Genomic DNA, 144,179 nt, shown 5'->3' with positions numbered 1-144,179 from the left:
GACCTGATTCTAGATTGTGGGGAGCTCTGACTGAAGTTGGGGAGCCAGTAAGAAGAGCTGTGAAAGAAATGTAAGGAAAATGAGATCCTTGTGCTGTGCTTAGTTGCTCAGTCGTGTCCGACTGTCTGCGACCCCATGGGCTGCAGCCCACCAGGCTCCTCTATCCATGGGGATTCTCCAGGCAAGAATACTGGAGTGGGTTGCCATGCCTTTCTCCAGGGATATCCTTGTGAGAATGACTCAAATCCAATGTTTTTTTCCCCAGTGGGCATTTCGTGGAACTGTGAAAGTAGACAAAGGGCCCATACCCTTTGGTTCTGTTATTAGAAAATTGAGTATTCAATCTGTATTCATATAGTCTTTTTTTCTTGGACTCCAAAAGTTATCTCCTCTACATTAGCAGAATGGTATAGGAGGGTGTGAATGAGAGAGGCCCAAAACAAAAAGCAGTGTTTACCTTTGCTGCAAGTGGAAAGAACTTCTGTTGGCAAAAAAGAATTGTCGAGAACAGTTGTGGGGATTACCCTGGTGCCCAATGGTTAAGATACCATATGAGCTTCCACTGCAGGAGGCAGAGGATTGATCCCTGGCCAGAAAACTAAGATCCCTCATACTGTGAGGCCAAAAAATAAAATTCAAATTACAAAAAAAAGAACAACCTTGGCTGTTTCTTTTAAGCTAAGCTGCTGACAAAACTGCACTATTGATAAATACCACTTTGTTATTGCCACAATGATCCCAGAAGAAGTAGACTTTAAAATATGACCTTAAATTTACAAATTTGTTGAAACCATCAAATTTACTTCCTCATATGATGCAATACATTATTTCGGTTGCATAGGTCTTCAAGCAATTTGGTAGAGCATATCATGGAACAATATACCTTTTTTTTTGTCTGCTCTACTAAAATGGTAGCTCCATGAAAAGAAGGTCTTCAATTGCTCATGTCCTCAGAACATAATAGGTGCTAGGTCAAACTTGTTTAGCAGAAAGATTATACTGCCTTGGAGTTTGTGAAGAACAAAGAGCGTGTGTGTGTGTTGTACATCATTGATTATCCTGATCATATCTTTGCAGCATACTCTTATCAGTAAGTATTTTTAGAAGGCAAAAATGTTACTGTATAATCACTGCCCTCATCCATTTCCAGGCAAACGAGTGCTAACCAGTAAGTCATACCTTATTTAGGTCTTACTCATTCCACATGTCACTTCTCCCTTTTGTTGATGTTGTTGAGTCACTCGATCATGTCCAACTCTTTGTGACTCCATGGACTGTAGCTCACCAGGCTTCTCTGTCAATGGGATTCACCAGGCAAGAATACTGGAGTGGGTTACCACTTCCTTTTTCAGGGGATCTTCCTGACCCAGGAATGGAACCCAAATCTCCTGCAAGTCTCCTGCATTGCAGGCGGATTCTTTACCACTAAGTCACCAGGGATTCCCACTTCTCGCTTCAGAACTCCTGTTTTCCACATTGAACAGAGAAGTTATTTACACACAAAAGAACTTGACTTGGGCATTCTTGGATTTTTTTCTATAAAAGTCCATAGAGGGCATGTTCTATTTTGTAATGTAATAGGATGTAAAGAAACATTTTATCTTCAAAAATGATTTGAGCAAAGTGTAAGGCTCTAGAAACCACTGTGAATCTCTGAGATTCTCCCTGTAATTGAAGCAAGCAGTGCTTCAAAATTAACTCTTAGATTTTTCAGCGTGAATAGCTTCTATCTAAATTGGCAATTTACTTGTGAGTCTGCGATCCTTCACCTACTTTGCATAATTAATATTGTAAACAATATTAATAGTGTTCTTTGATATTACAGTTGGAGATGAAAATTTCATTTTTAATGCATCCCACAAATAATTTGATAGTTGATTCTGTAAGTGTCATTTTTAGTGTACTTATAGCTCTTTTCCCAACAACTTCTCTGGCAATAAGCCATGCTATACAGCAAATGCTTTATTTTCTTGGATTAAATAACACAACATAACTACCTTCATCTTTGTTTGATTTTTACTTGTTATGACTCATTTTGCCAGCTCTGAGTTTTAAAAATAAATAGTAAACTTCTGATCACTATTTGTTTTTTCACCATATTTAAAAACAAGCAAAAAAAGATAAATACAAACTGTAAATAAGAATATAAAGTGCTCTAGGTAGCTGATTACAACCCAATTCCAGAAGATAGACAACTGTATTGGTTTTATAAGGCTGCGTAACAAAGTATTACAAAGTAGTATTACAAAGCTTAAAACAATGGAGATTTATTGTCTCCTTGCTCTGAAAGCTAGCAGTGTGAAGCCAAAGCAGGGCTACGCTCCCTCTGAAACCTGCAGGAGAATTCTTCTTTGCCTCTTCCTAGTTTCTAGTGGTTTGGCAGATCATTGATGTTTCTTGTCTTAGATCCATCACCCCCATCTTCTGTCTTCACGTGGCCATCTTCTTAAAGGACACCAGTCATATTGAATTAGTATGACCTTACTTAACTGAAGTATGACCTCACTGAAGTCATTACACCTGCACTGACCCTATTTCCATTCTGAAATACTAGGGATCAGGATATCAATGAATCTTTTTTTGGCTGGGGAGGGAGCACAATTCAACCTATAACAATTATTTTTTTATTAAAAATTGACAAATATTTGTATAGTACAATTAATGCCAGTTGTATCATTTAAAGTATTCCTTAGAAGAAACCTTTGGTCTAGCAATTTGAGACAAAAGCTTGAATGTGGTTCAGCAGCACCCCAAGAAGAGGCAATATCATGTCAGTCCAGATGGAGCAAGAAGAGCCAAGGTTTAGGCAGCCAGTGGGTCATTTTTCTCCTGTTTGTTCATGACCCTGTCATCATCTTCAAATACTTGGAAGAAAGAAAAATGTGGTACATGTGGGTTTCCCAACTGCTATGGATTGAATTATGTCCCACCCAAAATCCACAAATTGAAGCCCTAATTTAGCCCCCACGTGGTAGTATTTGGAGATGGGACTTTGGGGAGGTACTTAGGTTTAGATGAGGTCTTGACACCTCCTCATCTCTTAGCTATGCTGTCCTGTAGTAAAATTCCATATCCAAGAATCAAACCACTAATCTCTAAATAATAATGCTTTCCTAGGAACATGGTGGGAGAAGGCAATGGCACCCCACTCCAGTACTCTCGTCTGGAAAATCCCATGGATGGAGGAGCCTGGTAGGCTGCAGTCCATGGGGTCGCTGAGAGTCGGACACGACTGAGCGACTTCACTTTCACTTTTCACTTTCATGCATTGGAGAAGGAAATGGCAACCCACTCCAGTGTTCTTGCCTGGAGAATCCCAGGGCCGGGGGAGCCTGGTGGGCTGCTGTCTATGGGGTCGCACAGAGTTGGACACGACTGAAGCGACTTAGCAGCAGCAGCAGCAGGAACATGGTTCTTTTTGGAAATGATACAAATACATGTAATGTTTTAGCTAATTCATACCAGAATATTTATAGTTACCAAAAAGAACCGAATTATTGAGGAAATGCATTCTTACCTCCAAAAGGTACAAACTCCTACTTACCCCCAGAAATCATAATTCAAACAATACTCTGAAGCAGATCCAATTCATGTGCAGTTAATTTCCTTGTAGCTTCCTTATATTATTGTTTAGGCTTCGATGTGTTGTGTAGGGTAAGAACACACCTATTTGACTTTTTTTTTAAAGAGGAAGGGAGGGCTTCCCCCATGGCTCAGTAATAAAGAATCCAATTGCCAGTGCAGGAGATATGGGAGGACCCCACATGCCGAGGAGCAACTAGGACTGTGCACTGCAACTATTGAACCTGTGCTCTATGGCCTGAGAAGCTCAACAACTGAAGCCTCCACCCTGGAGCCCAGCTCCACAACAAGAAAAGCCACTGAAATGAGAAGCCCAAACACCAAAACTAGAGAAAAAGCCAGCGTAGCAACAAAGACTCAGTACAGCCAAAAGTGAATAAATAAAGGGATAATATTAAAAGAGAAAAGAAAGCATTAGGGAATTCCGTGGCGCTCCAGTGCTTAGGGGAGAAGGCAATGGCACCCCACTGCAGTACTCTTGCCTGGAAAATCCCATGGACAGAGGAGCCTGGTAGGCTGCAGTCCATGGGTCATGAAGAGTTGGACACTACTGAGTGACTTCATTTTCACTTTTCATTTTCATGCATTGGAGAAGGAAACGGCAACCCACTCCAGTGTTCTTGCCTAGAAAGTCCCAGGGCCGGGGGGCCTGGTGGGCTGCCATCTATGGGGTCGTACAGAGTCGGACATGACTGAAGTGACTTAGCAGTAGCAGCCAGTGCTTAGGACTCCACCCTTTCACTGTGACCTCACGGGTTCAGTCCTTGGCTGTGGAGCTTGGATCCTACAAGTCAGGTGGCACAGTCAAAAAAGAAAATGTAAATCAATGTAAATATACCACTTTATATCCATTAGGTTATTAAAAACAACAAAACAGAACAACAAGTGTTGGCAAGGCTAGGGAGAAATTGGGACCCATGTGCGTTGCTGGCAGGAAGGTATTATAAAATGGTGCAGCCACTATGAAAAGAGTATGATTGTTCCTAAAAAAGTTAAACATAGGTTTACCACACATTCCAACAATTTGATTTCTGGGTATACGTCTGGAAGAATTAAAAGCAGGGACTCAGACAGATATTTGTACACCATTATTCATGGTGGTATCATTCACTGTAGCCAAAAGATTAACACAGCCCTAATGTTTTTTGATGGGTGAATACCTAAAATATGATATATAAAGGGAGGAGGGGAATGGGGGTGAAAAAAATTTGATATATACATACAATGCAATAGGTAGCCTTAAAAAGGAATGAAATAAAAAAAAAATGAATGAAATTCTGATGCATACTACAGCATGGATGAACCTTGAAGCATTATATTAAATGAAATAAACCAGACACAAAAGGACAAATACTATGTGATTTACTTTACTTTTTATTAACTTTTATTGGAATGTAGTTACTTCACAATGTTATGTTAGTTTCTGCTGTACAGCAAAGTGAATCATTTATACATATTCGTACATCCACTCTTTTTAAGTTTCCCTTCCTATTTAGGTCACCACAGAGCATTTGAGTAGAGTTCCTTGTGCTATACCTTAGGTTCTCATTAGTTATCTGTTTTATGTAAACAGTGTATTTATGTCAATCCCAATCTCCTAATTTATTCCACCTCTCTTCCCTTCTTGGTAACCATAAGTTTGTTTTCTACATTTGTGACTCTATTTTTGCTTTGCAAATAAGTTCGTCTGTACCAATTTCTAGATTCTACGTATGTTATACAGTATTTGTCTCTTTCTCACTTCATTCTGTATGACAATCTCTAGGCCCATCCGCATTGTTGCAAATAGCATTATTTCATTCTTTTTTATGGCTGAGTAATATTCAATTGTATATATGTACCACATCTTCTTTATCCATTCCTTTGTCAATGGACATATAGGTTGCTTCCAAGTCCTGGCTATTGTAAATAGTGCTACAGTGAACATCAGAGTGCGTGCATCCTTTGAATTACGGTTTTCTCTGAATATATGCCCAGGAGTGGAATTGCTGGGTCATATGGTAGCTCTATTTTTAGCTTTTAGATAATCTCTATATTGTTCTCCATAGTGGCTGTATCAACAGGATTCGTTTTATATAAGGTACATGTGTGTGTGCTCAAATGAGTCTGACTCTTTGTGACCCCATGGACTATAGCCCACCAAGCTCCTCTGTCCATAGGATTGTCCTGGCAAGAATACTGGAGTGGGGTGCCATTTCCTCCTTCAGGGGATCTTACCAGCCCAGGGATTGAACCCAGGTCTCCTACATCTCCTGCTTTGCTGGTGGATTCATAACTGCTGAGCCACCGGGGAAGCCCCATATAAGACACACAGAATAGTCAAAAGCATAGAGACAGAAAGACGAATGATGTTTGCCGGTGGCTTAGGAGGAGGAATAGGGAGTTGTTTAGTGGATACAGAGTTTCAGTTTGGGAAGGTGAAGAATTTTTGGAGATGGATGGTGGTAATGGTTATACAACAATGTGAATGTATTTAATGCCACTGAAATGTATACTTTTAAATGGTTAATTTTATGTCATTTTTTTAACACAAAAAATTTTTTTTATTAGGAAGAATCATGGAGACAGGATTTTGGATACAGCCTCTCTGACTCACACCCTTCTCCTTCAGGGGGAGAGTTCACTTGAGCAATCCTTAAAATCAAGGATTTTTCTGGTTTATGAAAATTTGCCAGATGAGGATCTGTTGCCTTTATTAACCCAGAATATTCTTCTAGAGAGCTAACTTAAATGTTTACAAATAGTTTCCTTTATTTCTTCTTTCCTTTTCCTTCCTTTCAAAAAGGAAGGGCCTCTCCTGTGTAGGACGCTGTTTGGGAGATATCACAGAGGCAAAAACAACAGTATAGATAGCAAATACACAGACTCTGGATTTCAATGCCAGTTTTACCACCCACTATCATTATCTACTGGGCATATTACTATAGATACCTCATTTCCCACCTGGAGAAATGAATGGCAATCCACTTCAGTATTCTTGCCTGGAAAATCCCATGGACAGAGGAGCCTGACAGGCTACAGTCCATGAGATTACAGAGTGTCAGATATGACTGAGTGACAAACACTTTCAGTTCCCACATCTGTAAAATGGGCGCAATAATAGTGCCCATTTCACAGGATTTGTGCTGAATAACTTTTGTTTGTCCCTCCAGATCCACTCTCTATCCTTCTCTGCTCAGTTCCTGGACATGGGAATCTGATTACATGAGCTGCATCAGTGGTCACCCTTGCTCCCTAGCTTCAATTTAGATTTGAGCAATCCTGGTAGGAGATCAATGGGAGGTAGGAATGTTGTGTTTTTTTTTTTAAATCTCTGGCTTTCTCCCTGTGGGGTTGCTGCAGAATGGCTTCCTCTTAGACCAAAAGTTACAGCTGCTGCTAAGACAGTTCTCTCCACATGTCTTTCTTTTCCTGAACTTCTATAAACATTCCCTCCCTTTATAATGTCAAGCCTAGCCATAGGAGTGGTCATGTTTATATTAATGAGCTACCACAGAGGACATAAGTGCCAAAAGAGGGGCAGTGTCTTTTGAATAACTCAGCACAATGTTCTGATTCTTCACCATTAGCAGCCAGATCCCAGAGGGCACTGAATATACCATGGTAAGTAGTTTGAAGATGACCCAGCCAGTCCTAGAATAAAAGCCATAAGAGGACAGGGCCCTCATCTCTTTTGTTAATATTAACTATTCTCTCTCCAATGTCTGGTACCTAGTTTTGACCCTTCAATATTTAATGAATAAATGAATGAATATTGAAAAAACAGCTCTGAATAAAATAGAAGGGACTGGTGCTTAACGCTGACTTTCATTTTATTTTTGTCTTATGTGTTCGCTGCCTGCATTTACAAGCTGTTCTTACTAAGCTTATGGTCAGCGATCGCTATATGTCTATTGTTATACAATATGTGTAACAATGTCACTGATGCCAAGGAGGAGAATTTCTTATTGTGTTGAAAACTATAGATGAATTCAGGAACAAATAGTCTAGTGATTTGTATTGAGTTTTAAAGGTTTATTTTAAAGGTTCTGTTGGAGAATTTTTTAAGTAAAAAATCTAAACTTTATGTTTTGAAAATGTTAACTACTGAATTTTGCTCTTCATAAACTTTTATTAATTATTTAATAATAAACAGTAATAAAAAAGTGATAAAAAGTGAATAAATATCTTTTCAGCCACCTAAACAGTCAAATTCCAATTATAGCTGTAAAGATAACAAGTATACCAATAATACCTAAACTATGGAATACCTAACTGGTGAAATACTATATAGCCAATAAAACTTAAGTAACAATGATATGGACTGTTTATTGTATTATGTGAAAAGAGTAATATAACAATTTTTTATATGGATGAATTTTACAATGTAAGAAAAAAGTCCAGCAAAAACTTAGGCATTAATGAAAGCCAGTGGTGGTCTAGATGGCTGTTCTGTGAATAACTTTTCCTCTTATTTTAAAAATTCTTTTCCAAATTTTCTAATATAATTATATACTATTTTCATAATGAAAACTATTAAAGCATTATAAGTCCATCATCATAACAAATTATTTTCTTCACTAATGGAGAGATAATATGTAGATTATAAAGAAATAAGTGCAAAAATTATTCCTTTAGACTCTGATCAAAAGGATAAATACACTTAAATGCCATTTAGAACCCAAACTGATTTTTTCAGGTTTCTAACATGCATACAAATTCCATTATGTGATACTCATTTTACTATCATTATTATCATTGTTTATTACTCATTTTTATTTTGCTAAAAATTTGTTATAATTAGAGCACAGTTCCTCCGTGGTAAGTATCAAAAGAAAAGGATTCGGATTGGTGATGTTAGCCTAAAACAATAAAACAGCCAATTATTTCACCAGCAAAATGGGTTTATGCAGGAGCAGCAAAGAATTGTTACTGGGGACATGCAGCTATGCTTGCATGAACCACATACAAGCCCTTTAAAACAAAGGAAGGGAAACTCAAAGAGAAGGAGAGGTTGGGAGGGGCTGTTATAAACAAAAAGTCCATTGTAGGAAACAGGGAGTTGGAGGTACAGTGTCCTTTCACTGGCTGAGTTGAGACAGTCCCTCACTGGCTGAGCTACTGCCAGGCAAGGAGAATATCTTTCTTTCTCTGAATGATGGTGGCAAAGTAGTGTCACATTCTGCTGGAGATGGAAAGTACATAGCTTTCCATGGGGTATCATGGGGTATCATGTTGAGTGCTGTGTGTGTGAGAGCTCCCCCTTCTGGACTCCTGATTCCATTTCAGTGAAGTTTCCTTTTATTAATTTTCAGATGAATAAAGATACATTGAGTTTATTGTCTTGTATTTTCCTTGTTTCTTCTAGACTACTGGAAATTTGATCTATTGAGATGCTGTGCTTCAATAGGTAGGGTAAAACTTAGAGTAACTTATCTTGTCAAGGTGAGTTTAGGTGCTTGAGATGAAAGAAAATAGAGCTAGGGTAATTGCAGAACAGAGAACTCCTCAACATCCTTGTGAAGAGTAATGGATATTTTACACTCCTATGTAGAAATGTTTAAAATTTTCATCTAGTCTTTCCCAAAACATTATTTGTTGCCCAATGACTAGAGGTAGGGTTGTTAGCTAATTATCAGTTTTCTCTTTAAGATGTAGATTGTAAAACTTCTGGGATCCAGCTAGGGTAATGCGCAGATAATCTGAAACAATTCTCTTGAATTGACTGTGATACAAATATGATTTTCAAATGTAGGGGTAAGTAACCCGATCTTTGACTTTGAACTAATATAGTCCCAGCCAGGTCCATCTCCTGCCCACGTTGAAATTTATAAATGACAGAAGAGAGTGGTAGATATCCTCATTTTCTAAAGCCCTAGAACACATCTTGAATATATGTATGATCGAGGTATGATTGGGTGCAAGATGGCTCTTCTCTTGCTTTCAGTACATCCCAGGCTTGACTAGTGCCTGCTTCACCTACACCCTACTCACCTCATTGACCTCCCTACATACTTGCCTCAGGCCCCAGCAGAGGATTCTTCTAACTTTAGCTACCAAGCTAGCATATCAAAGGGATGGTGAAGGGTGTTCCTCTCTGCTAGTTTCCCTGGTAACCGATGACCCAACCTAATGTCAACTCCCACTATGACAGGTAACACCCCCACCCCACAACCCCCACCCCCTGGAGAGCAAAGACTATTGCCACGGACTGCCCATCAGCAGTGGTGGGGGTTTTGCTCCACGACCTTGCTTCGAACACATACAATCCCCCTATCTGTTAAACCATTGATGTTTCTGTTGCTGACTCCTGGCTACTCTTCCTTGCAAGCCAGAGGGGCTGCAGCCCAACAGTATATACGACACAGGAGGAAAGGGGACAGGGCACAAGCTATAAAAGAATAACATAGCCCAAGGACGCAACACAAACTGATAGGAACCGAATAGGTCCAAGATGGTAGACCTTGAGCCTCAGTAAACTGTTACACATCAGCAAGCTACACCCACAGGTGCCATGACAGCTTCAAGGTTGAACATAGAAGTTCAAAAGTGGGCTGTGAATCAATTCCTGGAAATCCCCACCTTTTCCCCCAAATAGCTGGAATACTCCTCCTACCCATTAGCCTATGAAGTTACTCACCCTTATAAGAACTGACAACCCCATGCCCTGGTGCCGCTCTCACCTTCTGAGATGGCCCACATTCTGTCTGTGAAGTGTGTCTCTCTCTAAGTAAATGTCCGTCTTATCAATCACTTTGTCTCTCACTGAATTCTTTCTGCAGTGAGATATGAAGAACCTAATCTCATTAAATCCTGAGACCAGGTGTGTGATTTTAGTTCAAGGAACATGGGTTCAAGTCTCAGTGTGGGTTTTGGCTGGATTGGAGTCCCAATTTGAGCTGCATGGTTTCATATATAGGTGCTATTCAGTCACTCGGTTCTGTCTGACTCTTTGTGACCCCATGGACTGCAGCACGCCAGGCCTCCCTGTCCATTACCCACTCCTGGAACTTGCTCAAACTCATGTCCATTGAGCTGGTGATGCCATCCAGCCATCTCATCCTCTGTCGTCCCCTTCTCCTCCTGCCTTCAACCTTTCCCAGCATCAAAGTCTTTTCTAAGGAGTCAGTTCTTCGCATCAAGTGACCAAAGTATTGGAGCTTCAGCTTCAGCATCAGTCCTTCCAATGCATATTCAGAACCGATTTCCTTTAGGATAGACTGGTTTGATTTCTTTGTAGTCCAAGGGATTCTCAAGAGTCTTCTCCAACACCACAGTTCAAAAGCATCTGTTCTTCAGTGCTCAGCTTTATTTATGGTCCAACTCTCACATCCATACATGCTGCTGCTGCTGCTGCTGCTAAGTCGCTTCAGTCGTGTCCGACTCTGTGCAACCCCATAGACGGCAGCCCACCAGGCTCCGCCATCCCTGGGATTCTCCAGGCGAGAACACTGGAGTACATGACTACTGGAAAAACCATAGCTTTGACAATATGGACCTTTGTCAGCATGTAGAGAAGACAATTCCACCTCCACCAGGCAAAATTATTTATGTGTTTGAGGATGTGAAAGGTACAATAATGCTTTCCTTCCCCTACCTCCAAGATGTCCACAGAACCACAGATGTCCTTAGAAGGTGTAAATAGGTACAATGGTGAAGTGGAATTAAGTCTGCAGACAGAATTAAGATTGTTAACCAGCTGACTTTAGTACAGAGAGAGTATCCTGGATTATCTAAGTAGGCCCAATGTAATCACAAGGGTTCTAAAAAGTGGAAGAGGGTAAGCAAAACAGAGTCAAAAAGAAAGTGAAAGTGGCTCAATAAAGTCCGACTCTTTGTGACCCCATGGCCTATACAGTCCATGGAATTCTCTAGGCCAGAATACTGGAGAGGGTAGCCTTGGGGGCACTGTTAACCACAGAAGGATGCTCAGAAAAACTGCAACATTGCTTGCTGGCTTTGAAGATGGGAAAAGAGGATCAAGAAGCTAAAAATAGAGTGGGCTTTAAAAGCTGGGAAAATCAAGGAAATAAATTTCCCCCCACAGCCTCCAGAAAGGAATAAAGCCTTACAGATATCTTCATTTTAGCCCAGGGAAAGCTATGTGGGATTTCTCTAGAACTGTATGACTGTAAATTTGCAATGTTTAGGGAACCGTAGCAGTAGAAATTTCCTAAAGCAATAGTAGAAAACTAAAAAGTAAGTATTGCTGATTGCATTACTTATCAACTATCTACAATTTACAGAGCTTAAAAATAGCTTAGTCAAAGATGAAGACAGGCACATGTACACACACACACACACACACACACACAAATAAGACAGGCACATGTACACACACACACAAATAAGACAGGCACATGTACACATACACACACACACACAAATAAGACAGGCACATGTACACACACACACATACACACACACACACACAAATTAAGACCTAATACTCACACTATAACTGCAGAGCTTATGAAACTACTTTGGGGCTGCAAATAAAAGTAGGAATATATTCCTAATGAGATAAATGACTCAGCACTTAGCAACTGCAAAAATGCCCTATGAAACCACAGGGTCATTAATCACTGATGGTAGCAGAAATGAGCAAATTGATGACTTGATGGTTCAGTAGAATCCCCCTTGAAAACTGGAGAGAGCCAAATCATCAATAATTCTGGAATCAATTCTTGCTCCATCAGCCAATTTCCAGCCAAAAGGAGTAATGGCCTCTTGGTGGCCAACCGCTTCTGCTACAGAGTTTGTGTTACAGCAGAATTTTCTTTTTTTCAATTAAAGTAAGCTGGGTAACACTTAGGACTTGACCCTCATCCCATGGGAAACTCTTATCAAGTAGAAACTGATTGACAGGCATTGAAAAAAATATATATATATATACATAAAGCATCAGATAAAAAAATTATGATTGAAGCAGAATTATATTGTTTTTGCTTTCCTGGCATCCACACCTCATTCTTTTCATAGCAACACACTTAGGGTTTCAGATGAGGCTGTTTCCACACATATTCCTCTTACCACTCCATTTAAACAAGTGTGGGTGAATAACCCAAGCCTGGCCTTTCTGTCTTGCCAACTGGTTTAAGAATTTATGGGACCAGACTTGACTCATTGAGAATCAAGTTTGGACCATTATTTGAAAGTACCAGGCAAGAAGCACTTTCTATGGGCTGGTCTTGCTAACCTTGTGGAATATGAATAAGAGTTAAGGAAGGATCAGTTTGGCAATGAAGTCAACTCAGAGGGAAGCAGAAACAAAAACACAGACTCCTTTGATATCATTTGTACTCTTAAGTCCTGTCATGCCTGTTACAAGATCATTTACCTCTGGCCTCTTCAAAGTAGCCATTTTGTCTCTTTTCCCCTTGAAACCTGTTTGGGTTTAATTTCTATTACTTGCAATCAAGATAGTCCTGACTAAGAAGACCATGTAGATTTGGGAAGTTAACTCACTATTGAGGTACACTAAAAATGTTAACAGAGGTACACTAAAAATGTTAACAGTGTATTTGAGCAAAAGTCAATTATAATCACTGCCAAACCAGATTTTGTAGAAATTCCACTGACAGGAGCTAGGGAAAAGGCTTTTATAGAAAAAAAAAAAAAAAAAAAGGCAGAAGCAAAGCAATAAAGCTATTTTATTGGCTATAGCTTAAATATTTGCCTTATCTGGAAAAGCTTAGTTAACTGTAATTGGTTGTCCTTAGGTTTTGATTTCTTAACCTTGAGGTATAAATAGGCTTAGGTTTTGGTTTGCTTAGTAGGTTAATAAGGTATTAGAACCACCTTGGTCTCCTGGCCTTCTTATTTAATTAACTTAACATTATGAAACAGACTAATCAAAGAAGAAAGTAAATAAATACACTAGGGAAAAAAGGGCTTCCCTGATAGCTCAGCTGGTTAAGAATCCACATGCAATGCAGGAGATCCCAGTTTGATTCCTGCATCGGGAAGTTCCCCCTAGAGAAGGGAGAGGCTACCCACTCCAGCTTTCTTGGGTTTCCCTGGTGGCTTAGACAGTAAAGAATCCTCCTGCAACGCAGGAGACCTGGATTAGATCTCTGGGTTGGGACTATCCCCTGGAGGAGGGCATGGCAACCCACTCCAGTATTCTTGCCTGGAGAATCCCATGGACAGAGGAGTCTGGTGGGCGACAGTCCATTGGGTCACAGAGTCGGACACAACTGAGCAACTAAACATAGCATAGCACTATAGGGAAAAAAGGCAATTTCCAACTGTTAGAAAACAAAAACAGGACTTCCCTGGTGATCCTTCAATTAAGAATCCACCTGCCATTGCAGGGGACATGGGTTTGATTCTTCTTAGTGTGAGAAGATTCCACATGCTGTGGGGCAATGCAGCCCTTGTGTCGTGAGTTCTGAGCCCTTGTGCTCTAGCAACCATGTACCGCAGGTAGAGAAAGCCTGTGCAGCAACGAAGAACCAGAGCAGCCAAAGAAAATAATTAAAAAAAAAAAAAAAGGGGGTTAAATATCATTCATACATTAAACATAACACAAATCATAAAACTATTCACAATAGTTTTATTTTCACAATTTTATTCCCACAGAGGAAAAATGATAGATGTCATGGCATTCAATAGTTAACATTAACCACAAAAGCTCTTACACAACCAAATGTCTTGCCAATGTGGCTTCAACTTCTCCCACTACAACCTCAGTACATTTTATGCTGTCCCTGAAGTTCCTGAAACACTGTCCTGGGACCCACAGCAGTATCTATACTTTGTTTGAAGTCTGGGAGAATGACACAGAAATGGAGAAAATATACTCTGCCTTTCAGAGATTTATGCTCTAGGGAAGGGTAATAGAAAAAGAAAATCTACTGTCACTAAAAGTGAGCACCATTCATAAGAAAAGTAGTTACCCCCTTATTTTTATGTATTCAAAACACATTAGTTCTTCTTTGAAATCTTTCTAGAACCTCCATTGTAGGCCTACGTCTGTGGTCCTTTTTAATCTATTTTTAGCGCATCTGAGAATGCAGAAGAAGCAAAGAGATTGAAATCAAAATAGCTCAATTCTTAGAATAATATGATTAAGTTGATTAAGTCAGGAAAACAAAGTCAACCTATTAAAAGAGTTTTGATGGGGAATATCATCTTTCATAAACCAACAAGATTTGGAAAGCAACCTGGTTTGTGCCCCCTTTTCATTTATCTTAAGTTAACAGCTTCACAGATCCAAGCCCGGCAGTCTCTAGCTCAGCTTGGTGTCTAGGTTTGTGGGACAGCCTGTTTCTCTGTCTGTGCCCTATGTATTCATTTAATATTTCGATTCAGCTTTAAAAGGGAGCAGAAAACTTTCAACTCATAACAAAGGACTACTATCAAAACATAATTTTAACATTTACACATGTATTTTCAAAATTCAAAAAATAAATAACAATGGGTAATAATAATAACAATAGAGTCCAAAATGCAGTACTTGGATGCAATCTCAAAAATGACAGAATGATCTCTGTTCATTTCCAAGGCAAATCATTCAATATCACAGTGATCCAAGTCTATGCCCCGACCAGTAATGCTGAAGAAGCTGAAGTTGAACGGTTCTATGAAGACCTACAAGACCTTCTAGAACTAACACCCAAAAAAGATGTCCTCTTCATTATAGGGGACTGGAATGCAAAAGTAGGAAGTCAAGAAACACTTGGAGTAACATGCAAATTTGGCCTTGGAGTACAGAATGAAGCAAGGCAAAGGCTAATAGAGTTTTGCCAAAAGAATGCACTGGTCATAGCAAACACCCCCTTCCAACAACACAAGAGAAGACTCTACACATGGACATCACCAGATGGTCAATATTGCAATCAGATTGATTATATTCTTTGCAGCCAAAGAAGGAGAAGCTCTATACAGTCAGCAAAAACAAGACTGGGAGCAGACTGTGGCTCAGATCATGAACTCCTTATTGCCAAATTCAGACTTAAATTGAAGAAAGTAGGGGAAACTACTAGACCATTCAGGTATGACCTAAATCAAATTCTTAATGATTATACAGTGAAAGTGACAAATAGATTGAAGGGGTTAGATCTGAGAGACAGAGTGCCTGAAGAACTATGGATGCAGGTTTGTGACATTGTACAGGAAGCAGTGATAAAAACCATCCCCAAGAAAAAGAAATGAAAAAGGCAAAGTGATTGTCTGACAAGGCCTTACAAATAGCTGAGAAAAGAAGAGACGCTAAAGGCAAAGGAGAAAAGGAAAGGTTAACCCATTTGAATGCAGAGTTCCAAAGATTAGCAAGGAGAGATAAGAAAGACTTCCTCAGCAATCAATGCAAGGAAATAGAGGAAAACAATAGCATGGGAAAGACTAGAGATCTCTTCAAGAAAATTAGAGATACCAAGGGAACATTTCACGCAAAGATGGGCACAATAAAGGACAGAAATGGTATGGACCTAACAGAAGCAGAAGATATTAAGAAGAGGTGGCAAGAATACACAGAAGAACTATACAAAAAAGATCTTCATGACCCAGATAACCATGATGGTGTGACAACTCACCTACAGCCACACATCCTGGAATGCAAAGTCAAGTGGGCCTAGGGTGCATCACTATGAATAAAATTAGTGGAGGTGATAGAATTCCAGGTGAGCTATTTCAAATCTTAAAAGATGATGCTGTGAAAGTGCTGCACTCAGTACGTCAGCAAATTTGGAAAACTCAGCAGTGGCCACAGGACTGCAAAAGGTCAGTTTTCATTCCAATCCCAAAGAAAGGCAATGCCAACAAAGGCTCAAACTACTGCACAATTGCACCCATCTCACACACTAGCAATGGCACCCCACTCCAGTACTCTTGCCTGGAAAATCCCATGGATTGAGGAGCCTGGTAGGCTGCAGTCCATGGGGTCACTAAGAGTCAGACACGACTGAGCGACTTCACTTTCTCTTTTCACTTTCATGCATTGGAGAAGGAAATGGCAACCCACTCCAGTGTTCTAGCCTGGAGAATCCCAGGAATGGGGGAGCCTGGTGGGCTGCCGTCTATGGGGTCGCACAGAGTCGGACACGACTGAGGTGACTTAGCAGCACACACTAGCAATGTAATGCTCAAAATTCTCCAAGCCAGGTTTCAATAGTACGTGAACCGAGAACCTTCCAGATGTTCAAACTGGAGTTAGAAATGGCAGAGGAACCAGAGATCAAATTGCCAACATCCTTTGGATCATAGAGAAAGCAAGAGAGTTCCAGAAAAACATCTACTTTTGCTTTATTTACTACACCAAAGCCTTTGACTGTGTGGATCACAACAAATTGTGCAAAATTCTTAAAGAGATGGGAATACCAGACCACCTTACCTACCTCCTTAGAAATCTGTATACAGGTCAGGAAGCAACAGTTAGAACTGGACATGGAACAACAGACTGATTCCAAATCAGGAAAGGAGTATGTCAAGGCTGTATATTGTTACCCTGTTTATTTAACTTACATGCAGAGTACATCATGCAAAATGCTGGGCTGGATGAAGCACAAGCCAGAATCAAGATTGCCAGGAGAAATATGAATAACCTCAGATGTGCAGATGACACCACCCCTATGGCAGAAAGTGAAGAAGAACTAAAGAGCCTCTTGATGAAAGTGAAAGAGGAGAGTGAAAAAGTTGGCTTAAAACTCAACATTCAGAAAATTAAGATCATGGCATCCAGTCCCATCACTTCATGGCAAATAGATAGGGAAACAATGGAAACAGTGAAAGACTATTTTTTGGGGCTCCAAAATCACTGCAGATGGTGACTGCAGTCACGAAATTAAAAGACGCTTGCTCCTTGGAAGAAAAGTTATGACCAACCTAGACAGCATATTAAAAAGCAGAGACATTACTTTGCCAACAAAGGTCCATCTAGTCAAGGCTATGGTTTCTCCAGTGGTCATGTATGGATGTGAGAGTTGGACGGTGAAGAAAGCTGAGCGCCGAAGAATTGATGCTTTTGAACTGTGGTGTTGGAGAAGACTCTTGAGAGTGTCTTTGACTGCAAGGAGATCCAACCAGTCCATCCTTGTGAGATCAGTCCTGAATATTCATTGGAAGGACTGATGCTGAAACTCCAATACTTTGGCCACCTAATGCGAAGAACCGACTCATTAGAAAATACCCTGATGCTGGGAAAGATTGAAGGCCGGAGGAGAAGGGGGCGACAGAGGATGAGATGGATGGATGGCATCACTGACGCAATGGACATGAGTTTGAGTAGGCTCCGGGAGTTGGTGATGGACAGGGAAGCCTGGCATGCTGCAATCCATGGGGTCACAAAGAGTTGGACACTACTGAGCAACTGAACTGAACTGAAGAATAATAAAAGACAACACAATAGAAAGAGAGGTGAAAAAGAGAGAAGACTCCTGAATGGCCAGTAAAGTTGTGAAAAGATGCTCAACCTCATGGCTACTTAGGAATATGCAAATGATATGCAATGCAAAAAAGACAATGATATGTCATTTCACCCATATAAAGTCAATGAGAACTGAAAATAACAGGTGTTGCCAGGGATTAAGAATTTTCTCATATACTAAGTACAGCCACTTGGGGGAGTAAATTTGCAACTATTTTAATATGCAAGGTTGAAGGTATCCTATGGCTTACCCATTCCACTTCAAATATTTACTCTAGATACATGCTGAAAAATATTCACTGTAGAATTGATTTTAAAAGTGAAAAACTAAATGTTCATCATTAAGATTAATTTTGGTAATTCATACATAAAGTATTATAAAATATAGTATTTATCACTGGAATAAATAGACTAAGCCTAGGTATACTAACGTGGACATAGCTTAAACACTGAAAAAAGGAGGTTCCAAGAGGAGACCTCTTGGAACTTAGAGGTACCAAGAGGTACTTAGTATGGTACCATCTATTAATAATGTTAAAGAATTCAAAGCTGTACTATATATTGTTTATTCCCCGTATACCTAGGTAATAAGTATGTATGTAATAAAACAATAAAAACATGAACAGAAAGAATACAGTAACTTCCGTGAAGTGGTAGCTCTGGGTAACTGGGATAATGGGATGGGGATGATTTTCAACTGTATATGTATTGCTTTATAAAAAAGAAAATATATAAAGTGAATATGGCAAGAGATTAACTTCTGTGGCACATGGACTCCTGGGAGTAAAAAAAAAAAAGGTTTTCTGAAAGATCTGCTGGCACTGATAATTTTAATGGAATTGACCAAACCATAAACTCCGCTGCAGGTGGTACCAGTTCGACCCCTGGTCAGAAAACTAAGATCTGGCATGCTACCAGGTGTGACCAAAAAAAAAAAAGTTTAAAAATAGATAAATAGTAAATCATAAATAAGTGTACAAGGCTATTCATCAAAAGTCCTCTACCTTCTTCTACTTTCCATTTTCTCAAGTTTCCTTTCTCAAATGTAAGACCTTTGATAAGGACATAAAAGTTATCTTTCTGAGAACATGTCACACTAGTTCTTTTCCAAGCTCTTTTTCTTTCTGTAAGAAAGGCATCTTACTCAATTTTCTGAGTCTTAGCAGCTGTCAAATTTTCTAGGGCACTGAACAAAGAGACAATTTAAAGTATCAGCCTAGATGTTAAGAAAAAATTTGACTCGATAACCATGTAAACAAATCCTTTTGCAATCTCAGTGACTTTTGTATGGGAGGAAAAAAGTTTTCCCATAACCCTTCTTAGTTTCATTGGCTGTGGTCCTAGAAATTAGACTGACAAAAAAGAGTAACAAGAGAAAATCAAAGTTTATTAACATGGAAAGTTTATAACATGCATGATTCATACATGTGGGAGTAACTCAAAGCGGGTGGTTAGAACTCTGGTATATGCAGCATCTTAACAAAAAGTGACAAGACAAAGGAAAAGGACTTTTGAGTTTCTAGGGTGGCAAATTGTGGCAAGGCAACTATATAGAGGAATTAATGGAAAATGAGGGCTATAAAGTTTGTTACATAGATTGCTTTGGTGCCATGTTTGCGCTGATTTGGGTGACTTTTGTCCTTCCTGGTAGAGAGAGGAAGAGGAAGAATTTCACAAATTTATGTTCTGTTTTTAGGCAAATGGAGGGGAGAACAGATTCTCAATTGCTGCTTCTCAATTGCCTTCAGCTTAAAATAACCCTTATGCCAAAGTGACATATCCTGCTGCTGTTCACTTTCAATTGTTTATTTTCAATACCACTGGAAAAACAGAGTTGTCAGCTGATTGAATGTTATATATAATACCTGATAATGAATTACCATATGATTTTGGGCATACTAAAACTCAGAAGACATTACATTGCTATAACAAAATTCCTTTTATTTTCTTCTAAGCTTTTTAATGTGGAAAATTTTAACACAGATGAAATCAGAGAATAATACAATACTCTTCCATCTTGATTGAACAATTATTAACATTTTGTTGCATTTGCTTTTGTTCTATCTGTCCATCCATCTGCTTAGTTCTGTTTGTTTTTTTTTGCTGACACTTTTGAATATAAGTTGCAGACATCCTGAAACTTTGCCTCTAAATCACATATCCCTCCAAAAAAATTAAAAATAGTCACATAATGTCATCTAATATTCACTCTATAATCGAGTGTCTATAATTTATAATTGTCCCCAAATTTCTTTTATTGCTCTTTCCCAACCTAGAATCTAGACAATCAAACCATGCACTTGGCTGTTATGACTTTGCATGTGTGTATGCTCGAGTGTGCTCAGTCATATCTGACTCTTTGTGATCCTGTGTACTGTAGCCTCCCAGGATCCTATGTCCATGGAATTTTCCAGGCAAGAATACTGGAGTGGGTTGCCATTTCCTACTCCAGGGCATCTTCCCCACCCAGGGATCAAACCTGTGTCTCTTGCATCTCTTGTACTGGCAGGCAGATTCTTTACCACTAGAGCCACCTGGGAAGCCCTACTATGACTTTGTACATGCTTTTAATTTGGAATAACTCTTTCACCTTTTGTAATGATACTTATTTTTTGAAGGATCCTGGCCAGTTATTTTGTAGAAATCAAGACTGCATTTTGATTTTTGTCTCATGCTGTTGTTTAAGTTGTTACTCTATCTCTTTACATTTTCTGTAGCCTGGAAGTTAGGTCTAGATGGGCTGGATTGAATTTGGAGTAAATATTCTGCCAAGAATTTCTTTAGAGAATATTGTAAATATGAAGTCACATCAGGAGACAGTGTCAGGATAACCCAGTATATTTATGGTGCTAAATTTGATCTCTTGATTAAGGTTTAATTGACATGTTTCTCCATGGAAAAGATTGCTTTTTTTTTTTTTTAACTACAAATCTCTGGAGTGATACTTAAGAATTGTGTCAATATTGTGCCATCAACACTTCTCTCAATGGTTTTAGCATTCACTGATGGGTCTTTCTATTATTAGTATTATCTTATGGCCATTTTTAATGTATTTATTTTTAATTGAATATTTTTTAATAATCACAAATACAGGGACTTCCCTGGCAGTCCAGTGGTTAAGAATCTGTGCTTTCACTGCAGGGGGTTTGGGGAGGGGGTCCCAGTTGGATCCCTGGTCAGAAAACTAAGATCCCACATGCCATCGGGTGGGGTAAAAAAAATCAATAACGTTTAAAAGTAAATAAATTATAAATACAGTGTATAAGGCTATTCACCAAAAGTCCTCTACCTTCTTATACTTTCCATTTTCTCATGTTTCCTTTCTGAAATGTATGACCTTCGATAAGAATATAAAATTATCAGGTTATAATACAAAAGAGAATCAAATAAATTCTCCAATAGAATAGGAATATATTGGGACTTCCCTGGCTGTCCAGTCGTTAGGACTCTGAGCTTTCACTACAACTGACATGGATTTGATCCCTGGTCAGGGAACTAAGGGCTTCCCAGGTGGCTGTAGTGGTAAAGAATCTGCCTGCCAATGCAGGAGACACGAGAGACTTAGGTTTGATCCTTGGGTTGGGAAGATCCCCTACAGTAGGAAATAGCAAGCTACTCCAGTATTCTTGCCTGGAGAATCCCAGAGGAGCCTGGCAGGCCACACTCCAAGGGGCGGCAAAGAGCTGGACACAACTGAGCAGCAGGCCTGGCAAGGCAGGAACCTAAGATTCCACAAGCCAGGGGAAAAAAAAGGAGTCATGCTTTTCAAGTGTGGTACCAGCTGCCTGTGTATCTCTAGTCAGCTTCGTCCTTCCGAAACCCTCAGGTTTTTATTCCTGGTCTCCAGATCTTCTAAGTCTTCCTTCTCTAAGCTCTTCTCTAGGTCTTGGAAGATGACCTTCCCTCTCCAGCCTACTCATACCTAGTCAGCCACCAATCTTGAATGGCCTCTCCAAATCATCTTTCCTCTTCTCTTCCCCCTCAACACTTCTTTGGTTCAGAATCCCATTACTTTTCCCCTTGCATATGCAATGGCCTCCCTATAAAGCACCTGGATTTTTATTTTTTTTAATTTTTATTTGTGTTTATGTATTTGGCTGTGCTGGGTCTTATTTGAGGCATGCAGGATCTTTATTTGTGGCATGAGAACTATTAACTGTGGCCTGTGGGATCTAGCTCTCCTACCAGGGATTGAACCCGGGCATCCTGCACTTGGAGCTCAGAGTCTTGGCCACTGGAGCACCAGGGAAGTCCGCAAGTCCCTGGTGTTTTAAAATTTTTGTTTTTGGCTGTGCTGAGTCTTCATTGCTGCTGGTGGTATGGGCTTGCTCTAGTTGTGGTGAGCGGGGCCTACTCTGTAGCTGCGATTCACGTGCTTCTCATTGCAGTGGCTTCTCTTGTTGAGGAGCACAGGTTTTAGGGCAGGAGGGCTTCAGTAGTTGCTGCACTCCGGCTCAGCGGTTGTAGTCTACAGGCTTAGTTGCCCACTTGCTCCTGGGATCTTCTCAAGTCAGGGATCAAACCTGTCCCCTGCATTGCAAGAAGGACTCTTAACCACTGGACCACCAGGGAAGCCTGCCTCTGGTGGGCTTATGGGTTTGCTCCTCTGATCATCCCCTCATCCTGTTTCCAGAGTGATCTTTGTGGTTATACTGAACTGTCCAGTTGCTTCATGCACTTTCTGTTCCTGTCTGCAATCCCCTTCCCCATTTAGCCAACTTCTCCTTATACTTCAAAACTGCGCCAGAATTAGGTTTTCTAGGAACGCTTCCGGGACCCCTCTGATACAGGCCCCTCCTCTGTGTCGATTATGATGAACTCCGCCTCTGCACACATTACAGAAGCACTGGGCTATGACTGCCGTTTCTCGTATCTCTCCCTCAGTCTGTATCATAACCATCTTTGAAATATTACTTGCCAAGTACGGAGCCTGTCACGTAGCTCTCATGAAATGCTTGTTGAAATAACTAATTTTAGAGGCAGCATCAAAGAGCTTCGTGGGCCTCTGAAAGAAAACGGCAAAGAAAATATTTCCGAGGCTTCTGTATCAGGGAGTAGAGAGACTTTGTGGTTTGGCCACGGCTAGAGTGGACCAGCTGTGAGAGGACGATGAGAGAAAAGCTGCTTCGGCTGCCCGGCTTCTTAATTTACAGAGCAATGGGCGTGCACGAAACTGGAAGCCAAAGCAAGAAAAACGACACTTCCCGTCATACCTCAGGGCACCGCTCCGCTTTCCCCTCTGCGTCACCGCCTCTTCCCCACGGAAGCAAAGCGAGCACTTCCGGGTTCGGCAATAATCTGGAGCCGGTGGCGTTAGGTCGTTCCTGTTGTGCCCTGTTCCGAAGCTCCGCCTTCATCTCGGTCTTTCTAGAAACCCAGCTTTGCTCTTGGCCGTGCCAAGCGGGTATTTCCAGGCCGTTGCGGGTGCCCTTGGGACAGTCCGCTGCACTGAAACGGCGAGACCTTTGCTCTGTGGAGGTTCGGAAGCTCCCGCAGAGAACAGGGAAGCCAGTTCCCGGAGTTGCGGCCCCGGCGCTGACCTTCCTTCTTTTTTCTCTTCCCGATTGCAGCGTCTCAGACGCTAGTGTGAACGCCCCCATGGCGGATTCGGCCCCCAACGGCCCTCAAGGGACGGGCGCAGTGGTGAGTGAGCGGACAGGATCGTTTGGCTTGATTTGCAAGTTAGGAAGGAGCCGGGAGTGTTGAAAGTTGGGTCCCAGGCGTTCCACCGGCTCATTGCTTTCGTGACTGGGATTAGTGGTGGGGGTGGGGAGAGAGCCGATCGTGAGCTAAGAGGTTAGACGGGGCTAAAGTTTCTGATTCGGCAGCGACAACAGGCGGGCCTCCAGCAGTGGCGCTCACTTGTATGCCCACCTGGATGCCGAGGACAGAGGGCCTTCTCGTCTCTTCCCACCCTTCGGTCTCTGTCCCAGGTCCCACGGTTGAAGATGCGACCTGACACACGCCTCATTCCGCACATACGTGCTGGCAGAGAACAGGTCTACACCTTTTTAAGCAAAAGGAGAGAGGTTTTTTCTCTTTTCCCCCTTCGTCATTTGACGAAGAAAAATATTAAGCCTATGTAAACTTTTATCCCTAGGATGCATATCTGCTGCTTACTGTCTTTTTTTTTTTTTTTTTTACCAGAAGCGTAATTGTACTTAAACACTAAGCATGTGAATTGAGCGAATCACTTTTTTAAAAAAATTTTGCAGCATCTCTCTCTGTGCACACCTTTTTTATTTTGCTGAACCATTTCAGAGTTACATGCTTCATTATAGTTAACCCATAATGTAGTTCTTCCGTAGAACATTTTTGTGGAGACCACAATGCAGTTAACTCAAAAATTTTTGTAGTTCACTTTCCAAATTTAACGTGGCTACTTGTTACCACCTAATATACAATTCATATTCAGATTTCCTCAATTGTCCTTTAAATTGCTTCCTTCTTATCCAAACTCAATCAAAAAGCTTGCAAGGTGTTTACTGGCCTTTGGTCCCTTTTAGTCTGGAATAATTCCCTTGTTCTCTTCCCATTTTTGTCTTACCAGAGTCCAGACCTGTTGTTTTGAGAATGCTCCTTAAATTGGAATTGTCTAATTTTTTGTTCCCCCCTTGACTAGATTCAGGTTAAATGCTTGGTAGGAATATTAAATAAGAGAGATTTCTTTCTTCTCAGGGCATTTTATACATATCAGGAAGCATTTTATGTTGATTTATCCTGTCACTGGAGTTGGGTGATTTGGCTTTGGTGGTGTCCACCAGATTCTCTATTGTGAAGATAACTTACTCTCTTTGTGAATAAAGAGTATTCTCTGTCATGATACTTTTAAGATTATGTGAATAATTTTTCACCTCAATATTTTTTTCACCCAAAGATCCATTGATATTTTTTGCCTGAATTGTCATGGTCAGTCAGTTCACTCTTAAAATGTAAACCAATACATTTTCTTAGATCTTTTTTTTAACTGTTTAGTAAAAAATGCACATACATAAAAGTGTACGAGGTGAAATGCAAAATTCAATGATTTATCACAAAATGAATACCCTAAACAAATAGATTGTAAAGAAAATGTTCTAAAATTAAATTTCAGACAATCACGTACAGTCTGAATATTTGTAGAGAAACTGAGCACTGTAAGCTGGATTCATCCTTCCACTTGACTTACTGGCGAACATTTAGATTTACAAGAGTAATATGTAGTAGGTTTGGATAGAATAAACCCAGAGGCATGTATCTGAAATTACCTGCATACTGTTAGAAAGCCTGCAGTAAAATTAAAAACATCCTTAAATTTTAAAATACGCTTGGCGTTTTTTTCCCCTAAGTTTTTTATATCTTCTTTCGAAGGAGAATTAAAGTTAGATTGCTTCCAGCAGTGTTTGCGACTCTAGGTTAAAACCTATTAGGTTTGAAATCTTTTTTGTGTAAATATTGTTTCTAAAACATTAAATAGAATACAAAATAGAGTCCATCACACATAGTAAAATTAAGTATTGTTTTTGTGAAATTTGTTTTATTTTATATACTCACATGTTTATGTTGGGTCTTGATGTAAAAATTGTTTATGTAGATTCTATCAAAAAATGTAAAAGCCACTTTAGAATTTGAATATGAAATACAGTTTGAGAAAATCAGTTTTAAGTTATTGAATTAGTGTGATGGACACATCTTTTAGCAAAATGCAGCAAAAGAAAAGATAGAATGAGGAAAAAGTGGAGAAGAAAGTGATATGTGGGTGTTTAATCTAGGGCCCCAGAAATCAGTGAAAGACTTGTTGGGGAGCTTTCAGGAGAAGGAAGAAACTCACTGATGAAGAAACAATTGCCCTAAGAGTTATACCTAAAAAAACAGTTGCTACAGGAGCGTTGAGACATTTTGAATAGGAATAAAACTGCAAAATAGTCATCCTTTAAAACATAATTTGCAAGCTTAATTTAACTACAGTATTTTTCTTTTTAAATTCAGCAATTCATGATGGCCAATAAACTGGACACAGCAATGTGGCTTTCTCGCTTATTCACAGTTTACTGCTCTGCTTTGTTTGTTCTGCCTCTTCTTGGGTATGTATTATACTTGTTTCTCTGCTGGTTTTCACTTGTTCAGTCATTTTTTTCTGGGATACCTTTTTAGATGTCACACTTCGTTAAACAGCCAGGGGTTTGATAAATAATAAAACACATGTCTCATCCTTAAAGGTACTAATATTCTAGTAATAGTACCAGCTGGAGGTATATTTTATATTATGTGCTTTGTGAAAAGTAACATCACATTGAAAATCTGAGAGGAAATGAATGTGGGGATGAGTTCATGTTTTTTCACCTTTTTGAGTGTTTAAGGGGAAGAATGGCTGCTTTAGAAAATTCAGTTGGATGTTGTACATCAATTATACTTAAATAGAAATAAACGTTCAGTTGGGTATATATGTAAAATGATACTTCTAAAAAGCTTCAGTAGAGTCACATAATTTTTTTTTCTATTCTCAAGTAATAGATTTAGGTATTAGGTGTTGTGCAATTATGATGCAATTCACAAAGGAGGAAGAGGTATGGTAGCTGTTTATGTCTCCTGATGATCTCTCCACTGTAATTCGCAGGTTGCATGAAGCGGCAAGCTTTTACCAGCGTGCTCTGCTGGCAAATGCTCTCACGAGTGCTCTGAGGCTGCACCAAAGATTACCCCACTTCCAGTTAAGCAGAGCATTCCTGGCCCAGGCTTTGTTAGAGGACAGCTGCCACTACCTGTTGTATTCACTCATCTTTGTCAATTCCTACCCTGTTACAAGTATCCTTTTTTACCGTTTTGACAGTGAAATTACCTACTGAATGTAGGGAGATTACTTTTGATTATTTTTTGCTACTGGAAGGACTCAGCAATGAGGTTGTTCCATGAAGACTGGGTTGGTTGGTTTGTTGACACTTCATTTGAAAGAAGATACATTAAGTGTAAGAGTTTCTGACTCTAAAATGTGAAGTCCAAATTTTGAAGAGGTGATTGGGAATTTTAAACTTTTTATATTTGATCTTATAAACTTCTCTGTTAGCAATGCATATTGCAAAATTCAGATTCAAAGTACAAGCCCATGGAGGACTTACTTTAATATGTAAGTTTCTTTCATTTAATTCACACTTTCTTTGGGAAGATGCCCAGATGTCTTGCTTTAAGAAAAGAGACATCCTAAGCGCTATTTTTTAACTTTCAGTAAGCTAGAAACAGAAGGATATTAATCAAGAAATAACTTATATTTAAGCCGAGAATGAGATAATTAATAAAGTAAAAAGAAATTAGTATTTACTTTGAATAGCCTGCCATGCAGGAGACACTGGCTCAATTTCTGGGTTGGAAAGATCCTCTGGAGAAGGGATAGGCTCCCCACTCCAGTATTCTTGGGCTTCCCTGGTGGCTCAGATGGTAAAGAATTAACCTGCAATGCAGGGGACCTGAGTTTGATCCCTGGGTTGGGGAGATCCCCTGGAGGATGACATAGCAACCCACTCCAGTATTCTTGCCTGGAGAATCCCCATGGTCAGAGGAGCCTAGCAGGCTGTAGTCCATGGGGTCGAAAAGAGACACAACTGAACCACTAAGCACAGCACAGCACAAAGTAGAAAATAAGGACAGACTCATGGATTTTTGGAATTTGTATGTTTATACATTTCAGAAATATGTTGTGGAATAATAGGTAAGTTTTAAATGGAGGGGAAGAGATTCTGCAGTTTTATGTTTGGGAAGCAATAGGTTTAACATCGTTAAACAGATTTTTACTGTGGGACCTTTGATACGGTAATGTGCATTGTGAGACTAAGAGTTACCAGTCTTTCCTAAACTTAATCATTCTAATTGGTTGTCCCCCTCTACCCAGCTCCCCTTGAATCATCCCTCAGGAAAATATTCTGTACTTTAAGAATTGCTGCTCTTAAGTGTTCTTGAATATTTATGATACAACTGTACATAATGGAAAGCACAATAAAATACGTCTCTAACACAAGTCTTAAGGAAAAGGGAATGGAAGGAAAATTTTTTTGAGTACCTATTTTGCCAGTGTATATGAACTTGACATATTTAATCCTTGCAACATTCCAAAGAAAATTATTACGAGCATCGTATTATTGATAAGTATACTGAGGCTCAAAGAGTTTAAAATAACCTGCGTGATATCACATTGGCAAGTGAATAGTAATGTAGGTAAAACTCACTAGATAATCCTTGTACCGCACCCATAAGCGATAAGCACATTTGTTGACATATCATTGAATTGACCTACTTTTATCAGCCACGTTCATTGAGGTTCTTTACAATCAGCAATATTCTTGCTTTTCTGAGATATAATGGGAAATTATATAGAGATTCTTGTTTCTGCCCTTAGTAGCTTAAAATTTCTTTGAAGAGAAAAATAGAAATGGTAGAAATTGTGTTTTCTAGATATTAACGTAGAGCAAATTGAACACATCAATTATGACCTCTGGGACAGTTTTATTGAGTGAATCCTGAGATGCCGCCAAATGACTCATGACAGTGAGGACAACCTCTCTGCCTTTTCTGTCCAGTTATTTGCTATGCCATCTCTAGGAAATGTTGAAGATTAAGGATTTAATGTTCTTTAAATTCTTACTGGGAGGGGAGTATGTAGTGGGAATAACATTAGCTATTAATTGGCAAGAAATACTGATCTGATTGCTTAAGTAGTTAGGTATTACATTAGTAAAAGTGAGCCCAAAGTCATGTTCTGATCTTTGCTCTTAGAAAGGTGATATATTGTCCTTTTTCTGTTGTACACTCTTTGTCCCTTGAATTTTCTAAATAGTTTAAAAATAATGAATGCTAAGATTATGAGTCTCTTATCAAGGATTTCTGAACTATAGAATGTTAGAGATAGGACTTATTGGAAACCCCTAGCTTTGATCACTGCAAATTCATACAACAGAAGATGGAACTTGGCCTAGGGAAATGAAGTTAGTGTCAGAGCCAAGAATGAGACCCAGATATCTTGACTCTGAATTCAGGATTCTGTTAAAAGTGTAAAGCTATTTTTATATATGTATGATCTCTTTTCAGGAATTTGGCATTTTATTTATTTCTTATAAGTGACAGGGAAGATTTGGTCAGGATATTAATCAGAGAACTTTTATATTAGTTAGAATTCTTAACAATACTTGGCTGTGGGTCAATGTTTTACTTGCCAGTGGGAACTTAGGAACCTTTGGGTCCTAAATGATGGGTTATGGTTATAATGAATTTGATACTCAGATTATGTCATAGTGGTCATCCTTTCCCTCACACCAAGCTTCCAGTTGGCATAGAAAAATATCATGAATTATTTCTTAGAAATTGCTACTGTTTTGAGGACAAGTGTTTTTGCCATTCATGATTAACAGTCTGTATCATTTCATGGAAATAACTTGGACAAGTAGGGGTTTTTTAATCAACCTAGCAGAAGTTGGGATAAATAGAGTATTTTGAGCAATTTTCATTTGTTTAAAAAGCTAAAAGAAAATGGTATATATTAGCTATCACAAAAAGCCAAATAATGAAACTTAAAATAAGGATTCTTTGCTCATGTCTATAATTAAAACTGATGAGACTCTCAGTTGAGTATATATACAAACCAGGTATACAATGTTTTTTTTTTTATTTGTACAGATTGAGAATACCTTAACTATGAAAGCTTGACTATAAAAGCTTGATTGGAGCAGTATCTCAAAGTAATGAAGTCCTTGTAGGAAAAATGAATTAAAGATCTATAGTTGAGGAAAATTTGGGAACTGCTTTTTAAACCATTACCCTATACTCTTTCTTAAGTTGATGAAAGCAGTACAAAGACGGTGTTGGTATTTGATGGCTAAGGTATTCCATCCAGAATGACCATTGCGGGGTTAAAAGCCATATTACTTATCACTTTGAGGTGGCCTAGATTTTAATTTAATTTAGCAAATGTTCACAATATTTTATATACTAGAAATAGGTAAAAAAACTTTTTCACTATTCATAAAAAGAACTATAGGGTTTAAAAAAAATGACTATACAGATTTAAAAAAAAAACAACTTCATTTTATAAAGTATCAGTAAAACAGAAACCATCACTGAACTCATTTTAGCAGATGCCATTTCAGATCTGTATACTTGAACATAATACATACCCTGTTGTGCAAAGTACTTGATGAATTTGTAATGTTTTCCTTAATTATTTTCTTCAGTGAGTATTTTCCCAGTCTTGTTATTTTCTTTGCTTCATGCTGCCACATACACAAAAAAGATCCTTGATGTAAGTAAAACAATGTTGACCTTGTCTTTTGACTCCTGGATTTACAGGTAGTAGTGGACACAAACTTGATTTCTAAGACATTTGGGCATGTGTCTCAGAAAGTTCCTGTGTTCCTTACAGACTTGCTCTAAATTAGTGATTTGAAAATTTTGGAATTTTTTATTGTTTCAATAAAATCGTACATTTTGTCATAATGGATTGTATTTAAAATCACTGCCCAGTTCCTGAAGGAGTTTCTGAAGTTTGAAATATATTTAATAAGTTGTCAGAAGTCTCTTGGTCTGTCAGTGATTTTAACATACTAGATGAGTAGAGTGTAGTGAATTTCTTTACACCGATGTTCAAAACTACTGCTTTTCTAAAATATTTTCTTATCCCTGAGTCGGAACATTTAGCTTAATTACTTCCATGTGCCAGGCAGATTGACTGCATATGCACTGAAGTTTAAATTAAAATATCCAAAAATTTGCCTTGTGTTGGCCTTTTTCTTTATCTCCATAGTTCTTGGGTTACCGCAGTAATTGAACTTTGTGATTTCTATCTTTAATTAATTAAGGAATCTCAGATACTTTATATTTCTGCATAGCCAGATTTTGTTATGGTTTAGAGAAATCACCACCACTTTTAGTGGAATAATCTAATCTTTCTTAAGGAAAACAAAGCATCAATGAATGAAAAGGACTTTATTAAAGTTCTCTATTTAATTCTTCAAATATAGAAAATACAGTAAAGCAGGAAAATGTTAACTTTTGTCCCTGAATGTATAGTTTGTAAATTTTTATATCATCGTTTTCAAATAATTGTCTTTTGATTGTATTGCATGTTAGATATGCCATTTATCTAAGGAAAGAAAATAATTGAGTGATCACAAATGCTTTCATGACTTCTAATATGTGTTTTCTTATGTTTTAAGGCAAAGGGTTCAAATAGTTTACCTCTGCTGAGATCTCTCTTGGATAAATTAAGCACTAATCAGCAGAATATTCTGAAATTCATTGCTTGTAATGAAATATTCTTGATGCCTGCTACAGTTTTTATGCTTTTCAGGTAAGACTAAAAATACATTTATTTTAAGAGGCTGGTGTCTAAGTGAATATAATAAATGTATCAACTCAAATTTTATGCTGCTTAAATCCGTTGGAGTAAATACTGATATGTAGAGCTAGATGGATCTTAGCAATCATCTTTTCGTGTGATAGTAGAGAACTACTATGATAGTACTGCTACTGTAGTTGACTATAGTAAACCTAGGAATTTGTCTTCTTTATTATTCCTTATGAGTTATTTAACATTTTGAAAATTATTTTCCAAATAACTACTTTTGAAAGAGTCTTAGAGAGGCTAATTTAGTCCATTGTAACATTGCTGAGATTATTTTTCCCATACTGGAGAAAAATCTGAAAAGTTAAGGTCTGGTATTGATAGTTGCCTCCTGCCACCTCCTTATTTTGTTTGTTAGTTATGAGAAGAATGCGTAAGTAAAGAAAACCTTCCTTTTGAAAATAGAACATTAGGATAGTATTGACCTCACTATCTGTATTCTTGCATTTTAAGTTATAAAACTACGTTTCTGTCAAGAGGGCAAGGCTGATACATGTTGTTGTACAGCAGAAACTTAACACAGCATTGTTAAGCAGTTATACTCCAGTTAAAAAATAAATTTTAAAAAATGTAAAAATACGTAAAGGAAAATAGCTAAATAAAACTACATTTCTTCCCAGATTATTGCTTTTTCAATTTTCAGTTTCTCAGGTAATAGGACATTACAAATAAAAAACTAAAATATCATTTGACTATGAATGCTAGTTGCAATTCTGTCCTCTCCTTCCCAGAGCTAAGTAATTTGATATGAATACATATATGTAGTTATTTTAAAGTACTTACACAGATAGGTAGGAAATGTATATTATTTTATGGATGTGGGGCTTTGTTTAGTTTTTATTATACATCGCAAGCATCAGTTGTGTGCATGTTGCTTTTTTCACTCATACAGTACGTTCTTGTGACCTGTTTATATTGACATTCACAGTTCTGGTTTGTTTTGTTTAATGGCTGTATAGTGTTCCACCATTATTATGCTACATTTTATTACCCATTGCCCTGTTGATGGCCATTTGTTTTCAGATTTTTACTTTTCCAAATGTTGCTGCGGTAAACATAATTTTTACCTGTCTGCTTATACTTTTGTGTGAATCTATATATACTTTTACTGAGTCTAAGCTGGGTACATTTTATATTTAATAGGCCATGTACCAAATTGCCCTCTAATAGACCTGTATTACCTATTTTCCATAATCTCATTAGTTTGTAACAAACATTTTTGTGTATGAAATATTTCATTTTAATGTCATTGCCTTGATTAACTAGTGAGGTTTTTATATACCAACAGTTACTCCTTTCCTTAGCAGTGTTTCTTTAAGCTAGTAAGAGAGTTTTCTAGATTTCCTCATAAATACATCTGTACTATTGTTGTGAATAATATTTTCCTCTGAAAATTCCAGGATCACCACATGTTGTTAAGCTGTAGGGTTCCAAATTAGATAATATAATCTAAATAGGGTCCTAGAATGATACAATGGAAAAACTTCTTACTAGGTGTCAGGGAGCTGGATTCTGGTTGATTTGACCATTAACTAGGCCTTCTGGGCCTTGGTTTTCTACATGTAAAAAACTGATAGTAGTTGACATTAGTAACTGCCAAAAATCCTTACAATTGTAACATTCCATGAATATTAAGTATAGAATATGATGCAACTGTATTTGTCTATTACTCAACTCTGGAATTTTCACCCTAGAAGTTAGTTCATCTTTTTCATGATCCTCATCATACACTTAAACATTTTAATTGGTGAAAGGAACTTTTTGCCCTCTTACTTTCTTGCTCATTTTTCTGTTTCTTGGGTATCCCCAGGTTCTGTGATTTGTTTTATGTACTTGAGTGAAAGTTAAAATGTAGGTACCAAAACTAACTCTATATGTGGAGATAATTGGTATCTATTCAAGTTAATAAACAGAACAGTTTGTTCTCCTTTTAAGTAAGCTGAAGAGAATTATAATGAAATGCTGAGATGCCAAGCACACTTAAACGAAAAAACCTCATTATTGGAACAGTAGTGAATTTTTTGTTGGCATACCAAGTTTTTACTATATTGGTATATTAAGTCAATTGTGGTACTTAGTCTTTTATTTAAACGCTTACAATGTACAAATTGATCTTAATTTTTAAGATTATTGTAAAGAAAATGAGAATTTACCAAAATATTTAAATAGAAGAATCACGTTGTTATTTTAAAAAAGTAAAACTAAGTAATAAAGTAGTATTCAACTCCCTAATAAGAGACGCTGTTAATGGTTCAAGTATGTCACTTGACTATAACACAGATTATAAAATTAAACATTTCAAGTCATTATTCCTTAAATGCTACCTTTCATGGTAGAAGCACAGTCTAATATTAGAAGGCCTTGTTATTAAGTTAAATTTGTAGCAATAACGCATAAAACTCTGTATTTAGAAGTGAACAGTTTATGAGTTTATCTTATACATGTAGTCTGTGAGTTAGTTTATCTTACATAATACACACATGTGCAAAGACAGATAAAAGGACGATCATTTCGGGTTTGTTCTTTAGCAGAGAGCTTGTTAGTACATGCATAAAATGGAATATTTCAGGTTGTAAAAAGAATAAGATAATTTGTGTGTTGTGATAGGGGATGATCGCTAAGATACAATAAATTTAAAATTGGTGTTTCTGCTGTACAACATGGTGAATCAGTTATATGTGTCCATATATCCTCTCCCTCTTGACCCTTCCTCCCACTCCCCCATCCCAACCCTCTAGTCATTGCAGCACCGAGCTGAGCCCCCTGTGCTATACAGAAGCTCCCCACTAGCTGTCTGTCTTACATATGGTGATGTGTATATGTCAGTGCTATTCTCGATTTGTTCTACCCTCTTCTTCCCACCCTGTGTTCACACGTCCATTCTCTACATCTGCGTCAACTCCTGTCCTGCGAGTACGTTCATCAGTACCATTTTTCTAGATTACATATATATGTGTTAATATATTATATTTATTTTTCTCTTTCTGATTTATTCCCTCTGTATGACAGACTCTAGGTACATCCACAGGGTTCTTCATCTTTAAAATAAGCATTATAATACCACTTCCTTCCTAGAATTAACTGGGTTCAGTGCATTACAGAGTGAGCACTGCATGTTAGCCATTATATACACTTGTTTATGTAAATTTCTGGAAGGATATATTAGAGACTGCTATAACTTTGAGGAAGGAACTAACTTGGATGATGGAAAATTTGTGTTTCATTGAATATTCTTTTTTTTTTTAGCTCTTATAATAGATTTATTCAAATCCACTGAGTCAAGAAATACCTAAAATATATTTTCTTTTTTTCTTTTTTAAATAAATTTATTTATTTTAGTTGGGGGCTAATTACTTTACAATATTGTAGTAGTTTTTGCCATACATTGACATGAATCAGCCATGGGTTTACATGTGTTCCCCTTCCTGGACCCCCCTCCCACCTCCCTCCCCATCCCATCCCTCTGGGTCATCCCATTGCCCCAGTCCTGAGCATTTGTCTTATGCATCGAACATGGAATGGTGTTCTGTTTCACATACGATAATATACATGATTCAATGCTATTCTCCCAGAACGTCCCACCCTCACCTTCTCCCTTGAATATTCTTTTCTACTTGTGTGTTCTATAATGCCTCTATTTTTCAATTTACAGAGTTAAAGTTTTATCGCATGATTTATTGGAGAAAGTAGATATATTTAGTTATAAATTTGTAATCATGTAAATTTTTATTATGAAAGTAATACAGTTGGGAAGCTGGGAGGCTAAAAAGGAGAATTGCCTGGCCGTCCAGTGGTTAGGACTCTGCTTCTCCTGCAGGGGGCTGGGATTTGATCCCTACTTAGGGAACTAAGATCCCACAAGCTGTGTGTCTCTGCCAAGGGTGAGTGGGGAGGCTAAAAAAATTTAACCTAAAAATCAAACCACATTTAGCATCTTGATGCATTTATTCTTCCCCAGATTTTTAAAATATAGTTGTAATAATATGTATAGCTTTATATCCTGCTTTCTTCAGAGTTCCTGTGTAGTTTCCAGTAGTCAAGATTTTAAGTAATTGCATACTGAATCCATCAAATATATACATATCATTTACTTAGCCCTGCTACCCAACTGGACTTCCCTGGTGGTTCAGACGGTAAAGAATCTGCCTGCAATGCAGGAAACCCAGATTCAATCCCTGGGTGGAGACAATCCCCTGGAGAAGGCTACCCACTCCAGTATTCTTGCCTGGAGACTGTTAGCTTGTTGCTGTGTTTTATTTGTGGTTGTTTTAGTGAGCATCTTAAGATAGTTTTTCCTAGGAAAGGATTCCAGACTTAGAATTTCATAAACATGTATATGACTCTTGGGGTATTATGATTGTGATTTTTAACCAAGAAAAATAAATAGTATAGGCTATGTTTAGCCTGTACTTACATTTACTGGTGAGCCTATATGGTTTTATTGATTTTTTTATTTGTTTATACCAAATAAACTACCTTTCATTTTAAATATTTTATAAAAAGTGTTAAAACTTGATTACCAATTATTAGTGGCAGTTGTTGAAGCATTTATATAACATTTTCTGATTTATTTAGTAGCTTTAAAAAACTTAACAATACCTACATGAATAATTTGGACTTTAGATATGATAGATATTATTATGATCATTTGATGAATGTAGACACACACATTGTCCAGTTAAGTTGCCTTTAAATTTTGAGTATACATATGAATTGATAATGTGTATTTATTTCCCTTATATTTGCTTATTTCAGTGGTCAAGGAAGTTTGTTCCAGCCTTTTATATACTATAGATTCCTTACTCTTCGATACTCCTCTCGAAGAAATCCATACTGTCGGTAAGCTGGTAATTAGTTTAAATCTCTTTTATTTATTAATAGTATTGTGAAATATATCATTTGTAACTTTTAAGACTTGTTTAACTTTTATATTAGAATTTATAAGCAAGCAATGTTTTTGCGAATATAAGTTCTAGGATTGATGAGGAGGTGCTTGCTTTTCAGACATTAAGACTGAAGTTTCTTGACCACATGTAAAACAGTGCTAAAGCGTAAGGAATTCAAAACTGTGTAGGACAAAAGTCTCCCTCTCCTGGTACTGTCCTAGTTGAGGAAACACATCACAAATAAGAAAGGAAACAGTAGTGCAAGATGTGGTATTCACATGTCAAATTGTGATGAATTGTCAGGTTTATTGTATCAGTACTGTAGTCCACAGGAGGGGAGAGATCATTGAGCCAGAAGAGAGAAGAGCCCAGGAAAGTTTCACAAAATATTTTAATTTGTTCTGGAAGGATTAAAGACTTGCAACAGACAGAATAAGGAAGAGCATTTTAGGTAGGAAAACAATAGGAACACAAGTTCAGAGGCAATAAGATAAAAACAGTTTAAGGGGCACATATGTAGACCTATTTGACCATAAGGGAAATTCTGAGTGGTGAGTGGTTAGAGCAGAGATTTAAAAGGTATATTGGAACCATATCGTAAAACTTCCTGAGGCTCAGGGTAAGAAGTTTGGAACTTAGTACTTTTTAGTTGTAGAGGAATGATGGTGGGCTACAGTCCATGGGGTCACAGAGTCTAACTGTTGTCTAACAACTCTGCAACTAAATGACAGCAACATTTATTGAGCATCTTCTGTGTTGCCTCATTGAAACTTCACTCCAGTTCAGTTCAGTCGCTCAGTTGTGTCCAACTCTTTGCGACCCCATGAACCGCAGTGCCCCAGGCCTCCCTGTCCATCACCAACTCCCTGAGTCCACCCAAACCCATGTCCATCGAGTCGGTGATGCCATCCAGCCATCTCATCCTCTGTCGTCCCTTTCTCCTCCTGCCCTCAATCTTTCCCAGCATCAGGGTCTTTTCCAGTGAGTCGGCTCTTCACATCAGGTGGCCAAAGTATTGGAGCTTCAGCTTCAACATCAGTCCTTCCAATGAACACCCAGGACTGATCTTCATTGTGACTCCAATAAGTACATATTCCCATTTTTCAGATGAGGAAAGCTCTAAGAGGCAGTATGTTCTTTTAAGGAAATGGTAGGAGGGATTGCTCATATTAGATAACTTTCACATTCTTGCTCTCTTTTTTATTTGCCTAAGTCAGATGTGAAGATTATGTGACTCAACTGTAAAGAAAATACAAATCATCCCTAATCTCAGCCCTTAGCCATTTATTAAATGCATTTGTTAAATGAATATTTTCCCCAAAAAAGGACACAGGTGTTGATTTGGGGAATTTTAATTCTGTATGTTGCCTGCAATACATCCTGGTTATTACTTCTTCAGATTCTTTAGTGGAAAGTCCTTTATCAGCATTTACTCTTGAATTACATTGATTTTTCACTGAGTTTCTGAAAGAAACACTATTTTATGTTGCAGGACCTTGTTTAATGAACTGAGGATTGTTGTTGAACATCTTATAATGAAACCTGCTTGCCCACTGTTTGTGAGAAGACTTTGTCTCCAGAGTATTGCCTTTATAAGCAGACTGGCACCAACAGTTGCATAGTGTAACATCCAGCTAAGTTATATATAATGTAAATAAGAATTGTTAGCTGCTGGTACTTCTGCTAGGGATGGTTAATTCCAGGTGTAAAACTGACCTCAATGCAGTTTACATAATTTACATAAATGCATCTCAAAAGAAAAGTGTAATCATTCTCCTGGCATGTTAAATCAAGCCTTTCAAACACTTTCTGAGAAACCTTATTGTGATGTGTTGTTAATAGTTAAGGAAGTTTGAATCTTGTGATAAATGTGTCAAGAATTCTTTAGATGCTGCTGTGCCTTTATCATGAAGTACATTTATTTGTCTGGTAAAAATAGCTCTAAAGTTTGTTTTCATCTAATTGGTAACATGAATTTATATCTGGCATGAGTTCATTATGGTATCATTAACATGTAAATTCAGTATACTATGAGACAGTATTCTTTTGCCATTCAGTAATTTTGGTTGATGGTTGTAACAACACCTTCTGTATTTAATTTCAAAGTGCTTTTATGTAGATTTTGTGCTGCTTCATTAGGACAGATTTATTTTGGATTTCTTTATGTATCTTATACTATGACCTTCCAAAATTTTATTTTCATATTTACTTCTGTGGCTTTGGGTTTTTTTTTTTCTTAAAGGCCCAACTGAAAGGTTATTAACCAACTGGGTAAATACTTGTGGTCACCTAAGCATTTTACATCAGCGAGCAGTAGTCATACAGTTTTCCTCTCAGAGACAGGTTGAGTAACATTTCTCAAATAGTAAATCTCTCTTTTAGAATTGTGGATACAATTACTTAGATCAGATTCTTGACTGATCTAAGTCAAGTTTTCTCAGTTTCTTAGGCTTGAATTTTCATAGACAGCTGCACCATTTCAGATGCCCTTTGAAAGGAATGTAAGTGAAGATTGTATCGGTTCTGAAATAATAATGAAGATCATACATACTTACCCATCACATTTCATTTACAAGATTAAATAGAAATGTTTATAGGTAAGGTTATTGATTGGGAATGGGGCCAGAGGAGTTGTGGGGGAAATAGTGTGCATTTCAGTCTTGTAATGCATGGATAAATTTAGAGGAATTGGGTGTATTATGCAACTGTGATTTGAGTTGCTTAACATGTGAAACACGTTTGTTGAGCTTCCATCAACTCCTTTTTAAAATTCATTCTGACCTTTATTATTGCATGATTGGAAATGTTTAAAACATTGCAAAATGTTAATGCAGAGTAATGTAATGGTTTTTGTAACCAGTTTTCTTCTATGTGCATGTAATTTGGATTTTTCAAATATACTTGGTGACTTAGCAGTAACATCAGTTTTCTTTTTATTCAACTTTTTGATCTATAGAAATGTGATACCTACTTGATAGCGCAACTGTAACCAGCTATTTTTGTAATTTTGTAATGTTATCTACAAAGTTAGAGAAGCCTCATAATACACAGTTGATTGTTGGGGGGCACTCTCATTGTCATGTGTGTAATCTGATGGTTTTAAAAACTAAATTTTCTAGAGCAATAAAGTAACTTTAAATGTTAAGTAAACAATATATTATTTCTAATGATTTTTTAAAATTTTCAATTATATCAAGAAATTATGGCAGCTGAAGGCATATTTTAAGTTACTAAGTTTTGTTTTCTACAATTTTTTTATCTTGAGATAATTTTAGATTTGTAGAAAAGTTGTAAAAAATAGTAGAGTTTCTGTATATCCTTTACTCAGCTTCCCCTTGTATTAACAGATTCCATAACTATACAGCATTTATCAGAACTAAGAAATTAACCCTGGGACAATACTATTAACTACTAAGATGTAGAACTTAGATTTCACCAGTTTTTCTGTTTATTGATTTTCTTTTTGTGTGTTCTCTTTTAACCATGATTGTTTCTTTTAATGATCTGTTAAGTATGCCTCTGTTTTTATTTTTTATTCTTTATTTTGAAAATTACTATTGAGCAAAAAGATTTTCCTAAAGGAAATAATTTAGGTGGGTTTTAACAAAAGGAATTTAACATTAATACTATTTAAATTTAAAACTGTGCTTCAGAAGTTGAGGCTTTTATCATATAATGGGATTATACTTCTGATATATTTTTTAAAAAAAGTTTGGTTTATAAATAAGCTTCCCTGGTGGCTCAGATGGTAACGAATCTGCCTGCAGTGCAGGAGACCCAAGTTCAGTCCCTGGGTCAGGAAGATCCCCTGGAGAAGGAAATGGCAACCTACTCCAGTGTTCTTGCCTGGAATAAATATTTCATGGACAGAAGGGCCTGGTGGGTTACAGTCTATGAGGTTGCAAAGAGTGGGACACAACTGAGCAACTAACACTTTCCCTTTCTTTTCACTAAACTCATGAAAAAATAAATCCTACAATTTGAGCATTACCAGATGTTTAGTTTGCATGAACTTGTAGTTAGGAATTTTGCAGTGTGAATATGTACAGTCAGCTAATGTGACATCTGAAAGTACAGTGTAACTTTATATCTATCAAGTTAAAATTAAGGAAATACAGGAACTTCTTGGTGATCCAGTGGCTAAAACTCCACCTTTCCAATGCAGAGTGTGCGAGTTCAAGCCTTGGTCAGGGAACTAAGATCTCACATGCCGTGAGGCCAAAAAAATAAAATTGTATGTCTTGGATGTCATTTACACAATGCATAATGTATAACAAAAAAGGAAATTATTATAATAGAGTATATAGAATGAGTGTACTAGGAAAAGTTACAGCTGCATAGCTGAATTTATTTTTATGTGTTTAAAAAAAGTTGATTTAACATCTAGAATATCTGGTTTAGGAAGTTGTATAGTGCTGCTGTTCTAGCACTTTTAAATATTAAACCTTCTTGGACAGGTGTAGGCCTCATACAGAATCTACTTTATTCTAACAAAGATTCTGTATTCCTTTTGTATACTTGATTCCTCATGGATTTTAACTATTTAACATCAGTCCAAAGAGAAATTCCTTAAATGAAGTTTGAGATCAGAATGAATGAAACTAATTTTGAGGGATTGTGGTAAAGATGCTTATGTAATGCTATCGAATGTGTTTTAATTAACATAGGTCTGAAGCTCCTCTCCACCCCCTACCCAAAGCCCTTTTTGATCTGCTAGCTTAATGCTGTCACCCAAATTGAGGCTGATTTTTATTCTGTAATGAAAACCTCAAGGGAGAAAGTAACCAGTTATGCAGATGAGCAGTAGGTGGCACTCTTTCCTCAAGTAGTCCCCAGCTGTTTATCAACACCATGTTGAAAGGTTAAATGCCACTAAATCCTGAGTCAGCCATAAATCTAAGGACCTGAACTCCATGATTCTCTTTAATATGTAATTATTCAACATTCAGTAAATATTTAGTAAGCATTTACTCTTGAGTACATTTTTTAAATACAAAAACGTTCAAAAGCTGGAATAAGTACCCTGTAAATATCTGCTTCCTAGGTAAATAGAATAGGCCACAGTGGTATTACTCAGATCATAGTCTCTCTGCTGTTTTTGTTTTTGTTTCCCTAAGTGCCCTAAACATGTCAGTTATAAAATTGTTCTTTCACCTTCATTTTCAGGTATATAGAAAATGGTACTTAATTTTTTTCACGGTCATTTTGTAGGTAAACAAGGTACAGCCAGTTCCATCTCTTAAAATTAAGACATCACAGTAATACAAAAGCATGTCGATAATTTTGGGTATTAGGAATGGTGCCTAGATTTGTAAATTCAGTTTGAGTTACAGAGACAGCTAATTTCATTTAACACCTCACTGGAATTTCTCTAGAATTAAGAGAATTCTGAGAGGCTGTATGATAGCATAGTTTAATGGATTTAGTGTATACCAAAGGCATATATGTTTTGTAAATCCAGGAGTTATTTCCAGAAATTATTTTAATGAGCAGTCCTCTTCTAATACTCTGGGTGGAAAGTTGTAATTGGATCTGGTATTGAGGATAAGAAAGAAACTGCTCAATGTTTGGGAAGTTTCCTGGTGGTAGTTATTCTGTGACATGTGCATCTTCTAAGCTGGTATTCAGGAGGGTTCTTAGAAGGAACACATCTCTCTATTTGGGATTAACTCTAGAGTAGTCTTTCTCCTCTTAGGCAGTACAAATAAGAAAACCGATCTGCACTGAATATGAGTTGATGTGACCAGAGATAAAGTACAGTATTTTTTTAGTCTAAAATAGTTTCTTTTTCTTAGAAAACGATAGAAAAAATTGTTGCTAGATATCTTTGCTGGAATCTAAAAATTAGCTTATATTCCAGGAGAAGGAAGGGCCCAAGAATCGTTTTACTTTTTCCATCATAGTTTTCTTTTTTTTAATACATATATATGCTCAGTACTTTTGAACTAACTTTTTTTTCCTTGGTTCATAACAGTTTAAATTCCAAACTTTGACTGTTTACTTTTGTAATTTTAAGATAAATGCTTTTGACATGAATTTTTGCTTACGTTTATATTTGTAAGTTGATACCAAATGGGCAAAGTCTTAGGCAGGCAACATTTGTGATATGTATATATTGGAACAAATGTAAAAGGGCCACAAAGATTAGAGAGTCATAGAAAATTGCTTGATTATAAAAAACTCATTGGTTCTGGTGCTCTATATAATGGGATATATTGAACTAAATTTGTATATACAGTATGTCAGCATTTCTTAGTAACTTCTCTTGAATCCATTTTTAATATCTAATATTATACAGGTTGGGGAGTTATATGCTCTTCAGGCCAATACTATCCAGACTATATAAATTTATAAAATAAATTGAAAAATTCATCATTACTGTGTATTCAAGACCAAAGCACATAAATGCTAATGTAGGGCTCAGAGGGGAAATATACTGCTCCTGAATATTTGAGAAAATGTGAAGTCCTTTCAAGAAAATCTAATAAACATAATAATCATAGCCTGCTGACACTAAGGAAAAAGGACCTCATTCACTCTTTCTTTTATGCAGTGATTTACTGGTCCCTACTGATTTCCAAATTGGATCACTGTAGTAAATTATCTATGCTGGTACCTGTGAAAGTAAGCCCTGGGATCCATATTTGTTTTGTGTTTTGCTTAAATCAGCAAGAATGATAAATTTGATGGTGTGAAATTGGAAGTGTCAAGGGCTTTCTCTGGTGATTGAGCAAAATAATGTCTCCACTTGTAATTTATTGTGACCCTTTTCCACTGTATGTGCTCTGTGTATCTCATATTTATTTCAATACAAATTAAATTGTTGTTCCTTCATCTATATTGTTATATCTAAGATTTTATTGATGTAAAAATCAAATTGTGTAATAAAAAAAAATCTCTCTGGATTTAAGCTGATTTCAAAATGTTATGTTGCAAAAAAACATTTACAATTAGAATTGAGTTTTCTATTGTGCTTCATTGTCTTATTGTTAGAATAAGGTGAATTTGAACTCTTCTGTTTTCCTTCAGCTCATCACAAATAAGAAGACTGGTATAATTTTGTGATCTAGTATGAAACTGGAAAAAAATGTGGCCTAAGGTGAGACTGGAAAAAAAAGAAAAATTATAGTTGTATCTCTTAGCTATTGGCTTGCTTGCTCCCCTGTACTTTTTTATCTAGTGAAATTTACAGCCTAATGGATGAGTTATTTGTAACCCTAAAATGATTCACAATATACAATATATTCAGAGTCATAAGTCAACACAGGATAACATAGAAGAACACATTCAGTATTTCCCTTCGATGGAAGTGTTTAGAATTGGCAGATATTTTCTGTGGCAAATTTAATAACTTAGCAAGCAAAACACTGTAAAGGTGAGTTAAATCTTTGTCCACTTAGAGATTATAATCTAAGAGGCATAATGGAAATCAGCTGTATAAAGGCGATTTTGATAGGTAAACAAATAGTTTTAGGAGAACTGATTTCCTCAAGATCTAGTGATATAAGGTCTTAGAAACTAAAACATTGTTAGTTCATAATGCTCTTTCTCTTAGCATATGGGAATATTTGGAACTGTTTAAGAAGTAATTTTGAGCTTTGGGAAGGGAAAGGTCATCTCATTCCTCAAGCTTGGTTGAATGAAGAGACTCCTCAAAGAAAAACACCTCACCATAAAAGGTTAAAAAAAAACAGACAAAAACTTGCTGACAAATCATCTGTTTAGACTGGTGACTCTCAAGGATCTTGGATGACCGTTTCTTAGAGGAACTATTTGTTTTGGGGGGAGTTTTGGCCTTGCTTCAAGCTGCCTGGAGATCTTACTTTCCCAACCAGGGATCAACCTGTGCCCCCTGGCAAGAAAGCTTGGAGACTTAACCACTGGACCACCAAGGAAGTAAGTCCCTGGTGAGTTTTGAACATACATAAAATTAGAACAGTATGATGAACTTCCATATTATCATCATCCAGCTCTCAGAATCCTCTACCATGGTCGTCCCTGTCTATTTTTACCTCTATTTACTTTTTCTAGTTTAAACAACTCACACTATTCTTTTCCACTTAGTAAAAATTGTTTCTAAAAGATAAGGATCCTTTTAAAGATCAGTATTAAATTAACAATAGTTAACATAGGTCTTTTCGACTAAGTGACTAGAAATGGTTGACAAACAGTAAGGCCTGGACATGAAAAAGGCTTAACAATTTTATAACAATAAACATGAAGGGAAGGGAAAATTCTAGTGTCTTTCTGTAAAAGGAAGACCTTTCCCCCTGAATTGTTGTCCTCAGAGAAAGATACAAAGACCACCACCATTTAGAGAAAGTGGTAAGGAAGATTTTGCCTTCCTACTTCACTTTCTCCCTCCTAAGGAGACAGTATACCCAAAGATTTTTTTCCTTGAACACAGAATGTGGGGCTTTGGTGGGCTTACTGGAAACGGGGGCTAGGTCAGTGCTTCAGATGAAGAGAGTACTGTTAACTAAACATGGAGGTAAATAACTTGGCATTAAATTCTTTCAATTTAGAACTCTAATCATTCCTAGACTTCCAAGAGTAATAGGCCATTTCATTTAAGTAATAAACCCTCAAGACAAAGAAATGAAACTTGGGGTGCATGCATGCTCATTCTAGATCTCATTCTAGGAATCATATACATATGTATATGTACATACATATATGTAATTGATTATACAATTAGGATTATGTGTGTGCTCAGTCGCTCAACTGTGTTCGACTCGGCGACACCATGGACCGTAGCCCGCCAGACTCCTCTGTCCATGAGATTTCTTAGGCAAGAATACTGGAGTGGGTTGCCATTTCCTTCTCCAGGGGATCTTCCCAACTCAAGGATCGAAACCTCGTCTCCTGCGTCTCCTGCTTTGGCAGGCGAATTCTTTACCACTGAGCCACCTGGAAAGCCCCGAAACCTGTAGTTATCCAGAATAAAATGGATATCTTTTTTTATCATTAACTCATTAAAAAAAATACAGTTGTATATGCAGGTTTCTCTCATCTGAAACAATTGACCCTGATAACAGAATTATCAAGTTCATGTTTTACAATTCAATTTAGTGATACCCAAAGTATATAGTTCATCTTTTGAAGTGTTGAGAAATTACCCTTTCTACCATTTTATCTGAAAAACTAAGCTTCCTTTTAGGACTTAACCGTATTATTGGGCCTATTTTGAACTGATGTTTATAATATGAACTTTATGTTTTCCTTTCTTGAGGACAATCCTCAATTTAAAAATGAAAGCAGAACATTTCTTACAAAAATATTGGAATAGTTTTTAGAAAAATATTTTAATTTGGGCAGTTGGATGTAGTCTATAGCTTTAGTTATAAATTATATAAACTATAACTTTAGTTATATAGATATATTGCTGAGAATAAAATATTCTTTCAAAGTGAGTAATTAAACATTTATCCTTATAATTAGAACCCACCAGAGGAGTTTATTTCTTTCTTTCTTAACAGAAAAAATATTAACATCTTAAAGATCTCTGTGCTCCATCTTTGTCACAGACCTTGTTCTGGCTCAGATGCCTTTTATGCAAGAAAATACCGAAGTTTTAACCCGATAGTGCTTCAATTTTATTCATACTCTCGCCAACAATTTTCAGTTTTTACAAGAAAGAGCAGAGGAAGGGAAAGGAAAGTAGGCACGTCTCAAGGAAAGAATCCTCAGGTCCCTGTGGCCTAAGGCTTAGCTGCATGGCTCCCTGACAACCTTCCCCTCTACTCTGAGGTATTGAAAGGCAAATCCAGGAAAAAGAATTCTCTAACCCTAAAGCTCTGCTGAGGTGAAATCCCACCAGCAGTCTTGGAAGGCCAGTGGGCGAACCATCATTCCACAGGCACTCCTGCTTTCTCACCTTATCCTTGTCTTTATTTCCTTTTTCTCCAAGGGCCTCAAGACGTCATTTGAATCTCTTTCTTTTGGCAGTGACCTCAACATTTACCCGTGGTCCTATTGCAGCCACCTGGCAAAATCTCAACTTCGGGGGTTCAGGATGGGGAACACATGTAAACCCATGGCTGATTCATGTCAATGTATGGCAAAAACTACTACAATAATGTAGTAATTAGCCCCCAACTAAAATTGAAAAAAAAAAAAAACACCTCAACCTCTAAAGACTTCCCTGGTGATCCAGTGGTTAAGAATCCGTCTGCCAATGCAGGGGACACAGGTTGGATCCCTGGTCTGAGGAAGATCCCACATGCTGTAGGGCTACTAAGCCCTCACTCCACAACTACTGAGCCCCCGTGCTGCAACTACTGAAGCCGGTGCGCCCAGCCTATGTTCCGCAGCAAGAGGAGCCACCACGGTGAGAGGCTCGCACACCACAACTAGAGAGAAGCCCTCACACAGCAACAAAGACCCAGCACAGCCAAAAATAAGAATGCTCAACCTCTAAAGTCGTACCTAATACCTCCTGAGCTTTTCTGTCACAGCATGCTACTTTTCCTTGACAGTTTTTGTTAGAGTTGTTCGAATCTTGCATGTCCTTTCTTATTTCTTTTAGTACTGAATTCTCAGAAAGGTATGCCCGAGTCTCACTGTGGTAAGAGATTTGTCAATTTCTCCTGGAAATCCTCTCAATTTTTGCCTCATGTATTTTAAGGCTGTATTACAGGTGTAAGCGACTTGAGACTTTTGTCTTCTGGTTGAACACTTTATGTAACAGCCCTCTAACTCTAGAAAACAACTTTTGCTTTAAAATCTGTTTTGTCTGATTTTAATCAATCACACCAGGTTTCTTTTGCTTAGTTTTTGCCTGATGTGGCTTTCCCCACTCTTGTCCTTTCCGTTTTAGATGTGTCTCCTATAAACCGTTACTCTGGATTGTCAGCTCAGTCAAGCTGGGAACTATATTTTCCCAGGATTTCTCCTTCTGGGTTAGAGTTGGCTCCCAAAACAAATTTGTGTTGAGAGTTGAGTGGTAGATGTGAAGGTTTGTACCTTCACATACGTGGTAGAATTGAGGGTATGTAGACAGGGAGATGGACAACTGCAGTATATGCCCAGTAGGGTCCAGCGTGTTCTTGTTTTTGTGCCTCTTCCTCCTGAGGGCTGCTCCAGGTCGGCCTCTACTGCTTGTCTGTGTACCCACAGAGAAGGAGCCCCACTGGGGCAGTACCTTCCCAAATTCCTATTGTTTCCACTTGGCAGATGAACGGGCTAAGCTTTTTCATTTTTTCCCTACAGTCCTCAACACTCATGTGCGTGCTTAGGAGCACTAGTCAGTATCTTTGATTCTCTTATCTCTCCTTTCTGGATGTTCAGGTCTCCCACCTCCTCACATAATTTTATAAAATCTACTTTCAATATAAATTCTTTGTCTCATAATACAAAGTTCTGTTTCTCTGCCTGAAACTTGACTAGCAGTAATATATAGCTACACTTTAAAAAATGGTGTGATAACTCTTTTTTCTCAGTGTAAAACATTGCTTTGAGTTTTAATGTTTATTTCCCCAAGACAGCCTGGCCTGCACTCTACTTGGATAAATTTTACAAGCTAGTTTTCTGCTGCTTCTAGTTTTAAAGTTTAACCGTGTTTCTGATGACAAGGAATGCTGCAAAAATACTCTAATTCAACAAAGAGTTATGATCACCAAATAATTTTTATCCATTCTACAGTGTTTCAGAATTACCAGCTGATTTTTAAACACAAAGTAAATACAGATGCTAATGGTGGTTAATCTGGTATGTTTCTTATAGCAAACTGATAACTTTGGTTTTTTTTTTAAGTGCATAGTTTAGTTCACTCATAATTACTGTTACTACTGATATATGTTGGAAAAGGGCATGGCAACCCACTGCATTGTTCTTGGTTGGAGAATCCCACGGACAGAGGAGCTTGCTACAGTCTTGAGTTCACAAAGAGTCGGACACGACTGAAGCGACTGAACACTGATATATGTGGGTTTATTTATAGTGTCTTATTTTGTGCTGTTCTCTGCCTTTTCTGTTTCTTTTTTCCTTGTTTATGCCTTTTGTGTGTGTGTGTGTGTGTGTGTTTATTTCCCCTGGATTTTTTTTTTTTTTAACTCATTTCCCCTACTCTACCATTTTGGAATTTATACACACTTGCTGCCTTTTTTTCCCCATTAAGCTTTAGAAATTTAAACATGCATACTTAACATAGTTTTGGGTTAAAAGGATTTAAATTTGCTTTGCCAGGTGCCTTGGGGCACTATCAAACTGGGACCACTTTAAACTGAATTCTTAGCTCTTAAGTTTTTTTTCCCACGTAGGAAGTGTAAATTCAGGGCAGAAGTACTGGCTAGTGGTATTGAATTCTTAGGGGAGACTTTTCTTCCCTCCACCTGACACCAAGTTAGAAAAAGGCAACTTTGCTAGCTGTCTCTTTAGACTTCAAATGCAGTCATCATTTTGCAAACTTCTCCTGTTAGAAGCCACCTTCCCTGGTGGCTCAGATGGTAAAGTGTCTGCCTACAATGCGGGAGACCTGGGTTTGAGACCTGGGTTCAATCCCTGGGTCGGGAAGATCTCCTGGCAAAGGAAATAGCAACCCACTCCAGTACTTTTGCCTGGGAAATCCCATGGGAGGAGGAGCCTAGTAGGCTATAGTCCACGGGGTCCCAAAGAGTGGGATATGACTGAGCGACTTCACTTTCACTTTCCTGTTAGAATCCCCTCCTTGGGTGGGGCCTCTTCTTTATCTCCTGCCCTCAGTGTCCTGTTCTGGCTCCCACCCCTTACCCTAAGTTTACCAGGAGCTAGAATAGATCACTCATTCTGAACATGTGTATTCACTCATTCTGGAAATTCTTTATATTTTGCCATTTGGGGGTTACCTTTAAGGTGTGTGTGAGGGAGTGACATTTTCCTGTTTAACCTGATTTTTTTAGGTTGACTTGAGAACCAGTCAGCAGTAACAAGAGAAAGGTTCACTTGGTGGTGTTTCATTCTGAAAAATCTGAAGGACCCAGAGCCTCCATCCCAGATAGATGGGAACTAAAGGATCCTTTATTGCCAGTTCAAGATAACAGGAGGCAGGAGACAGGGAAAGACTTGGGAGAGGGGATGAATAGAGGGAAAGAGATGGTGGGGAGGTGGAATCTGTGATATGATAGGCTAAAAGACTCTATGGGAGAAGTAAATAAATGTTTTGCTGTATACTCTGGGCTCTATTTTATTCAGGATATCTCTGGTTTTCTTTTTGGTGATGGATTCAGATGATATACTCAGTTCAGTTCAGTTCAGTCGCTCAGTTGTGTCCAACTCTTTGCAACCCCATGAATCGCAGCACGCCAGGCCTCCCTGTCCATCACCAACTCCCAGAGTTTACCCAAACCCATGTCCATCGAGTCGGTGATGCCATCCAACCATCTCATCCTCTGTCATCCCCTTCTCTTCCTGCCCCCAATCCTTCCCAGCATTAGGGTCTTTTCCAATGAGTCAGTCTTCACATCAGGTGGCCAAAGTATTGGAGTTTCAGCTTCAACATCAGCCCTTCCAATGAACACCCAGGACTGATCTCCTCTAAGATGGACTGGTTGGATCTCCTTGCAGTCTAAGGGACTCTCAAGAGTCTTCTCCAACACCACAGTTCAAAAGCATCAATTCTTCGGCGCTCAGCTTTCTTCACCATCCAACTCTCACATCCATACATGACCACTGGAAAAACCATAGCCTTGACTAGACGGACCTTTGTTGGCAAAGTAAGGTCTCTGCTTTTAAATATGCTATCTAGGTTGGTCATAACCTTCCTTCCAAGGAGTAAGCGTCTTTTAATTTCATGGCTGCAATCACCATCAGCAGTGACTTTGGAGCCCAAAAAAATAAAGTCTGACACTGTTTAGACTGTTTCCCCATCTATTTCCCATGAAGTGATGGGACCAGATGCCATGATCTTAGTTTTCTGAACGTTGAGCTTTAAGCCAACTTTTTCACTCTCCTCTTTCACTTTCATCAAGAGGCTCTTTAGTTCTTCTTCACTTTCTGCCATAAGGGTGGTGTCATCTGCATATCTGAGGTTATTGACATTTCTCCCAACAATCTTGACCCAGCTTGTGTTTCTTCCAGCCCAGCGTTTCTCATGATGTACTCTGCATATAAGTTAAATAAGCAGGGTGACAATATACAGCCTTGACGTACTCCTTTTCCTATTTGGAACCAGTCTGTTGTTCCATGTCCAGATGATATACTAGCTCACGTTAAAACATGATCAAGGAGTTTTATACACACAGCATCAGGAATAATGTTAAAAAGTCCATAAACAGTAGTTCCAATCTTTATAGACATACTTTTAATTTCCTTGGCCCTCAGTTTCCTCATTCGTAGAATGTGGCCAGTTGAGAAATATTTTGAGGATTATTTGAGTTCAACATATTTGTACACTGTGAAATTTTGTACAGGTAGCTACATTTTATATTATACCTTAGGGGATTCTGGGGCTCCTGGAAATAAAGAACTTCCTTCAAAATTCTACCTGATGGGTCAGTGATGGCTAAAACTTTTGTTACCATGTTTTAAGTCAACACCTTTCAGGGCGAAAAAGAAACTTTGGACCCTTTAAAAGAATGTTTTTCTTTTTCCCTTTTTAAAGTACAAAGCCTTATGTATGTTGACAGGTGGATTTTATAATTCTCATAATTCCAGGGACATAAAGGTGCTATTGGCAAAATCAGATAAGCCTCTCTAATTCCAAGAGCTCTCTCCAGAAGTACTTCTTCAAAATCAGTAAATGATTGAAAGTCCTCTCCAAAACATTCTCTAACTATCCCAAATGAATTCATAAGAAGGATGCAAAAATAGTCTAAGAAATGCTCAAAACTAAATTTATCTGCAATGTACAGAGAATGACGCTAAGAATTATCAGTTCTCTCTTGAGGAAGTCTGGCAGAAATTGGGTATGACCTGAGACATGTAGGAAGTAGCGATAAGATCACTGGGGGCTTCCTTGATGGTTCAGTGGTAAGGAACCCACCTGCTAATGCAGGAGACGTGAGTTCAGTCCTTGGGTTGGATAGATCCCTGGAGAGGAAATGGCAACCCACTTTAGTATTCTTGCCTGGGAAATCCCATGAACAGAGGAGCCTGGCAGGCTATGGTCCATGGGGCTGCAAAGAGTCGGACTTGACTTAGCGACTAAACAACCCTAAATAAAGCTAAGCTCTGATTTATTTCCAATAACAACATCAACAAAAAATGTATATAAAAATTTTTTTAAAAGATCATTGGAAGGCAGTAGAGCACAGCCAGGTTCTAGGACTCTGAAGTCTAACAGACCTGGTTTCAGTCACTTCTTAGCCGTGTGATCTCTGCTTCTCCCTGTACAATGGGGGTAATAATACCCTATCAATTGTGAAATGATAAAATGAGCTCAAGCATATAGAATGTTCAGCATAGTGCTTCACATAAAGGGCTCAAAACATTTTGGCTGTCATCATCTTCATCATCTATAATTTAGAACAATTCTGTGCAATGCTATATTGAATAAATTGAGTAGTTGTTAACATAATTTGCCAGTTATTTTTATTCCAAATAGCCAGACAATAACTGTAATTATTTTTCAGGTACTCTTTAGTAATAATTGATGTTTGTAACAATGACCACCTCCCATTTTCTCCCCTACCCAGGTACTGTAAAATTTTGAATTGTCAAAGAAAGTTTAAATTTTGGAGAGTACATGATATTGTGATATAATAGAAAACAGAGTAAGGATCAGAACTAGGTTTTAGTAGTAACTACTTCATACAGATCTGTGACCTTGGGTAATCCATTTAACCACTCCTTACATGTGTTCCTGTTTTGAAGAATAAACAGTAATATAGGATCCATGGGACTTCCCTGGTGGTCCAATGATTAACAATGTGCCTTCCAAAGCAGGGGATATGGGCTCAGTCCCTGGTTGGGCAAGTAAGCCTGTGGAGCAACCAGAGAGCCTATGCACCACAACTAAAGGAAGTCCAAGTGCTGCAAGGAAGACCCAGGGCAGCCAAACTTTTTTAAGGAAAAGAGTAATATAGGATCCAGATTGCTAATGTATGTATGATGGAATGAGGTTTTCTTCCCTACCACTTCTTTCCATTTTCTAGAATGTTGCATTCTAAAAGCTACATTAATAGAAGGGTCAGGAGTTTTTTGTTAGTTTATTTTCCCAAATAAAATTCACCATTTCTTCTTCTATAGAAGGGTGTGTTTAAAACAATATCACTTAATGCAGTGAAGGAGAAAAAGTATCAGTGCAATGAGGAAAGATCTAATTGCATTAGATATTCTATCTGGGGGTCAGACCCCCATGAGGAGTTTCCCCCACTGCCTCAAGCATACTCAAGTTTTGAAACCTGCTCACTATCAAAAGTAGAACCAGTTGGGGCAGAGAAAGACTGAACAACGTCCTTTGGAAGCAAGACCCAGGAAGAACTGGAGCTGAGACTTTCCTGGAAGGAAAAAGTGAGTGTATCAAAAGGATGAAGGGACTGTGTATGTCTATAGAGCAGCATTGTCCAACAGTAACATAATGTAAGGCACACATGCGATCCACATACGTAATTTAAAATGTTCTGGTAGCATATTTAAAACAGCAAAAAGAGGGACTTCCCTGTGGTCCAGTGCCTAAGACTCCAAGCTCCCAATGCAGGGGGCCCAGGTTCAATCCCTGGTCATATCCCACATGCCACAACTAAGAGCTTGCATTGTTGTTGTTGTTTTAGTTGCTAAGTTGTGTCTGACTCTTTGCGACCCCATGGACTGTAGCCCACCAGGCTCCTCTGTCCATGGGATTCTCCAGGCAAGAATACTGAAATGGGCTGCTGTTTCCTCCTCCAGGGGATTTTCCCGACCCAGGGCTCGAACCCACATCTCCTGCATTGGCAGGCGGGTTCTATACTGCTGAGCTACCAGGGAAGCCCTAAGAACTTGAAAGCTACAACTAAAAAAAGATTCCACATGTTGCAACTAGAAAATCCTGCGTCCCGCAAGAAAGACGGAAGATCCCATGTGCCGCAATAAGATCCAGTGCAGCCAAGTGAATAAATAAATATTTTTTAAAAAGTAAAAAGCAACCGGTGAAATTAATTTTTGCAATATGTTTTATGTAACCCAGTATCAAGTTATTAACTATTAATAATTTTACATTCTTTTCTATATCAAGCCTTCAATATATATTTTATTCTTCCAGCACATATCAATTCAGACTTGCCATATATCAAATGCTCACTCTTCACATATAGTTAGTGGCTAATGTGTTGAACAACACAGATATGGAAGGTATGAAGGAGACTGTCTAAGATTCTCTGGTGACACTGGCGTTATCACATGCTGTTCCCCCAGAGTCTAGGACTAAGACTTCCATGGCTGTGAATGGAGCTTAGAAGCAACTTGAATAGAGTAAAATACTCTCCGCTGGCTGGTGGACTTGTGGACTTTGTGTGGTTTGGATGACATGGCCTAAAAATGAAGCTGCAATTGAACATTCTTTGCAATTTTGTATGTATATTAAATTGTCTAACATTAAGACTGCTTTATTATAGAGTAAGGGCTTCTCAGGTGGCGCTAGTGGTAAAAAACCTGCCTGCAAATACAGGAGACTTAAGAGACACAGGTTCAATCCCTGGGTTGGGAAGATCCCCTGGAGAAGGAAATGGCAACCCACTTCAGTATTCTTGCCTGGAGAATCCCATGGACAGAGGAGCCTGGTAGGCTACAGTCCATGGGGTCACAAAGAGTTGGACATGACTGAAATGACTTATTGCACATGCTCACTATATTATAAATCACCTTTCTCTTCCATTATATGGTGTATTAGTCTGCTCAGGTTGCCATAACAAAATATTGTAAACTGGGTAACTTAAACAACAGGAATTTTATTTTCTCACAGTTCTGGAGGTTGAGAATTCCAAGGTCAAGATGCCAGCAAAGTAGATATCATTCTGAGGACTCTTGGCTTATAAGTAGTTGCCATCTCACTTTATGGTCAAGTAGCCTTTCTTTGATGTGTGTACTTGGGAGAGCGAGAGAGAGAGGAGATTTCTCTCTTTCTCCTCTTATAAAGCCACCTATTGGCTTAGGGCTCTACCTTTATGACTTCATGTAACCTTAATTATCTCCCTGTCTCCACAGTCACAGTAGGGGTAGATAAATCCACAAGGTGGGAGATTCTCCAGACACTGGGAGCATTCAAAATACGCTGGGCGGCCACAAAATATAAATGTCCTTCACTGGCACTGAGTTCTATTATTGTTTGAAAAAAAAAATCCAGTTCAGGAGACATAAATTTAGCTCAAAAACAACTTTGTTTAATCTAGAATCTGTTTCCAAAAGCAACTGTTAAAACAGTCTGTCTGCTTTCAAATTTACTTTTCTTTATACCTGACCTTGCTTCTAACCTTTTCAGTTGCATCATATTTTTACATCCTGGTAAATAATAGCCAAAATCTACTGGCTGGAGTATGGTTGTGTCAGAGACTTATATTCCCTTGGCTGGGAGGTGGTGTGAGTGAACAATGATGCTTCACTAATGGAAAAGGAATAAGAATAAGGAATAAGTGTGAGCCCATTTTCGAAAAAACAGCACGGGTGTAAAATATTAGGCCACCTCGGAGCTTCTCACCTATTCTGTGTGCACACAGAACTTTCACATACTGTTGTCAGGAGTGTGTATTGGTACAACTACTACTTTGGGAAACTTCTAGTAACAGCTAAAGCTGGAAGTTTGCATATCCTATAACCAAGTGCTTTCAATCCTAGGAATATATCTATCAGAAATGCATACACATGTCCACATAATTTGTAATAGTCCCTAACCGGAACCCAAATATTATTCAGCAGTGGAATGGATAAACTATGGATACTCACAACAGTTGGATACTATATAGTGACAGAAATGAACACACCGACATGGATGAATCCTACAAACATAATGTTGAGATAAAGAAGCCAGACTCTTGCATACATATCATGAAAGAGTCCATCATATACAATCCACGCATACAGAGTCCCCAAACAGTCAAAACTAACCTATTTTGTTATGGCAGGATTAGTGGCACACTTGATGGTTAGGAGGATCCTGATTAGAAGAGAGGTCTTCTGGGAAGCCAGTCACGCTGGGTACTGGTTACAGTTTTGCTCACTGCTTAGAATTCTTAGAGCTGTGCCCTCAAGACTTGTGCTGTTTTCTGTGTATTATACTTCCATAAAAAGCTAAATTTTGAAAAACTCGAGGAGAATTTCCTTTGGTGTCACCACTTGTGGCTTTGGGGAAGAAATGAACTCTTCACAAATGCTGCTTTCCCCCAGAACATCAAATCTACAGTTCACATGCTTTCGGTCCACACCTTATTTCTCTCAAGGATGAAAGTTAACCACACGTTTCATTCTCTTTTGCCCTCCGGAGTATTTAGTAACTTGACTTTCCCCACTGTAATAATTGTAATCCCGATCTTGTTCACTGACCTCTCAGGAAAGGAGGTGGCGGGGTGGAATGTATACACGTCAATTCCACATTTCATTTCCTTTGCTTCGGCAGGACGGTTTTGGCAGTACACACAGTGTGTCTGTGCACACCCACACTGCTTCTGACCTTGGTTGTACAGCAGGTAACAACAGCCTTGATGTGGTCCTTTTCTTTTTGAAGTGTTCAGATGGGCAAGCTCTCTCCGTTTCTAATCCCACAGAGGAAAAACAACATGATGCCAACAAATATATCTGTGATCAAAAGTAAATTTGTGTTCTTGGTAAGATTCAGGATAAAGCCACCGACTATCTCATAAAAGATTATCTAAGTTAGTTTTCCAAATAAGCAGCCAAGTTTGCTTCATGATCAGAATTACTATTTTCCCAAAGCTAAAGACAGGATGAAACTGAGGAACGGTCAGCTCAACTACAGAGGCAAATTTCTGCAAGATGTGGAACTCCTTCAGAGTTAATGGAAAATGTAGCAGGAGTTGTGGTTAATGGTAATAATCATGACAGTTCACCCGTTACCTACTTCTATTTCTATCTGTCTGACTTAATATTCCCTGTGTGCACTTAGTCACTCAATCATGTCAGACTCTTTGCAACCCCATGGACTGTAGCCTGCCAGGATCGTCTGTCCATGGGGATTCTCAAGGCAAGAATACTGGAGTGGGTTGCCATGCTCTCCTCCAGGGGATTTTCCCAACCCAGGGATCGAACCCAGGTCTCCTGCATTGCAGGCGGATTCTTTACCAGCTGAGCCACCAGAGAAGCCCTAATATTCCCTTTATTTGGGCATTTCTTTATATAAAAAATTCTTGAGAATTTCCTGGTGGTCCAGTGGTTAAGACTCCATGTTTTCAATGCAAGGGGAGTGGATTCAATTCCTGATCAGGGAGCTAAAATCCCACATACTGAGCAGTGCAGCCAAAAAAAAAAAAACCTCAAATTAATATCATGTCACTCGCACCAGACTTCTCTGGTGGCTCAGATGGTAAAGCGTCTACCTACAATGCGGGAGACCCGGGTTCGTAGGAGACCCGGGTTCAAACCCTGAGTCAGGAAGATCTCCTGGAGAAGGAAATGGCAACCCACTCCAGTACTCTTGCCTGGAAAATCCCATGGATGGAGGAGCCTGGTAGGCTACAGTCCATGGGGTCGCAAAGAGTCGGACACGACTGAGCGACTTCACTTCACTTCACTTCTTCACTCGCACAAAATAGTGGGATATAAAATCTGGGGAAATGATCTCTTGACCTACATTTCAGAAAACATTGGGAAGAAAAAAAAAATGGGATAATGATTTTTTTTTTTTTTTTTGGTTCTACCAGTTTATTGCTACCAACCCATTTCCCTCCACCCTCATGCACGCGTGCTCAGTCATGTAACCCCATGGACTGCAGCCCACCAGGCTCCTCTGTCCATGGACTTTTCCAGGCAAGAATACTGGAGTGGGTTGCCATTTCCTTCTTCAGATTTTTTTAAAAAGAAAGAAAATGTGAAAGACCTTATATTTTCTTCCAAAGAACAAAACCCACTGGCTTAGAAGGTACTTTAGTGGTTGAGAGATCTTTGTGCCTCAGTTTCTTCATCTATAACTTGCTAAGGTATTATGAATGAGATAATGCACATAGAGGACATGACAATTAGTGTAACTAATTAGTATTACTACTACAACTATCATTATTTGAAATTATATGTGTTTATTTTTGAATTTTCTGTCTCCTCCAATAAAAAATAAGCTCCATGATGCCGGAATCTTGCCTGTTTAGTACACACAGGCATCTGCTGAATGTGTCTCAATTTGAGCAATAAAGTAAAGGAAGGATGAGATTTCTCAAAGAATTTAAGGTCAATGGAATTTTCCCCTAAGAAACTCTAAAACTGATGCTGTTACCCAAAAACTGTGTTTGCTTCTTGGTGAGTGTTCACCCAAGAGATACAACCAAGCCAAAGAGGGAGAGAAGGATTTTTTACTTGCAGTAAGTAAGGAGAACACCAGGGATCATTTCCAAAGCAGTGTCTCCCTGAACAGCAAAATTGGGGAATTTTCTAGCTAAGGGCACATGCATATTGGCAAAGGGACTTGAGCAGAGAGGAATTCACCATTGAATTGGGGCAGAGGTCTACAGAGTCCAGACTTTAGTTGATTGAAGTTATGAGGGTCAGGAAAGTTCAACATCATCATTCCATCCTCCATCTGGATGGGGACCTTTGTGCATGCAGAACTCAAGTATGTATCAGGTTGCTATCTCCCTCAAGGAGGAGCTAGGATTCTATTTTATCACTGAACTATTGTTTTTTGACTACTTTTGTTTTGTTTCTGCATTGCCTCAAGATCATTAATTACAGAGACCTGTTCAAGGGCACACATTGTGGCCAGACTTAGAGCACAAGATGGCTTCAGGCCAAAAATAGCTTATCTTATATCAAGAAAGCCATGCCTCAATCTCTTTCTCTGAGGTGGGGGGGTTTACCCTATGTGCTTACACCATTCCTTCAATTTTCAGCACTTGGGGAAATTTTGGAGCACATCCACCAGGAAAAATACATGATGACAATACAGGTATAAACACGAAGACAACTGCAGAAGTATTTTCATCCAAGTCCATGGAGAACTTTTTATGTGATGCAGCATTGTGAGGGTTAAAAAAGACAAAACAGCGTGATTTATCTTATTCAAACTTTTAGGCAAGTCAAGGCTTTTGTAGGCTTATTAAAATTAATACAGTGTCTAAGTCAAGTGCTATGAAGCTTTGACTGTTTTTTTTTAAATTTAATGATGGAAACTTTTTATTTTTAAAAATAATATTTATTTATTTATTTTTGGCTGTGTTGGATGTAAGCTGTGGCATATGGGATCTTTGTTACAGTGTTTGGGCTCCAGAGCACATCGGATCTTAGTTACCTGACCAGGGATCTAACCCATGTCCCTTGTATTTGAAGGCAGGTTCTTAACCACTGGACTTTGACCAGTCTTGATTAAAATGATAGTTGAAACTAGGGGTCAATTTTAAGAATCCAAAGCATTCAAGTTAGCAGTATAATAAAGGCTAATGAATATTTACATATAGTTACCAGAAAAATTAGAGTTAAATCTTTAGGTGTTTTAGATCATAAAACTGGATTACTGCTAAAATTTATTTACAAGGATAAAAACTTTACAGTAATATTCAGATTTCTGAGTAATCTTGAGGTTATAAATATTTATGGAGCAGCATTTTTTAATGTTTAACCACTTAATGTTTTAATCTATGTTTGTCATAGGAAGTTAAATTTGCTTACCATTCTTGTGATAATTTAATCACTATGACCTCACTAATCTGGTTGTACTTTCTCAATTAGCATAAAAGACTGTGTTGATTCTCTTAAAATTGGTAACATACTAATTTATTTCCCCTTGAATTAGTTATGTTGTAATGAAACTGAGAAGAACCCTGTGGGGCCTTTCAGTATTCCCGTTTCTCATTTGTAGGAAAAAGGCTGTGGTGGGCTTAGTTGCTCAGTCGTGTCTGACTCTTTGTGACCCCATGGACTGCAGCCTGCCAGGCTCCTCTGTCCATGGGGATTCTTCAGGCAAGAATACTGGATTGGGTTGCCATGCCCTCTCCAGGGAATCTTCCCAACTCAGGGATCAAACCCAGTCTCCCACATTACAGGCAGATTCTTTACATTCTGAGCCACCAGAGAAGCCCAGGAAAAAGGCTACAGCCTTTCAAACCTTCCCTGTCCATGGGATTCTCCAGGCAAGATTACTAGAGTGGATTGCCATGGAGTGGTTGTCATGCCCTTCTCCAGGGGATCTTCCTGACCCAGGGATTGAACCCCTTTCTCTTACTTGTCCTGCATTAACAGGTGGGTTCTTTACCAATGGCACCACCCTGGAAGCCCCAGGACATACATAACAATGTACCTCTTCAGATATATACAATAAGTCTAAGTCACTTCAGTCGTGTCCGTGTCCGATTCTGTGCGACCCCACAGACGGCAGCCCACCAGGCTCCCCTGTCCCTGGGATTCTCCAGGCAAGAACACTGGAGTGGGTTGCCATTTCCTTCTCCAGTGAATGAAAGGGAAAAGTGAAAGTGAAGTCGCTCAGTCGTGTCCGACTCTTAGCGACCCCATGGACTGTAGCCTACCAAGCTCCTTCGTCCATGGGATTTTCCAGGCAAGAGTACTGGAGTGGGGTGCCATTGCCTTCTCCCATATACAATAGGACATATGTAACAATATAGCTCTTTGTTCTTTCACAGGAACTAAGGCCCCCACCAGGTGAAGGAAGGTAACTGCAGGCTGGGCACATGCTTGTGAACCCCAGACTGGTTGGAACCAAAAGGCTGATGATTGAGATTCATGGAACATCACACTGTTACCTTACCATCAACCAGTCAGAGGAAGGTCACAACCCTGTAGACTTTTCTCCAAATTTTGCCCATAAAAACTCTTCCTTGAAACCCTTCGAGAGTTTGAGCTTACTGATCATGAACCACCTGTTGCTCTTGTTTGGTCCTGCAATAAATCTGCTCTAAACTCTGATGTTTGGAGTTGTTAGGACTCACAATGCATCAGGCACATGAACTTGGGTTCAACAACAGTAGTGACCTCGGAGAGGCAGCGGTGACTGGTGACATGAAGCAAGATCTTAATTCCCTGCCCAGGAATTGAACCTGGGTAGCCTGGATGAAAACACAGGCATCCTAGCCACCAGACTAGCAAGGGCTAGAGACTAGAAGCTATTTTTCACTGGCTCTTACCCCCAGTGAAAAATTCATTTCTCACAGAGGCAAAAACTGTAAATGCGGCTACAAAGTTTATTATTAGACATAGCATTACAATAAGAGGGAGAGCACACAAAGAAACAGTTTGTTAAGATAGGAGCAAGGCAGAGATGCACACTTGGAGAGAAAGGGTGTGGGCATCCCCCTGAGTGAGGAGAAGGGCAGTAAAGAGGCAGTTAAATCATTTATATAGGATAGTTCTTGTCTACCTTTGGCTAATTGGTTTCTTTTTCCACACCTGACCTGCCCTAGGACCCTCCCCAACATGCGTGTGCAACTTTCCAAGATGGATTTCAGCCCAGAGGCCTATGGAATCACATATTCTGGGGTTGTGCCCCTCCTTTTTATCCCCCAGGAGTCTTTCTGAGGATATGAAATGTCTCCCTTGCCCCAAGGAGGGGAAATACATGACCTCTTGATCCTTTACTCAAACAATGTTTAGCCTCTCTCTGCTCCTGTCACGATTGTTATCTGAAGGTGTCCACAGGAGACGAAGTCTGACTATTTACCGTGTTTCAGTTGTTACTTCCATTTTGGAGAGCAAACAGGAGACTGGTTGTAAATATCTAAACTGGAGCTCACCTATCCCTGCCTTAGTAGCACTATAGTCAAATGACTCATTAATTTTAAAACAAACCATCATGTATTCCATTCAACTAATTTATTTGTGTCAGGCACTGTTTTACCCCTGGGAACCAGCAATGGGCACAACGCAAGACTCCAGCATCATGATGCTTATTTTTCATTCTGAGAGACAGAAAATTATAAAAAATGCATAGATAATTTCAAGTATATATAGGCATTTTGAAGAAAAGCATACAGGGCAAAGGGGTAGAGAATAAACAGGCCTATTATAGAATCAGGGAGGAAGAAATTTTCCTCTGTCCTTTGAGAAATAGAATATTTCCTGCCATACCAGTAAACAAAGGCTATCACAGTCATCAGCGATCGCAATCACTACTGATTGCAGTCACCATCAGTGGTGAGCTGGTGAGCCCTGAGGAATCTCAGGATTCCTCAGGACATACAGGACACTGTATGAAAATATAGGACACTGGCCCCAGATAGCTGAGGCATGTATCAAAGGAATGATTTCAGTGAGCACAGACTCTTGCATCTTCCCATACATAGACAGGTGCTAAATGAGGTATTTGGTATCCCTTTAATTAACAATAATCTTTTGATGTTCAAATTACCTGCCCTTTGTTGCAAAACTATATAACCTGATTCTCCCCTCACCTCCTTGGAGCAGTTCTCTCCGGGTTACTTGAGATGCTGCTTCCCTGGCTTGAAGTCTTAAAAATTCCTGCTGAATAAAACATAACTCTCAATATTTTTTAAGTCTACACCTTCTAAGTTCTAGCTGGTCTAAGAGTTAAACTTACATCAGACAGATTAACAGGATAAAATCAAACAAAAGTTCAACAACATGTATACATGGGAGAGACCCAGGAAAACTGAGTAACTCTCCAAAATGGCCAACTTGAATACCATCATCAGTTAAAGAAAAAAGAAGATGTTAGGGGTGGTAGTTTGGGACTTCCAAGGGGAGGAAGGCAACTGAAAAGGAGACAAACAGCAGACATTTGGTAAACAAATGTTTGATGGGTCAGCAAACACAATGGGACACAGAGGGGAATTTTAGCAGACTTTGCCAGGTTCCTCTGAGTCTACACATCTAGTTTGTACTATGGTTATCTATGGTGGTATCACCCTTGGCAGAACACGTCCTCCACATTCTTTTAAGCAGGTAGGGAAAAGGTCAAAGGTAATGAGTCTTTGACCTTAAAAAAAATCAGCCTAAACTAATCCACATGCCAAAGAAACTCACTTTGGGGTGGCAAATCTTGCGCCCCTACAATAGCTAGGGCGGTCAAGGCAGGCGTCACTCGTTAGAGCATGTCATATAAACACCACAGTTAATGCTTGGTGGATGTTGTTCTGATTGCTTTCTCCCTGGGACCACACTGACTCCTATTTACTTGTCTGCACACCTGCTCTATCCAGATAAATCCTGAGCGTGTAAGTCTTATATTACAGACAGGCGTCCAAGGTCCAGAGGTTAGTAAGGCAAGTTCTGATTCTGTGGGTACTTGCTGTCATGGTAATGGCTACACAGCGGTGTTGTGACATACTGTGGTACAGGTTCTGAGAGCACTGAGGACAAATTAGCCTAGTCTTGGGCTTATCCAGTAAGGCTCAGGAGAAGGAGAGGCTCAGAAGGCCATTGTCCTTCCTTCCTACCTTCCATCCCGTTCCAACAGCATGGCCCAGGATCTGAGCCCAGAAAAAAGAAGAGTAGGCAGAGCCCCGCAAAGCTGTCAAAGTTTTCATGGGCTGTTAAGAAGCAAATAATTCACGTGTAGACATCCAAGCAAAGTGCCACAGTAGAAGCGAGGAAGACAGTCAGTTCAGTTCAGTTGCTCAGTCATGTATGACCCCATGGACTGCATGCAGCATGCCAGGCCTCCCTGTTCATCACCAACTCTCAGAGCTTACTCAAACTCATGTCCATCGAGTCAGGACACAATTTAAGCAGCTGAACCACCACAACCATATTAGTCAGGGATGTTTTCACCTAAAAGTGTAGGCAAAATGTGGCTTCTTGGTTTAAAAGACTTATATAACTCAAAACCATGAGATAATTCAGTCTATTAATGATTTCAGTTCAGTTCAGTCGCTCAGAAGTGTCCAACTCTTTGAGACCCCATGGACTGCAGCATGACAGGCTTCCCTGTTCATCACTAACTCCTGTAGCTTGCTGAAACTCATGTCCATCGAGCTGGTGAGGCCATCCAACCATCTCATTCTCTGTTGTCCCCATCTCCTCCTGCCTTCAATCTTTCCCAGCATCAGGGTCTTTTCAAATGTCAGTTCTTCGCATCAGGTGGCCAAAGTATTAGAGTTTCAGCTTCAGCATCAGTCCTTCCAAAGAATATTCAGGACCGATTTCTTTCAGGATTGAATGGTTTGATTTCCTTGCAGTCCAAGGGACTCTCAAGAGTCTTTTCCATCACCATAGCTCAAAAGCATCAATTCTTTGGCGCTCAGTTTTCTTTATAGTCCAACTCTCACATCCATACATGACTATTGGAAAAACTATAGCTTTGACTAAGTGGACCTTTGTTGGCAAAGTAATGTTTCTGCTTTTTAATATGCTGTCTAGGTTGGTCATAGTTTTTCCTCCAAGGAGTAAGCATCTTTTAATTTCATGGCTGCAGTCACCATCTGCAGTGACTTTGGAGCTCCCCAAAATAGTCTATCACTGTTTCCATTGTTTCCCCATGTATTTGCCATGAAGTGATGGGACCAGATGCCATCATCTTAGTTTTCTGAATGTTGAGTTTCAAGCCAACTTTTTCACTCTCCTCTTTCACTTTCATCAAGCTGCTCTTTAGCTATTCTTCGCTTTCTGCCGTAAGTGTGGTGTCATCTGCATATCTGAGGTTATTGATATTTCTCCCGGCAATCTTGATTTCAGCTTGATTCCACACATCCAAACAAAGCGCCACAGTAGAAGCGCGGAAGACACGGAAGACGCCAAACCTCCTGCGCAGCCACGCCCTCCCCAGCTGGTCAGGGTCTGGCAAGGTCTCGCGATTGGTCCTGCTGGCGCAAGCCACTTCCGCTGCCTCCGCAGCCAGGTCTCTAAATGATGTTACCATTTCCGGGTTCGCTGAAGCCGCCTGAGGCGGCGCAGGCGTCGGTGTTCGGTAGTGTCCGGTCTATGGAGTCAGTTGGTGGCGGCGGCGGCGCGAAGGCAGCAGGCGGTGTCCGAGTGCGGGCCTTTGCCCCGCCAGGATGTTACCGGGCTTGGCCGCCGCCGCTGCGGCCCACAGATGTAGCTGGTCTTCCCTGTGCCGGCTCCGTCTGCGCTGCAGGGCGGCGGCCCGCGGCTCCAGCGACCGCCAGGGTGAGTGTCCCGCGCCGACCACTGACTCCGCGGAAGCCGGGCTTGAAGACAAGGCCGGGCTCGAAGCCGGGTGCCTCGCCTCGGGCAGTACGCCGCCTTGCCCTTCCCCAGCCAAAGTACCTTCCTTTTGGGCCTCCGCCTTTGCAGTTCAGGCTACCCACCCAGCGGTGGCCCCTACAGGCCTCCTTGATCTGGTCTCGCGTACAGTTCTAGCACGGCCCCCGCGGGAACTTGGGGGCAGTTCGCGGTCCCAGTGGCATCCATGAAACCGACTACTTCGTTTCAGATGAAACGTTACGTGAGCATCTTAGTGCCTGACGGTGACCGCCCGCCTCCTCCCCCAGTCAGGAAATTGCTGACTCCAAGTTCCAGGGTCTTTTAAGCTCACCGCCTTACCTTTATTGAGCACTTGTGACTCAGTGGATTTTCTTACCGTGCTGCTTTTCTCATATGCCCAGCTTGTTTTATTAAATTTTCTGAGAGGAAGGTGGGAGTTACTGCTTAACATTTACAAATTTAATATGAGACTCTGAGAGTCCCGCAATTAATTGAATGAACTCAGTTCGGTTGAAAACTCGTTTTGGTGAAGAAATGTTTACTGTTTTTATACTTCTTTTCCCACAATCTTTTCTGACTCAAATTTCAATTGGCATTTTACAAAATAACATTGAACTTGCAAGTCTGAGTCAGGCTTGCCTCCGTTTTTGCCATACCAATAGTCACTTGCAAGCCTAGAGGAACAATGAGGGAGAGACAGAATCAAATCCACCGCTAACCTAATCCCCCAGATTCTTGCGGGTGAAAAGAGAATTTAAAGAAACATTTCGCCAAAGTTTTATGTTTGAAAAATCTTGTAGCATGTTTGTGACTTTGCGATAAAAGTTGGAAGTTGTAATCATTCAAGTTTATAAGTAACATAAGCTTTAGAAGAGCCCTTTACTGTGCAGTTATTTTAGAATATGGTCCTATTTTTGATTTGTAATAAATGTAGAAACTGGCTTTTAAAATTTCAGAAGCATTCATTTTAACAGAGCTGTTTTGGAGACTTTTTGGTAGTGATAAAAACGTGTAGCTGTGGAGTTTTCCTGTAATGGGAAATACACCTAATTCTCTTGTGAACAAAATGAATCATCTAGTTGTACTGTACTCCAAAATCTTCAGCTAAGCTTTCTAGCATGATTGCTTCTATTGACCAAGCAGTTTCAGCATTTTACACTTAAATTAGGGGGAGTGGCTGTTTGTTGTTGTTCGATGGCTAAGTCATGTCCCACTCTGCAACCCAGTGGACTGTAGCCTAAATTTAGTCTAAACTGCCTTTAAGTGTTGGTAAAAGGAGGTGAAATAGTGTAATTTGTAATTCATTATTCTGTGTTGAAATTTATGTGCCCTTGTCTCATCCCTCTGTGATAAGACTCGCCTGTCTCACCAGTCAGAATGACTGCAAAGTTGTTTACAGTATTTATTACCAAAAATTTAAAATGTGTTCTCATACTCAAAAATAGTAGATTGAAAAATAACCTTGTTGGTGAAAATTTAGTTTCAATAATGCTTAAACAATTTTTAAAAGGGCAACCGTAATTGTGGTAAAACTTCAAAAGTGTTATTTAGAAAAAGTACTAATTAAGTTGGATGCACCTAAGAAAGAAATATTGGAAGAACTTTTGGGGAGAAATTTCTAAAAATAAATGTTTTTACTTTGTCAAGGAATAAAGTTTAGTTTGTGCTTCTAAAACCCCTGTGTAAATTTAAAAAGAGTAGTAGAGGAAGAATCTTAAGGGAAACAACTGCTTCTTGCTGCTGCTGCTAAGTTGCTTCAGTCGTGTCCGACTCTGCGCGACCTCATAGATGGCAGCCCATCAGGCTCTCTTGTCCCTGAGATTCTCCAGGCAAGAACACTGGAGTGAGTTGCCATTTCCTTCTCCAAACTGCTTCTTATGCATGCTCCAAGATGAGAAATGCTGGTGGGTCAAATTAACACTGTAAACATTTAAAAGCAAAGAGGAAAACAATATTCGAGGGCAGTTCTGTCTGAAAGAAATATAATGTGTACCATGTATGTAATTTTCATTTGTCTGATAGCTGTATTTTAAAAAGTAAAAAGAGGTGAAATTAATTTTATTAATATAGTTTACCCAGTATATTCAAAGTATTTCAGTATTATGATCAATATAAAAATTATTGCGATATTTTACTTTTATCTTTTTGAACTGTTTCTGGAGTCCAGTGTGTATTTTACACTTACAGCACAAGTTCAGACTATCCACATTTCAGGTGCTCAGTGAACAGCAACTACTGTACTGGACAGCGCAGTTATAGAATTAGTATTCCTAATTTATAAAGAATTTTTACAAGCCAAAGTACATTCTAGTAGAAAAATGTGCAAAGGAGATGAATGCATTCATAAGGGCATTCAAGTGACCAATAAAAATGCAAAAATGTTCCATACTTACTAATAAGTATAGAAATGCAAATCTAAAGGATTTACTACTAATTGCTTTCATATTAGCTAAGTTTTTCATAGTGATACTCCATATTGAGAGTGCAGGAAAGCAGAAACTCTTACTACTGACTGGGACATATAGTTAGTTGGTCAGTGTTTTGGAAGTCAGTTATTCCTTGAAATAAAAAGAACCTTAAAGGTCTATGCCTTCTCACCCAGCAGTTCTACTTAAAGGGATTTGCTTTCAAGAAAGAACCAGATACATACTAAAGTGTGCACACAAGTTTATTATTAATAGTAATAAATAGGTAACATTTACAGTTATGAAGAGTATATTACAGTTATGAAAAGTATATGGTATAATAAATATACCATATTATGGTATATTTATTAAGGGCTAGTGATAGATGCAGCCATTAAAAAAATACAATTTAGAAGAATATTTAGTGACTTGGGAAAATGCTCTTGATGTATATGTCTCACCTATTTTTCATGTATTTATACCTTCCCTTGTTGGCAAGGATTTAAGGTGTGGGGGGGTACTCTCTTAAAGACTACAAATCAACAGATACAGGCTTTTGCTGAAATCCAAGATTAATAAAAGCATAATTTTTACATAAAAAGATAGAAATTAACCTTTGTATTTTTAAATTTCGGTCTGTAACTTGTTGGTACTACCATATGAAAAGTAGAGTGGGGATTTAATCCCTTAAATAACTAACAGGAACATTGACAGTTGTAAAAGACCATTTTGGCAGAGTGACAGCAGGATTCTGTGTAGTTCAGGTTAGTGATAAGATTACCTGTAAAGTGAGGTTCAGTTCAGTTCATTTGCTCAGTTGTGTCCGACTCTATGCGACCCCATGAACCACAGCACGCCAGGCTTCCCTGTCCATCACCAACTCCCTGAGTCCACCCAAACCCATGTCCATCGAGTCGATGATGCCATCCAGCCATCTATCTCATCCTCTGTCGTCCCCTTCTCCTGCCCTCAATCTTTCCCAGCATCAGGGTCTTTTCCAATGAATCAGCTCTAAGCATGAGGTGGCCAAAGTATTGGAGTTTCAGCTTCAACATCAGTCTTTCCAGTGAACACCCAGGACTGATCTCCTTTACGATGGACTGGTTGGATCTCCTTGCAGTCCAAGGGATTCTCAAGAGTCTTCTCCAACACCACAGTTCAGAAGCATCAATTCTTCGGCGCTCAGCTTTCTTCACCATCCAACTCTCACATCCATACATGACCACTGGAAAAACCATAGCCTTGACTAGACGACCTTTGTTGGCAAAGTAATGTCTCCACTTTTTAATATGCTATCTATATGTTTCATGCATAGGGTTTTTGTAAGGATCATTCAGGAAGAGCTGTCAGGCATTGTAGTTGCTGATTGCGTTGTACTGAACAAGACAGACAGAATTTCCACTTTTTTTGGAAATGAAGGAGAAAACATATCTAGACACTGTAAAAGAAATAAGCGGAGTGGTAGTCTAGAAGCCTGCAGGGGCCATTTTATTAGTTATGCTGGCCTGGGACACCAGCTTTTCTAAGGAGGTAGTGACTGAGCCAAGTCATGACAAATGAAAATGATCAAGCCAGGTGAAGATCTGGGGCAAAGAGCAATCCAGGCAGAGCAAATAGAAACCCTGAAGACCAGACTTGTAGTATTCAGGAGCAGAAAGAAACATGCTGTGGCTGGAGTATGGTTGGAAGGGGAGGGATGTGTGAAGTGAGATTTGAGAGGTATCAAGGAGACCCCGGTTCGATTCCTGGGTCAGGAAATCCGCTGGAGAAGGGATCGGCTACCTACTCCAGTATTCTTGGGCATCCCTGGTGGCTCAGCTGGTAAAGAATCCGTCTGCAGTGCTGGAGACCTGGGTTGGGAAGATCCCCTGGAGAAGGGAAAGGCTACCCACTGTAGTATTCTGGCCTGGAGAAGTCCATGGACTATAATCCATGAGGTCGCACGAGTCAGACACGACTGAGCAACTTTCACTTTCATAGCCTTTTGGGCCTTAGGTTTAAGGGGCCAAAAAAGGAAATGTTTTAAAAATATCATTCTGACTACTGTGTAGAGAATGGATTGGAATGGGGAAAGTGTAAATAAGGAGATCAGTAGAGGGCTATTAGAGTTAGCCACACAAAGAAGATTGTAGTTGGGCTGTGGTATTTAGCAATGGAGATGAGTTTGGTTCAGTCGCTCCGTCATGTCCGACTCTTTGGGACCCCATGGACTGCAGCATGCCAGGCTTTCCTGTACATCACCAGCTCCTGGAACTTGCTTAAACTCATGTTCATCGAGTCAGTGATGCCATCCAACCATCTCATCCTCTGTCATCCCCTTCTCCTTCTGCCTTCAATCTTTCCCAGCATCAGGGTCTTTTCCAGTGAGTCAGTTCTTCACATCAGGTGGCCAAAGTATTGGAGTTTCAGCTTTAGCATCAGCCCTTCCAATGAATATTCTGAGAACCCCATGAATAGTATGAAAAGGCAGTGGAGATGGAGAGATGCAGATGATTTTGAGGCATACTTTGGGATATAAATTATAGCGTGATAATATAGGCAGAGCATTTAGGACAGTAGAACATAGTAAATCCTTACTATATTAAATATTTTCCCCTCCTTTTCTAAGAAAATATTAAGAATTAAGCAAGGAAGTAGAGTTGTATGCCAAGATGCAGTACAGAAAGTTGCATATTCTTTACATACTCCAAAAAAAAAAAAAAAGGATTCCTGGTTGCTTAGTCTGTTCTGGTGAAAAATCACATCAGCGGTAGTCCTGAACATTGAGCTGCCTGGTGTAAGTCACCAGGCAGTCCTTTTGCTTGCATGATGATTAGGCCTGAAAGGGATTTTCCTGCATTTTTTTTGCTCGCTGAAAGTATAAAAGTAAACTAGAGACAGTCATTATGCTCCTATTAGCAGAAATAATGTTAGAAATAATTTAACAAAGGATATATTTTTAATTTAAAATTTTAGGCATTAGGGAAAATACAGAAAAGTATTAAGATACAGAGTAAAAATTATGCATAATCCAGATATTTTACCAGTCACATTTAATAGTTGAAATCAACCTGTATTTTGCTTTTTTAAAAAAATGCAACATCATGGTTCAGTTATACACACACACATATTATCAGATTCTTTTCCATTGTATGTTATTACAAGTTATTGAATATAGCTCCCTGTCCTATATGGTAAGTCCTTGTTTATCTATTTTATGTATAAAAAGTTTGTTGCTCAGTTGTGTCCGACTGTTTATGACCCCATGGACTGTAGCCCGCCAGGCTCCTCTGTCCAAGGGAATCTCCATGCAGGAATACTGGAGTGGGTTACCATTTCCAGGGGATCTCCCTGACCCAGGGATCGAACCTGGGTGGGTCTCCTGCTTTGCAGGCAGATTCTTTACTGTCTGAGCCACCAGGTGTGTATGTTAATCCCAAGGTCCTAATTTACCTCTCCTTTGGTAACAAGAGCTTCCCTTGTGGCTCAACTGGTAAAGAATCCACCTGCAGGAGACCTGGGTTCGATCCCTGGGTTGCGACGATAACCTGGAGAAGGGAAAGGCTACCCGCTCCAGTATTCTGGCCTGGAGAATTCCATCGACTGTATAGTTCATGGGGTCACAAAGAGTTGGACATGACTGAGTGACTTTCTAACTACAGGTTTGTTTTCTATATCTGTGAGTCTGTTTCTGCTTTGTAAATAAGTTTATTTTCGTCATCTTTTTAGATGCCACACGTAAGTAATATGATATTTGTCTTTCTCTGTTTGACTTACTTTACTCAGTATGATAATGTCTAGGTCCATCCATCTGCAGTGGTCTCAAGTATAGAGACTGATCTCTGAAAGGCTTAGGTACATGTTTGTCTCTTGTCCTGAAATTAGCCTAAAGTAAAACATTTCAAACCGTTAAGAAATCTTTTTGTTTGTTTTTTAGTTATTGTTATTGCAGTTATTGCATAAGCAACATACGTAGTAGACAGAATTGTCAATTTGCCTGGCAGAAAGAGAGTTCTGTGTATTGTTGTGGTCTGCGGAGAAGGCAATGGCACCCCACTCCAGTACTCTTGCCTGGGAAACCCCATGGACGGAGGAGCCTGGAAGGCTGCAGCCCATGTGGTCTTGAAGAGTCGGACATGACTGAGCAACTTCACTTTCACTTTTCACTTTCATGCACTGGAGGAGGAAATGGCAACCCACTCCAGTATTATTGTCTGGAGAATCCCAGGGATGGAGGAGCCTGGTGGGCTGCCGTCTATGGGGTCGCATAGAGTCGGACACGACTGACGCGACTCAGCAGCAGCAGTAGTCTGAAAAAGAAGGCCAAATTTCCTCCAAAAGCCAGAGTAAGTGGTAGGTGACAAACAAGATTGGAGAGGACAAGGGGTGATCAGTAGCAATGTCATTAGGAGCTGCAGAGATAGTAACAGTAAAATAAAAGCAGAGAAAAGTGATTGTTGGGGTTAGACTGATAAGATACCTAGCTCTGCAGTCTTGAAAAAACAGCCCTTGTATATACAGCAGTGAGAAGTTCCTTGTCCAAGGCCATAGAGTAGTGAGCACCGAACTAAAGGCTAATCTGTAGCTTAACATAGCTTATTTTAGAAGTCACCTTGAAGAGAGGGTATAAATGATGGGTAATATTTTTTTTTTACTATCTTTTTGCCTCCCAGAATTAATTAACAAATTCAGTAATTTATTCAACAAACAGTTGAGTTTCTACTGCTTGTTTTAGGTATTCTGTGTATTTTATTGAGTCAAATGTTGTCCTGTATATTCTGCAGTTTCCTTGCAGTTTCAGTCTTGTATTCATGCTGAATATTTACTTTCAAAGTTGCTGATATCTGAAATTCTTCTAAAGTTAACATTTAGTAACTTTTTGAAACAGTGAGCAAGGAAGCTAACAAGATTACTAGGGTAGTATCACAAGGACACAGGAGTTGGGAATTGCCTGGTGGTCCAGAGGCTAGGATTATTCACTTTCACTATCGAGAGTGAGGGTCTGATCCCTGATGAAACTAAGATCCCCATGCCGTGGAGCCAGTAAGCCGGTGAGCTCTGGAGCCGTGTGCCCAACTAGAGAGCCCATGTGTGGCAGTGAAAGATCCTGTGTGATGCAACTAAGGCCCGACACAGCCAAATAAATAAATATTAAAAAAAAAACTCAGTTATGGTTCAGTTCAGTCGCTCAGTCACGTCCGACTGTTTGTGACCCCATGGACCACAGCACGCCAGGCCTCCCTGTCCATCACCAACTCCCAGAGTTTACCCAAACTCGTGTCCATTTAGTTGGTGATGCCATCCAACCATCTCATCCTCTGTCGTCCCCTCTCTTCCTGCCTTCAATCTTCCCAGCATCAGGGTCTTTTCAAATGAGTCAGCTCTTCACATCAGGTGGCCAAAGTATTGGAGTTTCAGCTTCAACATCAGTCCTTCCAATGAACACCCAGGACTGATCTCCTCTAGGATGGACTGGTTGGATCTCCTTGCAGTCCAAGGGACTCTCAAGAGTCTTCTCCATACCCCAATGTTCATCGCAGCACTGTTTACAATAGCCAGGACATGGAAGCAACCTAGATGTCCGTCAGCAGACGAATGGATAAGGAAGCTGTGGTACATATACACAATGGAATATTACTCAGCCATTAAAAAAAATACATTTGAATCGGTTCTACTGAGATGGATGAAACTGGAGCCCATTATACAGAGTGAAGTAAGCCAGAAAGAAAAACAACAATACAGTATACTAATGCATATATATGGAATTTGAAAGATGGTAACGATAACCCTATATGCGAGACAGAATAAGAGACACAGATGCATAGAACAATTCTATGGACTCTGAGGGAGAAGGTGAGGGTGGGATGTTCTGGGAGAATAGCATTGAAACATGTATATTATCATATGTGAAACAGAACACCATTCCATGTTCGATGCATGAGACAAAGGCTCTGGGCCGGGGCAATGGGATGACCCAGAGGGATGGGATGGGGAGGGAGGTGGGTGGGGGGTCCAGGAAGGGGAACACATGTAAACTCATGGCTGATTCATGTCAGTGTATGGCAAAAACTATTACAATATTGTAAAGTAATTAGCCCCCAACTAAAATAAATAAATTTATTACAAAAAAAAGAGTCTTCTCCAACACCACAGTTCAAAAGTATCAATTCTTTGATGCTCAGCTTTCTTTCTAGTCCAACTCTCACATCCATACATGACTACTGGAGAAACCATAGCCTTGACTAGATGGACCTTTGTTGGCAAAGTAATGTCTCTGCTTTTTAATATGCTATCTAGGTTGGTCATAACTTTCCTACCAAGGAGTGTCTTTTAATTTCATGGCTGCAGTCACTATCTGCAGTGATTTTGGAGCCGCAAAAAATAAAGTCAGCCACTGTTTCCACTGTTTCCCCATCTGTTTGCCATGAAGTGATGGGACCAGATGCCATGATCTTAGTTTTCTGAATGTTGAGCTTTAAACCAACTTTTTCACTCTCCTCTTTTACTTTCATCAAGAGGCTCTGTAGTTCTTCTTCATTTTCTGCCATTAGGGTGATGTCATCTGCATATCTGAAGTTATTGATGTTTCTCCCGGCAGTGTTGATTCCAGCTTGTGCTTCATCCAGCCCAGCGTTTCTCATGATGTACTCTGCATATAAGTTAAATAAGCAGGGTGGCAATATACAGCCTTGACATACTCCTTTTCCTATTTGGAACCAGTCTGTTCCATGTCCAGTTCTAACTGTTGCTTCCTGACCTGCATACAGATTTCTCAAGAGGCAGGTCAGGTAGTCTGGTATTCCCATCTCTTTCAGAATTTTCCACAGTTTATTGTGATCCACACAGTCAAAGGCTTTGGCATAGTCAGTAAAGCAGAAATAGATGTTTTTCTGGAACTCTTGCTTTTTTGATGATCCAGCAGATGTTGGCAATTTGATCTCTGGTTCCTCTGCCTTTTCTAAAACCAGCTTGAACATCTGGAAGTTCACAGTTCATGTATTGCTGAAGCCTGGCTTGGAGAATTTTGAGCATTACTTTACTAGTGTGTGAGATGAGTCCAATTGTGCGGTAGTTTGAGCATTCTTTTCGCCAAATTCAGACTTAAATTGAAGAAAGTAGGGAAAACCACTAAACCATTCAGGTATGACCTAAATCACATCCCTTATGATTATACAGTGGAAGTGAGAAATAGATTTAAGGGATTAGATCTGATAGAGTGCCTGATGAACTATGAGCAGAGGTTTGTGACATTTTACAGGAGACAGGGATCAAGACCATCCCCAAGAAAAAAAAATGCAAAGCAAAATGGCTGTCTGAGGAGGCCTTACAAATAGCTGGGAAAAGAAGAGAAGCAAAAAGCAAAGAAGAAAAGGAAGGATATACCCATTTGAATGCGGAGTTCCAAAGAATAGCAAGGAGAGATAAGAAAGCCTTCCTCAGTGATCAATGCAAAGAAATAGAGGAAAACAATAGAATGGGAAAGATTAGAGATCTCTTCAAGAAAATTAGAGATACCAAGGGAACATTTCATGCAAAGATGGGCTCAATAAAGGACAGAAAAGGTGTGGACCTAACAGAAGCAGAAGATACTAAGAAGAGGTGGCAAGAATACACAGAACTGTACAAAAAAGATCTTCATGACCCAGGTAACCACGATGGTTTGATCACTCACCTAGAGCCAGACATCCTGGATTACAAAGTCAAGTGGGCCTTAGGAAGCGTTACTACGAACAAAACTAGTGGAGGTGATAGAATTCCAGTTGAGCTAGTTGAAATCCTAAAAGATGATGCCATGAAAAGTGCTGCACTCAATATGTCAGCAAATTTGGAAAACTCAGCAGTGGCCACAGGACTGGAAAAGGTCAGTTTTCATTCCAATCCCACAGAAAGGCAATGCCAAAGAGTGCTGAAACTACCACACAATTGCACTCAGTTATGGTTTGTGGACTGAATTAGGATCTGTTCACAGACATATAAAAATTACAGCACTGGAAATTGAGGAAATTGAGACTATTGAAAATTGAGGCTATTTTCCGGATATTAAGCTTTTTTTTTTTTTTTACTTGCAGTGGTGGTATAGCTATGTTTTAAAAAGTTCTTATCTTTTATGGCAATCCACTCCAGTATTCTTGGCTAGAGAATCCCAGGGACGGCGGAGCCTGGTGGGTTGCCATGTATGGGGTCGCACAGAGTCAGACACGACTGAAGCGACTTAGCAGCAGCAGCAGCAGAAGCAGTCTAATTTGAGATGTGGTGTAAGTGTAGAATACACATTGGCTTTTAAAGACTTAATATGAAAAAAAAAACCTAAAATGTCATCAACAGTCTTTATACAGATGACACGTTGAAATGATATTTTAGATAGATTGGGTTAAATAAAATGTTAAAATTAAAAAAAATAAAAAAATAAAAAGTTCTTATCTTTTAGAATGCATACCAAAATGTTTATGAATGAAATTATTTTATGTCTGAGATTTGCATCAAATTAATATGTAGATGAGATACTGGTGAGGTAGAGATACAACAAAGTTGACCATGAGTTGATAATTGTTGAAGCTAGGTAATAAGTGCATGTATGTTTATTGTACTGTTCTTTCTACCTTTGTATATATTTAAAATTTTCTGTAATAAAATATTTTTAAAATTCAGGAGAACTTTGAACAAGATTGAGGATCAAATTACGAATATATTGTTACCTTCTGAGGCAAGACTTTTAGACTGTAGTAGTTAGTCCCTCTTTAAACACCTTAGCACAATCTCTATAGAAGTGTTTCATCAGTGGGTTAAAAAAATGTTAGTGCTATACTGTTTTTTTTTGGTAATAATCACAAAAGATACTTTGAACAGGGCTGGCAAGGGTGAAGAAAATGCTTTCCTGGAGGGTGGTTTTCCAGGGAGAGTTTGCTTTAGCCTTTGCTTCACTAATTTTGCTAGTAGGTTACATATTTTAATATGTAAGAAGATACATTATTATATTTGCTTTACTCAGCCTTTAAGAAGTAGCGGCAAATGACCAAAAAAAACCCATACTGGGCCTTCGACAAATATTTGCCAAATGAAAGATTTAAGTTGGCATCAGGAAGTTTTTCAAGAAAACAAGTTCTAAGCCTGAAATTTGAGTGAATACTTAAGGCTGCCTTATGTCCCTCATGCTTTTCAGGTTACCTTCGGTATTCACAGTAATTGATGTTCCTGATGAATTCTCTGAGCCATTAAAAAAATATTTATTTTCTTTGATTTCAGAAGGCAATCTACACATGCAAATACATGAATTAACGTTTTGGGAAGATCATTATTAAGCAGTTAGAAAAGTTTCAACTCTTAAATGCTTAACTTGACTGTTTCTAATGATATAATTTCACTATTTTACCTAATTTTAGAAAATGTATAAATTGTACCTAAACAAGGTTTTCAAGTTTCAGTTCTCAGCATAAAAAATAACAGGGAGACAGGGTCACACAAGAGTATAGACAGATTTACTTTTCTACCACTTTGATGCAAATGTGGACTACATTTTTCTATTTCAGCCCTCTAAAGCCCACAATCAACCCAGATGTAGCAGCTAAAGTGCTTTGTAGTTAGACTTCTATTCTTCCCTCGATTAGAATTCCCATATACTGAGAAATCTCACCAAATGTTGATTTGTTTATCTGATTTTAAAAAATCAGTGACAGTGTGAATGACTGATTAATATAATTCACATATTGATTGTGAAATGGAAGAGGACTGAATTTCAGCTAGCACAAGGAAGATGCAATGTAATTTTGAGTAGAAAGCCCTCATGACCTTTCTCCTTTCAGAGTTCTTATTCTGAAAGGTATATTATGCCATTTTCTTTTAGCATGCAACGAACATACAAAATAAAGAGTACCTTTTATATGCCAGAGACCTTTCAGAATAGCTGAATAATATAAATGTTTTATTTGACTTTATGTAATTTAAAAAATTTCTATATAAATTTGCAAATGAGAAAAGAAGGAATATTATCTTTATGTTTCCTTTACAGAATATAGATGCTGTATACCTAAGGGCCGATGAAACACCTGTATGGAAAGGGTGGCTTAACATTGTGCATTTGGGTATTTAACAGAGTGCAAATTTTACTGTTATTTTGTTCTCTTTCTAATCATAGGTAGGTTTTATTGGGTATAAAAATCCTTATTATTAGTTTGTTTGAAATTTAATTTTTTTCTTTTAGAATGGCAGAATTCAGTGACATTTGGAAGCTTTTCAAACAGTGTTCCATGTTGTACACTGAATCAAGTAAAGTTGTATTCCACAAATGTTCAGAAAGAAGGACAGGGATCACAAACTCAGAAAATGGAAAAAGTACCTTCATTTGATGAAGCAGGTATGTATAAATCTTTTAAAATAGTTTTTTGTTTCCCCCTGTACATGGGAATAGTTTGCATGAGATTGTTCCTTGAATGTTTGATAGAACTTATAAGTAAAACCATCTGAACTAGTGTGTTTTTCATGAGGCGCTAACTTAATTTCTTTTAATTTTTCTATTTCTTTTTGACTCAATTTTGATAAGTTCCATTTTTTTTCCAGGAATTTATCCACTTCAACTAATTTTTAATTTATTGATATAAAGTTCATGACATGCTTTATGTACGTTTTAAAATAGCATATGTACTATTTTTTTCATTCCTAGTGGTGTTTGTTTACTTGATTAATTTTGCCTGAGCTTTGTCAATTTTATTATTTTTACTAAGTGATAATTTTTTTACTTTCAATCTTTATATTGTATTTTTGTTTCCTATTTCATTAGTTTCTACTCTTATCTAATTATATTCTTTCTGCTTCCTTTGTATTTGTTATTCATCTTTTTTTTTTAAATGTTTATTTGGCTGGGCTGGGTCTTAGTTGTGGCATGTGAGATTGCTAGTTGCAGCATGTGTCTTTTAGTTGTTGCATGCAAACTCTTAGTTGTAACATGTGGATCTAGTTCTTTGACCTGGGATCAAACTTGAGCCCCTGCACTGGAGCTTGGAGTCTTAGCCACTGACCACCAGGGAAGTCCCCTGTTAATCATTTTTTAATGACCAGTTAGCTGTTTTGCTCATTAATCTTTAATTTTTAAATTGTTTTAGATCCTCATTAGTTATCTAATGTAGTATTTTTTTTATCATTTTATTTTATTTATTTATTTATTTTTAAATTTATTTATTTTAGTTGGGGTCTAATTACTTTACAATATTGTAGTAGTTTTTGCCATACATTGACATGAATCAGCCATGGGTTTACATGTGTTCCCCTTCCTGGACCCCCCTCCCCTAATGTACTATTATATGTAATACTATATAGTAATATATATATGTCAATTCCAGTCTCCCAGTTTTCCTGTACTTTGACTTTAAGCTCTTTTGTCCTAGTTTGATAATCTTTGTCTTTTAACGGAAAGTTTAGTCTGATTACATTTACTACAATCGTTGATATATTTAGACATATTTCTGCCATTATATCATGTGCTTCCCTGTATGTGTGTTTGTGTGTTTTTAATTGCTTTTTTTTGCCTCCTAATAAAATCTTATTTTTCTTATTCCATTATCCCCTTTCCCTTATATACACAAACATTCACACACTTACTTGGGAGGTATATGCTTTATGTATGTGTTAAACCTAAGGGTAATTGAAAAGTTTTCTTTCCTTCTGAAAAATACAAAGAGTTTAGAATGTTCACTCTGATCACCCACTCTGAACTTACATGTTATTTGTTGGCTAGTATCTTGTATCTGTTCTACTCTCTTTTCCTTCTCTAAAATTTATCTCATTATTTGTTTAAATTTTTAATCTAAAATCTTTGTTAACCATCTTTTCTTAATGTCTCTGCTTTTCTATCTGATGTGTCGATACATCCTATAGAAATTTCTTTAGGTGAGACTCTTTCATGGTAAAGGCACATTTAATACATATCTTATTCCATTGTCTTTTGGCTGACACTGTTACAACAGCTGAGAAGTCAGATATCATGCCTTTGTTTTCGTGTCTTTTCTGTTTGCTTTTATTTAACTTTATTTTGAAAGTCTTTTCTTTGGTGTAAAATTTAGTTTTACTATGAAGTGAGTAAGGTATTACCTTGCCTGAGATTTGTTGGGCTTCCTGGATCTGAGAATTGTCATTTTTCTACAATTCTGGAATTCTGCAGTTTTCTGTCTCCGTCCCTGGGCATTCCCAGTGGCTCAGCAGTAAAGAATTTGTCTACAGTGCAAGAGCCACAGGAGACCTGGGTTCCATTCGTATGTCAGGAAGATCCCCTGGAGGAGGGCATGGCAGCCCACTCCAGTATTCTTGCCTGGAGAATATTATGGACAGAGGAGCCTGGAAGGCTATGGTCCATAGGATTGCAAACAGTCTGACACAAATGAACTGACTTAGCATGCATCCCTTGCAGTGTGTATTACCACTTCTCAATTCTCTGTTCTCCTTTGGAACTCTATTCAGAAATCTAAAATATTTACTGCATAATTTTCCATGTCTCTAAACCTCTCTGACATACTTTGTATTTCTTTATCTTTCTGGCCTGACTCCTGGATTATTTTCTTAGATCTACGTAGTTTACTAATTCTCTCTTAGTAGTTGCCTCTAATCTGCTGGTTGGTACCATGTTGGGTTTTTAATTTTAATGATTGTATTTTTCATTTCTAGAAATTGTGTATTTTTATTTTTCAGCTTGCTTGGTTGGTCTCTTGTGTGTTTTCAAACTTTTCTTTTATTAGACATTAAACATAGCTATTTTATATTCTATGAAAATTCTGCTATCTGAAATCTTTTGGTTTTTACTATATTACCTTTTTCCTCCATTTCCTGCTTTCATTCATGATGATCTGTTTTTAAACTGAGAATTGTTCATTTTCCATGTAGTTTAATATCTTTGAACTATTTGATGTCTCTGATTGAGGATGTGTTCCTGCATAGAGAGTTTGCATTTGCCTCTCTTAGCTGCTGGGGATACAACTTGGGACCACATTAAATTAAATCGTCAGCTTAAGATTTTTGGACCACTTTAGCAGCATGAATTCAGACTGTAAATTTGTGTGAGCTGCCTTATCCCTAGGATTTTCAGGGGAGTTTTTTCTTCTCCACTACTTAACACAAAAGTTGGGGCAGGCTTGCTTCCTTGCTGACTCCTTTTCTGTGTTTTTTCTTGTTGTGTAATTGCTCAGTTGTGTCCAACTCTTTGCAACCCCATGGAATGTAGCCTGCCAGCCTCCTCTGTTCATAGGATTTTCCAGGCAAGAATACTGGAGTGGGTTGCCATTTCCTTCTCCAGGGGATCTTCCCAACCCAGGGATCAAACCCTAGGCATCTCCTACATTGACTGGCAGATTCTTTACCACTGAGCCATCAGGGTAAGCCCCATGTGTTTTTTCTAGGTCACAATTATGCCGTGTCTACCTTTGTTTCTGGCTATCTCCTGTTACCAGAATTCTAGAGAATTCTGCTAGAGATGGATTGTCTTAACAGGAGATACCCAGAAACGAAGCTAGACACTTGGCATAACTGTAGAAATAGAACCTCAAAGAGTGTAAGCTTCAGCAGAAATCATCAGGGAAAAAACTGACTTTGGTGTGCTCTCTTATTCTATAGGGATCCTGCTTTCCCTTCATTTTTGCCCTCTTCAGATCATTTTGCTAGCTTAGCACTGCATTTGAAAAGAGATTTTTTCAAGATATGTAGTCCACTGTGCAGCATTAAAAAGAAGTCTTTTTTCATTAATTTATTGAAGAAGTATTTGTTGAGCACTTTTTATATGGCAGCACATGAGAATGAGTTTATATTTTTTATTACTGAAACAGAAAATTAAGCAAAAAAAGTATAGTAAGTACTATGGTGGAAGAAATACTATGTGCTAGAGAGACACCTGGGTCTTGAGTGGTTGGGGAAGGCTTCCATAAGGAAATGATACCTAATTAGTGACCTGAAAGTAGGTATTGGTGTGATGAATGGTGGAAAAAAAAGATAACACTGCAAGTAGTTCATTGTGACCAGACTAGTGAGTAGAGCACCTCATGGTGGGGTTGGTAGTTTTGAAAGCGGTAAAACTCAAGAGATAAACGGTAGTCAGATCAGGGTTTTGTTCAGGAGTTTGGACTGTTTTGTAGCAGTGGGAATCTATTGGAATATTTTGAGTAGAGGAAGTACTTAATCATATTTAAGATTTTGGAAAGATAACTAGATGCAGACTGGAAAACAGATTGCAAAGGAAGGAAACTGAAAACGGATACAAATGAGGCTCTAGACTAGGTTAATGGCAATGATTTTCTTAAGGAGTAGGTGAATGCAAGAAATTTAGGAGCTGAATAATTGACTCGATTGAATTTGGTGGACTGAAAGAGAGAGTCAGTAAAGGACAATGCATGGTTATTGGATTTGACTGGGCTATTGTGTTGGTGATTTCATTGACTTCTAAAAGTAGAAATACCAAAGCTGGAATGTATATTAATGAGAAGTTGAGGGTTCAGTCTTGGACATCTGAATTGTAGGTGCCTCTGGGGCATTTTAACAGATGACTACTAGTAGGCGGTTGGTTATACTACTTTTCTACTGTAAGACATCATCTCTTCGGCTAGATTGCTGCAGTAGCCTCTCTGGGCTCCTTGCCTCCACTCTCACTTTCTCGTTATATTTCAGTCAAACCATTTTCCTTTTGGTTCTTAGAAAATAAGAAAATACCAAGCTTGTTGTTGTTACAGGGTGTTTGTTCTAGTTGCTTTAACTTTCCAAGATGCCCTTCTTCATCTGGCTGACCCCTTTTGGTAGTTTACATCTTACATGACATGTCAGCTCTGCACACCAAGTCAGTCCTTGATATTACACTAATTTTAATTCTCGGTGTGGACATCACTTATTACTAACTGATATTTTCAGTATCTGTTTTATTTATTTTTTCCCCTTGTTTCCAGACCTCATCATAGCAGGAACTTAAGTGCTTAGAGTAGTGGTTTGCATATAGTAGGGGTTTAATAAATTTTGTAAATGAGTAAATGCATAGAGTTCTAACCTGGGGATAAAGATTTAGGAGTTTTTAGCTGTACCCAGGTGGTAACTGAAGTCATGAGTGTGTTTGAGACAGTACAGGGAGAGAGTTTAGATTGGGGAGATAAGAGCTAGTCTGAAATCCCCAGTGAGTAAGGGACAGGTGGAAGAGGAGAAGCTTGCAAATAATAGTTGAGGAGGAACAGCCTGGAGAGGTAGGAGAAAAGCCAAAGAGAGAATGGTGTTAGGAGAAGTGTTTGAAGAATAATAAACATGTCAAGACCATCTTTCCTTTAGTTGGATGTCTTTCACAGGAAAGATTTTACAGATTCCTTGAGAAACCTGTGTTTATATTTATCTAGGGAAAGAGCAAATTAGCCAAGATGGCGGTGGTCAGGCTCTCTCGCCCCCACACTCTCTAGCCCTTGCCCCATGTTTTGTAAATAATGATTATATAACAGCTGAGCTCACTTATACCACTGTGCATGCAAGTGACAAGGTAACCACTTGGCCACGGGCTACCATGCTTTTGTTTTGTATGCATGTATATATAAGCTCCACCTGAAAAAGCCCTTGGGGCTACGTTATGGTTGCATTATGGTGGTGAGGCTGTGTCACGGCTGTGTCTGCTGGGTCAACCTCGAGAGGAGAGAATACAGCATGGCTGCTGCTGCGGCCGCTGTGCCAGCCCTGAGAGAATAAGCATGTCTGCAGTTTGTATGGCTCTACTAGTTTTCTTCCAGCCTCCTAGCTCTCACCTTACCTACCCTGGGTTCAGTGAACAGTGCACAGTGAGATACTGCAAGACAGTTTATCATGCCTGTTTTTCATCCTTTTCCCTAAGCCACATCCACTCTCTGGGCTTATTATCCAGTGTTAGAGAGTTTCTTCTCTTTTGCTTGTGGTGTTGGAGAACTGCTGGAGTGAACACTGAGAGTCTGATATTAGAAGGTGGAGGAGTGGAGAGTGTCATGAGTCCCTGAGCTCCAGAAGTAAGCATATTTATTTAGGACATGGAAATGGGAGAAGAAACAGATCGTAGAAAAATGTAATTAAAGGTAAAACATGTTATAATGCTATCGTGAGGAGAACATTGACTCAGGCAAAGATATTTAATGTTGGTTCCACTTTATAGAATGCTTGAAATTGAAATCTGTAACTCAGTTTCTTTTTTCTCTGCTGACTTGTGAAATTAAAATATTAAGTTTATTTTATTAGGACTACATTGTTTACTGATGGTTTTATTTTGGGCTCAATTTTTCAGAATTTTCTTAGGCCAAATTAGACTTTGTTAGCTATCAGATTGGAGAAGGAAATGGCAACCCAGTCCAGTATTCTTACCTGGAGAACCCCATGGACAGAGGAGCCTGGCAGGCTATAGTCCACGGGGTTGCAAGAGTCGGACACAACTTTGCGACTAAACCACCAGCCATCAGATAGATAGCAAGTAATTGCTTGATTGAAAGATAATTTGTATATTTAAGAGTTTGAGATTGACTTTTGAATAATTCAAATCACATGATACAAGTCAGAAACAGCTCATTAAGAGGCAGAGACTTGCTGAGGAATCGTTAAGTTCTTAAGGAGCATTCAGATGTTTTAAATTTTAGTAAAATCAGTTTTAATTTTGCTAATGACAGCAGATGTGTGGCAAACAGCCAGGGCTTGAGCTTAAAACAAAATGTCTGGAGATATTCATGGATAGAATGTCTGGTTGCCTGTTGAAATCATCAAGATTCTACTCCAGTGATCCAGTGTAAATTTATTAAGATGGTGGTATGTGAAAAAAGTATTCCTACATGTGTTTGAGCCTTTTACTAGCATTTCTTGTTTGTGAGTCTTAACACTATATATTTAGTAATATCTAGACAATTTGTGGTAAGAAGAATATCCAAAAATATCAGTATTAGAGCACCTCATTTTATGTGATTTGTTTGAATGACTTTGATCATTGTAGAAAGAATGGCTGTCTGAAATTTTAGATAGTAGATTTCAGTTGTTCACACACTAGATGAGTGTTCAAAGCTTAATATTCTACCACCCCATCCCTTCACTTTTGTCTACCCAGGGCTCTATTTCCCAAAACAAAATTTTAAGTAATTGATACATAGATTCTATAGATAAAGATGCTTTAGAATTTGTTTGCTGTATAGCTAGACAGAAATAAAATATCAGTCATGTAACTGATCAATATCAAATGTTGGAAGCCACCAGTTCAGTCGCTCCGTCGTGTCCGACTCTTTGCGACCCCATGAATCGCAGCACGCTGGGCCTCCCTGTCCATCACCAACTCCTGGAGTTTACCCAAACCCATGTCCATCGAGTCAGTGATGCCATCCAGCCATCTCATCCTCTGTCGTCCCCTTCTCCTCCTGCCCCCAATTCTGCCCAGCATCAGGGTCTTTTCCATTGAGTCAACTCTTCGCATGAGGTGGCCAAAGTATTGGAGTTTCAGCTTCAACATCAGTCCTTCCAATGAACACCCAGGACTGATCTCCTTTAGGATGGACTGGTTGGATCTCCTTGCAGTCCAAGGGACTCTCAAGAGTCTTCTCCAACACCCCAGTTCAAAAGCATCAATTCTTTGGTGCTCAGCTTTCTTCACTTGGAAGCCATGGTTACTAATTAAATAGAAGTGTTTTTAGGCCTCTTTTTTGTTTGTTTTTAACCAGTGTGTCATCATAACTTACTTAGAATCTGATGAACAGTGAAAATAAAGCCTTTTTGGATTTGCTGTACATGTTTTAGTTATGAAAACATAATATACCATGTTAAGTCATTTCCCCAGTGGCTTTTCCTGAAAAATAATTGAGAAATATACTAAATATTACAGGTAAGATTTTTTTGCTTATATTTTGAAGAGAGTTTTGTTTTTGTTAAGTGCCTATTCTGTTGATATTTAATTTATACATAAGAGCGTTAAAAGAAGGTAAATCAATGGATTGGTGGAAATTTGGATCAGATAGCAATAGCATTGTTGAAGGAATGCTCTGAGGTAACCATTCAGCTTCTCACTTACTGGTGTGATAGACCAGATATACAAAGAGAAAACTGAAGAAGTAACTGGACTCAAAAAAAGATGTGTCCAAGAATTGAAACAGAAGGTACCAGCCTCTGGGTTTGTAAGCAGGCACTGGCAGCCAGAAGTTTGGCTCATTTAGGGTAATGGATCTGTAAGTGCTGCATGCATAGCCAGACTCATTGTGTGAATTTACCCATCCACCCTCCTATAGGAGGCTGAAGCTAGCCTCTTCTATTTGTTATCTGGGGCTCTGTGTTATAGGAGGCTATAGGGTAGGTGGAGGCAGCAGAAAGAACAGGAACTTAAACCTTTTTGCTGGCTGGCAGACTAAACTGGAGCGTAGTTATTTCAAACTGACAGTGTGAGATCTGGTTCAGGACAGAAGGGTCGGATTGAGTTCTGGGCAATAGATCATGAAGAGGAGAGTGAAACAACATATTCTTTCAGAATAAGACTGCAAAATCCAAAATTTAGAAGTACATGAAGTATCATATTGTAATATATAAGTTAATATATTATACACCTTAACCTTATGTCAATTATATCTCAGTAAAAAATACACAAAGAATTCTAGCACAAGAAAGCCAACAAAATCAACAATCAAATATGAATTAACTCCAGATAATTTTAAAATAACAGCCCAAATTGCTTCAAAAAAGTTTAATATCCTCAAAAGAATAAATGGAAGTACTCATATTTTGAAATACAATCTGGCAGAAATAAAAGCATAACAAGTAGATCTGGAAGAGCCAATGAGAATGCCTAGAAATGAAAGTGTGATCATTAAAATAAGAGTATAATACATTAAATAGCCATAGTCAAGTAGAGAATTAGTAAATTGAAATTCATTCTGAATGTGCATAAGAAAGTAAAAAGATTTTCCAAAAAAATGAAAAAGCTTTTGAAAGGCATGAAGCTTTAGCCTATATTTAACAGGCATTTCAGAGAGAGAGAGAGGTTGGAGAAATTATATATATAAAGAGGTAATTCATGAGAATTTTTCAGAATTTGAGAAAATCAATCTTCAGATCAAAAGTACACTTTTAGTACTAAACAGGATAAATGAAAAATCCATAGATTTCAAAACTGAAAAAGAAACAACCCAACTTAGCTTCCAAAAAGTCAGGCTGTTGTTAGTACAATTGTTATTACTCTTTTGAAGTAGACTTTTTTATCTGCAACAATATGCAGAAAATAAAGGAGGAATAATTTGAAGTACTGTCCATGAAATGGTCAGAAGAAAAATAAGTGTTCCCTAGAATTTTACATGATCTAAATAATCATTGGGGCCTTAAAAGGATTATATCATCTAATAAATACAATCTTATGGGCTCTTGGGCTTCCCAGGTAGCACTAGTGGTAAAGAATCTGCCTGCCAATGCAGGAGATGAAGGTTCAGTCCCTGAGTTGGGAAGATCCCCTGGAAAAGGAAATGGCTACACACTCCAGTATTCTTGCCTGGAGAATTCCACAGATAGAGAAGCCTGGCGAACTACAGTCTATGGGGTCACAAAGAGTTGGACACAACTGAGTGCGCAAATAATCATTCCAGGGGAAAGGCAAAATAACATTTCACATATAAAGATGACTTATCACTTACTACTAAACTACCCATATTAAAAAAAAAACAACTATTCAAATACGTGTTTCTGTAAGATGCAGAGTAAACTCAGGGAAAGAAGGGTTGGGACAGTGAAGAGCAAGAAATAGTTTAAATGTGTTAGTAAAGTTATTGATAGTAAAAGTAAACTTTATATTAAATGTTAAAATTTTAGAGTAGTAAGATAAAAGAAGTTTCAGTGGTTAAAGATATTTTTCTTGTTCAGAGGAAGGTAGAGATGGTGAATAACCTTACCGATGATTAGAAAGATTTATAGGAAAGCATGTATGTTAAATTTCTAAATGGAATCATGAAAACAGTAGAACTTTAATCTTGTAAATTCAAAAACCAGCATGGAGGTGGGGTGAGAGGAGAATATAGAAAATTTTATCAATCTTAACAGATGGCCAGAAAGGCAAAATAAAAATAAAAGCAAGAAAAAAAAGGATGGTAAACCAAAAACAGACAGTAAGGTGGCAGAAGGCTAAATTAGGTAACCAGGTTAGGTTTCATGGTGTTGCCTATCATTTATATAGATACATATTCTAAATATGTAGAAATGATTATTTTCCCTATTTCATTACTTCCACCTCTATAAAAATAAAATCATTATTTTATTTTTGATAAATAATGATTCCTTGACTCCATTCTCTTTTCCAGCTCTTACTGAAAGTCCAGATACTGCTTTCACTGTCTCATCTCCCTTTCTCACCTCTACCTGTTGTTTCCATCACTACTCTTTCTGCTGAAACTGCTGTTGTCAAAAGGTTACCAGTGATCTCCACATTGGTGATCTAGTTTCACTTCTATCCCCTTCTCCTGAAAACATACAAATATTAACTTATAAACCAAATATTATTTTAAATATAGAGGCAATGTAGGAAAGTGGTTAAAAGAGTAGACTAATAAAATGACTTGGGTTTTAATCCTGACTGTGCTTCCATATTTAAAATACTAGCTATGTGACTTTGAGGGAAGTTCCAAATAAGATGAATAAGATGAAGATAATAATAGTACTTACCTCAGAGCAGCTTTGTGAGGATTAAATGAAATAATGCATGTAAAGGACATAGTACTGTATGTGGCACATGGTAAATAGTAAATGTAAGCTATTTTTAATAGGCTCAAAAATGTTATTTTATTATTGAATGACAATATAAATATAATAAGGGAAGATATCTTAAGGATGAGGTTTTTATTACAAAATACTTGATACATGTATAAGAATATATGTAATCAACACCTATAATTTACCACCTAACCTTGTAATTTACCACCTAACCTAACCTTGCATTCTTGATCACATTCTTGTTATCCTTAATACTTCTTTTCATAGTTCCTTTCACCCTTTGTATCCATGTGACTGTCCTGAATTTTGTGTTTCAGTCTCTTGAGTGAAAAAAAAAAGGAATAGATTTAGACAGTTGTATATGTCCTTAATTGTTTAGCTTATTTTTCTACTTTATTGTGATGGTTTATTGTATGTATTCTTCTGTGATTTATTTTTTTATTAAAATTTTTTGCCATGATTTATCTTAATTGTATATGTGTCTAGTTCATTAATTTTCATTGAGATAATTACAGCATGTACTTTTGGGGGCTGTTGTGTGAATTAAATGAGTTGATGCACGTTAAGTGCTTAAATAGTGCTTGCAGTTACATTAATAGTAAAGGTGGAAATAAAGATAGCCATTATTATGTTTTTTCTTCTTTACTGATGTACAAAATGCTCAATGACTATAACATGGTTTCTTTATCTCTTCTCATGCCTATGGACATTTGGGTTGTTTCCAGTTTGAAACAACAGAACACAGTACTGCTTTGAATGTTCATCTTTTTATACCCTTGTAGAAGTTTCTGTGTGCCAAGTATGGTGACCTAGAAATAGAATTGCTAAGTTGTAGGTTATACTTGTGTTCAGCTACATTAGATAATGCCAATTTGTTTATCAAGATTATTGTGCCTGTTTGTATTTCAGCCAGTAGTATATGAGTTACCATTGCTCCATACCCTTGCCAACATTAGATATTATCATATTTCTCATATTTCATAATCCGATGGTTGTTAAATGGCATCTTGTGATTTCATTTGGATTCTGTTAATAACAAGGCTATCATCTCTTCATATGTTTATTGGTTATTTGTATTTCCTTTCCTGTGCAAGTTTGTTCTTGTATTCTGCCCTTTTCTGTTTTTCTAATGGGTTGTCTTTTTCTTAACACATTTGGAGGAATTCTTAAATATTCTTCATACTTATCCTTTATTGATTGTATTTGTTGGAAATACAGTTGCCCAGTTTGAAGCTTTCTGTTCTCTGTATATTGTTGTCTATTAATCATGCGTGCGTACTAAGTTGCCTCAGTTGTGTCCTGTTCTTTGCGACCCTATGGACTGTAGCCAGGCTTTTCTGTCCATGGGATTTCCCAGGCAAGAATACTGGAGTGGGTTGCCATTTTCTCCTCCAGGGGATCTTCCCAACCCAGAAATTGAACCTTCATACCTTGCGTCTCCAGCATTGGCAGGTGGGTTCTTTACCACTAGTGCCACCTAATCATGTAAATGCCTTAGTCTTTAATCATTAATTTTCCTGGAATTGGATGTTTATGGTATGAGGTAGATTGCAGTTTCATTTTATTAAATGTTTTTTGAAGTGGGGGAGGGTTGTACTGTTGTCCCAATAACCATTTAATAGTCATCCTTTCTTCATTGAATAGCATCTCTAGAATGGTTTGGGGGTGGAAAAATCAACAGCATGTGCCCTTGTTTTGTTCCTTGTTTTAAAGGGATGCATCTAAATTTTTACCATTGAATATGGTGTTTGTTACAGGTTTGCTTTATTTACCCTCTAAGGAAATTCCTTTTGTCCTAATTTTTCTTAAAAAGGTTTGAAACTTGCATGGGTGCTGAATTTTATTAAGTGCTTTTTGGTTAGCTCCTGAAATGATTCTATAGTTTTTTTCCTTCAATCTGTTAATGAGAGGAATTAATAGATTTTCTAATGTTTAACTGGGCTTCCCTGGGAGCTCAGTGGTAACGAATCCTCCCTGCCAATGCAGGAGATGCAGGTTCAATCCCTGGGTCAGGAAGACCCTCAGGCGAAGGAAATGGCAATCTGCTCCAGAATTCTTGCCTGGGAGATCCCATGCACAGAGGAGCCTGGTGGGCTACAGTCCATGGAGTTGCAGAAGAGTTGGACGTGACTTAGCAACTAAACAACAACAACGTTTAAGTACTCTTTCATTCCTAAGATAAATCCTAGGATTTATCTTGGTCTGTGATATATTATCTTTTTTTATACATTGCCAGATTGTTTTAGCAAATGTTAATTAAGTTTATAGGGTTTATATGAAAACAACTACTTAAAATAACTTTTAATCTTTACAGCAGAAAATATGGGTGCAGAACTGAAAGCTCCAATTATTAAACAAGAACCTCTCCAAGTAAGAGGTAAATATATTTTATTCTATTTTTTATTATAATGGTGTTTTGAAGTAAATATATAAAATTAGTTTATATAGATATTTTTATAGTTATAAAGATATATTCTTTTTTACTTTTTAAAAAATATATTGACCATAAGGATTCTATTTATAAACTAATTTTCTACTGAAATTTGCATTCTGGTCATAAATTTTAATGTAATTGTTAATTCAAAAGCCCAAAGAAAGGAGTAAAGGTAAATAAAAATTGTTTTGTCATTTTTAGAAAAGTAATGTGATTAATAAAGAGCTAGAGGCCAATACCTGTGGCATGTTGAAATCGAGATAGTTTGGACATTCTTGATTTCCATTTCTAGAAGTGATTAAGTAATGAAGGAATTCTTGTTTGCAGTTCTCTTCTTTATAATGGGCTATGGCTCCCATGTCCAAAGCAGCATATTTCGTGGAGGTACTAATTCTGTGAGTAGGATCACCATGGCTTTGGCGTCAGACAAAAGTAAATTCAGTTTGTAGTTTTAGCATGTACCAGCTTTGTGGCTTTGGGCAGTTTACTTGATTTTTCTGAGTCATAGTTTTCTCCTCTATGGTAGTGCTGAGACTGGGACTTCTTTTTTGTAGGATAACTGTGGAGATGATACATACTGTACAGTCACAATTAAGAATACTTAATGTTGTGTTACCATCAATAATCTGGGCCAGGACAGGCCAACAGGGATTTCTAGATACTTTGAAGAAATTATTAAAAAGTAGTTAAAAAAAACTAATCTTTTTGAAGAGAGATGTATTTCTCCTCTCTGAGAAGCTTATTTGAATTTAATATTTTAGGATTATTAGAATAAGGTAGTTTAGAGACTTAAACTTACGCAAAAAGAAACCTGAACTTCCTTATATACTTTTTTCAAATAAAGTTTTGATTTTTATATTGAATTTTATTTTTGAAATGTTCTTATTAACTATGATTTGTGAATTTTGACTTTCATAGTTCGTGTTTTAAGAATCTTTTTACCTTTTTCAGTGGGTAATTTAGTCTTAATTTATTCTTTCAATTTGCAAGTACAATAGAAGACTTAGTAGTTACTAGATATGAGAATAGAATATGAAGTAACTTGGCAACAATTTGAAACAGAACACATGAGTTTCTGCTGTTTTTCTCCTGCTTTTCCAGGATATGCTTATGTTATTTATCTATGTCATGTGACTAAAAGTCTAACTTTATAAAAATGAATAGACCAATGTTGGCTATAATTTTTAATCCACGGAGTGTAATTGATGCCAAATTGGTATTTGGTTATTGATGTCTGTCATTTTTTATGAACAGTTTGGTACTTGATAATAGAATAATTTAATAGAAGGCAGTGTTTTGCCTATAATCTATAATTAACTTCCTATAATTTTTAACTGATAAAAATGTTCCTTATATTTATTTCACCTTTGTTACTTTATGTGAAATTGTTCAGTGAATTTCAAACTTTTTTTGACTGCAACCCACATAGAAACTACTAATGATTTAGTATATATACAGATGATTATATGTAACTGAAACAAGTTTTCACAAAAACTGCTGATTCTTCATTATATGCAATATTCTTTGATTACTTTCTGGTGTTTTTTTTTTTTAATGCTGGTTTCACCAGTGTTTGTAAAACACTGAACCAGCATGTAATTTTTTAATTGAAACTTCAGTTCATTTTCACTTAGACTTTCCAAGCAATTTAAATTGTACTAGTATGACTTAACAGACCAGTAATACCTTTGTAAGGTGTCCTTTAGACAAAGGGTTGATCTTTTGGCATCAGTCGGGAAGATCCCCTGGAGGAGAACATGGCTACCCACTCTAGTATTCTTGTCTGAAGAATCCCATGGACAGAAGAATCTGGTGGGCTACAGTTCATAGGGTCACAGAGAGTCAGACATGACTGAAGCTGAAGCGATTTAGCATGCAAGCACTCACTGATGAACTATGGAGTTAAAAGCTGGGTGGTTGCAAGTTTAATTCTCTCCTATTCTGTACTTGAAGTAGGCTTTATTTTCCCCTGATGCCATCCAGTGCATCAGGAAAAACCTGTTTTCTGTGGAACTCGCTAGTGACCCCACTTAAAAATCAGCATATGTTCATCTTCAAATGTGACTTCCAGTGTTCATATTTAGTATGTTTTCCTTTTTTTTCTGGTTTTAGTCAAAGCAGTTCTTAAAAAGAGGGAATATGGACCAAAGTATACTCAGAATAATTTCATCACTGGAGTCAGAGCAATGAATGAGTTCTGCCTCAAATCCAGGTACGGTAATTTATTTTTAAATGTAGTGGTTTGTTCTATCTAATCTAAATAACCAGTTACTTCCTAGAATTTGTTACCAGCTACCATCCATGTGGAAACTTTACTATGGTTCCTTCCTAAAATTGAAGAAATATTTTTATTCAGTTAAAAATATTTTTTAAAAATGTTAAAATTGTTAGCTTATTAAACTGAAGACTGTTCCAGCTTGAGCAATTCCAGTCTTTCTTGGCTCCTTTAACTCAAAAAACCAGGTTCGTCAAAAATCTATGTGCGACAAGAACCTTAGGAATTCTATTGTTAATATGTAGCAGAATTATCAATTAGAGTATTTGTATATTTATATAGCTTTACAGTTTTGGAGTTTTTTGGTAGAGCAATTTTATTATGTTTATGTTCACATTCCAGCTGTAGTTTGTGTTGAGTGTAAATTATTTTACTTCTTTCTAGTATCTTATTATTTTCTTTTAACTGAAGAGATTTATTGAGGTATATTTTTTACAAATTTAAATGTTTTCCCCTCTTTTGTATGCTTCTCTAGAAAAGCTATATATTTAAGTGGAAGATTTCTTGGCAACTTAGACATCAGATGATCTAGGCTCTCCCTCCACCGCCCCCACCGTGGTACATCTTCTAGGGTATAAAGTGAAAGTCCCTTAGCCATGTCCAACTCTGCTATCCCATGGACTAGGTCCATGGAATTCTCCAGGCCAGAATATTGGCCTGGGTAGCATATGGTATAATATCAATAAATAAGGATTCCTATAATCAGTTTTATAACTTCTATAAATATTGAAACAACAACCAATTATAATAATGATATAAAACTATATTTTGTTTCCCATACAAAAATTTTGTGAGTAAAGTAGGTTAGGTATAGCTGTCTCCATATTATAGGCCAGGAAATATAATAAAGATGTTAGTAATGACTTGGTTCATTTAGTGAGTCAGTGACATAGTGGGAACCAGAATACTTATGTTTTGCTACCAGGTCTAGACCTTTATTTTTTTATTTTTTGGCCGCAGCACATGGCTTACAACATTTTAGTTCCCTGGCCAGGGATTGATCCCAGGCCACAGCAAGAAAGCTGGGATCCTAACCACTAGGCCGCTAGGGAATTCCTCAGTTTTTTGTTTATAGGTCTTTTATTGCTATTACAAAATTTCCTTAGGAAGACCAATGATCAAATTTAGAATGACTGTTTAGCAGAGTGACTTGATGAATGTATCAACCTTTCAGAATTTAAGAGAAAGGAAAATAATTAAATAGCATGAAATTGACACATACTCTTTATAAATTGATACCTATGAATGATATTACCACTTAGTATTAGTCTGGACATGAATTTGAGCAAACTCAGGGAGATAGTGAAGGACAGGGAAGCCCGGCATGCTGCAGTTCATAGGCTTGCAAAGAGTCGGATGCAACTTAGCGAGTGAACAATGACAGTTAATCTGTATGTAAACAAATGACTGTAAATATTAAGTTTACATTCTCAAATAGAGGAGTAATACTCTAACCTGTGTTCTTTCTACTTTTTTTTTTTCTTCATACATCAGATATTGCAGTGGTGTATCCATAGCAGATAAAGGACAAGCACTGATAAAGGATTTGACTCACTACATATTATATTATGGTATCTATATTGAGTCAAGAATAATTCTTAGTTTTTCAACTCTTTCTAAACCACTTTTATGTACAAAATGTCATCTTTAAACTGATTTTTACAGGCTGTCCAGCTTTAGCTATTAAAATGAGGCTTAGTGGTTTTTATCTGCCCTTAATAATCCTGAACTATATGAACCTTCTCTGAATAAATTCAACATATTTCTTTCTTTAGTGATCTGGAACAACTTCGAAAAATCAGACGACGAAGTCCTCATGAGGATACTGAGTCCTTTACTGTATACTTGAGATCAGATGTGGAGGCAAAGTAAGAACATAGTTCTTTTAGGATAAGATACAAGCTGAATTTGGGATTAATAAAAACCCATTTTAGACAGACTCAGAATTTTTTAAATGACATGTTTTAAAAGCAGAATATATACATACTTTTAAAAGTATTTACTTTTATTTATTTATTTGGCCGCACCAGGTCTTAATTGTGGCATGCAGGATCTTTGATCTTCTTTGCGGCATGTGGGATCTTTAGTTGTAGCATGCAGAATCTTTAGTTGCAGCATATCAACTCTTCATTGCAGCATGAGGGATCTAGTTCCCCAACCAGGGATCAAACCCAGGCCCCCTGGATTGGGAGTACATGGAGTCTTAGCCACTGGACCACCAGGAAAACCCAAAAGCAGAATGTTTTTACATTTGCAGATTTGTTTGAGAGTTACTAGTATGTATTAATTAGCAAAAAACGTCAGATTTTCTTAGAAAATTTGCCGTTGAATTTATTCTTATTGTGTAGATTTAATTTAGGAAAGTTTCATAAGTGCTTTATATTTTTCCTAAAGGACCTATGGTTTGTTAAATTTTCATATAGTTTTAGTTATCTAGATTTAAATATGATTTTCATACTCATTAAAATTGTATTATTGAATGGTGGCCATGTATGTGTACATAGATCTTTGGAAGTTTGGGGAAGCCCTGAAGCTCTTGCCAGAGAGAAAAAACTTCGTAAGGAAGCAGAAATAGAATATAGAGAAAGTAAGTATATTCAATTTAAAGCTGAGTTAACTGAAAGGCAACTTGTGAATGAGACCTGTGTCTGTAGTACCTATGTCCTCCCTAGTGGCCGCCACCTCTTGTGTTTGGCTTTGTTGGTTCTAGCAAATGCCAGTTTTCATTTTGGGGTTTAATTATTTTATAAAAACAATATCTGTTTGTTTTCCTCTCGATAGCTTTTTAAAAATCATGAGAGCAAGCAAAGCTAATTTCTCGTTTCTGTAAGACATATGAATACTAAAACTCAGGGTCTGATTTGAAGATTGTACCTGTTCTAAAAGTGAATCCTAGTTTCTAAGGGGTTTTGGCCTCCCGGAAGAAGCAGATAACTGTTTAGTATCTTTATATTCACAGATAAGCTAAAGAGACCTGCACTTAAATACACAGGAATGAAATGTTTACTTTCTTTTTTATTTACTTTTTACTGAGGTAACATTGGTTTACATAACATTATATGTTCTATTTCTGTTTACCCTACAACTTGATCCCCACCAAAAATTTACTTTCCATCTGGTACCACGCAGTTGATCCATTTTACCCATTTGACCCTCAACCCTGCCCCTTCCCCTCCAGTAACCACTACCCTGACCCAGATTGGTATCAGCATTTATAGTAGGAGCCCCTTTTCCTCTTAACAGGAAATAAAATTTAGAGACCTGTGGGCATTAGGGGTACTCAATTTTTTTTAATAGGTTGATATATTTTAAGGTATTTTCAGTGGACAGAGTTAGGAAATACTTTTTGTTTCTTAAGAGAAAATACGTAGGTTATTTTGATAAACTTACTCCCCTTCCTTTTTTCCTTTTGTATCTCTTACTTTTGTATCTTATTTCTTAATTCATTAACATCATTAATTACATTTTTTATTTGTTCTTATATGTATATACACACACATAGAATACAGTGTCGTTTCACACTATCAGTATCAGTATTCTTGCTGATAAGATGATTTAAGATTTCTGTTTTTCTTTTTGTCTTTACTGTGTATCTCACTGGGGATATACAGTCAAATGTTTTAAAGTTACTTGTAATCTCTCACTGTGTGGATAAACCATCTACTAGATACAAAAATAGGTTCATTTGTTTCGTTTTGCTTCTAAGAAATTTGATTTATTTTTATTTCATAATTTTGTAAAACATTTATATGGTTCCAAAGTCACCTCAAATACTTTAAAGACAAAATACTTTAGAGAAGTTCAGCTTCCATCCCTGTCTTCTCCACCCTTTTTCCTCCCTCTAGCGTAGGTAAGTGTTTAAAAAATTAGTTTGACTGTTATTTTTACTAAAATAGCATACATACTGGTAATTGAGACCCTCCTTTTCATAAATAAGGCATAGTCTATGTACTTCTGTGCTTGCTTTTTTTAACTTGATTATATGTCCCAGAGAACATTCCATAGCAGGAAATAGAGAGGTTTCTTCATTTCTTTTATAATACTCCATTTTGGGGGTACACCATAGTTTATTCAGTCATTTTCACCTAGGTCATTTCCAGTCTTTTACTGTTAAAATAACGATGCTGTGACTAGCCTTGTACATATATTAGAGGACATACTTAAAGTACAGAATTTGAGAAAGCATACTAATAAAATATTTTTTCCTTATTTTTAAACTTTGAGCTAAAGATGGAGAATTGATTCTTGTATCAAGCTTAAATAACTCATCTCGCTGCACTGAAACTATACTTGTTTAACAGTTCTCCTGTCCCTCTAGCCCCTGGTAGCTACTCTTTTTTCTGTTTCTATGAATCTTGACTCCTAGAGATACCACATATAAATGGAGTCATACAGTGTTTGTCTTTTTTACTAAGTTACCTCACTTAGCATAATGTCCTCAAGGTTCATCCGTGTGACAGGATTTCCGTTGTATGTACATACCACATTGTTCAGCATTTATTTGTCCATGGACGTTTTGGTTACTTTCATTTCTTGCGCATTGTGAATGGTGCTGCTATAAATTAGGGTGTGAAAATAACCTCTTTGAGACAGTGCTTTCATTTTTTTTTTGGATATATACCCAGAAGTGGTATTACTAAATCATATGATAGTTTTTAATTTTTTGAGGAACCTCTATATTATTTTCCATGGCAGTTGCAATATTTTATAATCTTACCAGTATAGTCAAGATCTCCAGTTTCTCTGCATTCCTTGCCTACACTTGTTATTTTCTCTTTCTCTTTGTTTTTGTTTTGTGGTAGTAGCCATCCTAATGGCTGTGAAGTGATACCTCATTGTGGTTTTAATTTGCATTTCTCTGATGATTATGATCTGAGCACCTTTTCATATGCTTGTTGGCCAGCTGTATATCATCTTTGGAGGGAAGTCTATCCACGTCCTTAGCCCATTTTTTAATCAAGTCGCAAATTCAGATTTCTTACCATCACCTGATATTTTTGTTTGTATCTGGGAGAAGACTGTTTAACATAGCCTTAGAATAATTGTGTTAATCTAAAATGTGAAAGGATAAGAATATGTATGAGCTAAATGTATTGCGTAATTCTTTTTTTATAGGGCTATTCAGAAACCAAAAAATACTGAGAGAATATAGAGACTTTCTGGGAAATACCAAGGTAAGAATATTTTTCCTTTAATGTTATGTTGAGTATGTGTTTCACAGAAAATCCTAGTATCTGTCCATGATGAAAATCTAGCATGTCTGTGATCCTATTCCAAGATAGATCTAATCTGCTAAAAATATACCTTATCTTTCCATTACCAAATTTACTACCTTATCTACAAGTGTGCCAGAATACTCTTATTTTCCTTCCTACCAGAAGGAAATTCATATTGGGACCAGTATAGAAAGCTTACCTTTAGTGTCCATTTCTTATTTTCTCCTAAGTCCTTCACTGGACTTGCATTCCCACCACTCCACTGAAAGAGCTCTTATCAAAGCCACCAACACTTCCAAGATGCCAAGTAGTCATGTCCAGAGTCAGCCTTGCATTTAAACTGAGCTGGAGGTGTCTCCTGTCAAGAAGTGAGCACCATACCTGGAGAAAGGGCTAGCTCTGCAAATTTTCTCTTTTCTTCTGACTTAAATTTGAGTCATTGCATCCTTTTTGGAAAATTTAGAAATTAGCAATGATGACAACTCTAGTCATACCTTATTTGATATACTTTTCTTTCCCATTCATCGTATTCAAAGCCTCTTAATTTCCATTTCCCTTTTGAGCCCTGCATTTCTGTCACCCCAGTGCTGCACTGAAGACTTGGATTCTCTTCAGTGGTAGGGCCTTTGTATGTCATGTGAGTCACTTCTATGCCTTGACAGCCACTGCCCCTGCCTCTTGCTATGGAGTAATTTAGGCTGGTGAGATCTGCCTCCTGGGAAGACTTACTGCTAGCTTTATATCTTTTTTTGCATGGAGGATTATCATCATCAGATTTTTGAATAGCAGCTGTTTGACTTCTGAAATCTGTGTCACTTAGAGCCCTTTTGAAGATTAATACTCATCAGCCTTGAAATGTTATAGATTTTGAATAAAATTTCTACTGTACTTTTTTTTTTATTATTAATTAGTTTATTTTCTATTTTTTAACTTTACAATATTGTATTTGTTTTGCCGTATATTGACATGAATCCACCATGGGTGTACATGTTTTCCCCTTCCAGAACCCCCCTTCCACCTCCCTCCCCATCCCATCCCTCCGGGTCATCCCGGTTCACCAGCCCCGAGCACCCTGTATCATGCATTGAACCTGGACTGGCGATTCGTTTCACATATGATAATTTACATGCTTCCATGCCATTCTCCCATATCATCCCACCCTCGCCCTCTCCCATAGAGTCCATAATACTGTTCTATTTATCTGTGTCTCTCTTGATGTCTCGCATACAGAGTTATCTTTACCGATTGACTAAATACCATATATATGTGTTAGTATACTGTATTGGTGTTTCTCTTTCTGGCTTACTTCCCTCTGTATAATAGGCTCCAGTTCCATCCACCTCATTAGAACTGATTCGAATGTATTCTTTTTAATGGCTGAGTAATATTCCATTGTGTATATGTACCACAGCTTCCTTATCCATTCGTCTGCTGATGGGCATCTAGGCTGCTTCCATGTCCTGGCTATTATAAACAGTGCTGCGATGAACATTGGGGTACACGTGTCTCTTTCAAGTCTGGTTTCCTCAGTGTGTATGCCCAGCAGTGGGATTGCTGGGTCATATGGCAGTTCTATTTCCAGTTTTTTGAGGAATCTCCACACTGTTCTCCATAGTGTCTGTACTAGTTTGCATTCCCACCAACAGTGTAAGAGGGTTCCCTTTTCTCCACACCCTTTCCAGCATTTATTGCTTGTAGTCTTCTGGATAGCAGCCATTCTGACGGGCATGAAATGGTACCTCATTGTGGTTTTGATTTGCATTTCTCTGATAATAAGTGATGTTGAGCATCTTTTCATGTGTTTGTTAGCCATCTGTATGTCTTCTTTGGAGAAATGTCTGTTTAGTTCTTTGGCCCACTTTTTGATTGGGTCGTTTATTTTTCTGGATTTCAGCTGCAGGAGTTGCTTGTATATTTTTGAGATTAACTGTTTGTCCATTGCTTCATTTGCTATTATTTTCTCCCATTCTGAGGGCTGTCTTTTCACCTTGCTTATAGTTTCCTTTGTTGTGCAAAAGCTCTTAAGTTTAATTAGGTCCCATTTGTTTATTTTTGCTTTTATTTCCAATATTCTGGGAAGTGGGTCGTAGAGGATCCTGCTGTGGTTTATGTTACCTGGTTTTAAAGAAAGATTATTTCCTACTCAGTAAGTAATTTTTTTTCCATTAGAAGAATAATTTACAGATGCTTCCTAGGTACTAAGCCTTCATAGTCATAAAAGTCTGTTTTTATCCTAGGTTCACAGAAAGTTAAAATTGAAAGGACTGTTCAAAATTCTCTAGTTTATATGTAGGGAAACTATATCCAGAGAGGAAATGACTTGCTCAGGATCACACAGAAAATTCATGGCAGACAATCCCAATATCTGATTCTCAGCGCTATGTTCAAGAAAGTGAATGTTAAAGTGTTAGTCGCTCAGTTGTGTCCGACTCTTTGTGACCCCACGGACTGTAGCCTGCCAGGCTCTTCTGTCCATGGAATTCTCCAGGCAACAATACTGGAGTGGGTTGCCATGCCCTTCTCCAGGTACTGTACTTTTTTTTATAGTAATAGAATAAGACTTTAGTATTTAATTTCCTGTTTCCATATTCCTCGTAGGAACACTCACTCTCACTAAAGATGGTTGGTTTCCTTCTGTAAAACATAACAGGATTATTCATGTTTCCTGGAATAAAAATACCTTCTTTTTTTTTTTGTATTTTTATTATTTATTTTTTATTGGAGTATGATTGCTTCGCAGTGTGTCAGCTTCTGCTGTACAACAGAGTGAATCAGCCATATGTATAAACATATCCCCTCCCTCTTGAACCTCCTTCTCAATGACCTACTTTGGATCCTTTTTTCTCTCTGATCCAGACACTTCCTTCTCTATTATATTCTTCATTTTATGGGAGCTCCAATAGTGAAATATATGAACTCACTATGTTTTAAGTTTGGCATAAGCACTCTCTCAATGCTCAGTGCTCTAATCAATATCTTATTTCTTACCCCTTTAATACATTTTCCCTTTAATAATATTTCTACTTTTTTGTGCCTTTCCTTCTAATCCTAATTCTCTGAATTTCTTGGGATAGTCTTTCAGCATACTGGAGTGGCCACTTCCTACTCCAGGGGATCTTCCCAACCTGGAGATAGAACCCAAGTTTCTTGCATCTCCTGCATTGGCAAGTGAATTCTTTACCACTTGTGCCACCTGGGATTGAAATGGTAGGGTCACTTTGAAATCACCTATAACTCTTTGAGTATTTTATGCTGATTTTCCTCCTAGTCCTCTGAAATCTATCTATCGATCTATTATGGATCTGTTGCTTTTTGAGCTTTTGCTTCTCTTGCTGCTAGATTTCCTTGGACCTTGTCGCTATTTCTGACTTAATTATTACCAATACATTTTCACCTTTTCTACAACTTTCTTTCTCTCTCTCTTTTTTTTTTTTTTTTGGCTGTGCCATGAGGCTTTCATAATCTTAGTTCTCCAGGACTCCAGCAGTGGAAGAGCCCAGTCCTAACCACTGAACTGCCAGGGAATTCTCTCTGCAACCTTCTTTCAGAGCAATTTGAGCTCAGTGAATCTCTTTTTCCTTATTATAACATTCTGTTATGGTTTAAAAATCACATTTTCCTTCCCTGTCTGTCTTGTTTATTCCATAAATTTTCAAAACTTTCTTCTAAAGAAGTCTTTCTCACCTTCTACCTTAAGTAGCATGTTTTCATTTTCTACTGTTCCTATTTCATTTTTTTTTTCCTGTACTAGCCAAAGGGTATGGTATATTCTCATTGTAGTAAAATGCACACACACTGGTTTTTGTTTGTCAGTAAATGGCATAACTTAGAAATCTGGAACCATGGTCAGACTTTATAAATGTATCACTTTAAAGCTTGCAGCTCCCTCTTTTTCTCTGTTGCCCATAGGAACTTAGTAGGTGCTTTTTAAACCCTAACCTGCAGACCTGACTGCAAAGCATTATCAGAGTGCAAAATGAAAAGCATTTTGCTCCCCTAATGCCGCTTCAGCCTTGTTTTTATCCTTTCTTCACACAAAACATTTCTGTCAGAATCTTTGAATGTGCTGTATACTCTGCCTAAAACATTCTTCCAGATTTTTCATGGTTGCTTCCTTCTCATCGCTGAACTCCTTTCCCTTAGTATTCTAATCAAAATAGCCCTCCCTGTCATACCCCTAACACTATTCTATCCGTCTCTGTCTTAGTTTCTTTATTATATTTATCACTCTCAGATATGACAGATTTATTCTCCCTCTTCCTATGCTAGACAGTGAGATCTATGAAGGCAGGGACTCTATTTTGTTTACTCTTGTGCTCCGGCATCTAGAACCGTGCCAGGTATGTAGCACTTGCACAGTAAATATTTCTTGAATAAATTACGTAAGGCAGACTACATGACTTGCTTTAATAGAAAAGTAAAGTACAACAGTAAATGTGGAGCAGTGTGAGTATTCTCTGGGGGATCAAGGAAGGCTTTACATAGAAGGGTAACACTTGGCCAGATACGGAAGAAGATGAGTAAAGCTTAGAGAGGTTACAGTGACATATGATAGCATTCTGGGGAGAGGAAAGAGAAGGAAAAGAAACACAGAACGTATAAATTCAAGGAGTAGCCAAATAATATTTAATTGAAGAAAAATATTCTCCTTGAATATGTTCTCTACTTGTTTGATTTCCTTTTGTTTTGCTCAGTTTTGGAATTAAACACAGTGTTATCATTTGAGGGCTTCAGTCTTTGGAGAATACTCAGGAGTTAAATGAGGGCAACAGACTTACTGGCTTTGGCTGTTATTGTTTTAAAAGTTAAGAAGTTGCTCAAGAAATGGAAAATTTTAGGTTATTTCAGTTCAATATATTTTTATCACTTTATTTCCGTTTTTTAATGTAACCAACTCAGAATTTTTCTGGGGTAGACAGGAAATGAATTACAAGGAAATAAACAACATTCTGGAAAAGGACCTACAGGCACTTTCAATTTCCATCTTCCCACAATTTAAAGAGGGAAGTCTAGAGAAAAAGAATTAAATAAGTAAATCTAGTTGTGAAGAGGCATCGATAGAGGAGATATTTTCTGGTGTATCAGAGTCACATATAATTGTCATAGTGCCTTTTTGGAAAATGTTAGAGATTTTTTTGTTTTTGTTTTGTTTTTATAGCCACGCTCTAGAACGGCATCAATTTTTTTAAAGGGGCCAGGGAAAGTGGTGATGGTTGCCATTTGCATGTAAGTACTGAAAAATAAACTTTTAAAAATAGAATTATGTTGTTTTTAATGTATATATATGAATGTATAAATTTATTACTTGCTATCAAGGTAATATCTAGATGCTATCTGAAAATTTTTCTTCTATTTTCATTGGTGTTTATAGAAATCTTTTTTAAAAAATTAAGTTGGGCAAAGTTACATTTAGAGTAAACCAACCTGCATTATGACTACTGAAGAGTATCTGCCCTCTTTATTTTTCTCCCATTTAACCCTGGTAGAACATAACTGATGCTTTTGCCTCTTTCTTTTCTCCTCTGTCTTCTTGATCTCTATTATTTTGCCTACCTTTTAATCTATTGTACTGAGTAATCTATTTTAGGATGTTTATTTAAGAGCATCAATTCGTAGTTCATTAGTTTGTGCTTTTATTTCTAAAATACATATACTACATGTGTCAGGAATTTTGATGTGGTCTGAAAACATAAAGGTAAAATACATAATTCTTATCTTCAAGTACTGGAGGGGCACTAGACTAAAAGTCATGTATAATAATACAACACAGATAGTGGTAATAGGGTTGGACAGACATGGTTAGGTTCAAAAAGTATTTAGGAGGACTGATTAGTGATGGTCCCCAGGTTTCTGACTTGGACAATTGGATAGATATTGTACTATTGTTGAGAAAAAAGGAACACTGGAAGGAAGAGTCGGGTGGGCACAAAGAAAATAATGGGTTCCTTTTTGAGTCTGAGGTATTTATAGGGCACCCAAGTAGAGCTGGTCAACAGAAATAATTGTTTTTGTCAGTAAAGTGGGATTAGCAGCTAAAGCTTTTTATATTGGAGGAATGTGATGTAGGGTATGTAAACTGCTTAGCATAGTTTCTGTTACATAGTATGTACTTGATCGTTATTATTGTTAATACATATTGGTTTGAAGCTCAGGAAGGAGATCTGAATTAGAGATAAAGAATAGAGAATTATTAGTATATAGGTAATAATTAAAGCCATAGGAATAGTTAAGATCACCTGGAGAATGTATATGTATATACATTATAATGTATGAGGAAGGAAAAGCACTCCTGAATAAGCCTTGAAGAATACTCACGTTTAAGAAATTGGTAGAAGAAAAAAAAAAGCCTGCAGAGGAGACTGAGGAAGAGTAAAGATAAAGGTAGGAAGAAAACCAGGAGTCTGGTAGAAATGAAAGAAGACAATGTTTTAAGAAGATAGTGGCAAATGCTTCTATAAGATTAAAGAAAATATTAAAAATGTTTTTAAGAATTTAATAGCAAGAAATGGTATATTGTTAAGAACAATCTTATGAGGTGTTAGTGGTGAAGCCATTGTTTAATGGATTGAAGACCAAATACAGAATGAGGAAAACTAAGACAGCAAGAGCAGACACAATTCTTTCAAGAAATTATTTGAAGAAGAGAGGAGAAAAGGGTAGCTGGAAGGGGATGTATAACTCCTCATTTATTTTTATTTACTTAAAAATTATTTATTTATTTATTTGGCTGCGCTGGATCTTTATTGCAGCAGTGGGACCTTTTAGTCGCAGCATGTAAACTCTTAGTTGCTGCATATAGGATTCCCTGACCAGGGGTCAAACCCAGGTCTCCTGCATTGGGAGTGCAGAGTCTCAGCCACTGGACCACCGGGGAAGCCCCCTGCCTCCATTTCCTCATTTATAAAATGAGGATGTTATTACTTATTAATATTTGTATAATAGTTATAGTAAAACATAATAAGTGACTAAGTATAGAGCCTGAGATAAATTATACTAGTTATTACTGTTAGAATCTGAGCACAGCTAGCTTCCTCAGGAGATAACCATGTTTATTTTAGCATGTATGATCTTCTAGTATGACCCAGACTACTTGATCTAGCTTTGTTTTCACCTCTAGCATCTGCCTAATTAAATAACCTGACCTTCACCAATGTTGTGTCTTTGACAGTGACTTGCTGAACGATACCACGTGCCGATCCTCTTTCACCTACCTAAGACATAATTTCGTTTCTAATTCCATTTTGTCCAAATGTAGAACACCCTCTTTTCTCATCAGTTCTTAAAATGTACTTAAGTAATTTGTTTGCACATATCCTGCCTCTTTCATTTAAATATTTAGTGAAACCATAATCTATAGTCTTCAAATTTGTACTCTCTTGCCTAAAGCATAGTAAACTAGAAATCTGTTTTAATTTACTTTGAACAAAATCTTGTGTGTATGTATGTATAAATAAGCTTTTGGTGGGAATTTTTATCTAAACCTGTGCTAAATTATCTTTTCTTTCTCTCCTAGCAATGGATTAAACTGCTTCTTCAAATTTCTTGCTTGGATTTATACGGGTTCAGCAAGCATGTTTTCAGAAGCGATACACTCTTTATCTGATACTTGTAACCAGGTGAGGGTAAAAACTTTCTTGTTAATTTAATATTTTCTGAGATTTTAGTCTAAAAGTTGACGTTTTAAAAACTGAATGATTCCTACAGTTGGGTTGTAAAAGAAAAAATGAAAGATGTTTTACTTTTGAATGATGACATACAAAGAAGTATGATCGTAGTATTTGAAAACTGATTGTTATGCTTTAAAAGCTTTTAACAATGAAGTATAAGATTATCAGATACTAGGTGTTTGGGCAGAGGCTTTTGCAAAAGTTATGCTTACATTAAATAGAAATTTGATTTAAGAATATGAGTTCTTATAACTGTAAGAGCCAGTGGATTTGTTTGAATAAACATATAAAATAGTCACATGTGATTGATGAGTTAAAATGATTTTCACAATAAACTAGTATTTTGAGTTTTTCCTTGAATTTACAAATGAAAAATAATTTTTATAAAATTAAAATACCTTCTTAGACTCCCTTTAATTCAAATTTTGAATACTACAAATCTAAGCCTTATTTTAAGAATACAACATTTCTACTTGTATATCATTTCACATTTTAAAAAATGTGGCCTGTTAAAGAAAACCTTTTTAGTTTTTATTTGTTTATCCTCCTATTATATAAGAATGATTTGTGAGAACTTATAACAAAAGACACAGGTACATACAGTAAGAATATTTAAGACAAAGTTAAAAATAATAATAAAATGGTAAGGAGCAGGGAGAGCAATTTTAATAGAAATTAAATCTGAGAACTCATGTAACTCACTGTCACATAGATGAAAACCTTTTGTAAAAGTAAAGAAAAAAGTAGGGACTTCCCTGGTGGTCCAGTGGCTGAGACTCTACACTCCCAATGCGTGGGGCTCAGGTTCAATCCCTGGTCAGGAAACTAGATCCCGCTTGCCACAACTAAGAGTTATCATATCGCAGCTAGAGATCCCACATGCCACAAAGAAGATCAGAGGTCCCACGAGTGTGCCTAAGACCTGGTACAACCAAATAAATAAATATTTAAAAAATTTTTTTTAAAGATAGGGAAAAAGTACAGACACTTGGTATTAGTACTAACAATCATTTTCTTAAATTTTTATACTCAGTAATTACTTAATAACTACTATTTATATAATATTTTGCCTGTTGAGTGAGGGAGAGGTGGGTGAGAGAGAAATACATAACACACAGTACCTATTTTGTTTTAAGTTTATGTGAACATAAGAAAATTAAAATGTAAAAATAGTACATATTATTAATTTTAGTATTAGTTGTTAACTTAAAACACTGAAGACAATTTTTAAGTGTCCATACTCTGAAATACTATTTAGGGGTTTAAAAGCATGTGGTAGGGGGACTTGCATTGCAGTCCAGTGGTTAAAACTCCATGCTTTCAGTGCAAGGGGCACAGATTTGATCCCTGGTTGGGGAACCAAGATCCCACATGCCATGTGGCACAGCCAATAGATAAATAAAAGCATGTGGTAGATAGCTATGTATTGATCTGGAATAATAACCATATGACTGAAAAATCAAGTTGCAGAACATATGTACATAACTTATGTTTCCAGCCATGATGGATACATGGGGACTAGACTTAGTCTTTTGCTATAAACAGCTAAAAAAGTGTACAAAGTATATTTAACAATATTTTCAAACATTGGACATTAGCATTGCAAGAGTGTGGTCCCTGAGGAAGGGGAACAGGTGAATTAAACACTATGATCTCTGTGATTTTTTGCTTGGAGGCACTTCTGGAATAGTGGAGCAGGGTGGGTTACCCATCATTGAGTTGAGAAGGTAGAAGTTAGGGTTCAGTGAGTCTGAAGTGGCTAGAAATTACAAGACAGATTACACAGAGGAGGGAGCTATGCAGACAAAAAGCTGCAGAAGTCTATATAGGGTTTTCCTCGAGTTGAATCTTTGCTGAGGTTTTGTTACACATGTGTCGGATAAAGCACCATGAGACTAGGCAAAGAACCAGCAGGGAACATTAACCTGAGTAATCCCTGGAGTTCACAAAGGGCTTGGATTAAGTTCTGACATTCTAAGGTTGAAAGTCCTGACTGATCACCCAGGCCAACAGAAGGCTTAGACTTTGGTAGTAGGGCTAAATTATCTTAGTTGTAAAGTTTTAGAACCTTTCTAACAAAACTCTAGAGGATCATGCTGATTTGCAAGTAACTTAATTACCTGCCAGAAAAAAGCCCTACACTTACTAAAAGGAAAACAACAAATTCCAGACATGCAGTATAATGTTCATGGTGTTCAGCACCTAATTAAAAAAATTTGTATTAGACAACCAGGAAGCAGAAAATTTCACATTCAACCAGGGGAAAAATTAGTCAATAGAAACAGACTCAATTGACATATGATAGAATTAGCATACAAAGATAAATGGCTATTAAAGATGCACTCATATTATGTATCAAAAAGAAAATATGAATATGATGAGAAGAGAAGTGGAAGATAGAAGAACCAAATGGAAATTTTAGAGCTGAAAAATATATCTGGTATGAAAAATCCAATGTATAGAATTAAGAGCAGATTAGACTTTGTGGAAAGCATGATCAGTAAACTCAAGTAAACATATGACTGTAGAAAGCATTCATACTAACACTAGAGTGAAAAAAGACTAAAAAAAAAAGAAAAACGAAGGGAGCCTTAGACATGTGGGACATTATCAAGAGAATTATATCAAACATGTAAGGAAGAAATCATAACCAGTAGTACACAGACTTTCAAATATAGAGGAGAAGGAAACACTTGTCATTTCCTCTAATAAGACTAGATGACCCTGATTGTTTGTTGTTTAATTGCTAAGTTATATCTGACTCTTCTGCAACCCAAAGGACTGTGGCCTGCCAGGCTCCTCTGTTCGTGGGATTTTCCAGGTGAGAATACTGGAATGGGTTGCCATTTCCTTCTGCAGGAGATCTTCCCGACCCAGGGTCCAGTCTCCTGCATTGGCAGGTGAATTCTTTACCACTAGGCCACTAGGGAAGACCACCTTAACCCGGATCTAAAACCTTAAAAATACTGTGAGAAAAAAATATGGACCCATATCTCTCATTAACATAGATGTAGATATCCTTTAGATATAATCAAATTGAATCTAGCAATATACAAAAATTATAATACATCATAATCAAGTGAATATTCTAGGAATGCAAAGTTAGTTTAATATTCAAAATCAGTAGAAGATTAATATATAAAAATCTATTGCATTTCTACTACCAGCAAACAAATGGAGAATGAAATTTTTAATAAATTCCATTTATAATATTAAATACATAGGAGTAAATTTAACAAAAGATGTGTAAGACTTTAACACTGAAAACTTAAAATATAACTGGAGGAAGTTGAAGAAGACCTAAGGAAGGAAATGGATAGAGATACCATGATCATGGATTGGATTACTGCATTAATATGTCTGATTTCCCTAAATTAATGTACAGATTTAATGTAATCCAGCAGACTTTTTTTTTTGGTAGAAATTGACAAACTGATTAAATTCTAAAATTTATATGCAAATGTAAAGAACCTGTAATATTCAGAGCAATCTAAAAAAATTTTTGGAGGATTTTAAGACTTATTTCAGAGCACAATAATTAAGACAGTAGGGAATTCCCTGGCAGCTCAGACCATAAGAATATGCCTGCAATCAGGAGAGACAGGTTCCATCCCTAGGTCGAGAAGATCCCCTGGAGAAGGAAATGGCTGCCCACTCCAGAATTCTTGCCTGGAGAATTCTATGGGCAGAGGAGCCTGGCAGGCTACAGTCCATGGAATTGCAGAGTTGGACATGACTGAACAACTAACACTTTCAAGGTATTGGCACAAGGACTGACAGATCAGGAGAACAGAGGGTCCAACAGTTAAATAGTTGATTTTTGACAAAGGCACCAAAGCAGTTTAGTGAAGAAAAGAAACTCTTCAACAAATGGTATGGGAAAAATTGGATATTCACATGGATAAAAAAGCAAAGGACCTTGACTTCTACAAATGCCTTCATGCCTGTCAGATTTAAGGTGGACCCAAAAGTATCAGCTCAAACTATGAAAATACTAGAAGAAAACCTAGGACAATATCTTCTAGGCCTTTGGGTAAGGAGAGATTTCTTAAACAGGACACAGAAATAGAACCATAAAATAAGAAAAACTTCATCAGAATCAAAAACTCTTACTAAGGACACTTTTAAGACAATAAATAGGCAAGTTGCAGATAGGGAGAAAATATTAGTAAAGCTTATAATCTGACAAAAGACTCGTATCCAGGATAAATAAAGAACTTCTATTTTGTTGTTGTTCAGTTGCTGAGTCACGTGTGACTTTGCGACCCCACGGACTGTAGCACACCAGGCTTCCCTGTCCTTCACCAACTCATGTCCACTGAGTCAGTGATGCTATCCAACCATCTGATCTGCTGCTGCCCTCTTCTTTTGCCTTTACTGTTTCCCAGCATCAGGATCTTTTCCAGTGAGTCAGCTCTTCGCATCAGGTGGCCAGAGTATTGGAGCTTCAGCTATAACTCAGTATTAAAAAGAAAATCTAATTTTTTTTAAAAGGCTGAAGATTTGAAAAGGTACTTCACAAAGATACATGAATGTAGTTGATGGACACAAGGAGGTGTTCAACACTATTCATCATCAGGAAATGTATATTGACACCCAAATAGGACCTCTCTACACATCGACTATAATGATTAAAATTTAAAAGCCTGACAAATGTTGGGTTAAGATGTAGAACACCCAACCCTTTAGATATTGCTGGTGGAGTGTAAAATGTTTTAACCACTCTTAAATTAGTCAGTTTCTTATAAACATATGTCTATTGTTGGACTCAGCAATTCCCCTCCTAAATATTTAACCAAGAGAAATGGGAACAAAGGTCCACAAAGACTTGTATAAGAATGTTTATAGCACTGTACTCCAGTGTTCTTTCCTGGAGAATCCCAGGGACGGGGGAGCCTGGTGGGCTGCCATCTATGGGGTCGCACAGAGTTGGACACGACTGAAGCAACTTAGTAGCAGCAGCAGCAAAGGTGCTGTAATGGACAAAAAATTGGAATCAACACAAATGTTCATCAACAGTGGAATAAACAAATTGTGGTATACTCATACAATGGAATATTATCTGGCAATAAAAATAAAAAATGAAATTCTTATCTGTAACAGCATATATGCATCTCCAACAGTATGTTAAATAAAAGATGGCAAATACAAAAGAGTAGTAATTGCATGATTCCATTTACATTAAGTTCTAGAACTTTGACTTTAATCTTTGGAGAACAGGATTAGTGATAACTTATTTTTATAAGAATAAATACGGCCCATATTAAATTTATAGAACTTCTGATATCTCACACTTCATAGTACAGCCAACCTGAACAGCAAGTCTTTTAAAAATGATTGAACACTCATTGACTATTTTGTAAACATTATAGACACACACATATATAGTGTGAATTGATAATGAGTATTTCAATTTTAGTATACCAGTTTTAAAATTATATGTTCTTAATTTACTCTCATTCTCTTAATTTATTGAAAAGCCATCATCTGTTTTAGGTAGTTTGACCCTCTTTTCCTTTGGAATCAAGTAGAAAAAAAAATTGTAGTATTCTTTGTTTTTAGGATAGAATTTCCAATATCAAAACTTAAGTCTGGTATTTATTTGTTTTAGTCATTTTCAGGGTGGTATAATCTCCATATATTTTACAAAAGAAAATGTTTTCTATTAAATGCGTGGTAACCTACAGAGAAACACTCAACTGTGAAGAATTTAGTTATCTTGAAAATTTACCTGTTTGATACCATGCTGAAAAAATGGAAAACCCCCAGCTTAGTCGAATAAAATTACATAGGATATTCACTCAGAGGCTTTGTATTTTGATTAGATAAATAATTTTAATAAGCTAATCTTTTTCAGATTTCTAAATTTACATCAAATTAATAGAAAAGATAGTGCAAACATAATACTGAGCAGTTCCAGTGAATCAGTCTTTTTTAACAAAAGATATGATCAAAAATATCAAATAAACAGAAATAAAGGAAGAAAAGATGAAGGCAAGGGAGGAAAGAAAGATGGTAACCAGTATAAAAGACATTTTTGCATTTTTGTCATGCAAAATTTTGTCATTTTTGTCATGACTTTTTTTCCCTAAAAAAATAAAATTTTTGTTGCAATTAGTCTTCCATCTTTATTTCTTCCTTCCACACTCCAAATAGTCACTGCTGTATATACATTGATATGTATACTTCATGCACATAGTTTTGGAGCTTTACTAAAAATGTAAATGTGTCATAGAATAGAATAGTCGCTCAGTCATGTCCGGTTCTTTGCGACCCCATATCTGTAGCCTGCCAGGTTCCTCTGCCCATGGAATTCTCCAGGCAAGAAAATGAGTGAGTAGCCGTTCCTTTCTCCAGGGGATCTTCACGACCCAGAAATCAAACCCAGGTCTCCTACATTGCAGGCAGATTCTTTACCTTCCAAGCCACCAGCGAAGCCCAAATGTATCATGTGTATACACGATTTGTACTCCTTAAATCTTTTATTTGTTCAGCTTATACAAGTTATTCTTCCTGTAAAAAATTAGGTGTTACAGGCCACCCTAATCCTACTTTTCTCCTCAGAGGTTAAACATGAGTTCTTTCAGGCTTTTTCCTATGCTTTACATTACATGTTGTTTACAAAAACTACAAAACACAAGTTCTTTTGTATTGTACATACTGTTTCTAAACTTGCCTTTTTCCCTTTCACTGAATGGTATGTCTTGGAGCTTTCACCACGTCAGCATAGAGAGCTCTATCCCAACTCTATTCTTTTACACTGAGGTAGAGGAAATTTGTTGTTTGGTTGTACCATGATATATTTTGCCATTCCTCATTGAAGAAGTTTTAGGTTGCTCTCTTATTTCTCATCTTTATAAGCAGTTTTTTTTAAACCCCTTTCTGTTCGTCTTTATGTCTCTATGGTAAGTACTAGAAACCAGAATTGCTGGGTTATTGGACATACATGTGTTAAGTGTTTCTTTGTTGTTGTCAGGTTGTGCCCTCTACATTGGCTTTACCTCATTATACTCCCTATCCTGCTAATGATTATTTACTTTTTTTTCTTCCATAGGCCTTACTAGCATTGGGCATCAGTAAGTCTGTTCAGACACCAGATCCTACTCATCCGTAAGGACTCTGTCTTTATTATGTTTTCATTTGTTTTGGCAGTAAGTCGTTGAATTATAGATATGTCCTGAAGTTTTATATACCTGCATCTTTGTGTTAAAGAGTTGGTCCTTTCTTCTGCTGTAGTATCTAAAACGCAGGTTTCAACTGTTTTGTCAAAGTAAATTCAAGATCTAATTTGAAAATGGAGTTCAAATTATTTTTATTCTTTGTAATGTAACATAAAGATCTTGTCCTCTTTGTATTTGATAATTAATAACAAAGCACATATTTTGATCTTGGAGTTGTTTTATTTGGTCAGAAGAAATATGTATATTTCACATTTGGACTAATAGGCCACTCTTAAATTTTAGTGATAATTTCTATTAAATTCATGCTTAATGTATTTTAATCCCCTTATTGTCATTTGGAGATAGTATTCTGTTAATGTTTCAAAATGACTTATTTTTAAAAGAAATGTGCTCTTTAGCACATATTGTTTTGAATTATATTAGTTATTTGATACAAAGACTTGCTACTGCTTCTACTAATATAGCCAGGTAAAATTTTTGGATTCTACGTGTATTTTTTTCTTTTTTTAACAAGCTTCAATAATAGAATTTGAGCAATCAAATTTGCCTTAAGGCAAAAGAAGTATACTTTTATTTCTGTACAGGAGTCTGCCTCTGTGCTTTATATATCTTGAAATCCAGACACTCCTGTTTTCTTATAAATAATAGCATATTTTGAATATCCTATAACTGTCAGTAAGCTTGTACAGGGAACAACTAGCTTTCAAGCCTGCTAATTACACATGATTATATGATTACAACATTTTACTATGTAAAAAAAAATTTTTTTTCTGACCAGTTTTATGTACCAAAAATTTTAGAACAGGGTAAAATTGAAAATTTTTAGGTGTGTAGATTTCATAAGATATTTTCAACAATCTATTTTAGTGCTGCCTGATAGAATTTTCTATAATAATAGGAATAGTTATGTATATCTATTCAATATGCTAGTCACTAGCTACATGTGGCTGTTGAGCATTGGAAATGTGGCAGGTGCAATTGAAGAATTATGTTAAAATTTTATTTAGTTTTACTTAATTTACATTTAAATAGTCTTATGTAGCTAGTGACATATTGGATAGTGCAGATTACATAATTAAAAATTTCAGTAAGAATATACAAATTCCTTGAAAACACATAAAATGAAAGTAATGCTATTTACTTTAGATCTTAAATTATCTTAAATATATATAGTCTATGTGGGGAAAACTTTAGAAGAATGTTAATTTTTCTAAATCAAGCTTATAAGATTCCAAGCAGGGATACTGGAGTAGGTTACCATATCCTACTCCAGAAGATCTCCCCAAACCAGGTATTGAACCTGTGTCTCTTGCATCTCCTGTATCGATAGGCAGATCCTTTACCACTGTGCCACCTGGGAAGCCCTTTTAAATTAAGAACTCTTGTTTAAATTTGCATCTACTCTAGGGGTACCATGTTTGAATTGGGGGGTAAATTTCCCAGAAACTTTTGTATCAATCAGTGAGTCTTTCCCTCTTACATTATCTCATATTTTTAAATTTATTGCTCATTATTTTATTGGTACATACAGTAATACAAAGTAATGCACATGTTGACCAAAGACTCTTAAAAAAATAATTGAGATTTAACAAAAGAATTGCCATCAAAACACCCAGAAAACTGAAGCTCTTAGTCTTTTAATAATAGTAGTGAGTTACTGTGTGTTAAATTCTACAGAATCAGCAAAAAGTATCTAGCATCAAATTATAGGTAATATAAATTATGTAAGACAGTATTTAATTAGAAACTTCATTACAAGGAAATTGAAATGTTATCCTCTTCATTAAACATCTGAATACATTTAAAAAATAAATTTTATCTGTGTTTGTGGTATTTAAGAGTAAAGTCACTGTAGTAAATCAAAGCAAATTATAAGAGGGATTAGCAAATACCTGAATTAAATCAGATTCAGTTTAATTTTATATAGTTCAAAAGATCTTTCAGTTTTTTCCACTTTATATGTTATTTTCTGATTAGATTTGAGTTTGGCACTTACCTTTTACTTAACTATAAAATTATAACATCTTGATATTGTAAGAGGTTTTTTTTCATTGAGCTATTAAAAAAACCCATATTTTGGAAGGAAATCATTTGTATTTCTTGTAAACTATTTTTTTGTATTTTTCAGGTATGGATTTTCAAATATGCGCTATATTGCTTCACTAATTAGTGGTGTTGGTATTTTCATGATGGGTGCAGGATTATCTTGGTACCATGGAATCATGGGATTGCTCAATCCTCAACCAATAGAATCTCTTCTATGGGTAATTTTCTCCTTCCCTCCCCCCTCAGTTTTAAAGTAATATGAAATAACAATTAAGTACAGTAGAATACCTTTCGGAGAAGGAAATGGCAACCCACTCCAGTGTTCTTGCCTGGAGAATCCCAGGGACAGGGGAGCCTGGTGGGCTGCCGTCTGTGGGGTCGCACAGAGTCGGACACGACTGAAGTGACTTAGCAGCAGCAGAATACCTTTGTTATATTAATGTTAAAGATTGGGACTAAATATACCTTCTTGACTGTAATATAGGATTACGTACCTGTATGTGTTTTTTAGGATGTGACTGAACCTGACTTCTAAATCCATATGATTCAATGATGTTGAGCAAGAGTATCTCTTTAGGTATAGTCGCTAAGCCCTGCATCCTTGGTTAAAATTTTGGACAGTTCTATTAATTTCTGCTGTTACTAAAAGCAGAAAGACCAGAAGACCTCTGTTTAGTTTTAGTACTAAGAATAATCTGTCAGTAGTTAAAATATCCATTCCCTTGTAACAGTCATGTGTTAGAATTTTTCTTAAAGCATCTTCTTTCCCACATTCTGGTAGGAAGCCTACATTGGGAGAATGGGAGTGTGGTTCCCTTCTGTATTTTTTCACCTATGGGCTTCTGTTCTTCTCTCCTACTCCCTAGGTTGCCTCTGGCAGCACTGAAGGTAGAGATAGGGGACAGAAAAGTACTACTTTACGGGCACCAGCATCATCTTGCACTGGTATCCGCTGGCCTTTGTAGATACCTAAAGCTGTCTTTTTTCTTCTCACGGGAACTTCTTGGAGATTAACCTGCTTGGCAGCTGCGACCATAGCTCCCTTGACAAGTGCAGATTGGTCATGTGGCACCCCTGTCAGCTTTTGTACCTCATGATGTAGTTCCAGACTATTTCTGCTGGTGTCGCCAGTAAGATTCAGTGGAAGGAGCCTAAAATTGAGATAGGAAAACCTGTATTCTAGTTCTTATTCCAATATTCTTTCCATATACTCAGGCAAATCACATAGCTTTGGGAAATCTCACTTTCCTTCATAGAATGAGGAGAATGTTGAAGTGGGTTCAAAATTTTTAAACCTCTATTTCAGGGAAGGCTGGGGTCCTGAAAAGTGTATATATGAATTTTTTAATTTCATATAAAATTTTTCATTTGAATTTCATATCAAACTTTTTAAAAAATCTGTTATTTTTTTCTGTATGTCTTGGACTAAAGCACAAAGCTGTTCTTGATAGTTCAGTTCAGTCGCTCAGTTGTGTCTGACTCTTTGTGACCCCATGAACTGCAGCATGACAGGCCTCCCTGTCTATCACCAACTCCCAGAGTTTATCCAAACTCATGTCCATCGAGTCGGTGATGCCATCCAACCATCTCATCCTCTGTTATCCCCTTCTCCTCCTGCCCTCAATCTTTCCCAGCATCAAGGTCTTTTCAAATGAGTCTGCTCTTCACATGAGGTGGCCAAAGTATTGGAGTTTCAGCTTCAACATCAGTCCTTCCAGTGAACACCCAGGACTGATCTCCTTTAGGATGGACTGGTTGGATATCCTTGCAGTCCAAGGGACTCTCAAGAGTCTTCTCCAACACCACGGTTCAAAAGCATCAATTCTTCGACACTTCACTTTCTTCATAGTCCAACTCTCACATCCATACATGACTACTGGAAAAACCATGGCTTTGACTAGACGGACCTTTGTTGACAAAGTAATATCTCTGCTTTTTAATAAGCTGTCTAGGTTGGTCATAACTTTCCTTCCAAGGAGCAAGCGTCTTTTAATTTCATGGCTGCAGTCACCATCTGCAGTGATTTTGGAGCCCCCCAAAATAAAGTCAGCCACTGTTTCCACTGTTTCCCCATCTGTTTGCCATGAAGTGATGGGACCAGATGCCATGATCTTAGTTAGTTTTCTGAATGTTGAGCTTTAAGCCAACTTTTTCACTCTCCTCTTTCACTTTCATCAAGAGGCTCTTTAATTCTTCTTCACTTTCTGCCATAAGGGTGGTGTCATCTGCATATCTGAGGTTATTGATATTTCTCCTAGCAATCTTGATTCCAGCTTGTGCTGCTTCTAGCCCAGCGTTTCTCATGATGTACTCTGCATATAAGTTAAATAAGCAGGGTGACAATATACAGCCTTGACGGACTCCTTTTCCTATTTGGAACCAGTCTGTTGTTCCATGTCCAGTTCTAACTGTTGCTTCCTCACCTGCACACAGGTTTCTCAAGAGGCAGATCAGGTGGTCTGGTATGCCCATCTCTTTCAGAATTTTCCACAGTTTATTGTGATCCACACAGTCAAAGGCTTTAGCATAGTCAATAAAGCAGAAATAGATGTTTTTCTGGAACTCTCTTGCTTTTTCGATGATCCAACGGATGTTGGCAATTTGATCTCTGGTTCCTCTGCCTTTTCTAAAACCAGCTTGAAGATCTGGATGTTCATGGTTCATGTATTGCTGAAGCCTGGCTTGGAGAATTTTGAGCATTACTTTCCTACCATGTGAGATGAGTGCAATTGTGTGGTAGTTTGAGCATTCTTTGGCATTGCCTTTCTTTGGGGTTGGGATGAAAATGGACCTTTTCCAGTCCTTTGGCCACTGCTGAGTTTTCCAAATTTGCTGACATATTGAGTGCAGCACTTTCACAGCATCACCTTTTAGGATTTGAAATAGCTCAACTGGAATTCCATCACCTCCACTAGCTTTGTTCGTAGTGATGCTTCTTAATATCTTTATCTAAATTCAAGAGTGTCTGGCATTGTAAGGAAAATGGTATTATCTTCCTCCCCCAAATTGATTACTGTATATAACTGCTGATCCATCTGAATCAGGACTGAGAAAGAATTCTCTTAGTACTGGGCGTCCAGACAAAGTTAAGAATTAACTGGGTATGGTTGTGGATCTTACTGTATCCACAACCCTAGATTTCCCATGTTTGTGTTCATTTTGAAGTTCAAAAACTTTTTTTTACCAATTAAGTAATAATTCTTTTATATCATGAATTACCTTAAATCATGGTATAACATTCTACTCTGTGTGTGTATATACGTGTGTGTATATTACTCTTCCAGGTATTAAAAAATGAGATGGTCATCAAATTTTAACTCGTTTCTTCTTATGAAGACACCATGTATCTCATTGTCCTCGTTTGAACTATTTCCCATCAAAATCCTTATCTGATTAGGATTGAATTGATGTTTCCATCCATTAAGCTTATGCATGGACTGTTGTAATTCTTTAGTAAAATATTAACTTAGGCTTTATTTTAATATTTATTTCCTAGGCATACTGTATTTTAGCAGGATCATTAGTATCTGAAGGAGGTACGTACTATCCCAGAATTTTGTTATTCTTTATAATCTATAGTCCATTTTTATAGTTTGCTATTAATAATAATTTCTCTTGGTTAAAGAAAACTGTAGAAATAGGAATAAAATTTTGTCTCCTTTGAGGGAGGAAATTCTTTGTATAATGTACTATGTTGATTCCTGTAATGGATGGGGCCAAATTTGGAAAAGCTTTTTTGTTCTTAAGTATCATATCATAATGCTCAGAACACTTGAAATGGAGTATAAAAACATAACTATATAGTGAGTTTTTAAGAATCAAGCTTTAGTAATGTTAACTAGGGAAGACTGTCCCTTTTTGCAGTACAAGTATTTTTAAGTTTTTGAAAGTTTCAGCTATAGCAGTAATATGACAGAGAAGTGCTAATGCCATGCATGAAACTGCCTGATCTGCTGCTCTACTTATAGTATGTTTACTTCTGAAACATTGTCGTTTTCTATGCATTATCCCTTCATCTTTGACAGTCTTGTAAAATGTTGATAATACCACCTGCCTCAAAAGATTGGGAGTCTCAAAAGTGATTGTGCTTAGTGTGGTACCTGACAACTAATAGTTGTCTAATAAATTAAGGCTGTTGTGATGGTAATGATATTTAAATTATGGTAGCTAAAAATATGGGATTCATTTTATTATAGTGATTAACTGGGGTTCTTGATAATGGCTAGTTTAATTTAGAACTTTTCCTTGTTGACAGCTCTTAGATAGCATTAAAGCATTGTGCCTATTTATTTATCTTTTGAGATGCCATCTTTAAAGTTTGGAGGCATGAAGTTTCTTCCATCTGATATGAGTGCTTTTCTTTCAGCAACACTTCTTGTTGCTGTAAATGAGCTTCGTAGGAGTGCTCGGGCCAAAGGAATGTCATTTTACAAGTATGGTATGTACTTTAGAAACATAGGTGTATTATCATCTTTATTTGCTTAAAATCACCGACTACTGTTGCTTTGTTCCACATGGATGTATACAAAATATATCTCAGTGTCTTCCCTATATGCCTCTTACTTATATATTAGCTCTTTTAAAAAGAAAAATGTAGTGTAATTTGAATAGGAGTGCTTTATATTTGGATTTAACTTATGTGGACAACAGTATTTCTGTGTATGCTTATTTAACTTGAGAAAGTAATTTGACTTTAAATATCAGTTATTGTTACTATTTAAATCAAGTGATTATGTTTATATTGAACAGTTTTAAAAGTCAGGATCTCATACATTTTTATTTATTTATTTTTTTATGGCCATTGTGCACAACTTGTGGGATTTCAGTTCCCCGGCAAGGGATTTAACCTGGGCCATAGCAGTGAAAGCCTATAATCCTAACCACTAGGCCACTAGGGAACTCCCTTTTAATTCAAATTAAATTAAGTTAAATTAATGGACATTTTATGTTACCTGATAATATCAAATTAAGATTTCAAAAGTTTCTTTTCTTGTCTCTACCCCAATGATTAAGTAATGGAAAGTCGTGATCCTAGTACAAATGTTATATTACTGGAGGATACTGCAGCAGTGTTGGGAGTGACAATAGCAGCCACTTGTATGGGCCTTACCTCCATAACAGGTAAATATTTGTCAGATTACAGGTGATTTATTTGTACTACTTAAATAATCCTTTAATATGTGGAAATTTTCCTTTATATCATTGAAAAAGTTTAAACCAATAGATTGTTAAATGTGAATTTCATACTAACCGTTTGTATAAGATAAATAAGACAGTAAAAGTATTCAGATTTCTGAGCTAGAAATTTCTCTTAGAAATAAAGAAAGCTGCTAATAGAGCATTTCTATAATGCTCTAAACCTTTCTAGCTGTGACTTAGTAAATCACACAACTATTCAGAGCTTTAAGTTCTTTATGTGTAGAGATGTTGGTAATACTTGTCCTAGTGACCTTACAGGTTTGAGATAATATGTGAGAGAGAACTTTAATCAACTCTAAAGTTTAAAATAAATATACATTGTGGCTCATCCATTTGTCTTTTTTCCGCTATTAGTGCCAATAATAACTGCTCTTGCTTTCCTGTTTCCTTGATTCTTTAGTTGCTTCCATCCTCATTCTGGCAGCTAGTTAAATGTTTTGAAGGCCAGTGCAGCACAGGTGAATGAGAAGACAGAAAGACCATTTTATTTTTATTTTCTAAAATAAACAAACCAATTATTATGAAGAAACACAATTTCTGAGGTTGGAATTCTCTTGGAACGGTATTTCCATTCTTACCTGTTTGTCCTAGCATATTTAAAATAATTTTAGGTAATGAGCTTCCACCATTCTGCAGTATTAACATAGTCTGAAGTATGAATAGATTTTTCTCATTTTGAATGTACATATTGAGACTAAAGCAGCATTTTCTGACGTTCACTATGATCCAAAATATTCCTAAATGTTTTGATTGTTTTTCTAGTTGACCATACCATTTTAGACACTTTTTAGACATAAATAATTTCTTAGCAAAATGTAAGGCTTAAGGAAAGTATGACTTGATGAATAGGTCAACTTTTAATAGAGGGGTAGGATGGGATCAGGGGTGGGAGGGAGGTTCATGAGGGAGGGCATATATATACTTATGGCTGATTCACGTTGTTGTATGGCAGAAACCAATACAACATTGTAAAGCAATTTTCCTCCAGTTAAAAATAAATTAAAAAAGAAACAAGATTGAAAAAAATCAAGATAAAGATCTCTTTCTGCCAAGTATGTTTTATTATATCCTTCATTAAAAAGTTTCACATTAATTTTTATTTAATTACTTAAGTCATTTACATTAAATGACATGCCAGGAAATAAAATATTTTCCAGCTAATAATTCTGTTCATTATTATTGTCATTCAGTTATTAATAATGTATATTTGAAAATAAAAATAAATAAGTTTAGATTTCTAAAGAAGAGCAGTATTTGATTTGAAACTCTATAATTACAAACTTCCTAATGGATTATGTTTTACAAGTGGATCATATTTGTACACTTTAGTAGTACAAAATAAGTCATCCCTTTTTAGTGTTATATTTTGACTACATGTTAATAAAACTAATGTAAATTGAGATTTTTTTTTTAAGTAAAACATGTATATTTTATCAAGCATTAAGGTACTTAAATTTAATACTGACATTTGATCTATGGAATAAAAGGCTTAATTATAAAAACCTTGCGTGTAAAATTTATTATAAAGATTTAAAGTATAATATTTATTGATACACTCATAGATAATAAGTCGCCTCTTCTTATTGGTTCTGGAAGAGAAGAAAGCCCTAATAACCTATGGCAAACTTTACCATCAGAATCATCTGGAGGGATTGGGAAGGCAAACTTTACCATCAGAATCATCTGGAGGGATTGGGAAGGCAGAGAATGCTAGACCCCCGTGCCAGATTTCTGATTTAGAAGGTCTTCAGTGAAAGCTGAGAATTTGCATTACTACCACGTTATCTAGTGATGCTGATGCTACTACTGGTCATAGGAGTGCATTTTGAGAACCACTGCTTTAAGGTAGCCATTAGATGCAAATGAACTTCCATTTTCTTTCTGCTTTCTTTTTGTGTATCTAAGAATGTTACTACCTGTGTATCATTCTAGGTTGAAAGAGATAAAAGTGCCTCATACATACTTTTTTATATGGCTTAAATCTTTCACAGAACCTTTGTAAGACAAAACACAGATTATTTTTTTTTTAGCTGTTGATCCTATGATTATTTTGTCAACTAGGAAAAGTGCTACTGATATATCAAAAAAGAAATGGACTCTTTATTACTTTAATATATATATCATGTCTCTAATTTGAAAATGCTCTGAACCCTAACCCATGTAACCAGGTGCAAGGAATGGATCATAAGTAATTAAACTGTGTAATACTCTTTTATGTAATAGGCAGCAAGTTGTAGCATTCTTATTTTGTAGAATAGTAAAACTATTAGGAGAAAGTCATTAAAGGAATTAGAAATGAATTTCAAGTCCCTTGATTTACTAATTCAGGTTCTTTGCTCCCTAAAGCTCACTGAAATAGAACATGTTAATTTACTGACTTCTTATGTGCTTTTATTTAGGCAACCCACTGTATGACAGCCTAGGTTCTTTGGGTGTGGGCACCCTGTTAGGTGTGGTCTCAGCATTCCTCATCTACACTAACACAGAAGCACTCTTAGGGCGATCCATCCAGCCAGAACAAGTACAACGGCTTACTGAACTCCTGGAGAACGATCCGTCAGTAAGGTCAGCTTATTCCAGTGATGCTGTTAAAAGTTGAGAGAAATATATTAAGAAATAGAAATGCTTGTTTTATAAGTTCTTCCAAAAGAGGTTTTGAATCCCTAGTCTTCAGAACTTTTTAATCTATTACTTTGCAGCATTGCAACCTTACAAGAAAGCAAGTGAAAGCATTCAGCAAACTCCCTGAGTTTCCTTTTAAATTTTGTGTATCTTTAATTTTTCTAATAAGGAACAGTTAGATCATATAATGGGAACAGAAGCTTGCAAAGTATTTGCCTCTTTAATCTGGAACCACTTCTATGAAATCTTCATATTTATATTTGCCATATGTTTGTATTATGATTACAAATTGAATATGTATTTTTAAAAATTTATTCGTCTGCACTGGGTCTTAGTTACAGCATGTGAGGTCTAGTTCCCAGACCAGGACTGAGCCTGGGCCCCCTGCATTGGGAGCTTGGAGTCTTAGCCACTGGACCACCAGGGAAGTCCCCACAAATTGAATATATTGAACTTAAAAGATTTTTATTCATTGGGATATGACTACCAAATTGAATATAATTTATACTTTTTTATAGTATAGACATCTTATTTTAGCTTATTTTAAATGTTTTTCCTTATAATCTTTATCTTTAAATGATAAAGAGTTGAAGATTTAAGAGATAATCAGAAGAGACAAAGTGTTCTAATAGAACTTAGTGAACTTAAGCAGTAGTATAGTTTCAGAGTGAAGGGGAAGGAACAATCCTTTAAAATTCTAATTTTCTACTACTTACCTACATATATATATATGTATATATTTAACTTTAAGAATCTGTTTTTCTTGTGTTATAATTAAAATCTTTAAGTTCAGTCTTTTAAGAATGACCTCTATATCTGCATCACTAAAACAAATGAGTATGTGATTACTGTATTTATATTCTAAGCCCTACATGTTTATTCTTAAAAAGTAGTTACCTACTAGATCAAGATTAGAAGTTGAGCATTTTTAGAATCAATACTAGGCTTAGTGACTTCATGTGAGATTCTCCATATTAATATCCTTTTCTTGTGATGTCTTTTGTCTACTTTTAGTATCATGGTAATATTGACTTTATAAAATGAGTTGGGAAGTGTTTCCTCTCCTCCTCTTCTAATTTTTTTTAATGAGTTTGTAAAAAAAATTGTTATAATTTCTTCTTTAAATGTTTGGTGCAATTCAGCAGTGATGCTCTCTGGGGATGGGCCTCCTGCTTGGTTAGTTTTTTGATTACTTGCTCTATCTCTTGTTACACATTTATTCAGATTGTCTGTTTTCGTCTTGTGTCAAGTTTCAGCAGTTTGTGTCTTTCTAGAAATTTGTCCATTACTTCTAAGTTATCTAATTTGTTGGTACAGCTGTTTGTGGTTTTCCTTTGTCTTTTTATTTCTTTAGGATTGGTAGTAATGGCTCCTCTTTCATTGCTGATTCTGGTAATTTAAGTGTTGTGTGTTCTTTCTTTTCTTGGTCAGGCCTGGAAAATCCCATGGATGGAGGAGCCTGGTAGGCTGCAGTCCATGGAGTCACAAAGAGTCGGATATGACTGAGTGACTTCACTTTCACTTTTCACTTCCATGCATTGGAGAAGGAAATGGCAACCCACTCCAGTGTTCTTGCCTGGAGAATCCCAGGGACGGGGGAGCCTGGTGGGCTGCCGTCTATGGGGTCGCACAGAGTCGGACACGACTGAAGCGACTTAGCAGCAGCAGCAGCCAGCTAAAGATTTATCAATTTTGTTGATCTTTTCAGAGGACAAACTTTTGGTTTAATTGATTTTCTGTAGTTTTTTCTATTTCTTGAATCCTGCTCTAATCTATATTATTTCCTTCCTTCTGCTTGATTTATGTTTAGTATTGATTTAGGTTTGCTCTTTTTTTGATGTCTTTTAAGATGGTATGTTAAGTTTTTTATCTGATATCCATCTTATTTTTTTAATATAGGCTTTTACAGTTATAAATTTCCTTCTAAGTACTGCTTTCACTTCATCCTATAAATTTTATTATATTGTCTTCATTTACATTTCCTTCAAAGTATTTTCTAATTTCACTTTCGATTTCTTCTTCGACCATTGGTTGGTTAGCAGTGTGTGGTTTAATTTCTCAAATATCTTTGTTACTTCTTATTTCGTTCCATTGTGGTTGTCAAGCACTCTTTTTATTATTTCTGTCCTTTTACATTTACTGAGCTTTATTTTATAGCCTAACATATGATCTGTCTTGGATAGTGTTTCATGTGTACTTGAGGATGTTTATTCTGCTATTGTAAGAAGTGTTGTGTAGATGTCTGTTAGATTTGGTTGGTTTATAGTGCTCAAGTTTTCTGTTTCCCTATTAATCCTCTTGCCTCGTTGTTCTCTCCATTATTGAAAGTAGGATATTGAAGTCACCTATCATTATTGTTGAACTGGCTATTTCTCCTTTCATTTCTGTCAATTTTTACTTCATGTATTTTGACACCCATTTGTTAGGAATAATGTGTTTATAATTTGCATATGTTGTTTATAATTAAAGTCTACAAAAGAACTGTAAATGGAAAGATTGTGACAAATTTGAAATTTCCTGAAATAGTGAAGATCTGTAGATTAAATTGTTGGAAAAATAAATGTTAGTATTTCAGAAAGTTTATACGGTTTTTAAAGCAGTGTATTAGTTATCTATATTGCTCTGTGACAAATTACCCAAAAACTTGTTGATTTAATACACCATTTATTGCCTCACAGTTTCTGTGGGTCAGGAATCTGAGCACGGTTTACCTGGGTCTCTACTCTAGGGTTTCTCACATATTGCAGTTAAGGTGTTGACTGAGACTTCAGTTATCTCCTGGGGAAGGATCAGCTTCTAAGCTTACTCCCGCAATTATCAACAGAATTTAGTTCCCTTGCCATGTGGAGCTCTCCAACATGGCAGTTTGCTTAATCAAAGTATGCAAATGGAGAAGACAATAGATACTGAGTGTAGACAAGATAAAAGTCACACATCAGTCATCTGATCTTGAAATGACACCTCATCATCTTGCCATATTCTTTTGGTTAGGAGCAAATCACTAGGGGTACCCTGCATTGAAAGAGAGAGGGTTACACAAGGGCCTGAACACAAGAGGAGAGGATTGCTGGAACCATGATAAACACTGCCTATCACAGTTTTCTACCTGCAGTTAGTTATGTGTAAGAATATAAGGGAAAAGTATATCAGAATATTTTTATTAACTGCTGTTTAATTTTAGTCAAGTCATGAGTATTTTAAATCATTTGTTAAGACTGAGTTAGATACGCTTTTCTAAAGTGAATAAATTGTATAGCCTCTTACAAATCTGGACAAGTTCTGTTTCAATTTGGACATATAAAACTTTATAAATATTTAGCCATTAATTCTTATTTTCATCTATACATCTTTATTCATATGGATAAAGAATTTTAGACTCTGTAGTAACTTGCTTAAGATCTCTCAGGCAGATGTTTTAAGAGTACTTGGTGCCTCATTTAGGCTTGTTTTCCCAGTAGAAAATTTCAATGTCCTTAGAATTCAGAGGGTTTTTAATTTTCTTATGTATCCTGTAAACAAAAGATGTTATAGTGATTACCATAGAAAGAAAGGAATTTATCAACAGTGTTCTAGGGAATATTGATGCCTGAGGATTAGGGCAGGAAGGATGAAAATCAGTTATGCTTGAGCATCTGCTTCCTTTTCTGGAAGGCAGAAAGGTATAATGGGAAAGCCACTAGGTTTGGATATCTAAAGATCTGGGGGTGAGTCCTGGCTCTGCTATTGACTAGATAAATTACCTTAGGCAGGTCTCTCATATCCCTCTGAGACTCTTTAACATATAAAGTAAACATGCCGTCTTAATCTACTTTATGAATGTCATTGATTAAATGCCTGCTGTGTAATTGGTACCATATTAAACATTTCCTATATCTCACTTTCACTTTTCACTTTCATGCATTGGAGAAGGAAATGGCAACCCACTCCAGTGTTCTTGCCTGGAGAATCAGGGACGGGGGAGCCTGGTGGGCTTCCGTCTATGGGGTCGCACAGAGTTGGACACGACTGAAGCAACGCAGCAGCAGCAGCATATCTTGGTTCATTATTTCCCACATCCATCCTGTTCAGTTCAGTTCAGTCACTCAGTCGTGTCCGATTCTTTGCGACCCTCTGAACCACAGCACGCCAGGCCTCCTTGTCCATCACCAACTCCCAGAGTTTACCCAAACTTGTGTCCATTGAGTCGGTGATACATCCAACCATCTCATCCTCTGTCGTCCCCTTCTTCTGCCCTCAATCATTCGCAGCATCAGGGTCTTTTCCAATGAGTCAGCTCTTCGCATAAGGTGGCCAAAATATTGGAGTTTCAGCTTCAACATCAGTCCTTCCAATGAACGACCAGGACTGATCTCCTTTAGGATGGACTGGTTGGATCTCCTTGCAGTCCAAGGGACTCTCACGAGTCTCCTCCAACACCACAGTTCAGAAGCATCAATTCTTCTCGCTCAGCTTTCTTGATAGTCCAACTCTCACATCCATGCATGACCACTGGAAAAACCATAGCCTTGACTAGACAGACCTTTGTTGGCAAAGTGATGTCTTTGCTTTTTAATATGGTGTCTAGGTTGGTCATAACTTTCCTTCCAAGGAGTAAGCATCTTTTAATTTCATGGCTGCAGTCACCATCTGCAGTGATTTTGGAGCCCCAAAAAATAAAGTCAGCCACTGTTTCCACTGTTTCCCCATCTATTTGCCATGAAGTGATGGGACCGGATGCCACGATCTTAGTTTTCTGAATGTTGAACTTTAAGCCAACTTTTTCACTCTCCTCTTTCACTTTCATCAAGAGGCTGTTTAGTTCTTCTTCACTTTCTGCCATAAGGGTGGTATCATCGGCATATCTGAGGTTATTGATAATTCCCCTGGCATTCTTGACTCCAGCTTGTGCTTCTTCCAGCCCAGCGTTTCTCATGATGTACTCTGCATATAAGTTAAATAAGCAGGGTGACAGTATACAGACTTGACGTACTCCTTTTCCTATTTGGGACCTGTCTGTTGTTCCATGTCCAGTTCAAACTATTGCTTCCTGACCTGCACACAGGTTTCTCAAGAGGCAGGTCAGATGGTCTGGTATTCCCATCTCTTTCAGAATTTTCCACAGTTTATTGTGATCCACACAGTCAAAGGCTTTGGCATAGTCAATAAAGGAGAAGTAGATGTTCTTCTGGAACTCTCTTGCTTTTTCGATGATCCAGCGGATGTTGGCAATTTGATCTCTGGTTCCTCTGCCTTTTCTAAAACCAGCTTGAACATCTGGAAGTTCACGGTTCACATATTGCTGAAGCCTGGCTTGGAGAATTTTGTGCATTACTTTCCTAGCGTGTGAGATGAGTGCAATTGTGTGGTAGTTTGAGCATTCTTTGGCATTGCCTTTCTTTGGGATTGGAATGAAAATGGACCTTTTCCAGTCCTTTGGCCACTGCTGAGTTTTCCAAATTTGCTGACATATTGAGTGCAGCACTTTCACAGCATCATCTTTCAGGATTTGAAATAGCTCAACTGGAATTCCATCACCTCCACTAGCTTTGTTCATAGTGATGCTTCCTAAGTCCCACTTGACTTCACACTCCAGGATGTCTGGCTCTAGGTGAGTGATCACACCGTCGTGGTTATCTGGGTCATTAAGATCTTTTTTGTACAGTTCTTCTATGTATTCTTGCCACCTCTTCTTAATATCTTCTGCTTCTGTTAGGTCCATACCATTTCTGTCCTTTTTGAGCCCATCTTTGCATGATATGTTCCCGTGGTATCTCTAATTTTCTTGAACAGATCTTTAGTCTTTCCCATTCTATTGTTTTCCTCTATGTCTTTGTATTGATCGCTGAGGAAGGCTCTCTTGTCTCTCCTTGCTATTCCTTGGAACTCTGCATTCAAACAGGTATATCGTTCCTTTCCTCCTTTACTTTTCACTTCTCTTCTTTTCACAGCTATTTGTAAGGCCTCCTCAGACAGCTATTTTGCTTTTTTGCATTTCTTTTTCTTGGGGATGGTCTTGATCCCTGTCTCCTCTACAGTGTCACAAAGCTCTGTCCATAGCTCTTCAGGCACTCTGTCTATCAGATCTAGTCCCTTAAATCTATTTCTCACTTCCACTGTATAATCATAAGGGACTTGATTTAGGCCATATCTGAATGGTCTAATGGTTTTCCCCACTTTCTTCAGTTTAAGTCTGAATTTGGCAATAAGGAGTTCCTGATCTGAGCCACGGTCAGCTCCCAGTCTTGTTTTTGCTGACTGTATAGAGCTTCTCCATCTTTGGCTGCAAAGAATATAATCAGTCTGATTGTGGTGTTGGCCATCTGGTGATGTCCATGTGTAGAGTCTTCTCTTGTGTTGTTGGAAGAGGGTGTTTGCTATGACCAGTGCGCTCTCTTGGCAAAACTCTATAGTCCATCCTGTTAGGTAGTTATTATTAACCTCATTCTAATACAGTACTTCTCAGCATTGTGTGAAAAAGGAGCTATTGAAAAAAAGATTATGAGATAAAATGACAATATTGCAGAAAGCAATTTAGAGTTGATTTTTTAATCCACAAACTATGTAATTAATGTATATAAAAATTACCATGAAATAGTATTGTTTGCACCTTTGTATGATATTATAGCAAAAAAAAAAGCTAAATGAGCAATTTGTTTGGAAAATGGTAGGTGGTGCTTAATGGTGAACACTCTGGAAGCCATCTTAGTCCATTTTCATCACTGGTGGAAAAAAATAAGAATTCTAGATTTTTGCCACTAAAATGTATGTGTGTGTATATAAATTTGTATACATTGTTATTGATTGCAGGGCAATTCATGATGTTAAAGCCACAGACCTGGGATTAGGGAAAGTGAGATTTAAGGCAGAAGTAGATTTCGATGGACGGGTTGTTACAAGATCGTATTTGGAAAAACAAGATTTTGACCAAATGCTACAAGTAAGTTTATGTATTTATTGATTTTTTTTCTTATATAGCTAAGGGTTGAAGAGTTACTTTCGGTTTTCAGTCCACTTCGAATTATTTATTAGTCTAAGGTAAGGGTTTAGTTTTTTTCCTATTAAAAAATAATTTTCTCAGCACTACTTACTGATTTGTCCATTCTTTTCTCACTGATTTTGCAGTGCTACCTCTGTGGAGCATTGTACTCAATTTTTTCTGAAATTGGTTTTGTTTTTTAGAAATAGGTGGTCCATTGCTTATGGCTTGAAAGTTTTCCATATTTCACAAAACTCAGTGGTATTTGTTATAATTTTTTAAAGAAATTATCAATGTATGACTGATTTTCTTTTAAGAATTTATTTTGTTTTTATGCTATCATTTTCTTTTATAGGAAATTCAAGAAGTGAAGACTCCTGAAGAACTAGAGACCTTTATGCTTAAACATGGAGAAAATATTATTGATACTTTAGGAGCTGAAGTAGATAGACTTGAGAAGGAACTGAAAGTAAGATATATTCATAATAATAATATGCTAACAGTGGCACCTATTTTTTGAATATTTATCAAAAAATATTAGCACTTTGCTAATTGCATTACTTGTGTGCTTTTATCTTCTCAGTAACCTCATAACGTATTGGTAGTTATGGTCAACAAAATGACCAGGTTAAGGAAGTTAGATAATACACTCAAGGAAATAGGGAACTTGGGATTTGAACCTTTATTATTTAGTTTAAGATTCAGTATTTTTAACCCCTGTTCTATACTGATTGCTTAGTTTCTAAAATAGTCAGAGGTTTGTTTGTCTTTAAGTAAAAAGTGGTCTCTAATATTTCTAGAGAAAGGTAAAGGGGAAGCCTTAGATTCTGTTAAAAAAAAAAAAAGACTTTAAATATATACATCTTTCTTTACTCTGTATGACATTAATTTATATTTTCTGTTTATTTCTGTTCATTTGGATAGCATTACAACCTATTGGTTTTTTTACTAAAATATTACATAACCAGACTGCCTTTAAAAATACCTCTGTGTTCTCAAATTGTCATTTGTTGACATTTGAGTTCTAATTGTTTGCAGTGAAGAAAATTTGTAAATGATTTTTAACATCTATAGCTTGTTGAAGGCAGTGAATTTTCTTTAGCTGATGTTGATCAATCTTTAGTATTGTTAAAAATTGATGAGAAACGACAAACTGAAGGGAAACATTTATGTCACTATTTCACTATCTTTTAGAATCTATGTATGTGATTAGATTAATAGAAGCACTTCAAAAAAAGATTTTGTTAATGTATTTGTTTTAATTTTGATGATTTTGTTAATATTAATATAGTTCATGAGCTTTATCAGGCATGCTTTTCAGAACTTCTAGATGAGTAATTGTCACAAATTTTGATACTAAGATTCTATAGTCTTAAATATTATTGAGGACATGAGCTTTTTTTGGCAGGTTATATTTATTGATACTTACCAAATTATAAATTACAATTGAGAAATTTAAGAATATTTATTCATTTAAAAGGCTAAGTCGTTATATTCTCTTTTAATATTATATCAAAACCTGGCAGTTGGTAACCTCTTAAAGCTTAGTTGTGATGTGAAATATGAAACCATTCAATGAACTTTTCATACAGTGTTTGAAGTTAGAGGGCACAGTCCACAAGAACATCTTCATTTGTGACACCAGTTGCAAAATTCAAGGAGATTCTAAGACTGTCCTCAGGTTTGATAATTCACTAGGAGGACTCACAGAACTCACTGAATGGTTTGTTACAGTGAAAGGACACAGATTAAAGCTAGCCAAAGGAAGAAGTGTATAGAGCAGAGTTCTGAACCTGGAGTTTCACTGTCCTCTCCCCATGGAGTCATGGACAGTGTTACATTCATGGTAATGATGTGTGACAGTTTGCATGGAGTGCTGCCAACCAGAGAAGCTCAGCTGAGCTTTGATATCCAGGAGTTTTCTTGGGGCTCTAGTTGACTGCTTGAGTAGCCGATCTCTCATCTCCAGCCCCTCTAAGGAAGAGCTGACATCTTTAGTCTCCACCCCTTTCTGGAGGTACAGCAGCCACCATGTGGCCAAAGATAAACAAAAACATAATTATCAGGCAGGATTTCCAAGGGCCTAAAGATTACCTCCCAATAGCCAAGAGCAACTGTCAGACCTCTCTTTGGGTACAATAAGTTCTCTCCTATACACTATTATATTAAAATCTGTTAGGCTATCTTTGTTTTCTGTCTGGTGGGATCTTTTAACCCATGCATGATTCTTTAGCATTATGAATTGGTCATTTGGAAAATACTGGCTCATTGAATTTATGCACATCATTCAAATGTTGATACATTTCTAAATATTGGGAAGCTGTCAGACTCATCATGGTGGATATGAGTTTTTAAACATCCTAATTTTGACCTGAAAGCTTGCATTTTATTATTAGCAACAAAATACTATTAGTTGTTTTTCTTGATGTAGACTCATTTTGTTTATCTCCTAAGAGGGTGCCTACCAAATAACCAGATTTGAATAACCATGGTTTGTTAGTTATTCTTTCAAGTAAAAATGGTGTTCAGATAAAAAGCATCTGATTGAGCTTGTAATTCAACCAGTCATGGGGGTTCCTTTCCTTGTGACATCAGACTTCGATGAGGAACTAGAGGGCTTTATACATACTTCCCATTTGTCACAAAACATTTTTTCAAAGTTGTATTCAAGGATTTCAGTTTAATAAATCAATACTTTTTACTGCTTCATGAAGGACATTTCAAAGTGAAACTGGCTTGAAAAAAAAATAGAGTGGCAGTAAAGAAGCAAAATGAATGTCAGTATAGTTGGGTATAAGTTGTCTTGAGTTGTGTCAAGGTCCCAGCAGTTTTTTTTTTTTTCTTTGCAGTTCTTTTTTCTTTTTTTTTTAAAGAAATTTATTTATTTTAGTTGGGGGATAATTACTTTACAATATTGTAGTAGTTTTTGCCATACATTGACATGAATCAGCCATGGGTTTACATGTGTTCCCCTTCCTGGACCCCCCTCCCACCTCCCTCCCCATCCCATCCCTCTGGATCATCCCATTGCCCCAGCCCTGAGCATTTGTCTCATGCATCGAACCTGGAATGGTGTTCTGTTTCACATATGATAATATACATGTTTCAATGCTATTCTCCCAGAACATCCCACCCTTACCTTCTTCCTCAGAGTCCATAAGACTGTTCTATGCATCTGTGTCTCTTATTCTGTCTCGCATATAGGGTTATTGTTACCATATTTCAAATTCCATACATATGCAGTAGTATACTGTATTGGTGTTTTTCTTTCTGGCTTACTTCACTCTGTATTATGGGCTCCAGTTTCATCCATCTCAGTAGAACCGATTCAAATGTATTCTTTTTAATGGCTGAGTAATATTCCATTGTGTATATGTACCACAGCTTCCTTATCCATTCGTCTGCTGATGGACATCTAGGTTGCTTCCATGTCCTGGCTATTGTAAACAGTGCTGCGATGAACATTGGGGTACACGTGTCTCTTTCAATTCTGGTTTCCTCAGTGTGTATGCCCAGCAGTGGGATTGCTGGGTCATATGGCAGTTCTATTCCCAGTTTTTTAAGGAATCTCCACACTCTTCTCCATAGTGGCTGTACTAGTTTGCATTCCCACCAACAGTGTAAGAGGGTTCCCTTTTCTCCACACCCTCTCCAGCATTTATTGCTTGTAGACTTTTGGATAGCAGCCATTCTGACTGGTGTGAAATGGTCCCTCATTGTGGTTTTGATTTGCATTTCTCTAATAATGAGTGATGTTGAGCAGTTTTATCCACCATTGCTTTTATGCCATTGGAGGAAATGTCAGCATAATACAAAAGGCAAAAAGCATCTTATTGTAATTAGGAAAATAGTTTGACCTTGGAGTCACCCCTGAAAATGTCTCACTAACCCAGTAATCCTTGGACCAAACTTTGAAAACCATTGTTCTTAATAAAATGTGATTCTTTTTATGCCGGGTAATTGGTGAATGAATATATGTTACATTTCCATTCTATCTGTTTTTATTTCCCTGGCAAGGGAAATAAGGACTTTTAAAACTAATTCTTTATTTTGGCTTTACTCTTATTAGAAACAGAACGTCACAGTATGGATTGGAGAATAATTAACAAGTTGGCCATTCTTAAGTGTATCTATTCTTATCACAATCAAATAAGCTTATTGTTTTTTAAGCTTATTTTGTGCTTTAATTGAGACATCCCAGGTGGCTCAGTGGTAAAAAATCCACCTGCCAGTGTAGGAGATGCAGTTTTAATCCCTGTGTCTGGAAGATCCCCTGGAGTAGGAAATGACAACCTGCTCCAGTATTCTTGCCTGGAAAATTCCATGGACAGAGGACCCTGGTGGGCTGCAGTCCATGGTGGTCACAAAGAGTTGGATGCAACTCACCATGCACATGATTTAATTAGAAGCCATTAAATCATTAATTATATTCTTTGCAGCCAAAGATGGAGAAGGTCTATACAGTCAGCAAAAACAAGACTGGGAGCTGACTGTGGCTCAGATCATGAACTCCTTACTGCCAAATTCAGACTTAAATTGAAGAAAGTAGGGAAAACCACTAGACTATTCAGGTACGACCGAAATAAAATCCCTTACGATCATACAGTGGAAGTGACAAATAGATTCAAGGGATTAGATCTGATAGACAGAGTGCCTGAAGAACTATGGATGGAGGTTCATGACATTGTACAGGAGGCAGTGATCAAGACCATCCCTAAGAAAAAGAAATGCAGGAAGGCAAAATGGTTGTCGGAGGAGGCTTTCCAAATAACTGAGAAAAGAGAAGCTAAAAGCAAAGCAGAAAAGGAAAGATAATACCCATCTGAATGCAGAGTTGCAAAGAATAGCAAGGAGAGATAAAAAGCCTTCCTCAGTGATCAGTGCAAAAAATAGAGGGAAACAATAGAATGGGAAAGACCAGAGATCTCTTCAAGAAAATTAGAGATACCAAGGGAACATTTCATGCAAAGATGGGCACGATAAAGGACAGAAATGGTGTGGACCTAACAGAAGCAGAAGATATTAAGAAGAGGTGGCAAGAATACATAGAACTATACAAAAAAGATCTTCATGACCCAGATAACCACCATGGTGTGATCACTCACCTAGAGGCAGACTTCCTGGAATGCGCAGTCAAGTGGGCCTTAGAAAGGAAGCATCACTACAAACAAAGCTAGTGGAGGTGGTGGAATTCCAGTTGAGCTATTTCAAACCCTCAGAGATGATGCTGTGAAAGTGCTGCACTCAATATGTCAGCAAATTTGGAAAACTCAGCAGTGGCCACAGGACTGGAAAAGGTCCATTTTCATTCCAATCCCAAAGAAAGGCAATGCCAAAGAATGCTCAAACTACTGCGTGATTGCACTCATCTCACACGCTAGCAAGGTAATGCTCAAAATTCTCCAAGCCAGGCTTCAACAGCACATGAAGGATGAAATTCTAGATGTTCAAGCTGAGTTTAGAAAAGGCAGAGGAACCAGTGATCAAATTGCCAACATCTGTTGGATCATCGAAAAAGCAAGAGAGTTCCAGAAAAACTTCTGCTTTATTGACTATGCCAAAGCCTTTGACTGTGTGGATCACAATAAACTGTGGAAAATTCTGAAAGAGATGGGAATACCAGACCACCTGACCTGCCTCTTGAGAAACCTGTATGCAGGTCAGGAAGCAATAGTTTGAACTGGATATGGAACAACAGACTGGTTCCAAATCGGGAAAGGAGTACGTCAAGGCTGTATACTGTCACCCTGCTTATTTAACTTATATGCAGAGTACATCATGCAAAATGCAGGACTGGAGAAAGCACAAGCTGGTATCAAAAAGATTGCCAGGAGAAATATCTATAATCTCAGATATGCAGATGACACCACCCTTATGGTAGAAAGTGAAGAAGAACTAAAGAGCCTCTTGTTGAAAGTGAAAGAGGAGAGTCAAAAAGTTGGCTTAAAACTCAACATTCAGAAAACTTAGATCATGGCATCTGGTCCCATCACTTTATGGCAAATACATGAGGAAACAATGGAAACAGTGATTGACTTTATTTTTTGGGGCTCCAGAATCGCTACAGATGGTGACTGCAGCCATGAAATTAAAAGACCCTTGCTCCTTGGAGGAAAAACTATGACCAACCTAGACAGCATATTAAAAAGCAGAGAGATTACTTTGCCGACAAAGGTCCGTCTAGTCAAAGCTGTGGTTTTTCCAACAGTCATGTATGGATGTGAAAGTTGTACTATAGAGAAAGCTGAGTGCCGAAGAATTGATGCTTTTGAACTATGGTGTTGGAGAACACTCTTGAGAGTGCATTGGAATGCAAGGAGATCAAACCATTTAATCCTGACGGAAATCCGTCCTGAATATTCTTTGGAAGTACTGATGCTGAAGCTGAAATGCTAATATTTTGGCCACCTGATGCGAAGATCGAACTCATTTGAAACGACCCTGATGCTGGGAAAGATTGAAGGCAGGAGGATAGGGGGACAACAGAGGATGAGATGGTTGGATGGCAACACCAGCTCAATGGACATGAGTTTGAGCAAGCACTGGGAGTTGCTGATAAACAGGGAAGCCTGGCATGCTGCAGTCCATGGGGTCTCAAAGAGTTGGACACTTCTGAGCAACTGCACTGAAATCATTAATAGACTGAATTATCTCATGTTTTTGAGTTATATAAGTCTTTAAAACCAAGAAGCCACATTTTACCTACACTTGTAGGTGAAAACATCCCTGACTAATGTGGTTGTGGTGGTTTAGTCACTAAAATTGTGTCCAACTCTTGCCAACCCATGGGACTGTAGCCCCCTAGCTCCTTTGTCCATGGGATTCTCCAGGCAAGAATACTGGAGTGGTTTGCCATTTCCTTCTCCAGGGGATCTTCCCAACCCAGAAACTGAACCCAGGTCTCCTGCAGTGCGGGCAGATTCTTTACAGACTGAACTATGAGGGAAGCATAGCTAAGGTGGTCATCAGTTCAGTTCAGTTGCTCAGTCATGTCCGACTCTGTGACACTATGGACTGCAGCACACCAGGCCTCCCTGTCCATCACCAACTCCTGGAGTTTACTCACACTCATGTCCATTGAGTTGGTGATGTCATCCATCCATCTCATCCTCTGTCGTCCCCTTCTCCTCCTGCAGGAGGAGAGGAGGAGAAGGTGGTCATAAGGTACAATTAATCTCAAGTCAAAGTTCTTGTGTTATGTTTCATATCCATAGTGGGAAAATCCTCCTGAATCTTAACTTGCTCTGTAGTAGCATAACGTTTATGATGTCTGCTTACTTAACGTGTGTTTCCTCACTAAAGGTAAGTTCTTTCAGGTCAAGTGCTGTTTCTTGTTCATTGTTGTATACTTCAGTGCTTGCTACAGTCTAGGCATATAATAATTTTTGTTGTTGAAATTTCTTTAGCTTTTTCCACAGTCTGACTTCTGCTTATCTTTCCAGCCTTTTTACTAAGCCTCCCTTTTTGCAGTTTCTGTGCTGATTATACCATATTGCCAGTGCATACTCTGCAGGCTCTCAGACTTTGCTCATGGTGTTTCTTCTGGCTAGACCCTTTTCCTCACATGTCTGGAAAATTCACTGTATTCAAACCTTGGTTATTTATTATATCCTCAGTGAATTCTTTCTGGATCTCATGAACGAAAGTAATAGATCTCATGCTATTGTAATGAGAATCATTATTTAGTACATAAAAATAGTTAGGCACTTTGGGGTCTAGAGTCAGGCCTGGAATCTGTCTTGGCTCCATCAGTTACTAGCTGTGTGACTTTGAATGGTTAGTTAATTTCTTTAACCTTCAGTTTTCCCATATGTAAAATGGAAATAATTGGGTTATTATGACAGTTTTAAAGCACACACTGTTCCATGAAGCCTCTTACACAGTGTTTGACACAAGAGTAACTGCTCATTAAATGTTAACTGATTATTATTATTAGTTATAATGCTTTAACTCATAAAGGTTATTCATATACTTGCCTCTGACTAAACTAAGTCCCTCAGGGTCAGAAGCAGAGTCTTATTTAATAATCATAGCTCTACTTTCTAGAACAGTCTTAGATCAAGACTGTATGGACTGTACTGGAATATGTAAAATAAGTTAATATCAGCTTAGTTTTGATTATTATTGTTCTGCAGTGATTTTTCACCACAAATGAGAGTATTTGCACTGCTTTGCAATACTTTGCATGTACTAGATTCTTAATTCATTATTGTGTTAATGAACATATGGACAAAACTCAGGGGGGTTGGACTACTTACGGTTATTATTTATAGTGTATAATTGGTCATTATCTATTGATCTTGTGTTTTTCCCTATGTAAATATTTCTCTTGATACTGTACTATAGTGAAATAGTTTGACCAAATGTTTTCATTGACTTTAGGGAGCAAAAGAAATAAAAAGAGCGACTTTCCTTGCAGTCCAGTGGTTCAGACTCTGAGCTTCCAATGCTGGAGGCACATGGGTGTACACGATCCCTGGTCGGGGAACTAAGATCCCACATGCCATATGGTGCATCTAAGTAAATAAAGTAGAACTGATAAAAAGGAATAAAGGAAATAGAAGATTGTCTTTTGCTATTAATAATGTAACAGTGATTTTTTTCCTTCCAGAAACGAAATCCTGAAGTTCGGCATGTAGATTTAGAGATATTATAGACTTGATGGGATGAATCACCTTGGAGGGAGCCTTGGAACCAAGCTTGCAAAGACTGCTTTCCCACACTGAAGGAGTCAATGCCATTCAGAAGCCGTTTATTTGAAGATGGAGGAAATATTTATATGAAAAGGGCAATTCAACAGTCCATAGAACTAAAACAGCTTCTTCTAAGAGACATATTACAAGTTGAATCAATTTGGAAATCATATTTTTATGTTTCAATGGGAAACGTTTTAGTTACTTAAATTGTTCATAGTTGCTTATTTTAGCCTGTCAGTGTATATTGTACCTGCAATCATGTTTCCTTCCTTCACATGGGTAAAAATAAGCAGCATCCATAAGATTATGGTTTTTTATTTTGTTGCCAGTAAGATTTCACTCCATCAAAACCTGTCAATCTTGAACATTCTGGCTAAATCTTGTATTCTGGTTTTTAAAACAGTCACTCCGTTTTCAAAGTCTGTCTTTCCTTATAGAATGTAGAAATTATTTCGACATAGCTTGTATTTTTGCCCTGAGCACTAAGAGGAACACTGTCCTAATAACTTAGTTACCCATAAATGTTCATTCCAATAGGACTTTGTTACTAAATTGAAGGAAGATAACTTCAGTACCCTCTTTTAGATCACTGCTAGTTGCCATTTTGTAAAATTTCTTTTCTCCTTTGTTTTTTTTCCTTAGTTAGTTTAATTTTTCTAATGGTAGGAAATATAAAATAACCCTATATGTTTCCATGGGCTAGTATGATGACTGGTTTTTAGTGTTTGTTTTTTTAACTGGCTCCAATGCTGCCATGTATATTTACTAGGAGATAATGCATTTATAAGCATTTTAACAATCTGTAAAGTGGACTAGAAATATTTATAATTTTACAGACACCACAGCATTTTATTTTTAATTTATTTTAAGAGGCACTACTTATGTAAGTCTGAACTGTGTGATATTTCTTGCTTTAAGAGATAAAGATGTAAACCTCTTATACAGAAACTTGTGACCATGACTTTGTTTAATGTCATAGTCAGTAGTATAACATGAGTTTCTTGCAGTTACAAATGGGCATTTAGCATAAAGTATGATTATAACATTATGTAAGTAGCTTTCTAATGATCATAAAGTATCAAGGTGAAAAAACATGTAATTCAGTAATTGAAAACTTAGTGCAAAACTACAGCTGTGTCTCTCCATTCATCAAAATAGTTCACATGCACTTTAAATTGTTCAGGTACCAGTGAGCATTGTCCATGCAAGAGTGATGGCTAGGTGAATAATCTCTTTGCTGGATAAGGGGGTATTTAAGGACCTAATAAACTTATTTAGATTGAAGTTTATCAATTATAGCAAATTGTAATGCTGGAAACAAAAAATAAACATTTGATTAAAGGGTTTGTAGTGTTAATTTTTTGACCCAGAACTGTCATTTACTGGAAAATTGTGAAAATCAAGTTTGGTGTACATTTTTTACCATTACAAAGCATTTTGCATGCTGTACATTTTAAGTGAAATAACAGTCCAATTTTATTTTTTAAGATATGAAACTCTTTTATACATATACCTGTATACACCCACAATTTGTTCTTATGGTTTCAAATTCTTCACCCTTTTTAAGAAACTTTTTTTACCCATTATAATTCATTCTATACTTTCTATGTCTTCCTCCCTCCCCTTTTCCACCTGCCATTTTGTTATTCCAGGTCAGTGCCATATGGGAAGGTACCAACTTATATCCAATTTCCTCCTAGTAAAATTACTCTGAAATATATCACATAGCTAGACAAGATTAATTTATTAAAAAAAATCTCAAGTTGATGTGCAATAGTTATTCCAAATGGTAGATTTTGTTTAAAGAACTCCCTGAAAGAAGCCAATTCCTGATACTTCTTTGACTTTTCCAATCTGATTTTGATTGAAGTAATACCTGTTCTTAAATCACAATTGAAGGTTATGTTACTGTCCTTTCTTCCCGGTCTTGTCCTGCACTGATACTTTAAAGTTTAAGTGAAATTTGACGTAAAGAAGTACAGCCTATCTATGAATTTAATGTATAACAATACTGGTCCTTTTTTTTTTGTTCCTTTTAAATGAGTCAAATTTGAATTATGAAGTCAGGGAATTTGATTCCCTTTCTTTAAAAATAATATCTAATGTTGGACAAAGAAGAGGTCAGTTAAGGCCATTACTTCTCTTTGTATTAAGCTGAAATCTGAAAACTAGCAAAGGTGAAATATACTTGTTTTCAGCCCTGGCTGTAAGTAACAGGCCCCAGACTATGGAAGGTGGCATGTCTCTTAGACCACAGCAGAGGATGAGGAGTAGAGATATATTTTTAAGTGGACTATGTTAGTGGCCAGTAATATTCAGTTCCAAAGAGGGAGATTCCTGAACCATATACTTAGGAAACTAAGATAGAATCAGATTGGAAAACCTTCAAGTTTTTTCAAAAATAAACTTATATCTGCATACATCCTCCTACACACCAAATAACCCAGAACAACAAAATGGCGTTAGATTTGAATTTTGGGTATATGACTTCAGTGTGTTACCTTAGTTATTCTGTACTTTGGGTAATGCTTTTTGGTAAAATTATACCATCTAAAGGAAATGGCTTAAGTTGTAAATCTGATAACTTTTTGAGAATGCTGGGAACTACAGAAAATTGCACAGGCATTTGGAATTTATACTATTAGATTGCATTTGTCAAGCTTTGGCATTTCTTTTAAATGTGATGATCCCCAATTTGCCCAACTGTCAAAAGTCAGTGAACCAAAGAATTGAAGGTAAAATGCTGATTCAAAGATTATCCCCCCTAAATCCCTCATCTTTGTCTCTGAAATGGAACTTTGAAAGCATTTATATAGAAGATTGGTCTGGCAGCCGTTATATTTGCATTTAAGTTTACTAGCATCTCTAGACTTGGTTTTATGGAAAAGAGAAAATTTTTGTTTCTATTACATTGTATTTCATCTGTATGATCTCTGTGGCAGGTTAGATTTCCCTGGTCCCTCAGGATGCGTTCTTCCTTAATAAATGTATGTAAATAAGAATGTTTTACTTCTTAGTTTTGGATTTTTCCCCCCTGATAAATAAATGTTTGTTAAACAAATACTTCTTTACCTCATGTGCTAACCTTAAATATCATGCCTTTGTTTCCAAACAATTTATTATTTCTTGAGCATGGTTGTTAATTTGTACGTGTCCTCAGTTTTACAAAACTAAGATACAAAAACCCTTAATTGTTCTATAATCCATTTTCAGTATAAAGAGAACTATTATTAATATACTGTTAGGATATCATGTGCTTGGTAAAGTGAAAATTTTAAAATGTATATTCCTTAGTGACACATACTGTACTATATCACTGCATTTTGACAAAATAAGACGATTGAAACATGTTAGTTGGGTTATATCTTTTGAGATATACCTATATAGTATATTTAGGGGGGAAAAAGTACAAAAATTAAAACAACAAAAGATTGAGTCTAGAGCCAGCCTGCAATGGGGTCCAGGTTGAATTCTGTACTAATCCTGCAGGAAGCCTAACTATGTTTCCTTTTTCACAAGAAACTGAGCCACATTAGTTATTCAAAGTAACTTGCTATTTTGAGAGGGCATATCTCCCTCCTCCAAATCAAAACATATTGAAAATAAAAGCAGTACAGTTTAGAATTTATGAAGCAAAATATAAAATATGTTTGTGTCTTTAAGAGCTTATAGAAGTTTTAACATAGACAAAAGTAAAAAAAAAAAAATATCCATTGTATATAATGGCTATCAACAGGATAAATTGAGGTGTTTATGCCAAGTACTATTTTTTACATACACGCATCCCTCAGAGAGATTGCAAGTTCTGTCCCCGACCACTGCAATAAAACAAACATTAAAGCAAGTCATACAAATTTTTTGGCTTCCCATTGCATATAAAGGTTATGTTGGGCTTCCCTGGTCGTTCAGTGGCTGACTTCATGCTCCCAGTGCAGGGGGCCTGGGACAGGGATCCCTGTTCAGGTAGCTAAATCCCACATGCCACAACTTAAAGAGTTTGCATGCTGCAACTAAAGTTCCCCAATGCCGCAGCTAAAAAAAAAAAAGATAGCACATGCCAAAAATGAAGACCTGGCACAGCCAAATAAATGTTTAGAAGTTATGTTTAGACTATATTGTAGTCTATTAAGTGTGCAATAGCATTATGCCTAAAAGCACAATGTAAATACCTTAATTTAAAAGTACTTTATTGCCAAGAAATGCTAACCATCATCTGGGCCTTTTGAGAGGCTTCTTGCTGATGGAGTCTTGTCTTCATGTTGATGGCTGCTGACTGACCAGGGCGGTGGCAGTTGCTGAAGGTTGGGAGTTGCTGTGGCAATTTCTTAAGATAATGAAGTTTCTCTACATCGTTGGACTTGCTTTCTTCAACAGTGTCTCTGTAGCATGCTATGTCATTTGATAGCATTTTACCCACAGTAGAACTTTGTAGATTCTCCAATTTTCTATACAGTAGAAAATTGAAGTTAATCCTCCCAAACCCTGCCCTGCTTTATCAATTTACATTATATTTTCAGTACTTTGTTGTCATTTCAATATTCTTCACAGCATCTTCACCAGGCATCAGTCCACCCCAAGAAACCACTTTTTTTGCTCATTCGTAAAAAGCAACTTCTCATCTATTACAATTTTATCATGAGATTGAAGTAGTTCAGTCACATCTTTAGGCTCCAATTCAAATTCCAGTTTCCTTGCTATTTCTACCGCATCTGCAGTTAACTCCCTCCACTGAAGTTCTTGAACGCCTCAAAGTCATCTATGATGGTTGGAAGCAACATCTTCCAACCTGCTGTTAATGTTGATAATTTGTCCTCTTTCTGTGAATCACTTCTGTTCTTAATGACATCTATAATGGTGAATCCTTTCCAGGTTTTCAATTAACTTTACCCAGATCCATTAGAGGAATCACTATAGCTTTATGAAATACATTTCTTAAATAATTAGATTTGAAAGTCTTGGTCCATGGGCTCCAGAATGGATGTTGTGTTAGCAAGCATTGAAAACATTAGTTTTGTGGTACATCTCCATCAGAGCTCTGGGGTGACCAGGTACGTTGTCAATAGTGGAGAAGCTCCATACAGTCAGCAAAAACAAGTCCTGTATCTGACTGTGGCTCAGATCATTAGCTCATTGCAATATTCAGACTTAAATTGAAGAAAGTAGGGAAAACTACTAGGCCATTTCAGTTCAGTTCAGTTCAGTCACTTAGTCGTGTCCAACTCTGTGACCCCATGAACCACAGCATGCCAGGCCTCCCTGTCCTTCACCAACTCCCAGAGTTTACCCAAACCCATGTCCATCGAGTTGATGATGCCATCCAGCCATCTCATCCTCTGTCATCCCCTTCTCCTTCTGCCCTCAATCTTTCCCAGCATCAGGGTCTTTTCAAATGAGTCAGCCCTTCCCATCAGGTGGCCAAAGTATTGGAGCTTCAGCTTCAACATCAGTCCTTCCAATGACTGATCTCCTTTAGGATGGACTTGATCTCCTTGCAGTCCAAGGGACTCTCAAGAGTCTTCTCCAACATTATAGTTCAAAAGCATCAATTCTTCGGTGTTCAGCTTTCTTTCTAGTCCAGCTCTCACATCCATACGTGACCACTGGAAAAATCATAGCCTTGACTAGACGGACCTTTGTTGGCAAAGTGATGTTTCTGCTTTTTAATATGCTGTCTAGGTTGGTCATAACTTTCCTTCCAAGGAGTAAACGTCTTTTAATTTCATTGCTGCAATCACCATCTGCAGTGATTTTGGAGCCCAGAAAAATAAAGTCAGCCACTGTTTCCACTGTTTCCCCATCTATCTGCCATGAAGTGATGGGACCAGATGCCATTTAGGTATGACCTAAATCAAATCCCTTAATGATTTTACAGTGGAAGTGACAAATAGATTCAAGGGATTAGATCTGATAGAGTGCCTGAAGAACTATGGACGGAGGTTCATAACATTGTACGGGAGGAGGTAACCAAAACCATCCCAAAGAAAAAGAAATGCAAGAAGGCAAAATGGTTGTCTAAGGAGGCTTTACAAATAGCTGAGAGAAGAGAAGTGAAAGGCAAAATAGAAAGGGAAAGATATGTAGTGTTCCAAAGAATAGCAAGGAGAAATAAGTAAGCCTTCTTAAGTGAATGATGCAAAGAAATAGAGAAAAACAATAGGCAAGGCCAGAGGTCTCTTAAAGAAAATCAGAGATACCAAGGAAACACTTCATGTAAAGATGGGCACAATAAAGGACAGAAACCATAAGAACGTAACAGAAGCAGAAGAGATTAAGATGAGGTGCAAAAATATACAGAACTGTACAAAAAAAGATCTTAATGACCCAGATAACCACAATGGTGTGATCACTTACCTAGATACAGACATTCTGGAGTGTGAAGTCAGGTGGGCCTTAGGAAGCATTACTTCGAACAAAGCTAATGGAGGTGATGGGATTCCAACTGAGCTATTTCAAATCCTAAAAGCAATGCTGTTA

General features: G+C 37.4%; 2 protein-coding genes and 4 long non-coding RNA genes across 9 annotated transcripts; 3 read left to right on the top strand and 3 right to left on the bottom strand.

Moving 5' to 3' along the window:
* Nucleotides 1–23,189: 23,189 nt before the first annotated feature.
* Nucleotides 23,190–39,331, top strand: TMEM33 (transmembrane protein 33). Of its 3 annotated transcripts, none has more exons than XM_081524389.1 (8): nt 23,190–23,246; nt 23,500–23,572; nt 25,898–25,992; nt 26,526–26,713; nt 30,124–30,191; nt 31,105–31,238; nt 36,048–36,131; nt 37,671–39,331. In XM_081524389.1, the coding sequence occupies exons 2-8, from the start codon at nt 23,528–23,530 to the stop codon at nt 37,798–37,800; spliced, it is 744 nt and encodes a 247-aa protein (XP_081380515.1). In that variant the 5' UTR covers nt 23,190–23,246; nt 23,500–23,527; the 3' UTR covers nt 37,801–39,331. The 3 variants fall into 3 exon arrangements, with proteins under 3 accessions (XP_081380515.1, XP_081380524.1, XP_081380504.1); XM_081524398.1 differs by having other exon boundaries at nt 23,190–23,407; XM_081524378.1 differs by having other exon boundaries at nt 23,190–23,572.
* A 15,721-nt stretch (nt 39,332–55,052) lies between these two features.
* LOC145519647 (uncharacterized) lies at nt 55,053–59,843 on the bottom strand. Its single transcript, XR_014063839.1, has 2 exons — nt 59,749–59,843; nt 55,053–55,858 (listed from the first exon to the last, which is right to left on the bottom strand). It is a non-coding gene; the product is annotated as an uncharacterized LOC145519647 (long non-coding RNA).
* LOC145519780 (uncharacterized) lies at nt 56,913–63,951 on the top strand. Its single transcript, XR_014063916.1, has 2 exons — nt 56,913–56,993; nt 59,726–63,951. It is a non-coding gene; the product is annotated as an uncharacterized LOC145519780 (long non-coding RNA).
* LOC145519540 (uncharacterized) lies at nt 61,034–63,957 on the bottom strand. Its single transcript, XR_014063826.1, has 2 exons — nt 62,219–63,957; nt 61,034–61,134 (listed from the first exon to the last, which is right to left on the bottom strand). It is a non-coding gene; the product is annotated as an uncharacterized LOC145519540 (long non-coding RNA).
* A 108-nt stretch (nt 63,958–64,065) lies between these two features.
* SLC30A9 (solute carrier family 30 member 9) lies at nt 64,066–139,049 on the top strand. 2 transcript variants are annotated; one of them, XM_081524341.1, is made up of 18 exons: nt 64,066–64,300; nt 76,940–77,092; nt 89,732–89,791; nt 91,961–92,060; nt 93,899–93,991; nt 94,628–94,710; nt 97,239–97,297; nt 102,498–102,565; nt 104,853–104,955; nt 112,061–112,116; nt 114,316–114,451; nt 117,730–117,769; nt 118,600–118,671; nt 119,247–119,354; nt 121,832–121,997; nt 128,841–128,970; nt 129,365–129,478; nt 137,621–139,049. In XM_081524341.1, exons 1-18 carry the CDS (start codon nt 64,189–64,191, stop codon nt 137,663–137,665), a joined length of 1,698 nt encoding a protein of 565 aa, XP_081380467.1. In that variant the 5' UTR covers nt 64,066–64,188; the 3' UTR covers nt 137,666–139,049. The 2 variants fall into 2 exon arrangements, with proteins under 2 accessions (XP_081380467.1, XP_081380408.1); XM_081524282.1 differs by having other exon boundaries at nt 89,729–89,791.
* On the bottom strand, nt 64,073–75,156 carry LOC145519737 (uncharacterized). Its single transcript, XR_014063877.1, has 2 exons — nt 74,942–75,156; nt 64,073–66,070 (listed from the first exon to the last, which is right to left on the bottom strand). It is a non-coding gene; the product is annotated as an uncharacterized LOC145519737 (long non-coding RNA).
* Nucleotides 139,050–144,179: the final 5,130 nt, after the last annotated feature.

This window comes from Giraffa tippelskirchi, chromosome 1 (assembly GCF_054371585.1).
Source record: "Giraffa tippelskirchi isolate mGirTip1 chromosome 1, T2T-mGirTip1v1.2.pri, whole genome shotgun sequence".
NCBI classification, from domain to species: domain Eukaryota; kingdom Metazoa; phylum Chordata; class Mammalia; order Artiodactyla; family Giraffidae; genus Giraffa; species Giraffa tippelskirchi.
The sequence above is the reverse complement of the archived record's forward strand: the minus strand, read 5'-3'. Positions and strand labels throughout refer to the sequence as shown.

What these genes read in the sequence shown, in the direction of transcription:
- SLC30A9 (XM_081524282.1), top strand. Translation starts at nt 64,189, where the DNA reads ATGTTACCGGGCTTGGCCGCCGCCGCTGCGGCCCACAGATGTAGCTGG. An exon ending in GTGATGGTTGCCATTTGCAT is followed by an intron (nt 102,566 to 104,852) that starts GTAAGTACTGAA and finishes TTTCTCTCCTAG; the next exon opens with CAATGGATTAAACTGCTTCT. An exon ending in AATGTCATTTTACAAGTATG is followed by an intron (nt 118,672 to 119,246) that starts GTATGTACTTTA and finishes CCAATGATTAAG; the next exon opens with TAATGGAAAGTCGTGATCCT.
- TMEM33 (XM_081524389.1), top strand. Translation starts at nt 23,528, where the DNA reads ATGGCGGATTCGGCCCCCAACGGCCCTCAAGGGACGGGCGCAGTG. An exon ending in CTCAAGGGACGGGCGCAGTG is followed by an intron (nt 23,573 to 25,897) that starts GTGAGTGAGCGG and finishes TTTTAAATTCAG; the next exon opens with CAATTCATGATGGCCAATAA. An exon ending in CAATTCCTACCCTGTTACAA is followed by an intron (nt 26,714 to 30,123) that starts GTATCCTTTTTT and finishes TATTTTCTTCAG; the next exon opens with TGAGTATTTTCCCAGTCTTG.